Source organism: Helianthus annuus, chromosome 5, assembly GCF_002127325.2.
Source record: "Helianthus annuus cultivar XRQ/B chromosome 5, HanXRQr2.0-SUNRISE, whole genome shotgun sequence".
Taxonomy (NCBI): Eukaryota; Viridiplantae; Streptophyta; class Magnoliopsida; order Asterales; family Asteraceae; genus Helianthus; species Helianthus annuus.
Genome location: NC_035437.2, coordinates 58945460 through 59089638, shown reverse-complemented (window position 1 = coordinate 59089638; position 144179 = coordinate 58945460). Strand labels below are relative to the sequence as shown.

At 40.3% G+C, this 144179-nt stretch overlaps 1 protein-coding gene across 1 annotated transcript; it reads left to right on the top strand.

Moving 5' to 3' along the window:
* Positions 1 to 27893: 27893 nt before the first annotated feature.
* Positions 27894 to 141109, top strand: LOC118492108. The gene is made up of 6 exons (XM_035989898.1): positions 27894 to 28412; positions 125396 to 126706; positions 129617 to 129738; positions 130120 to 130399; positions 130448 to 130481; positions 140733 to 141109. Exons 1-6 carry the CDS (start codon positions 27894 to 27896, stop codon positions 141107 to 141109), a joined length of 2643 nt encoding a protein of 880 aa, XP_035845791.1.
* Positions 141110 to 144179: the final 3070 nt, after the last annotated feature.

Here is a 144179-nt window from a genome sequence, read left to right as displayed (position 1 = left end):
ACAACGGTATTGTAAGAATCAATTTTCTGTGTTACTGGGGTAAAATAATGGGCCGTGCCACATTTCTAGTGTCTGGGAACCTGATAACAGAAACTTTATCTCAACAGCATGGGGTCGTGCCTAGCTAGACACAGGGCCGTGCCGGTTAACTGATCAGCACTTTTTCTGTCTTTATTTGTAGAAATTACACCATTCTGTATAACTTGTAAAAGATACGACCTGGTGCATGACCCTCAACTTCGACAAAGACATAAAAGTGCCACTAGAAGAACCCAAGCACATTCTAAGAAAAAGACTCCAAGCTAAAAACCGACAAAAAGCCTCGACCCAAAACCTCACCATGGCGGATCAACGTACTCTCATGGATAATCTACGGATCAACGTACTCTCATGGATTATCTACGGCCTATGGTCGGTTGTCACACCCCCAAAATTCACCATGCGGAGTACTACCGCTTGGAGGCGTGACATGACCAGGATCGAGCCACCAATCATACTGAACTATGTATTTAAGTAATTAAAGCCAACCACAATACGATTGGTGACCGAAAGCTAGTTAACCAAGTTTTAATTTAAACAGCGGAAGCATAAATGTAAAGTCCAAAATATAAGTCCATAGTTTATAAGTTAAAGTTTCAAACGCAAGTTTAATAAGTTCATAAGGATTATATATTAAACACGGGACATAACCGTCCGTACACCACAACGACTCCTTCCTCGTGCAAGCTCCAAGCATTTAGCGACCTGTAAGGCATGTAACAACGAGTCAACAAAAAAGTTGAGTGAATTCACAGTTGGTTGTTTAGTTATAGCATTCGTTTCGTAAATCATTTGTTCGTTTTGAAAACCATGTATCGTATGAGTTTGCATCACGGTCTTTCTGACATGTTTGCGAAGATTAGTGGGGGTTTCCCATGTGTTACTAGACAACGCGTATCGACTGCTACGAAAATATAAGAGGTGCCCTAAGTCAATGTCTATCAGCATTGACCCTTTGCCCATAGTCCATTAGTACACGCCCGTCCGACTGGCGCTATTAACTAATGACCCGCTCGCCATAGGCCTCGGCGATTAAGTCGATAAATGAGGGACTTAAAGTGATAGAGTTGATGGTCTTATGATCGTGTACGTAGGTTTTACGTACGTGCCCTTCAATCCGAGGACAGTAAAAAGTAGTTTAATAGTAATGATGGTACAAGTAGTTAATCAATCCTATTCCCAAACTCCTGGGAATCCCATGCCTTAGCAAGAGTGTGAACTCACCTCGGTTTGCTCGGTTAGATTCTCAATATAGCTAACAGTCAAGGTCGGTCAATCACGTCCTAATATAATTTACCAGTTAGTCATTTAGTGGCTTTCAAATAGAACACAAAGTTCCTACACGTATCTATCACACAACATGCATCGTTTTAACGGTTTATGCCCCTCTAAGTTTCCCATCCATTCCCCACTCAAAATCAAACATACGATAATGCACATAACATATATACCATGTTAGATCATTCACGGATAGCATACTCGACATTTAGACACGCAAGTCACAACTTATATCAATTCAGCATTAATATTCAAAACCGGCTGTTTTCGGACGTTTTAATAAAATAGTTAAATTATTCCAAAAATTCCCAAATTTTTACAAGCTGTCTTAAACGTTCCATATTTCATTGTGTAAAAATATCGGGGTCCGGTTCACTACCAATATTTTATAAAAAATCATATTCCGGACTGAACTCAGATTTATGAATTTCTGACCACAGTTCACGGAACAATTTATTAAAAATTCATCGAGTGTCCGATTTACGAAATTTCAGTGGGGTAATTGCACATGCATCGGTTGTCATCTACTGTACAAATTTCATGGTCCGATTCATCACAAAACTCAGGTTATGACTGAAAGTACGACACCCATTTATTGCTGTCAAAATTCAGCTTAAGTTGCTGTTACAAATTAACACTTTAAAAATAGTAAACGAAGTCCAAAAATTACGATTCCGGTGCCATTAAACCGTATTTCATAATATCACATTTTAGACTCAAAATATCAGTTTTTCGTTGAGCTTATGACCTGTTTACAGCCAACTGAAGTTGGCTGTAAAACTTGGACAGATTCTGATTTTCAGTGTTTAACCTTCTAAATCGTGTTCGATCGATACCGTTAACAAGTTTAGTGATCACAACAACATCAAACATTAATATTAACCAGTAAATTATCAAGGAAATCAGCAATAATCATATCCACACCAGATCTACATGATTTACACACATAACTTTTCTTTATCCAACTTATTCATCTTTTGTCCAAGACTTTATGTTAGGTTCTTAAGTGTTAATGATTTTTATCCGATGAATCTCTTATTAACCACATTAGACAAGATCAAGAAGGTGATTAGAAGCACTTACAACTAGCACAAGGCTAGGGAAGATCAAAGGCGTAAAAGTGGTGGATTAAAGGAACGTAGTGAGGTCCTTGAGATTCCGAGTGCACCGAGCTTCCTTATGTGATCCCTTGCACCTTTGTATGTAAGAAAATGGCTTGTAGGAGGCTTGAAGGTGGTGGTATGGTGGAGGTTGTTGGCTGCCGAGAAGAAGAAGGAAGGGAGAGGAGGTTGTGTGTTGTTGATGTGAATGATAAAATGGATGGAGATCTAGTGGTTAAATAACCACTCTTCCAACATTTATAAATCTAATGGGTAATGTGTTTCATGGTCCACCAACAAGATCCAATATTATATTAGCACAAAATCAATTGTGTAAGGCCTTGGTGGCCGTGAGGTAGATGGGGGGGGGGTCATAGGCTCGGGTGCTAACTAGTTAGTTCCATCCTAGTTCAAATCCAAGTGTTTAGTTAGGATGTTTAGTTACTAGATATTTTTATGGTGTGTTATGATGTTCAGGAACCATAACTCGCTCAGAAAAATAAAAACAATGCTTCTAGCATTATTTTGGTGTTCCGGGTAAAGTCCGGTTGTTCGGTTCGGTGTTGTTTCGTTAAAGTGCTTAATTATTCCGTTTAGTGTCCTAAATATATATTTTTGAAACGTTTTTAATTTTTAACACTCAGGAAGGCGTACCAGACTATTTAGTAACTTTTCTATATACTATTAGTATGTTAACAAATACACGTAAGCGTAACACAGTAATCAGAGAGCAATTAAATGATTCAGCACAGTCATCAAGTACTTTAATTAACATTAATAGATTGTACGGTTACATGTAAATTTGAGGGTTGTCACATTCTCCCCCTGTTAAGAGAATTTCGTCCCGAAATTTAGCGCGTGGTTACTGAGGAAGCTAGTTAAGTTGCGTTGGTTTCCTGGTTTTCCTGGGGTGTCACATCATCCCCCCGTTGATTTTGAATTTCGTCCCGAAATTCTGCGGTAGCTTCAGCCTCGGTAGTGGTTGCATTTTTCTTAAACAGCTGGGGATACTTGAGTTTCATTTGGTCTTCTCGTTCCTAGGTATACTCTGGGCCACGACGGGGATTCCAACCAACTCGGACGAGAGGTATTCTGGTGTGTTTGAGAATCTTAACGTCTTGATCCGTAATTTCTACTGGTTCTTCAACGAATTGCAGCTTGTTGTCGATTGTGAGCTCTTTGAGAGGAACTATGAGGGCCTCATCTGACAGACACTTCTTCAGATTTGACACATGGAATACGTTGTGAACTCCACTGAGTTCTTTAGGTAGGTTCAGCCTGTAAGCGACTTTGCCAATTCTCTCAATGATCTCGAATGGTCCGACATAACGCGGGTTGAGCTTGCCCCGTTTGCCAAATCGGACTACACCTTTCCAAGGTGAGACTTTGAGCAGCACTCGATCCCTAACCTAGAACTCAAGTGGTTTTCTTCGCTTATCGGCATAGCTTTTCTGACGGTCACGAGCTGCCGCCATTCGCTGTCGTATCTGAGCAATCTTCTCGGTTGTATCTACTACAAGTTCTGGACCAGTGATCTGACTGTCACCAACTTCTTCCCAACAAAGAGGTGATCGACATATACGTCCGTACAATGCCTCAAACGAAGCGGTCTGGATGCTGGTGTGGTAGCTGTTGTTATACGAAAATTCCACTAACGGGAGATGCTTTTCCCAGCCGTTACCAAAATCGATTACACATGCCCTAAGCATGTCTTCAAGAGTTTGGATGGTGCGTTCTGATTGCCCATCCGTCTGTGGATGATAAGCGGTGCTCATATCTAATCGTGAGCCAAAAGACTTGTGCATAGCTTGCCACAGGTCAGAGGTGAAACGCGCGTCACGATCAGAAATGATGGAGGTTGGCACTCCGTGCCTTGATACCACTTCTTTTAGGTAGATGTCTGCTAGAGTAGAAAACTTATCCGTTTCTTTGATAGGCAGAAAATGTGCAGACTTGGTCAGTCGATCCACGATCACCCAAATGGTATCATTTCCGCGTTGAGATCTGGGTAGACCAGTAACGAAATCCATGGAAATTTGCTCCCATTTCCATTTAGGTATCTCTGGTTGTTGGAGTGGGCCTGATGGTTTCTGGTATTCGACCTTGACCCTGGCACAAGTCAAGCATTTACCGACGTAGGTTGCTATGCTGGCTTTCATACCAGGCCACCAGTATGTAGTCTTGAGATCATGGTACATCTTGTCCGAACCAGGATGTACTGAGTAACGAGACTTATGCGCTTCATCCATCACAAGCTCGCGTAGGTCTCCATACAGTGGAACCCATATGCGTCCGTCAACATAGTAGGCGCCGTTTTCTTTTTATTCTAGTCGTTGCCTCGATCCTCGTAAGGACTCAGCCCTGATGTTCTCTGCCTTCAATGCTTCAACTTGAGCATCACAAATCTGAGCGGGAAGGTTAGATTGGATGGTAAGTTGTAACGCACGTACACGCCTAGGTATAGTATCCTTTCGACTGAGGGCGTCGGCCACAACATTGGCTTTGCCCGGATGATACTTGATAGCGCATTCGTAATCATTCAAGAGCTCTACCCATCGGCGTTGTCGCATATTCAATTCCTTTTGCTTGAAGATATGCTCGAGACTCCTGTGATCGGTGTAAATGGTGCACTTGGTACCGTACAGGTAATGTCTCCATATCTTAAGCGCGAAAACAACTGCTCCCAATTCCAAGTCGTGCGTAGTGTAGTTCCTTTCGTGAACCTTAAGTTGGCGCGATGCGTAGGCAATGACCTTGTCACGTTGCATCAACACACAACCAAGTCCTTGGATGGAAGCGTCGCAATAAACCAAAAAATCATCTGTGCCTTTAGGCAATGAGAGGATAGGTGCGCTACAGAGTCTATCTTTCAAGTGCTGAAATGCGGACTCCTGTGCATCACCCCAACGATAGGTGACACCCTTCTGAGTTAGTGAAGTGAGAGGTTGCGCAATCTTGGAGAAATCTTTGATAAACCTTCTGTAATATCCTGCCAAACCTAAGAATTGGCGGATCTCTGTTGGTGTGCGGGGTGCAGGCCAATTCTTGATCGATTCAACCATAGATGGATCCACATGAATTCCATCCTTGTTTACCACATGGCCTAGAAAGTGGACTTCGCGAAGCCAGAAGTCACATTTCGAAAACTTGGCATACAACTACTCTTTTCGTAGAAGCTCCAGAATAAGCCTCAGGTGTTGCTCGTGTTCCTCCTGACTCTTAGAATAGATCAGGATGTCGTCAATGAAAACTATGACAAATTTATCCAGATAAGGTTTGCACACTCGGTTCATGAGGTCCACGAAAACCGCAGGTGCATTCGTCAACCCGAAAGGCATAACCAAAAACTCGTAATGGCCGTAACGAGTTCTGAATGCTGTTTTGGAGACGTCCTCCTCTCGGACTCTCAGCTGATGGTATCCCGATCTCAAATCAATCTTAGAGTAATAACTCGACCCTTGCAACTGGTCAAACAAATCATCAATGCGCGGAAGAGGATAACGATTCTTCACGGTCACCTTGTTGAGCTCGCGGTAGTCAATACACATCCTGAAGGTACCGCCTTTCTTCTTTACGAACAACACTGGAGCTCCCCATGGCGAAGAGCTAGGACGTATAAAACCCTTTTCCAGAAATTCTTGTAGTTGCGTAGACAGTTCTTCGAGTTCTGATGGAGCAAGTCGATAAGGCGCACGAGCTATTGGTGCTGCTCCAGGAGCTAGCTCGATTTGAAACTCGACTTGTCGATGAGGCGGAAGCCCAGGTAATTCCTCAGGAAATACCTCGGGAAAGTCGCGTACAATAGGAATGTCTTCTATCTTCCTTTCTTCCGTGGATGCCTCAGTAACGAGGGCTAGGATAGCGGTGTGGCCCTTCCGTAAACACTTCTGGGCTTTAAGGAAAGAGATGATGCCTACAACAGCACCACTCTTGTCGCCACGAATCACAAGGGGTTCTTTACCAGGGCGAGGGATGCGGACGATTTTCTCCTTGCAAATAATCTCCGCTTGGTGTTGAGATAACCAATCCATCCCAATGACAACGTCAAAACTACGCAGAACGATAGGAATGAGGTTGATAGAAAAGGTCTGATCGGCAAGGACAAGCTTGCAACCTTTAACTATATGTGTAGCCTCTAAACTTTTGCCATTTGCTATTTCTACCGTGTGCTTTGTGTTCAAAAGTGTTGGAGTGCGCTTAGGCATTTGGCTAACTTTTAAGGACACGTAGCTAGTATCGGCACCGAATCAAATAAAACAGTAACAAAGAAATCATCCAGAAGAAACTTACCCGTCACAACGTTGGGATCATTCCTTGCATCACCCTGACCAATCACGAAAGCACGACCTATTGCTCCATTACCATTGTTGTTACCCCCGTTGTTACCTCCATTGTTGTTCCCGTTTCCTTGGTTGTTGTTGTTGTTCTGATTTTGGTTAAGCTGGGGACAGTTCTTCTTAAAGTGGCCTTCAGCGCCACACTGAAAGCATCCCATGTTGCCCCGTTGCTGTTGTTGATTTTGCGGTGCTTGCTGTTGCTGCTGGCGATTCTGATTTGCAGGCCGTGAGCTCCTGCAATCCTTGGCTTCGTGACCCATCTTGAGACACCTCTGACAACGTCCTTTGTTGCATTGACCACTATGGTGTCTGTTACATTTGTTGCACTTCGGGTGGTTTCCTCGATACCCACCCTGTCCTTGATTACCGGAGGATTGCTGACCAGGACTCTGGTAGCCATCAGTCTTTCTCTACTGAGACTGAACTGAAGTAGAACCCTTACTAGAGTTTTTATCCCATTTTCGCTTGTTGTCGTTGGGAGCATTAGAAGTAGTGGCACTAATACGTTTGGGCAGTTTGTTCTGCTCAACTGCCTGATCAGTGAGACGGTGAGCCAACTTGACGATTTGCTGTATAGTGCCAAGGTTAGCTGAGGTTACGTGGCTTTGAATTTCTGGCACCAAGCCCTTAAGGTACAGCTCAATGCGTTTGTTAGGAGGGTCCACCATAGTAGGACACAGGATGGCCAGTTCGTTTGACCTCTTAGTATACGCCTCAATCTCAGACCCCGTCATCTTCAGGTTGAAAAATTCCACCTCTAGCTTGTGGATGTCGTTACGACTGCAATACTCTTCTCTAATCAGTTCTTTGAAGCCGTTCCATGGGGTGGCGTTAGCAACCGCCAACCCAAGCAATTGGACCTATGCTTTCCACCAGGTTAACGCAGCTCCTTCGAGTGTTCCAGTAGCATACTTCACCTTACGATCTTCCGGGAAGTCACACATCTCGAAAACAGACTCGAGCTTCTCGAACCAGTGAAGAAGGCCTACAGCACCTTCTGTGCCGCTGAAAGTGCTAGGTCGGCAATCCATGAAGGTTTTGAATGTGCAAACAGGAGGCTGAGCATGTTGACCTGTGGCGCGAGAATAAAAGACAAGGTTAAGCACGAGGGTTGATTTGCGAAGGTGGGATCTAAACGTTCTAAGATGGGTTGAAGTAGCAGGTTATACCTCCTGCGGGAACAGCTGCGAGTGCCTCAGCAACTCGTTCGTTGATCAAAGCCGTCAACTGGGCTTGGGTGAGGTTGATACGTCCTCCGCGTCCGCTCATGATCTTCATCACGAAGCAACGTAAGTGAGAAAAGTGTCGTGAAAGTGCGTAAGTGTGGGACGACAGTAGAGAGTAAGCACACAAGGTTCAAGTAGCAGTTATCCCGTTAACTAATGCACAGTGTGAGCTATCTAACCGACAATATAACATAAATCATACCACTTATGGTGTCGAGTCTTGCACGTGGAGCGAAGCGTCGTTGTGGATCGTTGAGCACTGTACAGGTTATAGTCTGGTTTTATCAAAAATCTTTTCCCTTTTTAAAACCAAGTTCACTATAACCAATGGCTCTGATACCAATCTGTCACACCCCCAAAATTCACCATGCGGAGTACTACCGCTTGGAGGCGTGACATGACCAGGATCGAGCCACCAATCATACTGAACTATGTATTTAAGTAATTAAAGCCAACCACAATACGATTGGTGACCGAAAGCTAGTTAACCAAGTTTTAATTTAAACAGCGGAAGCATAAACGTAAAGTCCAAAATATAAGTCCATAGTTTATAAGTCAAAGTTTCAAACGCAAGTTTAATAAGTTCATAAGGATTATATATTAAACACGGGACATAACCGTCCGTACACCACAACGACTCCTTCCTCGTGCAAGCTCCAAGCATTTAGCGACCTGTAAGGCATGTAACAACGAGTCAACAACAAAGTTGAGTGAATTCACAGTTGGTTGTTTAGTTATAGAATTCGTTTCGTAAATCATTTGTTCGTTTTGAAAACCATGTATCGTATGAGTTTGCATCGCGGTCTTTCTGACATGTTTGCGAAGATTAGTGGGGGTTTCCCATGTGTTACTAGACCACGCGTATCGACTGCTACGAAAATATAAGAGGTGCCCTAAGTCAATGTCTATCAGCATTGACCCTTTGCCCATAGTCCATTAGTACACGCCCGTCCGACTGGCACGGTTTGAGGTTTGTTAAACCTAATAGCGCTATTAACTAATGACCCGCTCGCCATAGGCCTCGGCGATTAAGTCGATAAATGAGGGACTTAAAGTGATAGAGTTGATGGTCTTATGATCGTGTACGTAGGTTTTACGTACGTGCCCTTCAATCCGAGGACAGTAAAAAGTAGTTTAGTAGTAATGATAGTACAAGTACTTAATCAATCCCATTCCCAAACTCCTGGGAATCCCATGCCTTAGCAAGAGTGTGAACTCACCTCAGTTTGCTCGGTTAGATTCTCAATATAGCTAACAGTCAAGGTCGGTCAATCACGTCCTAATATAATTTACCAGTTAGTCATTTAGTGGCTTTCAAATAGAACACAAAGTTCCTACACGTATCTATCACACAACATGCATCGTTTTAACGGTTTATGCCCCTCTAAGTTTCCCATCCATTCCCCACTCAAAATCAAACATACGATAATGCACTTAACATATATACCATGTTAGATCATTCACGGATAGCATACTCGACATTTAGACACGCAAGTCACAACTTATGTCAATTCAGCATTAATATTCAAAACCGGCTGTTTTCGGACGTTTTAATAAAATAGTTAAATTATTCCAAAAATTCCCAAATTTTTACAAGATGTCTTAAACGTTCCATATTTTATTGTATAAAAATATCGGGGTCCGGTTCACTACCAATATTTTATAAAAAATCATATTCCGGACTGAACTCAGATTTATGAATTTCTGACCACAGTCCACGGAACAATTTATTAAAAATTCATCGAGTGTCCGATTTACGAAATTCCAGTGGGGTAATTACACATGCATCGGTTGTCATCTACTGTACAAATTTCATGGTCCGATTAATCACAAAACTCAGGTTATGACTGAAAGTACGACACCCATTTATTGCTGTCAAAATTCAGCTTAAGTTGCTGTTACAAATTAACACTTTAAAAATAGTAAACGAAGTCCAAAAATTACGATTCCGGCGCCATTAGAACCATATTTCATAATATCACATTTTAGATTCAAAATATCAGTTTTTCGTTGAGTTTATGACCTGTTTACAGCCAACTGAAGTTGGCTGTAAAACTTGGACAGATTCTGATTTTCAGTGTTTAACCTTCTAAATCGTGTTCGATCGATACCGTTAACAAGTTTAGTGATCACAACAACATCAAACATTAATATTAACCAGTAAATTATCAAGGAAATCAGCAATAATCATATCCACACCAGATCTACATGATTTACACACATAACTTTTCTTTATCCAACTTATTCATCTTTTGTCCAAGACTTTATGTTAGGTTCTTAAGTGTTTATGATTTTTATCCGACGAATCTCTTATTAACCACATTAGACAAGATCAAGAAGGTGATTAGAAGCACTTACAACTAGCACAAGGCTAGGGAAGATCAAAGGCGTAAAAGTGGTGGATAAAAGGAACGTAGTGAGGTCCTTGAGATTCCGAGTGCACCGAGCTTCCTTATGTGATCCCTTGCACCTTTGTATGTAAGAAAATGACTTGTAGGAGGCTTGAAGGTGGTGGTATGGTGGAGGTTGTTGGCTGCCGAGATGAAGAAGGAAGGGAGAGGAGGTTGTGTGTTGTTGATGTGAATGATAAAATGGATGGAGATCTAGTGGTTAAATAACCACTCTTCCAACATTTATAAATCTAATGGGTAATGTGTTTCATGGTCCACCAACAAGATCCAATATTATATTAGCACAAAATCAATTGTGTAAGGCCTTGGTGGCCGTGAGGTAGATGGGGGGGGGGGGTTATAGGCTTGGGTGCTAACTAGTTAGTTCCATCCTAGTTCAAATCCAAGTGTTTAGTTAGGATGTTTAGTTACTGGATATTTTTATGGTGTGTTATGATGTTCAGGAACCATAACTCGCTCAGAAAAATAAAAACAATGCTTCTAGCATTATTTTGGTGTTCCGGGTAAAGTCCGGTTGTTCGGTTCGGTGTTGTTTCGTTAAGGTGCTTAATTATTCCGTTTAGTGTCCTACATATATATTTTTGAAACATTTTTAATTTTTAACACTCAGGAAGGCGTACCGGACTATTTAGTAACTTTTCTGTATACTATTAGTATGTTAACAAATACACGTAAGCGTAACACAGTAATCAGAGAGCAGTTAAATGATTCAGCACAGTCATCAAGTACTTTAATTAACATTAATAGATTGTACGGTTACATGTAAATTTGAGGGTTGTCACATCGGTAATCTAGGAGCCGCTAATAACCCTTCTAATGTGGATGCTAACAACTTTGAGCTTCGACCACACCTAATCCAAATGCTCCAAGATTCCCCCACCTTTCACGGCCTACCTAATGAAGATCCTCATTTACATATGTAACACCCATATTTCACATTCGAATATAAAAATAATAACATACGAATTTTAACAAAAATCAGGCATGACCTGTTCGTAACATAAGCGATTCCCTGCTTTAAAAAAATCACCATTCAAACCAAATTCTACATTTAGAACTAAATTCTACGACACGTTTCCAAAAGACATAAAAGTTGTAACCATTATATCATAATAAAAACATCCATTAACCAAAAGACACTACCACCCTATAAAGACTTGACGAGCGGAAGAAATTAAATGGCAAGATGTGTGTTCGTTCCTCCGGTTCAAGATTTTGCTCCAAAGGACTATTTACCTACAACATTCTTAACAAGTCAACTAAATATGCAAAACAATAATCTAACATATTCAATCTTTTATTTTAACAATTATCATTCTCTTGTTTTTAATCATACATACTTTTCCATCTAACGGATCTTTATGATCAAACCAAGTTCACAGACTAAGACTTGATCCAAGACCCGTCTAACTTTCTAACCATCTCCATTAATTCGACCCATTCACACGGTTTGACTACATGACTTTTCAACATACATTCCATTAGTACGACCCGTTCATAACAAGTCTTTACATAAACCATTATGACAACATACTTTCCAAACATTTTGACCAACTTGAAGCGGGTCATTACACATCCATTACTATTGCATTTCCTATTCATTTTCCAATATTCAACATATCAGAATTCTACCATGAACAATCATACAACGCTACACTAGGATTCATTTACCAAAACTAACATTCATAAATCTACATAAAGGGAGAATTAAGTTCATATGAACTTACCTTTGTTTTGCGTTGCTTGCGTACCGGTTTGACTTGCACCTTCTTCCTTCATGCCTACAATTTGACATTCAACTTTCTTTCAATCTCATGCTTTTATTTCATAGTAAGCTAACAACTTGTCAATCCGCCAATTCTAATCAATTACCATCATATGCTTATGAAATCATCTTCATCACATATAAACCAATGCACAAGCATTTCATCAAACACTTGGTGTGCATAACATTAATAAAGCATAAAGTACAAGTATCTTATGCATAACCTCCCTAGTTCATTTCAACATCATCAAAATCAATGGATTTTCATACAACATTCGTACATGGTAATTATTCATCTATAAAATGTTCATTATAAACTACTTTATACATAATCATTACTCTAATTGGTACATGATTCATCATTATACTTCACAATATCTTTACTACAAGTGGGTTTCTACTTTCAATCATCAATTCAGCCGAATTCAAGTATAATTCATGTTCTATGTGATGATTCTAACCCTTAATCACACTAATTTATGATAAATTCATGGATTACCCGAAACCCATTTCATACGTCATCATAAAAACACAAAATTTCACTTACCCTATACTTTAGTATGTTTGGATGAACAAGAATTCATGAACATGCAGGGATTTTAGTCAGATCTTCATTGTCAATAGGCTGCATTTTGGGATTATACATCCATGGAGGATTTTCTCCTTTCTTCTCCTCCAGGTCGACACCCACTTCCCCACACATATGCCTAATTGTTTTTGGTTATAAAATTTCAATCTCAAGTTACTCTTTCAACCCCTAATGTTTTTAAAACATGGCACTTTATTGCCCAACTATTCACTAGGTTACTTACTCTTATTTAACTTTCATATGGTAAAATTTGTATTTACCATTTTCTTTTACTAATGCATCAAAATTAAAATATTATGTTATGGCTTATAAAATTTTGGGGTGTTACTATATTTATCATTTATTTTTGTCAAAACATAGCGACTATAACATTATATTATGACATACGAAATTTGGGGTGTTACAAGTCTACCCCCCTTAAAGAAGGTTTCGTCCCCGAAACCTAAATACGTATCGAATAATGATGGGTAGTGTTCCAACATATCATCTCCCATTTCCCATGTGAGATCCGATTCTTTTCGATGTCGCCATTGGACCAAAACTTGTCTAATGGCTTTGTTGCTAAGTCGTTTCACTTTGTAATCTTTTATTATCACGTGCCTTTTATTATATTTCAATCTTTCATCCACTTCGATGTCATCCAAGGGCACATATGTCGTTTCATCCGTGAGGCATTTTCGTAATTGCGACACATGGAAGGTGTTGTGAATTCCACCTAGTGCTGATGGTAATTCTATCTAATATGCTACTGTTCCGACTCGAGCTAGTATACATTCAAACAAGTCTACTTGTTGTTGGTGCATATGTCTGTTGACTTTGTCTTGTATCGAGTGTTGTATTTAGAAATGATAGATCAGGGCACAATGTACGAGAAAATAGGTTTGTAGGCAAAACAGATCATTTCGCACGAAATGGATGAGGCCATTTCGTACGAAATGGACATTGTCCATTTCACACGAAGTGGACGTTCCCATTCCACACGAAATGGTGGGCCTATAAGTACCTGACTTGTCATTTCGTTTGTAGACGTTCTGATTCCGATAGTGAAGCTCTGCCGAAGTGTTTCTAGCCTGTAAAACGCTTTCAAATCAATAAATAAGACAGTTAATGTGTATATCAAGCTGATTCAAAGTCGACACGTTAGTTTTGTCACACCCCCAAATTCCACCTGTGGAGTACTACCGCTTGGAGGAGTGACTGACCAGGATCCAGCCACCAATCATATTGAACAAGCATATAAGTAGTTATAAAGTCTAACCAATACAATTGGTGTTCAAACAAAACATAGTTTAAGTTGCAAGCGGAAGCATAAGATTTAAAACCAAAACATATGTTCAATTGTTTCCAAGTTTAACATGGCACGCAGCTATCCATGTCCCACAACGACTCTCCTCCGTGCAAGCTCCAGCTAAGTACCTATGGTCCTGCAAAGCATATAGTAACGAGTCAACAACAAGTTGAGTGAGTTCACGGTTGGGTGTTTATTTTAGTTTGTTTCGAAAACAGTTTCCTTTATCTGGCATCCTGCCGTGGGGATTACCCCATAGTTGAAAACGTGATTTGTTTATTCCCGGTTACTCTGGCAATCCAGCCGTGGGGGCTACCCCGTGTTAGTTATCTGGCATTTCGGCCATGGGGGCTATCCCATGTATACACTAGACTCGTTACCATATCGACTGCTGACTGTAGTCATGTTTATGTGCCCTGAAACTGTCAATGTCTATCATCATTGACGTGCCCCAGATCCATTAGTTCACGCCCGTCCTCTGCGGCACGGTGTGAGGTTTGTCAGACCTAAATAGCGCTATCTAACTAATGACCCGCTCGCCATTGGCCCGGCGATTAAGTCGATATAAAAGGAGGGACTTCGTGATAGAGTTTTGGTCTAGTACGAGTTATCTGTCCGTGAGGACGAGGAATTACATTCCTGAACTATTGCTGTCCTACCCAAGGAGGACGAGGAATCTACGTTCCTTAACCCCATTCTCGACCCAGGGAATCCCATGCTTTGTAGAGGGTGTGAACTCACCTTGGTTTGCTCGGCAGATACACAGAAAAGTCAATCAAGTTGTAAGTGGTCAACTACGTCCTAACATAGATACCATTCAAGTCAGGTTCGTATCCAAGTAGTGCACGTATGTTCTACACGTATACTAGCAAGTAACAATCATGGCATACATATCTAGCATGGCAGTTCAACAACAGTTCGTAACAGGTTCCATAGTAACGTTCATGTAACAACCAAAGTCTAAGTGTGGCCCAAACAGTTGGACTCGTAATAGCACGCAAGCCCAAAACACGCATTCAATAGTAACACAAGAAGCCCATAAGTCCGGCCCAATTACCCAAGCCCGTAGCAGTGTGGAAGTCCAAATAGTGTGTACATGCATATGGTCTCGAGTCGAGACTGTGCGGTCTCTAGTCGAGACTGTGCGGTCTCGAGTGTAGCTTACAAGATCTCGAGTCGCAACCGAGGTGGTTTCGGGTCATGCATGTATTGGTCTCGAGTCGCAACCGGACTCGCAAGGATGGTCTCGGGTCATGATGTTTGTGTGATGATCATGTGTGGTCTCGAGTCGAGACTAGGGTTCTCGACTCGCAACCTGTGTCGCAAACTGCGGTCTCGAGTTGTCATGTTCCTGGTGTCGAGTCGAAATCAGGTGTCTCGACTCCCAGCACCTGCTGATTCTGCACAGTGTACTATCCAATAGAGTTTTGATTTCATGCAACAATTGTGTACTATCCACTAAACATGTTTTCTTGTCTAATTAGTAACCAAAATGGATCAAACAATCAGATTTCAAATATTCATAACACATTCATATCATACTCAACAAGTTCTTCATATATTCAAGTCATGTTCATGTTGATCATCAAAGTTGTTCATCATATTTTAGGGTTTTTAGCATTAATCATAGTCATAACATGAATAACCATCAAAACACTTGAATATACTCATCCAATGGTTTCAAATCATCACATAACACCTCAACTCGACTCTACACTAATCCGATTAACATGATACTATCTAATACACATATGCAAGCCGGTTTCATGAATATTAACAACTAATGGTTTAAATCTCATTTAAACACAAGATATCATTAACCCATCATGCAATATATCCGAAATCAAGACATGTTAACCGATTATCATCATCATACACATTAAGAACATTATCATGCTATTTCATCAAGGCAAGTAGCATCATTAGTCACATAAACACCTAGTGAGCATCTAGAAACACTAACCGATTGTGAAAGGCACCGAGATGGTAAAGAAGATGAATAAAATGGAGTGTCCGAGTGTTGGTGATGAGTTTGACCGAGTTCTTGTTGATTCCGATTTGATCCGAGAGGTAGTAGGGGAGGTGATGCTTGATTCTCTAGGGTTGAAGGTTTCTCTAGAGAGAGAGTGTGTAAGAGAAGGTGTGTGTGAGAGTGAGTGTGTTGTCCAAAGAAATGGCAAACATGGCTATCCACTAAGGTTATATATCCGTTCTAATTAGTGCACCCTAAAGGGCTTTCGGTTGGGTTAAATGAGGTCCGTGGCCCATCCGGCCCACTGTTACTGTTCACTCGAGACCGCATGGTCTCGAGTCGGGTTCTTGGTTCTCGGCTCACTTATACATATATACATAATATACATACAAGCACACACATAATCACATAAAAGGTTCACTTCTATCATTTACTAAATTGACAAGTTAACTAGTCACATAATGTTCATGCATGTTACATCGAGGTACAATGAAGGGTTCTAAATTTCGAGTTGTCACATCATCCCCAAGTTGAAAGAAATTTCATCCCGAAATTTGATAGGCACCCACTGAGGAAGCTAGTTAAGTTGTATGGTTTTCCCGGTTTTCCTGGGGTGTCACATCCACCCCCCGTTGATCTGGAATTTCGTCCCGAAATTCCGTAGCTTCAGCCTCAGTAGTGGTTGTACTGTTTGCGAACAGTTGGGGATACTTTTGTTTCATCCGATCTTCGCGCTCCCAGGTGAACTCTGGGCCGCGACGTGAGTTCCAACGAACTCGAACGAGAGGTATTCTAGTGCTCTTGAGGACCTTAACATCCTGGTCCGTGATTTCAACTGGTTCCTCGACGAATCGTAACTGCTCGTCGATAGTGAGTTCCTTCAGAGGAACTATGTGGGTCTCATCTGACAGACACTTCTTCAGATTTGACACGTGAAAAACGCTGTGAAATGCACCGAGTTCTGCTGGTAAGTTTAGTCTGTAGGACACCCTGCCTATCTTTTCGATGATTTAAAAAGGTCCAACGTATCGTGGGTTAAGTTTGCCTCGTTTACCAAAACGAACCACACCCTTCCAGGGTGAAACTTTGAGTAGTACCCGCTCCCCAACCTGGAGCTCAAGTGGTTTCCTGCCCTTATCGGCGTAGGCTTTCTGACGGTCTCGAGCTGCCGCCATGCGTTGTCGTATTTGAGCAATCCGTTCAGTAGTGTCCACCACATGTTCCGGACCAGTGATTTGACTATCCCCCACCTCTGCTCAACAAAGAGGTGACCGGCATTTACGCCCGTACAATGCCTCAAACAGAGCAGCTTTAATGCTGGTATGGTAGCTGTTATTGTACGAGAATTCCACAAGTGGCAGATGCTTTTCCCAGCTGTTTCCAAAGTCGATTACACATGCACGAAGCATGTCTTCTAAGGTCTGAATAGTACGCTCGGACAACCCGTCCGTCTGAGGGTGATACGCTGTGCTCATATCTAAACGTGAGCCAAAGGACTTGTGCATTGCTTGCCACAGCTCTGAAGTAAAACGTGCATCTTGATCGGAGATAATAGAGGTGGGCACCCCGTGCCTCGAGACAACTTCCTTGAGGTATATTTCCTCTAGAGTGGAGAATTTATCCGTTTCCTTAATCGCCAAGAAGTGTGCGGATTTTGTGAGTCGATCCACGATCACCCAAATAGTATCGTTTCCGCGCTGAGATCTAGGTAGGCCAGTAACGAAATCCATGGAAATTTGCTCCCATTTCCATTGTGGTATCTCTGGTTGTTGAAGTAGACCTGAGGGTTTCTGATATTCTGTCTTGACTCGCGCACAAGTCAAACACTTGCTGACGTAAGTTGCTATGTGGGCCTTCATGCTAGGCCACCAATACGTAGTTTTAATATCGTGGTACATCTTATCCGAACCAGGGTGTACCGAGTAGCGGGACTTGTGTGCCTCATCCATCACAAGCTCTCGTAGGTTGCCATAGAGTGGAACCCAAATGCGTCCTGTTACGTAGTAAGCACCGTCTTCCTTTTGTTCTAAATGTTGTCTTGACCCGCGTAGGGCTTCAGCCTTGACGTTTTCTGGTTTTAGTGCTTCCATCTGAGCAGCTCGTATTTGGGAAGGGAGACTAGAATGGATCGTGAGTTGTAAAGCTCTCACGCGCTTAGGTGCAGTGTCCTTTCGACTGAGGGCGTCAGCCACAACATTGGCCTTGCCCGGGTGATACCTGATGGAGCACTGGTAGTCATTCAGTAGCTCGACCCATCGTCGCTGTCGCATATTCAGTTCCTTCTGCTTGAAGATATGCTCGAGGCTCCTGTGGTCGGTGTAGATGGCGCACTTGGTACCGTACAGGTAATGCCGCCATAACTTAAGTGCAAAAACAACAGCTCCCAGCTCTAAGTCATGTGTAGTGTAGTTCTTCTCGTGAACTTTGAGTTGTCGTGAGGCGTAGGCTATGACTGTATCTCGTTGCATCAATACACAGCCAAGACCTTGAATTGATGCATCACAATAAACCACAAAATCGTCTGTGCCCTCTGGCAGTGAAAGGATAGGTGCACTACAAAGTCTATCCTTTAGGTGCTGAAAGGCTAACTCCTGTGTATTTCCCCAGCGATATACAACGCCTTTCTGCGTTAGCGAGGTGAGAGGCTGTGCGATCTTAGAAAAATCCTTAATGAACCTCCTGTAGTAACCTGCCAATCCCAAGAATTGGCGAATTTCCTTTGGTGTACGAGGTGCAGGCCAGTTCTTAATAGAGTCCACCTTGGATGGATCAACGTGAATCCTATCCTTGTTTACTACGTGGCCTAGGAAATGGACTTCTCGAAGCCAGAAGTCGCATTTCGAGAACTTTGGGTAAAGCTGTTCGGTTCGAAGGAGTTCCAGAATAAGTCGTAGATGCTGCTCGTGTTCCCTTGACTCTTAGAATAGATCAGGATGTCGTCGATGAAGACTATAACGAATTTGTCCAGGTATGGCTTGCACACTCGGTTCATCAAGTCCATGAAAACTGCAGGTGCGTTTGTCAGCCCAAAAGGCATGACCAAAAACTCATAGTGCCCATAACGAGTTCTAAAGGCTGTCTTAGAGACATCCTCTTCCCGAACTCTCAGCTGGTGATATCCCGATCTCAGATCGATCTTTGAATAGAATAGAAGCTCGACCCCTGCAACTGGTCGAACAAGTCGTCAATACGTGGTAGAGGATAACGATTCTTCACCGTCACCTTGTTGAGTTCACGATAGTCGATACACATTCTGAAGGTACCGTCCTTCTTCTTCACAAATAGTACTGGAGCTCCCCAGGGCGATGAGCTTGGACGAATAAAACCCTTATCCAAGAGTTCTTGGAGTTGTGTAGAGAGTTCTTCCAACTCTGATGGAGCTAAACGATAAGGTGCACGAGCTATAGGCGCAGCTCCAGGAGCTAGTTCAATCTGAAACTCGACTTGGCGATGGGGTGGAAGACCAGGTAATTCCTCAGGGAATACCTCAGGATAGTCACGTACAACTGGAAAATCTTCTAGCTTCTTCTCTTTTTCCGAGGTGTCCGTAACGAGAGCCAAAACGGCAGTGTGGCCCTTTCGTAAGCACTTCTGGGCCTTAAGGAGAGAGATGATGTTCTCAACAGCGCTCCTCTTGTCACCACGAATTAGGAGGGGTTCATTGCCTGAATCGGGAATACGGACAATCTTCTCATTGCAAAGGATCTCTGCTTGGTGTTGGGATAACCAATCCATCCCAATGACAACGTCGAAACTACCCAAGACGATAGGAATAAGGTCAATAGAGAAGGTCTGGTTAGCGAGAATAAGTTTGCAACCTTTGACTACGTGTGAGGCCTCCAAACTCTTACCATTAGCTAGCTCTACAGTGTGCTTGTTGCTCAAGGGTGTTGGAATACGCTTAAGCATTTGACTAACTTCTAGTGACACATAGCTAGTATCGGCACCCGAATCAAATAAAACCGTAACATAAAAGTCGTCGAGGAAGAACTTACCCGTCACCACGTTGGGGTCATTCCTTGCTTCACCTTGGCCAATCACGAACACCCGCCCCCTGGCACCATTGTTGTTGTTGTGGTTCCCATTGTTACCATTCCCCTGATTGTTGTTATTGTTGTTGTTGTTCTTGTTCTGGTTCAGTTGGGGACAATCTTTCTTGAAGTGGCCTTCAGCTCCACACTGAAAGCACCCTTTGTTGTTACCCTGTTGTTGCCGCTGATTCTGTTGAGCTTGCAGACGATTCTGATTGGCGGGGTATAAGCTCCTGCAATCCTTTGCAGCGTGACCAGGCTGGTTGCACCGATGACAGTTGCCCCTGGTGCATTGCCCACTGTGGTGTAGGTTGCAGCGATTGCATTTGGGGTGATTCCCTTTGTACCCACCATGACTTTGACCACCAGACGATTGCTGACTGGGGCTCTTGTAGTCATCAGTCTTTCTCTGCTGGGACTGAGATTGCACAGAAGTTGAACCCTTGCTTGAAGCTCCATCCCATTTTCATTTGTTGCCACTAGAGGTACCAGAAGTAGTTGCAGCACCGATGCGCTTTGGTAACTTGTTCTGCTCCACCGCCTGATCAGTAAGACGGTGAGCCAACTGAACAACCTGCTGGATAGTGGCCAGGTTTGCTGAAGTAACATGACTTTGGATTTCTGGCACCAAGCCCTTGAGATAGAGTTCAATTCGCTTAAATAGAGGGTCCACCATTGTAGGACACAATAGGGCAAGCTAATGCGATCTCTTAGTATACGCCTCAATTTCTGATCCCGTCATCTTGAGGTTGTAGAACTCGTCTTCCAGCTTATGAATGTCATCACGACTGCAGTATTCCTCCCTGATCATTTCCTTGAAAGTTTCCCATGGGGTGGCGTTGGCAGCAACCAACCCCAGCATTTGAACTTGAGCGTTCCACCACGTGAGGGCTAAACCCTCGAGAGTACCGGTAGCATACTTCACCCTGCGCGCCTCAGGGCATTCACACATTTCGAAGACAGATTCTAGTTTCTCAAACCAGTGGAGGAGACCTACGGCTCCTTCAGTGCCGCTGAAAGTAGTTGGTCGGCAGTCCATAAAGGTCTTAAAGGTGCACACCGGTGTCTGAGCATGCTGACCTATCGTGGGCGAAAGAAAAGACAGAGTTTAACACAAAGGTTGGTTCACGAGAGTAGGATCCTAAAGATCCTAGAATGAGTTCGGACTGCAGGATATACCTCCTGCGTATGCAGCTGCAAGTGCTGCGGCAACTCGTTCATTGATCAGAGCCGTCAACTGGGCTTGAGTCATGTTAACGCGTCCACTCATGATCTTCATACAAGAGGGAAACATGAGTGAGAGAGGTTCGCGAAAGTGCGATGGCAGAAGGGAGTAAGCGCACATGTGTCCAAGCAATAGTAGCTATACTAATCAAGCATACCATGGGCAATGTACTATGTAACTAACAAGCAGGCAATATACACAGATCATATCACCTAGAATGTCGAGCCTTGCATGTGGAGTGAAGCGTCGTTGTGGACCGTTGAGCACCGTACAGGTTATAGTCTGGTTTTAACAAAAACGTTTCTCCTTTATTAAAACCAAGTTCACTATAACCAATGGCTCTGATACCAATCTGTCACACCCCCAAAATCCACATGCGGAGTACTACCGCTTGGAGGAGTGACTGACCAGGATCCAGCCACCAATCATATTGAACAACCATATAAGTAGTTATAAAGTCTAACCAATACAATTGGTGTTCAAACAAAACATAGTTTAAGTTGCAAGCGGAAGCATAAGATTTAAAACCAAAACATAAGTTCAATTGTTTCCAAGTTTAACATGGCACGCAGCTATCCATGTCCCACAACGACTCTCCTCCGTGCAAGCTCCAGCTAAGTACCTATGGTCCTGCAAAGCATGTATTAACGAGTCAACAACAAGTTGAGTGAGTTCACGGTTGGGTGTTTATTTTAGTTTGTTTCGAAAACAGTTTCCTTTATCTGGCATCCTGCCATGGGGATTACCCCATAGTTGAAAACGTGATTTGTTTATTCCCGGTTACTCTGGCAATCCAGCCGTGGGGGCTACCCCGTGTTAGTTATCTGGCATTTCGGCCGTGGGGGCTACCCCATGTATACACTAGACTCGTTACCATATCGACTGCTGACAGTAGTCATGTTTATGTGCCCTGAAACTGTCAATGTCTATCATCATTGACGTGCCCTAGATCCATTAGTTCACGCCCGTCCTCTGCGGCACGGTGTGAGGTTTGTCAGACCTAAATAGCGCTATCTAACTAATGACCCGCTCGCCATTGGCCCGACGATTAAGTCGATATAAAAGGAGGGACTTCGTGATAGAGTTTTGGTCTAGTACGAGTTATCTGTCCGTGAGGACGAGGAATTACATTCCTGAACTATTGCTGTCCTACCCAAGGAGGACGAGGAATCTACGTTCCTTAACCCCATTCCCGACCCAGGGAATCCCATGCTTTGTAGAGGGTGTGAACTCACCTTGGTTTGCTCGGCAGATACACAGAAAAGTCAATCAAGTTGTAAGTGGTCAACTACGTCCTAACATAGATAATATTCAAGTCAGGTTCGTATCCAAGTAGTGCACGTATGTTCTACACGTATACTAGCAAGTAACAATCATGGCATACATATCTAGCATGGCAGTTCAACAACAGTTCGTAACAGGTTCCATAGTAACGTTCATGTAACAACCAAAGTCTAAGTGTGGCCCAAACAGTTGGACTCGTAATAGCACGCAAGCCCAAAACACACATTCAACAGTAACACAAAAAGCCCATAAGTCCGGCCCAATTACCCAAGCCCGTAGCAGTGTGGAAGTCCAAATAGTGTGTACATGCATATGATCTCGAGTCGAGACTGTGCGGTCTCGAGTGTAGCTTACAAGATCTCGAGTCGCAACCGAGGTGGTTTCGGGTCATTCATGTATCGGTCTCGAGTCGCAACCGGACTCGCAAGCATGGTCTCGGGTCATGATGTTTGTGTGATGATCATGTGTGGTCTCGAGTCGAGACTAGGGGTTCTCGACTCGCAACCTGTGTCGCAAACTGCGGTCTCGAGTTGTCATGTTCCTGGTCTCGAGTCGAAATCAGGTGTCTCGACTCCCAGCACCTGCTGATTCTGCACAGTGTACTATCCAATAGAGTTTTGATTTCATGCAACAATTGTGTACTATCCACTAAACATGTTTTCTTGTCTAATTAGTAACCAAAATGGATCAAACAATCAGATTTCAAATATTCATAACACATTCATATCATACTCAACAAGTTCTTCATATATTCAAGTCATGTTCATGTTGATCATCAAACTTGTTCATCATATTTTAGGGTTTTTAGCATTAATCATAGTCATAACATGAATAACCATCAAAACACTTAAACATACTCATCCAATGGTTTCAAATCATCACATAACACCTCAACTCGACTCTACACTAATCCGATTAACATGATACTATCTAATACACATATGCAAGCTGGTTTCATGAATATTAACAACTAATGGTTTAAATCTCATTTAAACACAAGATATCATTAACCCATCATGCAATATATCCGAAATCAAGACATGTTAACCGATTATCATCATCATACACATTAAGAACATCATCATGCTATTTCATCAAGGCAAGTAGCATCATTAGTCACATAAACACCTAGTGAGCATCTAGAAACACTAACCGATTGTGAAAGGCACCGAGATGGTAAAGAAGATGAATAAAATGGAGTGTCCGAGTGTTGGTGATGAGTTTGACCGAGTTCTTGTTGATTCCGATTTGATCCGAGAGGTAGGAGGGGAGGTGATGCTTGATTCTCTAGGGTTGAAGGTTTCTCTAGAGAGAGAGTGTGTAGGAGAAGGTGTGTGTGAGAGTGAGTGTGTTGTCCAAAGAAATGGCAAACATGGCTATCCACGAAGGTTATATATCCGTTCTAAGTAGTGCACCCTAAAGGGCTTTCGGTTGGGTTAAATGAGGTGCGTGGCCCATCCGGCCCACTGTTACTGTTCACTTGAGACCGCATGGTCTCGAGTCGGGTTCTTGGTTCTCAGCTCACTTATACATATATACATAATATACATACAAGCACACACATAATCACATAAAAGGTTCACTTCTATCATTTACTAAATTGACAAGTTAACTAGTCACATAATGTTCAAGCATGTTACATCGAGATACAATGAAGGGTTCTAAATTTCGAGTTGTCACAAGTTTCCGCCTCTCGTATTGATTAGAACTCTTCTGAACGACTCATTTTGGTCGTGCAATCCGAAGAAACAAATTCATTGCCAGAAGATGGCTCTTTTCTTTTCGCAGAAACTAAATCATCGCCATCCTTTATTGGAACCCAATCCTTACAAGATTTAGGTTTTCCAAATTTATCAACCTGTGACATGAATGATCTTTCACGATTTCTTTTATACTCAAAAACTTTGATAAAGATTTTATTCGAAAAATTAACTTTCTTTGATTTTTTATCAGTTTGATTGTTCAATTTTTCTTTCTTTATCCTCTCTTTTGTCCTCAGATTTGTATCTGATGAATTTGTTTTACTTTTTGTTGAGTAAATCGATTCATCAGAACTTTTATCTGAATCAACATTTGTGCCCAAGGACAAAATCTTTTCAAGATACTCCCTTGGTTTTTTTCTTTTCTTTCTCAGTCTATCTTTCTGCCCTTGTGATAGTTTCACTTTCTGTTCTTTCTCTTTCTGTTCTTTGGGCTTTTCTTCATTTCGTTTGAAAGTGTCAGTTTTCAAAACTTAAAATTTTTTCGAAAAATTTTTCGATGTATAAAATGGATAACCTAGAATTTTATAACATGTTTTCTGGAGGGGGAATGACAGCAGTTCAAACACCAGCGAGTATTATCAGAATGTAAACATGGAAAACGAGCTTGGTACAATGCAAAAGCCACCAAAATTAATGAACATGGACGAATATTCAGGACAGTTAGAGAGGTTTAAAACCTGGGTACAGGCAAATCATTTTGAGTGTTGGATGAAAATTGAGTCAAGGTATGTACCTCCGACGAATGGAGCGAGTATTGAGAAAGCACTTCATCAGTTAACTCCAATTGAACCGGATAGTTTTAAATCCGAAAAGAAAATGATGAGTATCTTGCAACAAGCAATCAAAGAAGATATTTTGGTTTTGCTACAAAATCAAAGTGATTCGCAGTCTATCTGGAATTCACTAAAAGTCAAGTTTCTTGGAAGTGTTTCGATGATAAAGAGCAAGAAGGCATTGTTGAAAAAGGAGTTTGATATTTTTACTGCTATCAAGGGTGAGTCAACAAAAGAGTTGATCGAGAGATATTGTCATTTGGTTGTAGAAATGAAGCATTTGAGCATTTTGAAAACAGATGAAGAATGGGTTGACAAGCTGGCAGATGCTTTACCGTATGATGAATGGGGCACATATTTGTTGGTTTTGAAAAACAACTTGGAGTATGTTGGTTTCAATCATAGCACGTTTATCGAGAAAATTGAATTGCATGAGCTTGAACTTAAAAAGATCAAAAAAATGAAATCAGCTAATGTACAATAAGATGTTCAGTTGTATTACAAAGGAAGCTTATCGGCAACATCTACTCAAAGTCCAAAAATCTAAACAGCATTTAGTGCTGATTCTACATCAGGTTGTTCTCAAAGCACACCAAGCAACAGTCATTCACCGTTTACAAGCTTCGAACCAAATCCTAAGGCTCAAAGTCCACAAGAACAAGCTTATACTCAAAATTCTTCAAGGTTAAACAATCAAAGTCACGGTCAAGGGATTCTGTGTAATATAGCTGTGAACATCAGGAATGGTCAAGATTTTATAGAATCAGCAGCAAAACAGCATATATCACTACTTGCTTCAGTACTGGAGTCATATGAAAGTCTTTTCGCCGGAAGAATTGGTAATCCTGACATGACGAAAGAAGACTACGTTTAGATAGATCCAGAAGAGCTAGAACTCATAGATATCAAATGGGGTATGGCAAGTCTTGTGAGGAGGGCACAAAGATTTATGGAAATAACCAGACGAAACAGTCTCGCAGGACCTGATAGTAAGCTTGGATTTGACAAAGCAAAGGTTACTTGCTTCATATGCAAAGAAAAAGGGCATTTCAAACGTGAGTGTCCAAACAGGGAAGTAAACAATCATCAGAATCTATTCATGAATGACTACTACTAACAAGCAATCTATCACAAAACTAGTCAACAACCTCTCAACCCAAGACCTCAAATTGAAAACAAACCAGAAAAGCTCTTTTGGTCAATCAGGATGACGAGAAGATGCCGGAAGGGTTTAGTTGGGATAAATATGTTCCTGGTGAGGGTCTTGCTATGATGGTGGAGATTATTAAAGAGCCAGAATGTGTTGTTGAAACTGAGGAAGTCGGTGAAGCAATGTGTGAAGAGAGTCTGGCAGAGCTTGAAGAGGCAGCAGTAGAAGTTTATTATTATCAATCAGAACAGGAGATTATTTCTAATTCTTTTAAATCCATAATGCCTTCTAACATGTTTGATTCTTTTGCAGGATTCTTCAGCAAACTAACAACAGGTTTTTGTTCACAATATGATGTCGAAAAAGATCCGGTTGAAGAAATCATAGATGTCTCTAAAGAGATGAATGAAGAAACTCTGAAGGAGATAGCTGACAAGGCGCTGATGGTCAAGCTGAAAGAGGTAGAAAAAACTCAAGAGTCAGAGTTTGTCAAAACAGAGTCTGTCAAAGCAGAGTCAATCGAAAAGGAGTCAGTCGAAAAGGAGTCCGAGTTCAAATAAGAAAATCTGGATATCAAATCAGGAGAAAAATCAGAGTCTGAGTCTGACGGGTTTGGTAAACAAGAAATTAAAACTGATAAAGAAGAAAAGGATTCTGAAAAAATTGATCCAATTTCTGAAACACCATGCGAAAACTGTTTAAAACCCTGCATGGATTGTCTTGAAAGAGACAAACAGTTTCAAGAATTGAAAAAATATATCAACGAAGTAAAATTTGATCTTAATGATGTGAAAGAAGCTTATGACACTTTATCACGTTCAATCAAAATGATTCAAAAGGAAAGTATAGAAAATGATAAAGCTACTAAGTTGTTCAAAGAAACTGTCATGGAAAAACAGATGGAGATTAACATTCATCTGGACACAATCGCATCTTTGAAAAAGGAACTTGAATTGATGCGTATTGAAAAAAAAGAGTTGATAAAAAATTGATCAGTTATATTGCTTCATCTTATGTGATTGATTAAATTGTTCCTCAACTACCTGATGCTAAACATGCTTTCAACAATGTTCCACCCCCAATATGGAATCATTATACACAGAAATATCCAGATGGGGTGGAAGCAGCTTTGAATCTCAAGTTGAGAACTATGGAGAATGAGTTACCTGAAAGCATTGATGTTACATTTTCTCCATCTGACACTGACAACGAGTCACAAGTGATTAAGACTGTTGTTGACCAAGTGTTGGATGAAGAAAGTGATAACTCTGATTTCGGAACAGTTAAAACTCACTTGGAAAATCCAAATTCTAATTCTGAAGATGATGGAAATTTTCTGGACAAATTCATCCCAAAATCAGATAAAGTTGTGAATGATGATTCGATCATTGTGGTTTACACAATGACCGGAACTGACAAACTCTATACTGATTTTGAGTATCCAATTCAGAATGCAAATTTGGAAAATGTTGAAAAAGTGTTCAAACTTGTGGAGATTATATTTCAGAGGTCAATAACAATGTGTTTCCTTCAAAACCGAGAAAATCTTTTGTGAAACAACAACCACACAACCCGGGAAAGAAAGAATGGGTGGGTAAAGATGGTAACAACAAAAGACATGGTAACGATTTCAAAAAGAAAGGTGTCGGTTTTGAAAAGAAAATGGGTAAGCAAGAGTTTAAGCCAAAAGAAAAGTTAAGTGAAGTGTTTGTGGCGGGTAAGAATACTGTGGCTGAAAAAGATTATATCTTTAGTCAGAAAGCAGTTGATGATTTCAATGCAGCCAAAAAGTTGAAAGAAGAAAACAACAGATCTACTTTTGTTGAATATGACAAAAGAGTCTGTTACCGCTGCAATGAGATTGGTCACATGGCCAAACAGTGTGTTAAAAGGATTGAAAAACCAGTTTTCCCAAAACCCAAACCTAAAACTTCAAATGTTGTGAAGGGAAAAACACTGATGGTTTCCCCCATGCGTATTTTGAAGCGCGGTGAATCTTTGAAGTCCGAGGACAAGCCAAAATCAACCTTTGAGATTGGTGAATCTTCAAAATCTCTAAAGACTTCAAAGATTTATCCCAAAACGAAGATTTTTCAAAATCAATCATGGGTGGAAAAACCTAAACAATCGTTTGAAGAAAAGAAAATGGAAAAGGATTTAAAATCTGAGCCAACACTTATTGTAACTAAAAATGAAAATCTTGAGTTTGCATTTATTGGTGCATACATCTGTCGACTTCGTCTTGTATCGAGTCTTAGATTACATTGTATAGGTCAGCGCACATTGTACGAGAAATTAGCATGTTTAGGGTGCTTAAGAGGTTGATTTCGCTCCAAACATCACATATAGGTGATTTCGCCCGAAATCATGTGACAACTCGAATTTCCAAGATTTCTATTTTGCATTTATTGCACGTTCATGTATTGTTTAGCTGTTTATTTGCACAATTGATTGCTATGGAATTATATACGTTTTGATGCAATGAATCGTATTGTGTGATTGTGCATGGTTGTTTGTTAATTGTGAAAGACTTGGTAAATATATGAACTTGGTGGTGAAACTATGAAATTGTTATGAGATGGTGTGCATGTGTAAAATATGATACATAGGGAGGTAGAGGGTAATTAGTGAAATCTTAGAGATACTTAACCCTAATCCCTTTTTCACTAATCATTCTCACAAAAATCCAAAGCACGTAGTTCACATTCTATTCTCTGGCAATCATCACCAAATCATTGGCACAAGACATTCATCACTTTTGATTCATTTCTCTAGAATCATTCAAGGTAATTGTTTATTGATTATGTGTTCATGAAAACCCTAATTGATTGCTTGATTATTATCAATTCTTGATTCTTGATTATGTGTTCATGAAAACCCTAGCTTTCATATGATACTTCTGTGGTTTTGTTGAGTTCTGATGATTTAGAAATGATGTTGATTAGTGTATGATCAATTGTCTGATGTTAAGACACAAGACATGCTAGGATGATGGAATTGATAATTGAATTGTTGTTTGACAGAATGCAAGTATGTAATTAGGGTTGCACGATCATAGAGAACTGAAACGTAACTGATTTGATTCTTTTGATTTTGTATTGGAATTCACGTATTGTTACGGTCAGAGTTTCGTAACCCTAATGCTAGTTGTCTGAGTTTTGTGCATGATTGATTGTCTGAGTTTGTGAATGATAAAAGTCTGAGTTTTTATAACATTATGCTGGATCCGAGTTTTGATATTGTACATCATGGCCGAGTTTCTTTTGTAACAATAGATCTTGTCTGAGTTTTGCATAACCATCAAAGGTCCGAGTTTCCTAACCTATAAGCTTGTCCGAAGATTTAAGAGGGGTAAAGGGTGTCCGAGTTTTGCTAATGGGGAAGGGAGTCCGAGCTTCTTGTTCATGTGTGTGTGTCCGAGTTTGGCAATAGAACAATGGTGGTCCGACTTTTAAGTGGGAAGCCCCCCCCCCCTTTTTTTTTACTTGTTTGTCCGAGTTTGGGCTTTAAAACCTTGGTCCGACTTTGTGAAAGTTAAAAGCATGAGTCCGAGTTTTCTTATGGCATGTCCGAAGTTTTGTAATTGGATAGTGAAGTCCGACATTTTGTACATGCTTTACTCTTGTCCGAATTTTTATAAACACAAGCTACTAGTCCGAGTTTTAACCCCCAACACCAAGTCCGACCTTTGTGACCCCCCCCCCCCCCCTATTTGTTAGTCCGAGTTTGTGAAGGGGGAGCCCTTCCTCTTGTCCGACATTGTAAAGGATGCTTTGTCCGAGTATGTTGACTTGTTATCAGAACCAAGTTGTTATTGAATGTTGTATGATTGTCCATCACCACTGTATGCATGATATGGAATGCTACTTTTTGTATGATGTCTGTACATTACTACATGTTACTGTGATGGCTGCATATAACTGTATGACTCCTTATGTGATTGTATAATATGAAGGCAACTGCATGATCCTGCATGCGTGAACATCCTATGTGATAATTGCATGTACACAATAATCACACGAAACACAGTCGCATGAATATCAAGGATTTGTAAACCCTAAGTTGATGCAAACACTTACATCGTATCATGTACAACATATCCTAGGTCTTGTGTAACGGACTTAGACAATTGTTAAACCCTAGAGCATAGCATACCGAGCAAACCAAGGTGAGTTCACACTCTTACTAAGACATGGGATTCTCAAGGGCTTGGGAATGGGATTGAAGGAATGAGATTGACTAGATTCGTACATACACTGTTACTAGACTACCATACCAGCGTCCTCGGTTGTGCAGGACACATACGTAAACCTACGTATGCTTATACTACATACTGTCCTCGGTTGTGCAGGACACATGCGTAAAGCCCACATATGCATATGCTTCTTACTGTCCTCGGTTGTGCAGGACCCCTTACGTAAAATCTACGTATACTTATACTTACTACTATCCTCGGTTGTGAAGGATACTCACGTAAAACCTACGTGTATTTATACTTACTACTATCCTCGGTTGTGAAGGATACTTACGTAAACTTACGTAAAGCTTGTACGTACTACTGTTCTCGGTTGTGAAGAACACTTATGGTTACGAATAGTCTAGTGGTTATACAACATGGGAAGCCCCCACCAATAGAACGTACTATCGGCCCAGTAGAGCCACATGTTACAAACGGACTTACTATTACGCATTTACTTTCTGTGAACTCGCTCAACTAGTTGTTGATCCTCTGTTACATGCCTTGCAGGTCGTTAGATACATGGAGCTTGCACAGGGAGGAGCTGGTCGTTGTGGGCTTGGATCGTGATTGTCTTGTTAAACACTTACGAAATTTGATACTTTATTGTGATGGGTTTTAATTATACGCTTCCGCTAAACAACGATAACTTACTTATGTTTTGGAACGACTTTCATATGGATTTGGTTTGGTTTTATGGCAATTACTTTTACGATATATATTGTTCTATATGATTGGTGGCTTGATCCTGGTCAGTCACGCTCCCAAGCGGTGATACTCCGCAGGTGGATTTTGGGGGTGTGACAGATTGGCATCAGAGCCATTGGTTATAGAGAACTTGGTTTTAATATGGGAAAAACGTTTTTATTAAAACCAGACTATAACCAGAACAGTGCTCTCAACGATCCACAACGACGCTTCGCTCCACGTGCAAGACTCGACATCCTAGGTAATAAGGTTTATGTTTATTGCCTACATGCTAGAATTGCATAGAACTTTGCTCGTAGTATGCTTACATTACTTTGCTCACTACTTGTTATTGCTTGAGAACATCTATGTGCTTACACTCTTCTGTCATCGCACTATTCGCGAACTTTCCTCACTTATGTTGCCTTTGATGTGAAGATCAATGGTCGGACGAATTAACATGACACAAGCCCAGTTGACGGCTTTCGTTAATGAACAAGTTGTTGCGGCACTTGCAGCTGCAAACGCAGGAGGTATACCCTGCAGTCGTAACTTATCCTAGGATTTTTAGATCCTACGTTCCTAACCAACTCTTATGTTTAACCCCATCCTGTTCTTACACATTAGGTCAACACGTTCAGCAACCTGTGTGTACTTTCAAGAATTTCATGGACTGTCGTCCAAGTACCTTCAGCGGCACGGAGGGAGCGGTTGGACTCCTCCATTGGTTCGAGAGGCTCGAAACTGACTTCGAGGTGCATGATTGCCCTGAGTCACGTAGAGTAAAGTTTGCTACTGGAACACTCGAAGGTGCTGCATTAACTTGGTGGGAAGCACAGGTTCAAATGTTAGGACTGGCGGCTGCTAATGCCACTCCCTGGAACGAGTTCAAGGACCTAATTAAAGAAGAGTTTTGCAGTCGAGAAGACATCCACAAACTAGAGGTAGAGTTCCTCAACCTACAGATGGTGGGGTCTGAAATTGAAGCTTATACGAAGAGATCGAATGAATTAGCCACATTTTGTCCTACTATGGTAGACCCTCCCACCAAACGCATCGAACTGTATCTCAAGGGTCTGATGCCCGAAATTCAGAGTCATTTGACCATAGTTAACCTTGGTACTATCCAACAAGTCACTCGTCTTGCTCATCGTCTCACTGATCAGGCAGTGGATCAGAACAAGCTGCCAAAACGCATCAGTGCTACCACTACTGCTGTCACTACTTCTGCTACCCCTAGTGACAACAAAAGAAAATGGGATGGGGATTCCAGCAAGGGATCAGCTTCAGTTCAGTCACAGGTTCAGCAGCGAAAGACTGACAGTTATCAGAGTCCCAGTCAGCACTCTTCAGGCAACCAGGGGCAGGGTGGATATCGGGGAATTCACCCACTATGTAACAGGTGCAACAGACACCACAGTGGACGGTGTCGCAAGGAACGATGTCAGAGATGTCTCAAGATTGGTCATGAAGCTAAGGATTGTCGAAACTCACGTCCTGTAACTCAAGAACAACAACGACCGCCTCAACCTTCACAGAACCAGCAACTGCAACTACCAGCTCCACAGAACACACAGCAGCAGCCACAACGTGGGAACGGGGGATGTTTCCAGTGTGGGGCTGGAGGTCATTTTAAACGCGATTGCCCTCAACTAAACCAGGACCAGACTCAGAACCACGACCATGGAAACAGGGACGACAACGGGGATAGCGTTGGGGGAAGCAATGGAAACCATGACGTCGGGGCAGCGTGTACATGATTGGTCAGGGTGACGCAAGGAACGATCACATCGTAATAATGGGTAAGTTTCTTCTCGACGACTTTTATGTTACTGTCTTGTTTGATTCGGGTGTGGATACCAATTATATGTCCTTGAAAGTTAGTCAGATGTTAAAATGTGCACCAACTACCTTGAACACCAAACCTGTCGTAGTATTAGCTAATGGTAAAAGTCTAGAGGCCACACATAGTTCAGGGTTGTAATCTTATCCTCGCTGGTCAGACGCTTCCTATCGACCTCATTCCTATAGTTCTGGACAGCACCTATAGCTCGCGCACCGTATCGTTTCACTCCAACTGAACTGGAAGAACTCTCAAAGCAGCTACAAGAGGTCTTGGATAAGGGCTTTATTCGTCCAAGCTCTTCGCCTTGGGGAGCTCCAGTATTATTCGTGAAAAAGGAAGGATGGCACTTTCAGGATGTGCATAGACTACTGCGAACTGAACAAGGTCACAATGAAGAACCGTTATCCTCTTCCACGCATTGGCGACTTATTCGACCAGTTGCAAGGGTCGAGTTACTACTCCAAGATTGATCTAAGGTCAGGGTATCATCAACTGAGAGTCCGGGATGAGGACGTCTCCAAAACAGCATTCAGAACTCGCTACGGTCACTACGAGTTCCTAGTCATGTCATTTAGACTTACGAACGCGCCTGCAGTTTCATGGATCTTATGAACAGGGTGTGCAAACCCTATCTTGACAAGTTCATCATTGTTTTCATTGATGACATTCTGATCTACTCCAAGAGTCAGGAGGAACACAAGCAGCATTTACGTCTTATCTTGGAACTTCTTCGAAAGGAACAATTGTACGCCAAGTTTTCAAAATGCGACTTCTGGCTTCGTGAAGTCCACTTCTTATGCCATGTGGTAAACAGGGATGGGATTCATGTCGATCCATCCAAGGTAGATTCTGTCACACCCCCAAAATCCCACCTGCGGAGTACTACCGCTTGGAGGCGTGACTGACCAGGATCCAGCCACCAATCATACTGAACAAGCATATAAATAGTTGTAAAAGTCTAACCAATACGATTGGTGTTCAAACAAAACGAAGTCTAAATTGTAAGCGGAAGCATAAGTCTTAAAGTTAAAACATAAGTTCAAATGTTTTCAAATTTAACATGGCACGCAGCAATCCATGTCCCACAACGACTCTCCTCCATGCAAGCTCCAACTGAGTACCTATGGTCCTGCAAAGCATGTAGTAACGAGTCAACAACTAGTTGAGTGAGTTCACGGTTGGGTGTTCGTTTTAAGTTGTTTCAAAAACATTTTTCCTTTATCTGGCGTCCTGCCGTGGGGGTTACCCCATAGTTAAAAACGTGACTTGTTTTATTCCCGGTTACTCCGGCATTCCAGCCGTGGGGGCTACCCCATGTTAGTTATCAGGCATTTCGGCCGTGGGGGGCTACCCCATGCGTACACTAGACTCGTTACCATATCGACTGCTGACTGTAGTCATGTTTATGTGCCCTGAAACTGTCAATGTCTATCATCATTGACGTGCCCCAGATCCATTAGTTCACGCCCGTCCTCTGCGGCACGGTGTGAGGTTTGTCAGACCTAAATAGCGCTATCTAACTAATGACCCGCTCGCCATTGGCCCGGCGATTAAGTCGATACAAAAGGAGGGACTTCGTGATAGAGTTTTGGTCTAGTACGAGTTGTCCGTCCATCCGGACGAGGAATCACATTCCTGAACCATAGTTGTCCTACCCAAGGAGGACGAGGAATCCACGTTCCTTAACCCCATTCCCAACCCAGGGAATCCCATGCTTTGTAGAGGGTGTGAACTCACTTTGGTTTGCTCGGCAGTAACACAGAATGTCAATCAAGTTGCAAGTAGTCAACTATGTCCTAACATAGATACCATTCAAGTGAGATTGTATCCAAGTAGTGCACGTACAAGTAACAGTCATGGCATACAAGTTCTTAGCATGGCAGTTCATCAATAGTGCACAACAAGTTTCACAGTAACATTCACATAATAGTCTAAGGATGACCCAAACGGTTGGTCTCGTAATGGCATGTAGGCCCAAAACCCGCATTTAACAACAGCACAAGAAGTCCATATGTCCGGCCCATTAACTTAGGCCCGTAATTAAGCAAGCCCAATAAGCGTGGTCTCGAGTCGAGACTGTGCGGTCTCTACTCGAGACTGTGCGGTCTCGAGTGTAGCTGACAGGGTCTCGAGTCGCAACTGGTGAGGTCTCGGGTTATGCATGTGTTGGTCTCGAGTCGCAACCGGACTCGCATGCATGGTCTCGAGTCATGCTGTTTGTGTTGATCATATGTGGTCTCGAGTCGAGACTAGGGGTTCTCGACTCGCAACCTGTGTCGCAAACAATGGTCTCGGCTTGTCATGCTATGGTCTCGAGTCGAAACCAGGGGTCTCGACTCCCCAGCACCTACTGATCCTTCGTAGTTTGTACTATCCAATGAAATTCATGCAGAAATATGTACCATCCACTAAACATGTTTTGTTGTCTAATATTTACCCAAAATGGATCAAACAAATCAGATTTCAAATATTCAAAGCACCTTCAAAGCACATTCAAGTTGTTCTTCATATATTCAAAACACATTCATCAAGTTCTTCACATATTCATAACACAAACAACCCTTATTCAACCAAAATTATGAACCACAACTCACTAGCATGCATCCTATTATGACAAGCATTTGGTTTCCATTCATCAATCAATCCAACTTGTATGAACACCCAAACCCTTCGGATCCAAACCCAAGTAAAACCGATAACACCATTCATATTCAAGCATATTACACATTTTTAACATGACAATGCATTAACTTATTATCATCATCAACCGATTATAACACATAACGAGAAACACCTATGAACCGATTGCTTTGAACATCAAATCATCATGCATAACTCAACAAACAACATATTGTCAAATAGCTTTATCATACATCATCAACCCAAGCACAAAACACAACATGAATCACTAATATTAACAATAAATATCACGAAACACTAACCGGTTGATGGGTTTCAAAGGTGTGTATGAATCTCCTAACCGAGTGTGTGTGTGAGCCGATCCAAGAGTCCAAATCCGAGAATGAGGGAGTGTGTTTGTGAGAGAAAGTAGGAGAGTGTGTGTAGAGGAGTATGTTGTCCAAAGAATGGTAAATGTGGCCATGAGTGTGGTATATATACTAGTTCCACATGGTTCACCCTAATGGGTTTACAAATCGGCTGAGGGGTTTACGGCCCAAATGGCCCAACCGGTTACTGTTCACTCGAGACCACATGGTCTCGAGTCGGGTCCTTGTTGTCTCGGTTCATATACATACACGCATACACATAAAGATAACATGTAGTTCACATAAGATGTTCACATATATCATTACACCAATCATGTCAACTAATCACATAACGTTACACGAAAGGTTCTAAATTTCGAGTTGTCACATCATCCCCAAGTTGAAAGAAATTTCGTCCCAAAATTTGATGGCACTCACTGAGGAAGCTAGTTAAGTTGTATAGTTTTCCCGGTTTTCCTGGGGTGTCACATCCTCCCCCCGTTGATCTGGAATTTCGTCCCGAAATTCCGTAGCTTCAGTCTCAGTAGTGGTCGTACCGTTTGCAAACAGTTGGGGATACTTTTGTTTCATCTGATCTTCGCGCTCCCAGGTGAACTCTTGGCCGCGACGTGAGTTCCAACGAACTCGAACGAGAGGTATTCTAGTGCTCTTGAGGACCTTAACATCCTGGTCCGTGATTTCAACTGGTTCCTCGACGAATCGTAACTGCTCGTCGACAGTGAGTTCCTTCAGAGGAACTGCGTGGGTCTCATCTGACAGACACTTCTTCAGATTCGACACGTGAAAAACGTTGTGAACTGCACCGAGTTCTGCTGGCAGGTTTAGTCTGTAGGCCACCTTGCCTATCTTCTCAATGATTTCGAAAGGTCCAACGTATCATGGGTTAAGTTTGCCTCGTTTACCAAAACGAACCACACCCTTCCAGGGTGAAACTTTGAGTAATACCCGCTCCCCAGCCTGGAGCTCAAGTGGTTTCCTGCTCTTATCGGCGTAGGCTTTCTGACGGTCACGGGCGGCCGCCATGCGTTGTCGTATTTGAGCAATCCGCTCAGTAGTGTCTACCACATGTTCTGGACCAGTGATTTGACTATCCCCCACCTCTGCCCAACAAAGAGGTGACCGGCATTTACGTCCGTACAATGCCTCAAACGGAGCAGCTTTAATGCTGGTGTGGTAGCTGTTATTCTACGAGAATTCCACAAGTGGCAGATGCTTTTCCCAGCTGTTGCCAAAGTCGATTACACATGCACGAAGCATGTCTTCTAAGGTCTGGATAGTGCGCTCAGATTGCCCGTCCGTCTGTGGGTGATATGCTGTGCTCATATCCAAACGTGAGCCAAAGGACTTGTGCATTGCTTGCCACAGCTCTGAAGTAAAACGTGCATCTCGATCAGAGATGATAGAGGTGGGCACCCCGTGCCTCGAAACAACTTCCTTGAGATATATCTCCGCTAGAGTGGAGAATTTATCCGTTTCCTTAATCGCCAAAAAGTGTGCGGATTTTGTGAGCCGATCCACGATCACCCAAATAGTATCATTTCCGCGCTGAGATCTAGGTAAACCAGTAACGAAATCCATAGAAATTTGCTCCCATTTCCATTGTGGTATCTCTGGTTGTTGCAGTAAACCTGAGGGTTTCTGATATTCTGTCTTGACTCGCGCACAAGTCAAACACTTGCTGACGTAGGTTGCTATGTGGGCCTTCATGCTAGGCCACCAATACGTAGTTTTAATATCATGGTACATCTTGTCCGAACCAGGGTGTACCGAGAAGCGAGATTTGTGTGTGACAACCCTCACCAAACCAGGTATCCGTACGACTTAATTAACTATTAATTGTTGCCTAATTACTGTGCTTAACTGAGATTTCTGATAAACTGCTACTTGACTGTTGATACTTGTACATATCTGCATCATACTTTGATTTTTCCGTCACTACATTATTTATTTACTAAACATTAGTGACAAACATGATGCACAAAAGCACAGTAGCATTTGAACGGATAACCTATTTGACATGCTGATATAGCCAGCATCAGGCAGACACTGCCTCTAAAGGCCTGTATGAGCCAGAAATATTTTACTACACCCATAGTGTGTGTAGAGATACAAGGGTTGTATAATTGCGTCTCTAGGAATAAGATATAGAGATTGGATGTGCCTAAAACGTATTCTAAGCACAAAACACAGCACTTTTATCTACATACTAGCTTCTAGCTAATTAATAAAGTGCCAAAACATGAGGAAATATTCCTGACACATTGCAGAATAAATTGTGTCGCTAAAAATATTATTTACGACGCTTAAAGGATTATTTAAGCACTTTAACGGATTACTATCCAACCGAACAACCGGACTATACCCGGAACATAAAAATATTGCCAGAAATATTATTAGCCTTTTTCTGAGCCAGTTAGGGTCCCTGATTACCCTAACACCCGCTTTATAACGCGTTAAATAACTAACGGGGTTAATCCCTAAAGTTAACCGACTTAACCAAACTGAACACTAACTGTACGATCAAGATCCAACCGGGTGACCCCACCCCCCTTAGGGCCGGTTTGGTCCCTTTGTAACTAAGGAGTACAACTTTTTATTATTTTATTGGAGTTCGTGGATATCTAGAGCTTGAAACCGTTGGACGATGATCTCACTTTTCTCTATAAATACACACACCCACACATAGAGATCACATCCACCCAACTTCACTCTCTCTCTTGCTCCCTCTCCCCCTCTCGGCCGTGAACCACCACACCCAACCATCCATCTTTCGGTTCTCGTCTTGACATTCCAAGTGCACACAAGTGTCGGGGATCACGTACGAGGAAGCTAGAAGCAAACGGAAGTTGGAGGACCACGTGCATTTGCTTTTATCCACGCCATTTCCGACTAGATTCTTCCCTAGCCCCGAGCTAGAGGTATAACATTTAAAACTTGTTCTTGAACATATCTAAAGTGGTTAAAAGGATTTTTAACGGTTAATAGTCGGTAACCCACCTTTTGAATCTAAAAAGTCTACTAAAACATGAAAATCGTTGGATAAAAGGTCACGTCTTGTGTAAATGTCGTAGTATTTGAATATGTTGATTGTAGAGACCCGATCTACGATGTGGTGGCTCTTATCATCGTTTAACCCGACTTTGTTAAGATCCCGAATCTTGACATACACTTGTTTCTTTTGTACAAGGGTTAAAAGGTGAAACTCCACCACACGGGAAACATGAACTTGTGTAAAAGTGTTTTGACATGAAAAATAGTATTTAAAACGAGCCGATCTACGTATGTACAAGTGGTACATTCGTAGAACCAAGTGTCGAGAAAATCATGTTTTTGTATAAGTTGGATAACATGTTTACAAAGGTGATTTTTATAAACTACAAGTGTATGAACACTTGTGAAACGAAAGATCCGACAAAATAACAATTTTTATAAAAATTGTCGGGAAGTTGTAAAGAGTGATTTGTTCCAAAAACGGGGTTTTTACAAGACTAAACTATTATATATATAGATCCACTAAATATAACGAGATCTACACAATAGTTTTAGAAAAACTACAAGTTCATGTAATATTGTGATTTTACATACTAGTCTACGAGTTTAATGTGTTGAAACTAGTTTGAAGTATCGGAAATTGATTTGGTTGATTTGAAGAATTGTTGAAATGATTTTGTAAAAGAAAATGATACGCTTGAAAGCGTGGCCACCTCCAGTTACAGGGGAAACTCTGGCGAAATTTTCTAAAAATATAACACTTAGAATTATTTACAAGTGTTAAACTATTTTGAGATGTTTTCAAACTATATTTCGCCATGACTTTATTTATTAAATAATCGGAGGTGGGATTTTCACAAAAATAAACGTAATGAATATTTATTCGATAAATATATTTTTCACAACACTGTTTATGATTATTTTGTGAAAATGTATAAATATTATATTTAGAGTAAAAATAATATTTACTAACTTTGTCGAACCCCAAAATAATACCAACGCCTTCACGACAAACATATAAGTTACAACGGTAATTACTATTACCACTTAATCGCCAAAACGTAACTTACGCTTTATACGGAAATATTCATGAATGCGGATATTGTCAACGTATTATTTTGGAAAGTATTATGTAAAGAGAAAATATATTATTTTTGAGAAAAATAATTATATTTTGGAATGAGAAATAAAATATATTAAGTGAGACTTAATATTATAAACACGCATGTATTAATTCCCCCATCCTTGGGAAGGAGATTTACTACCAAGTATATACACGGAACAGTTGTCTAACCGTTTCCTGAAAAATGTAAACTATAAAGCTAAGGCACGGCCATCCGTCTAATAGAATTAGCACATGTAGGTCGTTGTGCAGCAGTTGGATATTTGGATTACTTGATATTGTGACGCACTCACTGTGAGTTCATGTCCCCCTTTTCTCTTAACTGTTTTCAGTTTTATAAACTGCGGGGGTGAAATACATGTTACTATGATTATGAATATGTTTATACATGGTATGGTTAGCGTAAGGAGGTTTGTTACTCAGATCATGTGAGTGGGTAGGCACAACTTGAGGCCATTAATCCTCGTAGTAGGACCGAGGGACAGGAGCGGTAGATCTATCTGGGTGTAGCGAGCCCAGCCCCAGGTCCAGCATAACGGACCTCGGGGTGACTTAGTGCCCGACGCATAAATCCGCTAGGTTTGAGTCATCCCTACTTGCACTTCACACATATCAATGGCCTTGCAAACCATTGGTGATCTCTTTTGTTTCCTTATTTGCTACATACCAGGTTTTTGATAAAGATAAAGGTTTATTTACTCACTATTCGCATGAACTCGCTCAACATTATTGTTGATTTTTCAACTTACATGTATTTCAGAAAATTAACGATCTGGCGCGGTATGGCTTGTTTTCCGCTGCATTAGGCCCGAGGTCATCCAGGGTTCGAGGCTTGTGACTCTTTCCTGGACAAGTCACAGTCCTTGAATCATGTTTACGTTAAGTTTGCATTTGTAATGTTTAGACAAGTTATGGTTGTTGGGTGTTAACCCGTTAAGACAATGTTTTACTATTTTACTTTTAATGGATGATCTTGCATAATTTTAATTCATATAGCTTTCTTATGATTAAGCTATGGTATTAAGAAGTCACACCAAAATTAACCACGCTTCCGCAAAGCCAGGGTGTGACAGCTTGGTATCAGAGCTCTGATCATAGCGAACTAGGATTCTTTCTCGAGTCTAGACTATGATCACTAGGGCTCTCACGAAAACATTTTTCTGCATACCACTTAAGTCCAGATCCAAAAGGTTTTTATAAACAAATGTTGAGCATATTTTATTTATTATTTTTAGGCTCAGTCTGGGAGGCTGAGGCTCAGTCTGGGAGACTGAGGCTCGGTCTGGGAGGCCGAGGCTCGATCTAATGGATCGAGGTAGTTGTCTAGTGGGACTAGGGAGTCAGTCTGGGAGGCTGGGAGAATTTGCTAGTGGGACTAGGGAGTCAGTCTGGGAGGCTGGGAGAATTTGCTAGTGGGACTAGCGAGTCAGTCTGGGAGGCTGGGAAAGTTGGCTAGTGGGACTAGGAAGGACAGTCTGGGAGGCTGGGAGGCTAGTGGGACTAGGTGGATTATGTGATTATTACTTGGTAACTTATGTGATTACTTGATTTACTGATTATTTGTGCATACTTGTGATTGTGTTACAGACACATGGATACATCAGGCACCGGAGACTCAGATACTACTGGACCTTTACCCATAGTGTCGGATGACATTGTGTCATCGGAGCATGAGGTGCATACCTCAGACTACACGAGCACGGATGATGATGACTTCCAGCCGTTCGCTCGACCCGACGGCATTGACGATCATACTGATGACTCCTTGCCCTTCGCTTTACCCGAGGGTGCCTATGAGCCTATTGATGGCGATCCTGCTGAGTATCTTCCCCTTGTTGTGATTCCAGCTCCGATTCCTCTTGCTTCTTACCCAGCACACGAGCTATTACCAGACGCCGAGGCTGACGGCGACATTGATCTCTACGAGGACGAGCCTTTTGAGGACGAGGATCCTGATGCAGCCCCTTTACCCGCTGGCGGTCTCTTGATGATTGCTGATGCCCCAGCTGGAGACTCGCCCGTCCACTCACCAGTCCCAGACTCCTTTGAGTCTGTGGCTTCTGCTCCGTCTCACGAGGTGAGCACTCAGCATTTTGTTCATGACTCGGACCCTGATCAGGCATCTTCTGCCGCCCCCATTCCGAGCCTTGTATTTGAGCACGACGATATTGAGGACTCCGATCCTGTTTTTCCTCCAGGATTTGATCCTGACCGCGACATTGAGTATATTCCTATTGACCATCATATGGAGGACCCTGTTGATCCCGTCGATCCTATCGATCCCTTTGATCCAGAGTTTGATTTTGACATGGCTTTTGACGACCCGGAGCCTACCGTAGCCCCAGAGCAGGCAGCTGCTTTCGATCCTGTACATGAGCATGACTTGGTACATGCTGACGTTCCTATTGAGCCCGTTTTAGCTGACCCGCCAGTTGGCGATCATCCTGTTGATGATGTCCCTTTGTTAGTTGCTGATCATGCTGTTGATCCTTTTGTTGACCCACCTTTGATTGCTGACGTCCCTGTTGACCATCATATTGATCATGTTGATCCTGTCATTGCTCCTTTTGATCCTGTACCCATTGAGCCCGAGCACGCTCTATTTGCAGAGCATATGGATCCACCTGATGAGGAGGCTCAGCACGGTTGGATACCGGCTGACGAGGATGTTCCACCGCTTCCACCACACCACACTGAGGCACATCATACTGATTTTTCGTTTCAGATCCCATCGTTTGTACCTCCAGCAGGGCCTGGAGAGGGCTCTTCAGCCCACCCCTTTGGGCACATCCCGATGCCTATGCCCTTCATGCCTCAGATGACACTAGTTCCATCTTCTGTTCATGTAGCACCATTCGATCCCACCAGCACGCCACTGCTTTGGTCATCTTCCTCACCGATGCCACCTACTGATCCATATCATCCATTCCATATGGGACATACCATAGAGGACGTCTTGATGTCCTTTGTCCATCAGCATGATTCCCATACACAGCGACTCCAGGAGCTCGAGAGAGCTCAGCTATCTTTTGGTCCATATCTTGGTCAGACATCCTCATCTTTTCAGCCTTTTCGATCATTACCTCCTGACTTTGCTGCCCGACTTTCGACTATGGAGCAGCAGATTGCATCTGTTATTCGCACTCAGCAGGCGATGGAGGAGGATTGGCTTCATTTACGCCGCTTACTTTACGCTCACTTTCCCCCTCCTCCACCCCCATCCGCATAGGGCTCATTGGTGCCATAGTGGTAGGCGATGGTGAGACGACCGCGATTGTGACTGCACAGCCTTTTGGAGACCATCTGACGATACTGATTTTTGTTGATATTGTTGATGTACTGGATGTATGTGACACTGATGTGATATTGTTTTTGACAGGGGTGATGTAGCCCCTATTTGATTTGTGATTGTATGATACAGTGACGTACTGATACCCTTACCACATTATGGTCTCGATATATATAACAATCGCCGTATTCTCACCATATCTGATTCACTTGATTGCTTATTTATGTTTTGGGACATGGGATGTTGTATGTATGATATTTGCAACATGGGATGTTGGGACATGGGATGTTGTGTGTGATGTATTGATAACATGAGATGTTATATATTATTATTACTACATACGTATGTTTATTATGGCCAAATCGACGTACGCATCTTTAGAAGATGGCACCAAGACGACAACCTCAGCCGATGCCCACTACTCCTGAAGAACTACAGCAAGTTATTGCTGCCACCATTGCTCAATATGCTGCCTCGCAAGGAGGACCAAGCGGAAGTAGCTCGAACATCAACGGCAACCAAAATCCTCCTCATGGTAACCCTAAGTCATTAAGACATACCATGGCCTAAACGGATTCCTTTAGCAGATGCTAATGCCGTTCCTATGATGTAATGTATGTGCAGGGTGCACCTACAAACAATTTTTGGACTGTAAGCCCATAAACTTCGACGACACAGGTGGTGCTGTTGCTTTCGTCCGCTGGGCAGAGAAGACCGAGTCCGTACTTCGCATGAGCAAGTGCGCTGTGGATCAGCAAGTCACTTACATCTCAGGGCTATTTGTGGATAGAGCCCTATCCTGGTGGAATCTACAGGTCCAGACCCTTGGCGAAGCCGCAGCTTACGCACTGACCTGGACAGAGTTGAAAGAGCTCATGCGCAAGAAGTACTGCTCTCGTGCTGAAATTCAGAGGTTAGAGACCGAATTCTGGCACCTAAAGATGGAAGGTTCCAAGATAGCTGAGTATGTCCAGAGGTTCCACGATTTGTCGCACGTGGTACCCTACATGGTTACACCGGAGTTCAAGAGGATTGAACGCTTCATCTGGGGATTGGCTCCTCAGATAATCAGCATGGTGACTTCCTCCAAACCTGCAACCATCACAGAAGCCATTGATCTGAGTGTGGCTCTCACCGAAGAGGCGATTCGGTTGAACAAGTTTGATGGGGTTGAGCCCAAGAAGAAAGAGACTCATGTGGAGTCATCTGGTGGTAATAAGCGAAAGTTTTCAAGTTTCAAGCAGAGCACCGGGATGGTGGTTAAAAAGGGAGAATCGAATGCGCCAGCTCAAGATTCAGCTGGTGGTAGAAAGAAAGGGAAGGGATACATGGGTGCACACCCCAAGTGCAACTCATGCCAAAAACATCACTCTGGTCGTTGCAGCCTGAGAGTTTGTGAATCATGTGGGAAGACTGGTCATACGAAGGATTTCTGTTGGGCTAATGTTGGCGGGGAGGCCAAGGAGGAAATGGGAATAGGAACAACCGTGGTGGTACTGGGAATCGCCCACAAGGAAACCTGGGAGGTGATGGAAACCGTGCCAATAATGCTAACCAAGCGGGCGCCATGAATCGAAACCAGGGAAACCATCAAGCTGGAAACAATGGTGGAAACGGGCAGAGGCCCGGATGTTTTAATTGTGGAGATCAAGGGCATTTCAAGAGGAATTGCCCAGAATTAAACCAGGCACGCGGTAGAGTTTTTAACATGGAGGCCAGGGAAGCGCGCCAGGATCCCAATGTTGTCATTGGTACGTTCCCTGTAAACCAACGCTATGCATCCGTTTTGTTTGATACTGGTGCCGATTATAGCTTCGTATCGCTAGAATTTAGAAACATGCTTGGTTTAGCCGCTAGTAAGTTAGATATTCCATACTCGATCGAATTAGCGAATGGGAAGTTAGTAGAAGCTAACGAGGTGATTCGAGGTTGCGTAATCGAGCTGGGAGAGCGCGAGTTTGCTCTCGATCTACTACCAGTCCAGTTGGGAAGCTTCGACGTGGTAGTAGGGATGGATTGGTTATCGAGTAATGAAGCGGAGATAGTCTGTCACGAGAAGATTATTCGTATCCCGACCGATGATGGTGAGACCATTGTTGTTCATGGGGAGAAGCGTGAGACGCCGTTAAGGATGATTAGCTGCCTGAAAGCAAGGAAGTGTTTGAGGAAAGGATGTGTTGCTTTTCTAGCACACATTGTAGATAAAAAGGCTGCTGAGCCGAAGATCAAAGACATCCCTGTCGTGAGGGATTACCCAGAAGTCTTTCCAGAAGACTTGCCTGGCTTGCCACCTCAAAGGCAAGTGGAGTTTCGCATCGACTTAGTTCCAGGCGCTGCACCTGTGGCTAAGGCACCCTACAGACTTGCTCCGTCTGAGATGCAAGAACTGTCGACACAACTTCAAGAGTTGTTAGACAAGGGTTTTATCCGACCAAGCTTCTCGCCTTGGGAGCTCCAGTTTTGTTTGTAAAGAAGAAGGACGGTAGTTTTCGGATGTGTATTGACTACAGAGAGTTGAACAAGCTGACAATCAAGAATAGGTATCCCCTGCCAAGAATCGATGATCTGTTCGACCAGCTTCAAGGTTCAAGCTTCTATTCAAAGATCGATCTTCGATCCGGATACCATCAGCTACGGATACAGGAGGAGAGTATCCCGAAGACAGCTTTCAGAACTCGATATGGACACTACGAGTTTCTTGTTATGCCGTTTGGTTTGACAAACGCACCTGCAGTGTTCATGGATTTGATGAACCGAGTTTGTAAGCCATACTTGGATAAGTTCGTGATTGTATTCATCGATGACATCCTGATTTATTCGAAGACGAAGGCTGAGCACGAGCAGCATCTTAGAGCCATTCTGGAGCTACTAAAGAAGGAACAGTTGTACGCCAAGTTCTCTAAGTGTGAGTTTTAGCTAAGAGAAGTGCAATTCCTTGGACACGTGGTGAATGGAGATGGAATCCACGTGGATCCAACCAAGATCGAGGCGATCAAAGACTGGGAAACGCCAAAGACGCCAACCGAGATTCGGCAATTCTTGGGTTTGGCTGGCTATTATCGAAGGTTCATCGAGAACTTTTCAAAGATCGCTCAACCGTTAACACTCCTCACGCAGAAAGATAAGAAGTTTGATTGGGGAATCAAACAGGATGAGGCGTTTCAGATATTGAAGGATAAGCTTTGTAACGCGCCAATCTTAGCTCTACCAGAAGGTACTGATGATTTCGTGGTATACTGTGACGCATCGCGTCAAGGATTGGGTTGTGTGTTGATGCAACGTCAAAAGGTTATCGCCTACGCATCACGCCAACTGAAAGTGCACGAAAAGAACTATACCACTCATGATTTGGAGCTAGGCGCAGTGGTTTTTGCTGTAAAGATCTGGAGACACTACCTTTACGGTACGAAGTGTACAATTTTCACAGATCACAAGAGCCTCCAGCATATATTCAACCAGAAGGAGTTGAACATGAGGCAAAGACGATGGGTCAAGTTGTTGAACGATTACGACTGCGAGATCAAGTATCATCCAGGGTAGGCGAATGTGGTCGCTGATGCCCTAAGTCGTAAAGAGAGAATCAAGCCCATAAGGGTTAGGGCTATGGAAATGATAATTCAGACCGACCTTTCCTCGCGCGTTCGTGCAGCACAGAAGGAAGCTCTCAGGGAGGGAAACCTTGAGGAAGAATATCTCCGTGGGATGGAGAAGATTTTGGTGCCAAACAGGGAAGGAACGTTATGTTCCGAGAAAAGGATTTGGGTTCCTCTGTTTGGTGGTTTAAGAGAGGTTATCTTTGAAGAAGCTCACAAGTCACGGTACTCTATCCACCCTGGAGCGGATAAGATGTACCAGGATCTTAAAGATTATTATTGGTGGCCTAGGATGAAAGGCGATGTTGCTGTTTACGTGAGCAAATGTTTAACTTGCGCCAAAGTTAAGGCGGAATACCAGAAGCCTTCGGGACTTCTGCAGCAACCAAAAATTCCCCAGTGGAAGTGGGAAGAAATCTCCATGGATTTTGTTACGAAGTTGCCAAGAACGCCAAAAGGCCATGACACTATCTGGGTGATAGTGGATCGCTTAACAAAGTCAGCACACTTCTTGCCTATCCGCGAGAAGGGTAATACAAGCAAATTGGCTGAAATCTACATGAGAGAGATTGTTACACGCCATGGAGTACCTCTCTCGATTATTTCTGATAGAGATGGGAGGTTCGTATCGAGGATATGGCAATCCTTCCAGGAAGCTTTCGGCTCAAAGCTGAATATGAGCACAGCTTTTCACCCGCAGACCGACGGCCAAAGTGAGCGGACGATTCAGACGTTGGAGGACATGCTGAGAGCATGTGTGATGGATTTAGGCGGTAGCTGGGATAAGCATTTACCCCTGGTTGAATTTTCATACAACAACAGCTACCACACCAGTATTGGTGCCGCGCCATTCGAAGCGTTATATGGGCGCAAGTGCAGGTCGCCGCTCTGTTGGTCAGACGCAGGTGATAGACAATTGGTAGGTCCCGATGTAATTCAGGAAACTACAGATAAGATTGCGCAAATCCGAGATCGCATTAGTGCGGCTCGTGACCGTCAGAAGACCTACGCAGATCTGAAAAGGAAACCTCAAGAGTTTGAGGTTGGGGATTTGGTTTTGTTGAAGGTATCACCCTGGAAGGGTGTGGCACGCTTTGGGAAGCGTGGGAAGTTGAATCCGCGCTACATTGGTCCTTTCAAGGTTTTGGAAGGAATTGGGACCGTAGCATACAAGTTGGATCTACCTGCCGAACTGAATAATGTTCACGATACATTTCACGTATCCAATCTGAAGAGAAGTCCAACTCAAGTTAACGTTGCCATTCCTACCGACGAAATCCATGTTGATGACACGCTCCACTTCGTTGAAGAACCTGTTGAGGTCACGGATTGGAAGGTAAACAAGACCCGCCGGAGCAGTGTCAAGCTCGTCAAAGTTCGCTGGAATGCTAGACATGGTCCTGAGTTCACCTGGGAGCGTGAAGACCGAATTAAAGAGAAATACCCCCACTTATTTCCTAAGAACACTGCTTCTACAAGCAGAATTTAAAATTTCGTGACGAAATTTATTTAACGGGGGAGAATGTGACAACCCTCACCAAACCAGGTATCCGTACGACTTAATTAACTATTAATTGTTGCCTAATTACTGTGCTTAACTGAGATTTCTGATAAACTGCTACTTGACTGTTGATACTTGTACATATCTGCATCATACTTTGATTTTTCCGTCACTACATTATTTATTTACTGAACATTAGTGACAAACATGATGCACAAAAGCACAGTAGCATTTGAACGGATAACCTATTTGACATGCTGATATAGCCAGCATCAGGCAGACACTGCCTCTAAAGGCCTGTATGAGCCAGAAATATTTTACTACACCCATAGTGTGTGTAGAGATACAAGGGTTGTATAATTGCGTCTCTAGGAATAAGATATAGAGATTGGATGTGCCTAAAACGTATTCTAAGCACAAAACACAGCACTTTTATCTACATACTAGCTTCTAGCTAATTAATAAAGTGCCAAAACATGAGGAAATATTCCTGACACATTGCAGAATAAATTGTGTCGCTAAAAATATTATTTACGACGCTTAAAGGATTATTTAAGCACTTTAACGGATTACTATCCAACCGAACAACCGGACTATACCCGGAACATAAAAATATTGCCAGAAATATTATTAGCCTTTTTCTGAGCCAGTTAGGGTCCCTGATTACCCTAACACCCGCTTTATAACGCGTTAAATAACTAACGGGGTTAATCCCTAAAGTTAACCGACTTAACCAAACTGAACACTAACTGTACGATCAAGATCCAACCGGGTGACCCCACCCCCCTTAGGGCCGGTTTGGTCCCTTTGTAACTAAGGAGTACAACTTTTTATTATTTTATTGGAGTTCGTGGATATCTAGAGCTTGAAACCGTTGGACGATGATCTCACTTTTCTCTATAAATACACACACCCACACATAGAGATCACATCCACCCAACTTCACTCTCTCTCTTGCTCCCTCTCCCCCTCTCGGCCGTGAACCACCACACCCAACCATCCATCTTTCGGTTCTCGTCTTGACATTCCAAGTGCACACAAGTGTCGGGGATCACGTACGAGGAAGCTAGAAGCAAACGGAAGTTGGAGGACCACGTGCATTTGCTTTTATCCACGCCATTTCCGACTAGATTCTTCCCTAGCCCCGAGCTAGAGGTATAACATTTAAAACTTGTTCTTGAACATATCTAAAGTGGTTAAAAGGATTTTTAACGGTTAAAAGTCGGTAACCCACCTTTTGAATCTAAAAAGTCTACTAAAACATGAAAATCGTTGGATAAAAGGTCACGTCTTGTGTAAATGTCGTAGTATTTGAATATGTTGATTGTAGAGACCCGATCTACGATGTGGTGGCTCTTATCATCGTTTAACCTGACTTTGTTAAGATCCCGAATCTTGACATACACTTGTTTCTTTTGTACAAGGGTTAAAAGGTGAAACTCCACCACACGGGAAACATGAACTTGTGTAAAAGTGTTTTGACATGAAAAATAGTATTTAAAACGAGCCGATCTACGTATGTACAAGTGGTACATTCGTAGAACCAAGTGTCGAGAAAATCATATTTTTGTATAAGTTGGATAACATGTTTACAAAGGTGATTTTTATAAACTACAAGTGTATGAACACTTGTGAAACGAAAGATCCGACAAAATAACAATTTTTATAAAAATTGTCGGGAAGTTGTAAAGAGTGATTTGTTCCAAAAACGGGGTTTTTACAAGACTAAACTATTATATATATAGATCCACTAAATATAACGAGATCTACACAATAGTTTTAGAAAAACTACAAGTTCATGTAATATTGTGATTTTACATACTAGTCTACGAGTTTAATGTGTTGAAACTAGTTTGAAGTATCGGAAATTGATTTGGTTCATTTGAAGAATTGTTGAAATGATTTTGTAAAAGAAAATGATACGCTTGAAAGCGTGGCCACCTCCAGTTACAGGGGAAACTCTGGCGAAATTTTCTAAAAATATAACACTTAGAATTATTTACAAGTGTTAAACTATTTTGAGATGTTTTCAAACTATATTTCACCATGACTTTATTTATTAAATAATCGGAGGTGGGATTTTCACAAAAATAAACGTAATGAATATTTATTCGATAAATATATTTTTCACAACACTGTTTATGATTATTTTGTGAAAATGTATAAATATTATTTTTAGAGTAAAAATAATATTTACTAACTTTGTCGAACCCCAAAATAATACCAACGCCTTCACGACAAACATATAAGTTACAACGGTAATTACTATTACCACTTAATCGCCAAAACGTAACTTACGCTTTATACGGAAATATTCATGAATGCGGATATTGTCAACGTATTATTTTGGAAAGTATTATGTAAAGAGAAAATATATTATTTTTGAGAAAAATAATTATATTTTGGAATGAGAAATAAAATATATTAAGTGAGACTTAATATTATAAACACGCATGTATTAATTCCCCCATCCTTGGGAAGGAGATTTACTACCAAGTATATACACGGAACGGTTGTCTAACCGTTTCCCGAAAAATGTAAACTATAAAGCTAAGGCACGGCCATCCGTCTAATAGAATTAGCACATGTAGGTCGTTGCGCAGCAGTTGGATATTTGGATTACTTGATATTGTGACGCACTCACTGTGAGTTCATGTCCCCCTTTTCTCTTAACTGTTTTCAGTTTTATAAACTGCGGGGGTGAAATACATGTTACTATGATTATGAATATGTTTATACATGGTATGGTTAGCGTAAGGAGGTTTGTTACTCAGATCATGTGAGTGGGTAGGCACAACTTGAGGCCATTAATCCTCGTAGTAGGACCGAGGGACAGGAGCGGTAGATCTATCTGGGTGTAGCGAGCCCAGCCCCAGGTCCAGCATAACGGACCTCGGGGTGACTTAGTGCCCGACGCATAAATCCGCTAGGTTTGAGTCATCCCTACTTGCACTTCACACATATCAATGGCCTTGCAAACCATTGGTGATCTCTTTTGTTTCCTTATTTGCTACATACCAGGTTTTTGATAAAGATAAAGGTTTATTTACTCACTATTCGCATGAACTCGCTCAACATTATTGTTGATTTTTCAACTTACATGTATTTCAGGAAATTAACGATCTGGCGCGGTATGGCTTGTTTTCCGCTGCATTAGGCCCGAGGTCATCCAGGGTTCGAGGCTTGTGACTCTTTCCTGGACAAGTCACAGTCCTTGAATCATGTTTACGTTAAGTTTGCATTTGTAATGTTTAGACAAGTTATGGTTGTTGGGTGTTAACCCGTTAAGACAATGTTTTACTATTTTACTTTTAATGGATGATCTTGCATAATTTTAATTCATATAGCTTTGTTATGATTAAGCTATGGTATTAAGAAGTCACACCAAAATTAACCACGCTTCCGCAAAGCCAGGGTGTGACATTGTGTGCTTCATCCATCACAAGCTCTCGTAGGTTGCCATAGAGGGGGACCCAAATGCGTCCTGTTACGTAGTAAGCACCGTCTTCCTTCTGTTCTAACTGTTGTCTTGACCCGCGTAGGGCTTCAGCCCTGACGTTTTCTGGTTTCAGTGCTTCTATCTGAGCAGCTCGTATTTGAGAAGGGAGACTAGAATGTATAGTGAGTTGTAAAGCTCTCACGCGCTTAGGCGCAGTGTCCTTTCGACTGAGGGCGTCAGCCACAACATTGGCCTTGCCCGGGTGATACCTGATGGAGCACTCGTAGTCATTCAGTAATTCGACCCATCGTCGTTGCCGCATATTCAGTTCCTTCTGCTTGAATATGTGCTCTAGGCTCCTGTGGTCGGTGTAGATGGCGCACTTGGTTCCGTACAGGTAATGTCGCCATAACTTAAGTGCGAAAACAACAGCTCCCAGCTCCAAATCGTGTGTAGTGTAGTTCTTCTCATGAACTTTGAGTTGTCGTGAGGCGTAGGCTATGACTTTATCTCGTTGCATCAACACACAACCAAGACCTTGAATTGATGCATCACAGTAAACCACAAAATCGTCTGTGCCCTCTGGCAGTGAAAGGATAGGTGCACTACAAAGTCTATCCTTCAGATGCTGAAAAGCTAACTCTTGTGCATTTCCCCAATGATAAACAACGCCTTTCTGCGTTAGCGAGGTGAGAGGCTGTGCGATCTTAGAGAAATCCTTAATGAATCTCCTGTAGTAACCTGCCAATCCCAAGAATTGGCGGATTTCCTTTGGTGTGCGAGGTGCAGGCCAGTTCTTAATAGAGTCTACCTTGGATGGATCAACGTGAATCCCATCCTTGTTTACCACGTGGCCTAGGAAATGGACTTCTCAAAGCCAGAAGTCGCATTTCGAGAACTTTGCGTAAAGCTGTTCTGTTCGAAGGAGTTCCAAAATAAGTCGTAGATGCTGCTCGTGCTCCTCCTGACTCTTAGAATAGATCAGGATGTCGTCGATGAAGACTATAACGAACTTGTCCAGATAAGGCTTGCACACTCGGTTCATCAAGTCCATGAAAACTGCGGGTGCGTTTGTCAGCCCGAACGGCATGACCAAAAACTCATAGTGCCCATAACGAGTTCTAAAGGCTGTCTTAGAGACATCCTCTTCTCGAACTCTCAGCTGGTGATATCCCGATCTCAGATCGATCTTTGAATAATAGCTCGATCCCTGCAACTGGTCGAACAGGTCGTCAATACGTGGTAGAGGATAACGGTTCTTCCCAGTCACCTTGTTGAGTTCACGGTAGTCGATACACATTCTGAAGGTACCGTCCTTATTCTTCACAAATAGTACCGGAGCTCCCCAGGGCGATGAACTAGGACGAATAAAACCCTTATCCAAGAGTTCTTGTAGTTGCGTAGAGAGTTCTTCCAACTCTGATGGAGCTAAACGATAAGGTGCACGGGCTATAGGCGCAGCTCCAGGAGCTAGTTCAATCTGAAACTCGACTTGGCGATGGGGTGGAAGACCAGGTAATTCCTCAGGGAATACCTCAGGATAGTCACGTACAACTGGAAAATCTTCTAGCTTCTTCTCTTTCTCCGTGGTGTCAGTAACTAGAGCCAAAACGGCAGTGTGTGTTGGACTCTGTATGCCCAAGACACATATTAAATTGATGTGGCTATTACGTTATGATCCAAGTCGGGTCATACCCAATAACAAGCTAGACAAACACCTACAATATTTATTTATGATATGATCAAACAAATAAATATTAACACTTACAATATTTAGAAATCGGTTTTCTAAATAATTACACTTGACAAACTAATAAATTATATGGATAATTTATTTTGAGAGAATATTTATTTTGTTATTTAATGGGTTAAATAACATTATAAAAGCTATAATTTGTTGCATAAAATCTTATAAAGATGTCATGTAATGTTTTATAAAAGTTATAAAACTAAACAAGAGACATAAAAATAAATAAGAAAAATTTTGATTGGGTGAGTTGGGAGGTGGCTTGGGCCGCCCACTTTGGGTCTTCCCAAGGTGATCTTCCACCAATAAAATTGCATGCAATCTTTTCAAAGAACAAGGCACTTGATTTTCCTTTTAAATGTTTGCAACATCTTCTCTCATGGTTACTACTAATTTTCAAGTTGTAAGAACTCTTAAAACCTCCTCAAAAATTTCGGCCAAGGTGGGTTGATCAAGAGGGTGTTTCATTTGAGTTTTAAGTGTAGAAATCCTAGCAACATAAGGTGTTCGTTGGAAGCTTGGGGTATGCAAGCTTGAGGTCTTCTCCTTTGAAGATTTCCATTCAAGAATATCATCTTCTTCATATCACCTTGCTCTTGAAAGGTAGTATTCTAAAACACCCTATGGTTGTATTTTGATAGCATGCATTTCATATATGGATCCGATTTTGGGTTTTTGCATTTAAAATGGTTTTAAATCTTGCAAAGTAACATGTTTTAAATCCTTATTCCGCTGCGTTTTAATTTTATTTGGATAAAATTACTTTGATAAACATGTGAAAAACCCAACAATGGTATCAGAGCCGCTTATATGAGTGCTTGCTTCATCGGATTTAAAGATTTTTGGGTTTTCGGGTTTGGAGAAACCCAATAGCCGAAATTTTATCCATGGTTTTCCTTTTGTTTTTCCAAGATTTATTTCCTACATGCATAAAGGAATCTTGAAAAAATTATGTCATATGGATGATTTGTTTTGTTTGGACAAAACCCACATTTTTCGGTTTTTCATTCTTGGCCGAAAAATATAGGTTGTAAAAGGAAACCATTTTGCTCTTGAAATTTATATATATTCGGATATATATTTTGGTGTTCATAACCTAGCCATGACCTTGTGTGAATATATTTGTGTTTGTGATTTTATTATTCAATGGGTTGTAATAATTATTATTTTGTCTTCCATTTGTAAAAAAAATATGTAATTTATTTATTTTCATTTGGCATGTAAGTAAATAGATTAGATGCATTTTATTTTACTAGAAAAATGTATTAGGATACTTTTATGTAAAAGAAGATGCACACAAAAATGCGGTTTTGGGTTTTGCCATTTTCGGGCATAAAGGACTTCATAGTTCTTAATGGGATTTTAGCCCGATAACCAAAACACATTTTTTGAAGTCCAAAGGAGTTTGGAGCTGAATATTAAAGACATTTGGAAGCTCAAAGAATGTGAAGAAATCACAACACAAGATGAAGACTTGAAGCATTTGGATGCGGGATCAAGTGGGAGTTCAACGACACATTTTTGTGTCAATATTCACCCTTTAGGAAGGACCTTTTGGCACACTTGTTTCGGCTAACAAGTGTGGTCAAAATAGTTGGCTATGGTTATGCACCTTTTGATATGTGTGTTGTGCTTGTGTGGTTGTTTATTTATGTTGTTTGGATGATATTTGGATATGCATGCTTAACAAACTAAAAATCAACAACAAGCTTAAAATTGGTTCTTACAAAATCATTAAAACGATTAATAAAAGTTTTATTCAAAATTAATGATTTTATAATAAAATGGGTTTTATTAAAAGAACCTTGAAAATTGGTTTTCACTAAAGTACCATTGATTTGAATGCATGCGAATATATGGTACATAAAATTTTTTTTCTAAACTAGAATTTTGAAAAATAAAAATCCCTTTTATAAAACAAGTCAAACACCATCCTTTTATACAACACTCGAATTACTTGGGAACTCTTTGTGGGATAAAGGTCACCTAACCACATTTGAGGAAACTTGTATATTTGAGGTGGGTTCACCATGTTTGTGGGATAAAGGTCACCTAACCACTTATGTGTGTAAACTCACACGTGTGTATAAGTTGGACGACTTGATTTGGAAACCATGAACTTAGGGTCACCGAAGCATGGGGAACAAAGGTGTTGATGGGATTAAACATGCCAACTAAACATAAAGATGTTTAACCGATCCCATATAGCTAGAAGTTGCAAAGGGTTGCAATCGTCAAACGTTGACTACCTTGTTAATTTAAATAATGGGATAAAGGTCACCTAACCAATATTTAAATGTAACGTTGGATTCTTGATTTTAATTATTAATTGTCTATGAGACATTAAAAGGGTATTAATGATTAAAATTTTAAATATCGAAAATACTAAAATTGAACTTTGTTAAATTTTGTAGATGGCCGCTAACAATGTAAACCCGATTACCCAAACCGTCCGTAACCTATCACTAAGAACCATCCTTGAAAAGGATCGTCTCAACCATAACAACTTCATGGATTGGTTTCGAAACTTGAGAATTGTTCTCAAGCAAGAGAAAATATCCTATGTGTTGGACAATCCTATTCCTGATCAACCTGACGAGGAAGATGTAGAAGCCTACAATGATTGGGTTAAGTATACCGAACACTCCATGCAAGCCTCTTGCCTCATGTTGGGAACTATGATTCCCGAGATTCAAAAGGACTTTGAACATCATGGAGCATACGACATGATTACCCAATTGAAGGAAATGTTCCTACAACAAGCAAGGGTAGAACGCTTCGAAACGGTTCGAGCGCTTCATGCATGTCGGATGGAGGAAACCCAGTCGGTCTCATCTTACGTCCTTAAGATGAAAAGCCACATTGATCGCCTCGAGAGGCTCAATTGTCCCGTCTCTAAAGAGTTGGCTACGGATTTGATCCTCAACTCTTTAACAAAGAAATTTGAAAGCTTTGTTATGAACTATAACATGAATGGATGGGACAAGAGCATTGGTGAGCTTCATGCAATGCTCAAAACGGCCGAAGCGGGAATGGGTAAAAAGGCTTTACCCGTTCTAACGATCAATGAGGGAGGCAAGAAAGGGCATCACCCCGACACCAAAGCAAATGTTGCCAAGGGAAAGGGACACGTCAAAGGGAAGGGAAAAAGAAAGGCAAAAGCAGAACCACCAAAACCAAAAGAGAAGAAGGCAAAAGTTGCCACAAGCGATCCATGCTTTGAGTGTGGAGAGATAGGACATTGGAAAAGGAATTGTCCAACCTATCTCAAAGAGTTGAAAAACAAGAGGGATGCGGGGCAAACCTCAGGTACAATCTTTACGATACATATTGATCTAAATGTTATTTCTTCTAACACATGGGTATTAGATACCGGATGTGGAACTCATATTTGCAATTCGTTGCAGGGGTTCAAAAGAAATAAGCATTACAAGAAGGGAGACACTAGTCTCTTCATGGGCAATGGAGCGAAGGTTCAAGTTGAAGCCCAAGGAGACTATGTTTTAAAACTTCCAAGTGGTTTGGAAATATGTTTAAAAAATGTTTTGTATGCTCCTAGTTTGACTAGGAACATTATTTCTGTTTCCCTTTTAAGACAATATGGATTTGATTTTAAATTTGTGAACAATGAAATTTATGCTTTGATGAATGACATGTTCTACTTTAAAGCTACGCCTTCAAATGGTATTTATGAATTGGTTCATGATAATACATCATTTGATAATTCGATGTACCAAGCAAACACCAAGAAACTCAAAATGGATTTGAGTGAGACCTATCTTTGGCATTGTCGTCTTGGTCATATAAACAGAAATCGCATGCAAACACTTCAAAAGAATGGTCTTTTGGAAACAAATGAAATTGGTTCATTTGATACATGCGAATCTTGTTTACAAGGAAAAATGACCAAGAAACCCTTTAGTGGCACAAACCAAAGGGCAAAAGATTTATTAGGCATTATACATTCAGATGTATGTGGTCCTTTTAAGCCAATGACTAGGAATGGTGAAAGATACTTCGTAACTTTTACCGACGACTTCAGTCGTTATGGTTATGTGTACTTGCTAACACACAAAGATGAAGTTTTTGAAACGTTCAAAGTCTTCCAAAACGAAGTAGAGAATCAACTCACCAAGACAATCAAAGTTCTTCGTTCCGATAGAGGAGGTGAATACCTTAGTGATGCTTTTCAAGATCATCTTAGGAGTTGTGGGATCATCTCACAACTTACTCCACCTGGAACACCACAGCATAATGGTGTGTCTGAGAGGAGGAATCGAACTTTATTGGATATGGTTCGATCTATGATGGCTAGAAGCACATTGCCTCTATCATTTTGGGGTTACGCTTTGCTCTCCGCGGCTCGTATATTAAATATGGCCCCAACCAAGAAAGTGGATAAGACACCTTTTGAAATATGGCATGGAACAGTTCCATCTTTATCATATTTAAAAGTGTGGGGTTGTGATGCTTATGTGAAGCAATACACCCCAAACAAGTTAGAAGTACGATCCATTAAGTGTATCTTCGTAGGATATCCTAAAGATGATATAGGATATTATTTCTACGATCCAACAGAGCAAAAGGTATTTGTTGCTCGGAAGGGTAAGTTCTTGGAGGATAAGTTCCTTATGGAAGGAACTAATAGAACAGTGGAACTTGATGAGGATCAAGAACCACAACCCGATACACGCTTGGTTGACACTAGCACTCAACAAGAGGTTGTTGAAAAAGATCAAATGGTTGATCAACATACACAAAACGTTCGCAGATCTGGTAGAATTAGTAATCCACCTGAAAGATATGGATTTTTCATGGATGGATGCTATGTGGTAGATTCAGATGAACCAACCACATACCATGATGCAATGTCAAAATCTGATTGCGACAAATGGCTTGAAGCCATGAACGTAGAGATGCAATCCATGTATGACAACCAAGTTTGGGAATTGGTTGTGCCACCTCTTAACTCCAAAGTAGTTGGAAGTAAGTGGGTTTTCAAGAAGAAAACTGATATGCATGGTAACTTGGATACTTATAAAGCGAGACTTGTAGCAAAAGGTTTCACTCAAACTCAAGGGGTTGATTATGATGAGACCTTCTCGCCAGTGGCGATGCTAAAGTCGATTAGGATATTATTTGCCATAGCTGCATATTATGACTATGAGATTTGGCAAATGGATGTCAAAACGGCTTTCCTCAATGGATATCTGGATGAAGATGTCTATATGGTTCAGCCTGAAGGTTTTGTCGATCCAAAACATCCTAACAAAGTGTGCAAGTTAAAGAAATCAATCTATGGATTGAAACAAGCATCGAGAAGTTGGAATCACCGTTTTGATGAAGAGATTAGGAATTTTGGGTTCATCAAGAACGGCGATGAAGCTTGTGTGTATAAGAAAGCTAGTGGGAGCACCGTCACTTTCTTAGTATTGTATGTCGATGACATTCTACTATTTGGAAATGACATTCCAACCATGGAAGGTGTAAAAACCTGGCTTGGAAGATGTTTTTCCATTAAAGATCTTGGAGAAGCTGCCTATATTTTGGGAATAAAGATCTATAGGGATAGATCAAGGCGCTTGATAGGTTTAAACCAAAGTGCATACATTGACAAGGTCTTGAAAAGGTTCAAGATGGAGAACTCTAAGAAAGGTTTGGTACCTATTCAAAAAGGGACAATATTGAATGTAACTCAATGTCCAAGCTCAAAGGATGAGCAAGAAAGAATGAAAGGAATCCCATATGCGTCTGCTATAGGATCCATAATGTATGCAATGATATGTACTAGACCGGACGTGTCATGCGCTTTAAGCATGACAAAGCAGATACCAACAAAATCCAGGTAACAGTCATTGGATGGCTGTTAAGAGCATATTGTAATACCTTAGAAGGACTAAGGATATGTTTCTAATATATGGATCTGGTGAAGAGGAACTCGTTGTAAAAGGTTACACAGATGCGAGTTTCCAAACTGATCGAGATGGTTCTCAATCACAATCTGGGTATGTCTTCATTTTGAATGGAGCTGCAGTCTCTTGGAAGAGCTCGAAGCAGGATGTTGTAGCATTGTCCACTACAGAATCAGAATACATCGCCGCCTCATTGGCAGCACAAGAAGCTGCGTGGTTAAAGAAGTTCATTGCCGACCTAGGGGTAGTCCCTACCATTCAAGACCCCCTAGAGATCTTTTGTGATAACGAGGGTGCGATTGCTCAAATCAAGGAACCTCGTGCACACCAAAAGACTAGGCACATTGAGCGGAGATTCAACTACATAAGGGATGAAGTTGAAAAAGGAAAGATATGTATTCGCAAAGTTCACACCGATCAAAACATTGCGGATCCACTCACGAAGCTCCTTGAACGGCCAAAACATGAGGGTCATACTTGTGCCTTAGGACTTCGATATTCTAGTGAATGGATTTGATCTATTTTGTATTTGGATATTGGAACAATTGTTATTTTAACTCTTTTATGGTATTTTGAGTTATGTTCCATTTTAGCATGTTTAAATCCGTGAATAAATTAATTATTCTAAATGTCCGTAGTCGATCATACTTGTGGGAACAAATATGAATGTAAGACTATTATGAACTTGGATTGGTGGATATTCATTAGGTATGAATATAGAGCAAAGTGTTGCTGCCAAAGTTCATAGATATTTGTGGGATACAAATATTGGACTGACCCGCTCTCAAATGTTACTGCATGGAATCATTTGTGATTGATCATAAGTAAATTTGAGCAAAGGCGAATATCATAGTATCCTCTGACCTGAGATACATATTGGGTCTTGATATTCACTAAATATTGTACCTTGACTTAGTTCTTCGCTGTCTGTAATAAGACAGTACATAAGGCTAAGCTCAGGTGTGGTACGAGGTGATTGTGAGAGACGTATGTAGTCAAGAAGGGATTTGTTCCTCTTATTCGTTGAGAGTAAGATGTCTTAGGCCTGCTAAAAGTTAAATCAACAGAGAATGATCACACTGTGTCTCTGGATTTGACATGACATCTGTAACGAAAGGATAAATGATAGATTCACCTAAATCATTTTCAAGTAAGGGACTTGAAGAGGATGATGTTATTGAATGGCACTTCGTCATACGTATTAGGGGTAGTGAACCGTTGTTAGGCGTTATTTACTACTTGCATCAATCTTCTACGTATCTTGTGCAAGTGGGAGATTGTTGGACTCTGTATGCCCAAGACACATATTAAATTGATGTGGCTAGTACGTTATGATCCAAGTCGGGTCATACCCAATAACAAGCTAGACAAACACCTACAATATTTATTTATGATATGATCAAACAAATAAATATTAACACTTACAATATTTAGAAATCGGTTTTCTAAATAATTACACTTGACAAACTAATAAATTATATGGATAATTTATTTTGAGAGAATATTTATTTTGTTATTTAATGGGTTAAATAACATTATAAAAGCTATAATTTGTTGCATAAAATCTTATAAAGATGTCATGTAATGTTTTATAAAAGTTATAAAACTAAACAAGAGACATAAAAATAAATAAGAAAAATTTTGATTGGGTGAGTTGGGAGGTGGCTTGGGCCGCCCACTTTGGGTCTTCCCAAGGTGATCTTCCACCAATAAAATTGCATGCAATCTTTTCAAAGAACAAGGCACTTGATTTTCCTTTTAAATGTTTGCAACATCTTCTCTCATGGTTACTACTAATTTTCAAGTTGTAAGAACTCTTAAAACCTCCTCAAAAATTTCGGCCAAGGTGGGTTGATCAAGAGGGTGTTTCATTTGAGTTTCAAGTGTAGAAATCCTAGCAACATAAGGTGTTCGTTGGAAGCTTGGGGTATGCAAGCTTGAGGTCTTCTCCTTTGAAGATTTCCATTCAAGAATATCATCTTCTTCATATCACCTTGCTCTTGAAAGGTAGTATTCTAAAACACCCTATGGTTGTATTTTGATAGCATGCATTTCATATATGGATCCGATTTTGGGTTTTTGCATTTAAAATGGTTTTAAATCTTGCAAAGTAACATGTTTTAAATCCTTATTCCGCTGCGTTTTAATTTTATTTGGATAAAATTACTTTGATAAACATGTGAAAAACCCAACAGTGTGACCCTTTCGTAGGCACTTCTGGGCCTTAAGGAGAGAGATGATGTTCTCAACAGCACTTCTCTTGTCGCCACGAATCATAAGTGGTTCACTACCGGAACCAGGAATACGAACGATCTTCTCGTTGCAAAGAATCTCTGCTCGGTGTTGGGATAACCAATCCATCCCAATGACAACGTCGAAACTACCCAAGACGATAGGAATAAGGTCAATAGAGAAGGTCTGGTTAGCGAGGACAAGTTTGCAACCTTTGACTACGTGCGAGGCCTCCAAACTCTTACCATTAGCTAGCTCTACAGTGTGCTTGTTGCTCAGGGGTGTTGGAATACGCTTAAGCATTTTACTAACTTCTAGTGACACATAGCTAGTATCGGCACCCGAATCAAATAAGACTGTAACATAAAAGTCGTCGAGAAGGAACTTACCCGTCACCACGTTGGGGTCATTCCTTGCTTCACCTTGACCAATCACGAACACTCGCCCCCTGGCACCATTGTTGTTGTTGTGGTTCCCATTGTTGTCATTCCCCTGATTGTTGTTGTTGTTGTTGTTGTTCTGGTTCAGTTGGGGACAATCTTTCTTGAAGTGGCCTTCAGCTCCACACTGAAAGCACCCTTTGTTGTTACCCTGTTGCTGCCGCTGGTTCTGTTGAGGTTGCTGACGATTCTGATTGGCGGGGTATGCGCTCCTGCAATCCTTTGCAACATGACCAGGCTTGTTGCACCGATGACAGTTGCCCCTGGTGCATGGCCCACTGTGGTGCAGGTTGCAGCGATTGCATTTGGGGTGATTCCCCTTGTACCCACCATGACTTTGTCCACCAGACGATTGCTGACCGGGGCTCTTGTGGTCGTCAGTCTTTCTCTGCTGAGACTGAGATTGCACAGAAGTTGAGCCCTTGCTTGAAGTTCCATCCCATTTCCGTTTGCTGTCACTAGAGGTACCCGAAGTAGTTGCAGCACCTATGCGCTTTGGTAACTTGTTCTGCTCCACCGCCTGATCAGTAAGACGGTGAGCCAACTGGACAACCTGCTAGATAGTGGCCAAGTTTGCTGAAGTCACATGACTTTGGATCTCTAGCACCAAGCCCTTGAGATAGAGTTCAATTCGCTTATAGGGAGGGTCCACCATAGTAGGACACAACAAGGCAAGCTCATGCGGTCTCTTAGTATACGCCTCAATCTCTGACCCCGTCATCTTGAGGTTGTAGAACTCGTCTTCCAACTTATGAATGTCATCGCGACTGCAGTATTCCTCCCTGATCATTTCCTTAAAAGTTTCCCATGGGGTGGCGTTGGCAGCAACCAACCCTAGCATTTGAACTTGAGCGTTCCACCACGTGAGGGCTAAACCCTCGAGGGTACCAGTTGCATACTTCACCCTGCGCGCTTCAGGGCATTCACACATTTCGAACACAGATTCTAGTTTCTCAAACCAGTGGAGGAGACCTACTGCTCCTTCAGTTCCGCTAAAAGTAGTGGGTCGACAGTCCATAAAGGTCTTAAAAGTGCACACCGGTGCCTGAGCATGTTGACCTAAGGTAGGTGAAATAAAGACAGAGTTTAACACAAAGGTTGGTTCACGAGAGTAGGATCCTAAAGATCCTAGAATAAGTTCGGACTGTAGGATATACCTCCTGCGTATGCAGCTGCAAGTGATGCGGCAACTCGTTCGTTGATCAGTGCTGTCAACTGGGCTTGTGTCATGTTAACGCGTCCAGACATGATTCTTTATATCAAGAGTAACACGAGTGAGAGAGGTTCGCGAAAGTACGATGGTAGGATAGAGTAAGCACGCACACGTTCAAGCAACAGTAATTATACTAATCAAGCATACCATGGGCAATGTACTATGTAACTAACAAGTAGGCAATATACACATATCATATCACCTAGAATGTCGAGCCTTGCATGTGGAGTGGAGTGTCGTTGTGGACCGTTGAGCACTATACCGGTTATAGTCTGGTTTTAACAAAAACGTTTCTCCCTTATTAAAACCTAGTTCACTATAACCAATGGCTCTGATACCAATCTGTCACACCCCCAAAATCCCACCTGCGGAGTACTACCGCTTGGAGGCGTGACTGACCAGGATCCAACCACCAATCATACTGAACAAGCATATAAATAGTTGTAAAAGTCTAACCAATACGATTGGTGTTCAAACAAAACGAAGTCTAAATTGTAAGCGGAAGCATAAGTCTTAAAGTTAAAACATAAGTTCAAATGTTTTCAAATTTAACATGGCACGCAGCAATCCATGTCCCACAACGACTCTCCTCCATGCAAGCTCCAACTGAGTACCTATGGTCCTGCAAAGCATGTAGTAACGAGTCAACAACTAGTTGAGTGAGTTCACGGTTGGGTGTTCGTTTTAAGTTGTTTCAAAAACAGTTTTCCTTTATCTGGCGTCCTGCCATGGGGGTTACCCCATAGTTAAAAACGTGACTTGTTTTATTCCCGGTTACTCCGGCATTCCAGCCGTGGGGGCTACCCCATGTTAGTTATCAGGCATTTCGGCCGTGGGGGGCTACTCCATGCGTACACTAGACTCGTTACCATATCGACTGCTGACTGTAGTCATGTTTATGTGCCCTGAAACTGTCAATGTCTATCATCATTGACGTGCCCCAGATCCATTAGTTCACGCCCGTCCTCTGCGGCACGGTGTGAGGTTTGTCAGACCTAAATAGCGCCTATCTAACTAATGACCCGCTCGCCATTGGCCCGGCGATTAAGTCGATACAAAAGGAGGGACTTCGTGATAGAGTTTTGGTCTAGTACGAGTTGTCCGTCCATCCGGACGAGGAATCACATTCCTGAACCATAGCTGGCCTACCCAAGGAGGACGAGGAATCCACGTTCCTTAACCCCAATCCCAACCCAGGGAATCCCATGCTTTGTAGAGGGTGTGAACTCACCTTGGTTTGCTCGGCAGTAACACAGAATGTCAATCAAGTTGCAAGTAGTCAACTATGTCCTAACATAGATACCATTCAAGTGAGATTGTATCCAAGTAGTGCACGTACAAGTAACAGTCATGGCATACAAGTTCTTAGCATGGCAGTTCATCAATAGTGCACAACAAGTTTCACAGTAACATTCACATAATAGTCTAAGGATGACCCAAACGGTTGGTCTCGTAATGGCATGCAGGCCCAAAACCCGCATTTAACAACAGCACAAGAAGTCCATATGTCCGGCCCATTAACTTAGGCCCGTAATTAAGCAAGCCCAATAAGCGTGGTCTCGAGTCGAGACTGTGCGGTCTCTACTCGAGACTGTGCGGTCTCGAGTGTAGCTGACAGGGTCTCGAGTCGCAACTGGTGAGGTCTCGGGTTATGCATGTGTTGGTCTCGAGTCGCAACCGGACTCGCAGGCATGGTCTCGAGTCATGCTGTTTGTGTTGATCATATGTGGTCTCGAGTCGAGACTAGGGGTTCTCGACTCGCAACCTGTGTCGCAAACAATGGTCTCGGCTTGTCATGCTATGGTCTCGAGTCGAAACCAGGGGTCTCGACTCCCCAGCACCTGCTGATCCTTCGCAGTTTGTACTATCCAATGAAATTCATGCAGAAATATGTACCATCCACTAAACATGTTTTGTTGTCTAATATTTACCCAAAATGGATCAAACAAATCAGATTTCAAATATTCAAAGCACCTTCAAAGCACATTCAAGTTGTTCTTCATATATTCAAAACATATTCATCAAGTTCTTCACATATTCATAACACAAACAACCCTTATTCAACCAAAATTATGAACCACAACTCACTAGCATGCATCTTATTATGACAAGCATTTGGTTTCCATTCATCAATCAATCCAACTTGTATGAACACCCAAACCCTTCGGATCCAAACCCAAGTAAAACCGATAACACCATTCATATTCAAGCATATTACACATTTTTAACATGACAATGCATTAACTTATTATCATCATCAACCGATTATAACACATAATGAGAAACACCTATGAACCGATTGCTTTGAACATCAAATCATCATGCATAACTCAACAAACAACATATTGTCAAATAGCTTTATCATACATCATCAACCCAAGCACAAAACACAACATGAATCACTAATATTAACAATAAATATCAAGAAACACTAACCGGTTGATGGGTTTCAAAGGTGTGTATGAATCTCCTAACCGAGTGTGTGTGTGAGCCGATCCAAGAGTCCAAATCCGAGAATGAGGGAGTGTGTTTGTGAGAGAAAGTAGGAGAGTGTGTGTAGAGGAGTATGTTGTCCAAAGAATGGTAAATGTGGCCATGAGTGTGGTATATATACTAGTTCCACATGGTTCACCCTAATGGGTTTACAAATCGGCTGAGGGGTTTACGGCCCAAATGGCCCAACCGGTTACTGTTCACTCGAGACCACATGGTCTCGAGTCGGGTCCTTGTTGTCTCGGTTCATATACATACACGCATACACATAAACATAACATGTAGTTCACATAAGATGTTCACATATATCATTACACCAATCATGTCAACTAATCACATAACGTTACACGAAAGGTTCTAAATTTCAAGTTGTCACAGATTCGATCAGGAACCGGCCTGCACCGCGTACACCAACGGAAATACGCCAATTCTTGGGTTTGGCGGGGTATTACAGACGATTCATTAAAGACTTTTTGAAGATCGCACAGTCGCTTACGCTACTGACACAGAAAGGTGTCACCTACCGTTGGGGAGATTCCCAGGAAACCGCTTTCCAGTACCTAAAGGATAGGCTTTGCAGCGCACCTATTCTCTCATTGCCAGAGGGCACAGATGATTTTGTGGTCTATTGTGACACGTCGATACAGGGAGTTGCTTGTGTATTGATGCAGCGGGATAAGGTTATTGCTTACGCTTCTCGTCAACTCAAGGTTCACGAACGAAACTACACGACGCACGATTTAGAGCTGGGAGCTGTTGTTTTCGCGCTCAAGATATGGCGACACTACCTGTACGGTACCAAGTGCACAATTTACACCGATCACAGGAGTCTCGAGCATATCTTCAAGCAGAAGGATTTGAACATGCGTCAACGACGATGGGTCGAGTTACTCAACGATTACGAATGCGCCATCAAGTACCATCCAGGCAAGGCCAATGTTGTGGCTGACGCTCTCAGTCGGAAAGACACTATACCTGGACGCGTACGAGCCTTGCAGCTCACTATTCAGTCCAGTCTTCCTGCACAGATACGAACTGCTCAGATGGAAGCATTAAAGCCCGAAAACGTCAAAGCTGAAGCCTTACGCGGCTCAAGGCAACGAATGGAACAAAAGGAAGATGGCGCCTACTATGTAACGGGGCGTATTTGGGTCCCACTTTTTGGCGGTTTACGCGAACTTGTGATGGATGAAGCTCATAAGTCTCGCTACTCGGTACATCCAGGTTCGGATAAAATGTACCACGACATCAGAACAACATATTGGTGGCCTAGCATGAAAGCCCACATCGCTACTTACGTCGGCAAGTGTTTGACTTGTGCAAAAGTCAAAGTGGAGTATCAGAAACCAGCGGGCCTACTTCAGCAACCCAAGATACCGCAATGGAAATGGGAAGAAATTTCCATGGATTTTGTTACAGGCCTACCCAGATCCCAGCGTGGGAATGATACCATATGGGTGATCGTGGATCGACCCACCATGTCTGCACACTTCCTGGCTATAAAGGAAACGGATAAGTTCTCCACTCTCGCAGACGTTTATCTTAAAGAAGTTGTTTCGAGGCACGGGGTGCCCACCTCCATCATTTCGGATCGGGATGCGCGATTCACCTCAGAACTTTGGCAAGCGATGCACAAAGCGTTTGGCTCTCGTTTGGACATGAGTACAGCTTATCACCCTCAGACGGATGGGCAGTCTGAGCGCACGATTCAAACTCTAGAAGACATGCTTCGGGCGTGTGTTATCGATTTCGGAAACATCTGGGAAAAGCACCTCCCTTTAGTGGAGTTTTCGTACAATAACAGTTACCACACCAGCATACAAGCCGCTCCATTCGAGGCATTGTATGGACGTAAATGCCGGTCACCTCTCTGTTGGGCAGAGGAGGGGGATAGTCAGATTACAGGTCCAGAAATGGTAGTTGACGCTACTGAACGAATAGCACAAATACGGCAACGCATGGCGGCAGCACGCGACCGTCAGAAAGCCTACGCGGACAAGCGTAGGAAGCCTTTGGAATTTCAGGTCGGGGACCGGGTTTTACTTAAAGTCTCACCCTGGAAGGGTGTGGTTCGTTTTGGCAAGCGGGGCAAACAAAATCCGCGATATGTCGGACCGTTCGAGATCATCGAGAAAATAGGCAAAGTAGCCTACAAGCTAAACCTTCCAGCTGAACTCGGTGCAGTTCACAATGTATTTCACGTGTCGAATCTGAAGAAGTGCCTGTCAGATGAGACCCTCATAGTTCCTTCTAAGGAACTCACTATCGACGAGCGGTTGCAGTTCGTCGAGGAGAGAGTTGAAATCACGGACCGGGATGTTAAGGTCCTCAAAAACAAGAGAATCCCTCTTGTTCGAGTTCGTTGGAACTCCAAAAGTGGCCCAGAGTACACCTGGGAACGCGAAGACCAGATGAAAGAAAAGTACCCCCAGTTGTTCGAAACCAATGCAACCACTACTGAGACTGAAGCTACTACTGCGGAATTTCGGGACGAAATTCCAAATCAACGGGGGGATGATGTGACACCCCAGGAAAACCAGTGAACAATACAGCTTACCTAGCTTCCTCAGTGAGTGCGTACCAAATTTCGGGACGAAATTTCTTTTAAGTTGGGGATAATGTGACAACTCGAATTTCCAAGATTTCTATTTCGCATTTATTGCACGTTCCTGTATTGTTTAGCTGTTTATTTGCACAATTGATTGCTATGGAATTATATACGTTTTGATGCAATGAATCGTATTGTGTGATTGTGCATGGTTGTTTGTTAATTGTGAAAGACTTGGTAAATATATGAACTTGGTGGTGAAACTATGAAATTGTTATGAGATGGTGTGAATGTGTAAAATATGATACTTAGGGAGGTAGAGGGTAATTAGTGAAATCTTAGAGATACTTAACCCTAATCCCTTTTTCACCAATCATTCTCACAAAAATCCAAAGCACGTAGTTCACATTCTATTCTCTGGCAATCATCACCAAATCATTGGCACAAGACATTCATCACTTTTGATTCATTTCTCTAGAATCATTCAAGGTAATTGTTTATTGATTATGTGTTCATGAAAACCCTAATTGATTGCTTGATTATTATAAATTCTTGATTCTTGATTATGTGTTCATGAAAACCCTAGCTTTCATATGATACTTCTGTGGTTTTGTTGAGTTCTGATGATTTAGAAATGATGTTGATTAGTGTATGATCAATTGTCTGATGTTAAGACACAAGACATGCTAGGATGATGGAATTGATAATTGAATTGTTGTTTGACAGAATGCAAGTATGTAATTATGGTTGCACGATCATAGAGAACTGAAACGTAACTGATTTGATTCTTTTGATTCTGTATTGGAATTCACGTATTGTTACTGTCAGAGTTTCGTAACCCTAATGCTAGTTGTCTGAGTTTTGTGCATGATTGATTGTCTGAGTTTGTGAATGATAAAAGTCTGAGTTTTTATAACATTATGCTGGATCCAAGTTTTGATATTATACATCATGGTCGAGTTTCTTTTGTAACAATAGATCTTGTCTGAGTTTTGCATAACCATCAAAGGTCCGAGTTTCCTAACCTATAAGCTTGTCCGAAGATTTAAGAGGGGTAAAGGGTGTCCGAGTTTTGCTAATGGGGAAGGGAGTCCGAGCTTCTTGTTCATGTGTGTGTGTCCGAGTTTGGCAATAGAACAAGGGTGGTCCGACTTTTAAGTGGGAAGCCCCCCCTTTTTTTTACTTGTTTGTCCGAGTTTGGGCTTTAAAGCCTTGGTCCGACTTTGTGAAAGTTAAAAGCATGAGTCCGAGTTTTCTTATGGCATGTCCGAAGTTTTGTAATTGGATAGTGAAGTCCGACTTTTTGTACATGCTTTACTCTTGTCCGAATTTTTATAAACACAAGCTACTAGTCCGACTTTTAACCCCCAACACCAAATCCGACCTTTGTAACCCCCCCCCCCTTTTGTTAGTCCGAGTTTGTGAAGGGGGAGCCCTTCCTCTTGTCCGACCTTGTAAAGGATGCTTTGTCCGAGTATGTTGACTTGTTATCAGAACCAAGTTGTTATTGAATGTTGTATGATTGTCCATCACCACTGTATGCATGATACGGAATGCTACTTTTTGTATGATGTCTGTACATTACTACATGTTACTGTGATGGCTGCATATAACTGTATGACTCCTTATGTGATTGTATAATATGAAGGCAACTGCATGATCCTGCATGCGTGAACATCCTATGTGATAATTGCATGTACACAATAATCACACGAAACACAGTTGCATGAATATCAAGGATTTGTAAACCCTAAGTTGATGCAAACACTTACATCGTATCATGTACCACATATCCTAGGTCTTGTGTAATGGACTTAGACAATTGTTAAACCCTAGAGCATAGCATACCGAGCAAACCAAGGTGAGTTCACACTCTTACTAAGGCATGGGATTCTCAAGGGCTTGGGAATGGGATTGAAGGAATGAGATTGACTAGATTCGTACATACACTGTTACTAGACTACCATACCAGCGTCCTCGGTTGTGCAGGACACATACGTAAACCTACGTATGCTTATACTACTTACTGTCCTCGGTTGTGCAGGACACATGCGTAAAGCCCACATATGCATATGCTTCTTACTGTCCTCGGTTGTGCAGGACCCCTTACGTAAAATCTACGTATACTTATACTTACTACTATCCTCGGTTGTGAAGGATACTCACGTAAAACCTACGTGTATTTATACTTACTACTATCCTCGGTTGTGAAGGATACTTACGTAAACCTACGTAAAGCTTGTACGTACTACTGTTCTCGGTTGTGAAGAACACTTATGGTTACGAATAGTCTAGTGGTTATACAACATGGGAAGCCCCCACCAATAGAACGTACTATCGGCCCAGTAGAGCCACATGTTACAAACGAACTTACTATTACGCATTTACTTTCTGTGAACTCGCTCAACTAGTTGTTGATCCTCTGTTACATGCCTTGCAGGTCGTTAGATACATGGAGCTTGCACAGGGAGGAGCTGGTCGTTGTGGGCTTGGATCGTGATTGTCTTGTTAAACACTTACGACATTTGATACTTTATTGTGATGGGTTTTAATTATACGCTTCCGCTAAACAACGATAACTTACTTATGTTTTGGAACACCTTTCATATGGAGTTGGTTTGGTTTTATGGCAATTACTTTTACGATATATATTGTTCTATATGATTGGTGGCTTGATCCTGGTCAGTCACGCTCCCAAGCGGTGATATTCCGCAGGTGGATTTTGGGGGTGTGACATCACATATATGTGATTTCGCCCGAAATTACATGTTCTAATTCCGCTCCAAATGGTGTGATGTCGTTACGAGCGGAATCAGACACCTATAAATAGGTCCTCGGGAGCGAAATCAGGTAACAGAGCCTTGTATTCCATGCCGAAGTGCTGCCAGTGTGAGGTTTGAATGTAATCGCAGTCAGATTAATCAAATCAGTGATTTAAGTGAATTGCAAGCTGTTTCTACCTTTGTTTCTTGTTTTCCGCACCTGAAACAGAGTAAAACTCCTCTGTACGACTCATTTGGGTCAGTCGCACGATCCTACAATTGGTATCAGAGGCAGTTGGGGGAGTTCTGCAGTTTACAGCCGAATTTCATTGAAATTTCTAGCTTCTACACCTTCTTTCATCATTTCAGGAAGTTTTATCGGACAAAACCGGATCAAATGTCTGTTTAAAATTGGACATAGACAAACCCTTGAAAGTTTCACACCTAAATTCGGACTAAAATTGGACCAAAATGGACTCCGAGCTGATTCCGGTCGAACGGACAACTTTTGATTTCGCTCGAACTAGTGTGATTCCGCTCCAAAGGGTCAGTCTGATTTCGCTCCAGGGATACAAAGTTTTTGATTCCGCTCCAAACTCTTCGTTGATTTCGCTCCTGCGTAACTAATAAGAGGTTTCGCTCCAAAATTTGTGGGTGATTTCGCTCAAGAATACAATTTGGTGATTCCGCTCCAAACCTTTGTGCTGATTTCGCTCCAAGCTGCAAGTTCAGATTTCGCTCCAAACTGATTGTTGTGATTTCGCCCCTAACTGCAATTTGGGATTTCGCTCGAAGCTGTTATTTGCTAATTTCGCTCGAAAGTTGCTGTTTTGAAAAACGTGATACGTAATCATGAGTGAAGAGTTCTACATTGCGTTTGCAACTCTGTCTACTCCGGCTATCATTGCTCAAGGCATGAATTTGGAAAATGAGACAGGAACTACACAAAACCCCCGAAACTGATGGGTATCGAAGAGTACTACGGGTGGAAAGACAGATTCGAAAACTGGGTTCAGGCAAACCATCTTAGGTCTTGGGAATGTATTCTGAAGAAGTATGTGTTACCACGCACAGATTTGCAGGTTATCAAAGAACTATCAGAGTTTACTGATCAAGAACGGAATATGTACAAAGCCGAGAAGATGATGATCAGTCTGCTTCAACAAGCCACTAAAGAAGACATTTTTACATTGCTTCAGCACGACAAAACTTCAAAATCGATTTGGGATGCACTTAAAGTCTAGTTTGAGGGTAGTGAGAACATGATTAAGAGCAAGAAGGCGTTGCTCAAGAAAGAGTTCGATCTGTTTAGCAGTTTACCGGGAGAAGATACGAAGAAGCTGATTGAGCGATACTGCCACTTAGTGCGATCCATGTCAATGCTGAGTATTACAAAAGATCGTGAAGAGTGGGTAGACAAGTTAGCTGATGCGTTACCGCAGAAAGAGTGGGGAACCTACTTGATGATTCTGAAAAATACCGGGGTTTATGATGGGTTAACGATTTCACAGTTCATCGAGAAGATTGAAAGTCAGGATTTGGAACAGCAAAAGATTGCAAGGATGAACAGTCCAAGTGGTCAACAGGATGTAAAAATGCATCACAAAGGTAGTGTTCCGGTTCTAGAAGCTGAGAGAAGTCCGAGAATCCAAACTGCATTTAGTGCTGGGGAGTCAACGGAAAAGGTTGATCAGAGTTCAAACAAAAGCAGTGGATTTTCTTCATATCCGAGTGTTAATCCCAAGAGTTCATCAGAAAGTTTTCAGAGTCAAAGCTCAAAAACAGGAAATGGTTGTGTGATCGAATGCAACATCGCTTTAAATCTTCCTGATGGTCAAAGTTTTTCGGAAGAAGTCGCGAAAGATCACATGGCATTACTTGGTTCTGTGCTTCTCTCGTATGAAGGTCTAGTTGCAGGACGGATCGGGAATCCTATGCTCATAAAGGAGGATTACGATCAGATAGACGCCGAAGAGATGGAACTAATGGATATCAAATGGTGTCTTGCTAGTGTTCTTAGACGAGCTGAAAAGTTCAAAATGATTACTGGGAGAAATGACTTTCTTGATGCACATGTTTCTACTTTAGGTTTTGATAACTCTAAAGCTACTTGTTTTCGTTGCAGGGAGAAAGGTCATTTCAAGCGAGAATGCAAGAACAGGGAAGCTAGTGGAGCTCAGAATCCATTCGGAAAAGACGATTATTGCCGGAAAGCCATTTATCAGCAAGTGGGTCAGCAACACCTACAAGAACCACAGGTGGCTCATGGTAGAAAGATTGAGGATTCAAAGAGAACGTTTTTGGTGGATTTTAACTGGAACAATTACATATCACCCGAAAACAAAGTATGTTTAGTCAATCAGGATGATGAAAAATTACCTGAAGGTTTTAGCTGGGATATATTTGTAGACGAAAAGGGAGAATTCAAAGCGTTCATTACTAAGATTGTTAAAGAACCAGATATGTTTGCCACATGGATGAAGTCTATTGGTGAGACTGTGAAGAATGTGGAGAAAGAGTCTGTTGCATCTGATGAAAGCTCAGAAAGTGCTAATGAAAGCTCACAGAGTTCAGATGAGAGTGTACAAAGTGATGTTAGTTCAGAAAAAGAAGTTGTCTTCGATCAAACACCATCTGATTCTGGATCATCGGATGATAATTCTGAAAAATCAATTGAATTTGATCAATCACCAACTGATGATAGTAGTGACGATGAAGAAAAGAAACACATTAACATTGCAAAATCTAATCTGTCTCCTGAAAGTTTTCATTTCTATTTTGCAGATCGCTTGGAGAAACTGAAGGAGAAACGAGCTGCAAAAGAACAACAAGAAATGAAGACTGAAAGTGTTGTTCAAACTGAAGAGATTAATGTTGCTGCTGAGGAGGTTGCTGAATCAGAAAAGGAAACTGAAACAGAGAAAGTGGTTGAAGTGGAGAAAATCATTGAAGTTGAAAAGATTGTTGAAGTCATCAAACCTTGCACAAAATGTTTAGAATCATGCAAGGAATGTGCAGTAAAAGATGAGATGATAGCTGAGTATGAAAAGAAGAAGGAGCAGTTGTTGTTCAATCTCAATTACGTGAAGGAATCATATGACGTTTTGAACCGAATAGTAACTGGTCTTCAAAAGACAAACTCAGAAAGAGAGGATGCTTTGACAATGATGAATGTTGTTATGATGTCGAAGCAGAAAGCTATCAACTTCTACATCGAAGAAAGTGCAAAGTGGAAGCAAGAGTTGGAAACAGAAAAGATTGAGAATGAGAGAATCAGACGTTTATTGCAGAGTTACTCTAGTTCTGATTATCTTATTGATCGAATTTATCCGACTGTTGCAGGTATGGAAGCTTTCCAAGATGAGAAGCCAAAGAGAAAGGATACTGGTAAGAAACCGACTGTTAGCTATAACAAGTGTCCGCCTCCGATCTGGGAAGGGTATTCTCCTAGAAAACCAAACGAGGAGCAACTTGAAAAAGCAGTCAATATAAAGCTAAAAACCGATACAACTGACGAATTACCGGAAAACATTGATGTCACTTTCACATCGTCTGACACTGATCATGAGTCTGAGTTGATCAAAAAGGTGGTCGATCAGGTGTTAGATACTGATGAGGAGTCTGAGTCAAAGTCTGAATCTGGAGGGTCAAGTTCGTCAGTCAATGGTCCAAAGTCGTCGGTCAAAAAGGCTTATAGTAAAGAGTTTTTGCTATCCAAATCGAATTTGAATGATGAAACATTCGAAGTAGTTTATACTTTGAATGATTCTGACAAATTATATTATAACAAAGAGTTTCCTATAATAAGTGTTAAACCGGAATTGATTAACAAGACTTTCAAACTAATAGAAATTAATATTCCAGAATTGAAAGTTTTGAAAAATCTTGACAAACCTAAAAAATACACTTCAAGAGTTCAACAACGCTTAAACAAGAAAAAGGGTTACAATTCTGGTTCTGGTTTTCAAAAGAAACCAAACCATAATGGTAGCTACAAAAAGAAAGGTTTAGGTTTTATTCCACCAGAAAACTATAAAAATGAGAAAAACTCTAAAACAAAAACAGAATTTGTTTCAGGTGGAAGTGCTGAGGATGAACAGAAGAAACCGTTCTGGAAACAATCAAACCAGGAGTTTCTTGCTGAGAAGAAGAGAAACGGAACTGGAGTTTTTCATCCAAGAGAGACTCGCACCTGTTTCAAATGCAATGAAGTTGGTCATATTGCATGGAATTGCCAGAAAAATGCCAAACCAAAACAGGGAGTTTCTGAAAAAGCTAAAAGAAAAAGTTGTTGAAAAATATGAAAAACCAACTGAACAGGTCAAAATTTTTGAAAATTCCATTCATGAAGTTGGTGAATGTTCTAAGAAAAATCTTTACAAAAAGAAAGGAAAAGGCAACCAAGTGTGGGTTGTGAAGAAGGATTGTGAGAAAGTTGGTGATGATTTTGGTTCCACAAAGCCAGAGGAGCCACAAGGTGAGGTAAAAGATTCAGTAAGTGATGATGAATTTCCGTCACTAAAGTTTGAAGATATTAAGCAGAAAGTTGGTAAGGTTGAGATCTCGGATCAGTTTTACTCCGAGAAGAATGAATTTGATGTCGAGAAAGTTTTTAATGGAAACGTTAAGAAAATTTTTGGGAAAATGCTTAATGGGAAAGCTAAAGGGGTTAGAGATTTTTATGCAACTAAAAAGGTAACATATAACCCTACTGAGCAAGAATTGAAAACCCTGAAAAGACTTGGGTGGAAATTCTTTTCCCTTAAAGTATTAGGACTATGCCGGAGATCCCAAGTTTGTAATCGTGGATCAGGAATCGGCATCATTCTTGTAAAATTGTTTGTATAAAAATTTTTTTTGAAAATTGTTGAAATTTTTATAGGTTAAAGGACTACGCCGGAGCTTCCAGGTTGGTAAGTGTGAAGCAGGAATCGGCATTTTGTACTTACAATTGGTAAATGATCTAGTGTAGATGTTCTATTCCTACACTGGTCAATGGTGATTGTGTTTTTACGATTGGTACAGAGGGTGTATACTTGCATATGGTAAATCAGGGACATTAATTTGTACTTGATCTACTACAAGTGTTTGATGAACAATATGATGAACCATACCCCTAACTTACAAGTGAACCTATAAGTAGTTATAACAAACTTATTTTCCGGAAAAATCATTTTGATTAAAACAAACTTAAGTGTTTTGAAATCTAAATGAGAAAATAGTTTGTTGAAAGGGGGAGTTCTGATTGTTTATGCCTAAGTGGATGGCGATTTGATGCGATTCGATATCGGTTGTCATTTTATTTGTACAGTTTGTTTTGAGTTTGCTGTAATTGGGTCAAGAGCTTAGATAGTTTTCAAATTTCCTTTTAAATGTGTTTGCATTTTAGGGGGAGTAGAAAATCTTTAGAGAAAATCCAAAAACATTAAGAAATTTTGAAAAAGTACAAAACACATTTTTGATTTGAAAAATGTTGATAAAACAACAAAAACATGATAAAATGTAAAAAGAGTTTTGTTGTGAAAAAGAGGAAATGATAGTACATCAGTGGACTGTCACAACATGCTAAAGATATGGAAAGCTAAAATGTGATAAACAATCTCACTGAGGATATGTCAGTAGGTTTTTGCACATTTAGTTGACTGTGACGAGATATAAACCTAAAAATTCAAACTTGCTTATTCTGTGGGTAACAACTTCTTGGATATATATGTAACCCCTGAAATCTTGTTTGAAAGGTCCCTTATTCTGAGATACTAGGTCTTTATGCTCAGTGATATCTGGGGTATTATCCCAGGACTTCTGTTGTATGGAAATACTGACCTAGTCCCCGTATAATACTTTCTGCAAATGCTTTGAAATATAAGCTCGCCCTCAGCAAGTTGATGAAACAATAAAATTGATAGTCACTGCTGTTGTAACAAAAGATCCTCTAAAGGGGACACACCAAAAGACGAAGTCGTCATCTCTTTGCGTATACGGATGTATCGACCTGAGCTCTCACGGCCCTCACAATTAACCCCTAACATATATCATCAGTGGTATACTCACCTGTAAGACTGAATATTGGGATCTGGATACGGGAGTATATTCAAGTGGTGGGACACACGAATAAGTTTAAGTCATTAAGACATTAATATCGTATCTCGAAGCAATTGAACTTTGTGTGAAAATTTAACTGGAGAAAATATACTGACAATCTAGGTGAATTGTTTAGAGCTTAAAATGTAATCAAGCTTAACGGTGTTAGTGACTCGTCACATATACTGATATGATCCTCTTACACAAACTCACAAAAATATTGTTTGTAAATATTTCATTTCTGCATTTCTTTATTTTTACAATTAGTGTTTTTAATTTCTTTTCATTTCAAAATCCAAAAAGATTTTTGGTGTGTTTTAGCATAAACTTTTGAAAAAATTAAAAAGATTTTCGACAACTGATGTTGGAAAGCTGATGTTCAAAGTCTCAAGTGCTAAACATGATGACCATGTGGTGAAGGGGGAGTCTTAAATCAAAATGTTTTCAAAATATAATATTACAATTGGTTCATCAAAATTCTTTGTTTGGTCTGAGGGAGAGTAAGTGTTGGTGCATACCTCTATACTTGAAATGTTTAGATATGCAAATTTACTGTGAGGTAGAGTTTATGCAGGTTAAGTATGAGTTGGGTTATCAATCCTGAGCAGAACTAGAGCCAAGTTTCGATCTTGAAACAATCTTCTGAAGTGCCAGGTTATTCGATTCTGAGAAGCTTATGAGAGCCAGATTCAGACTCCTGAGAACTCTGTAGATAGAGCTTGAGCCAGGTTTCGATTCTGTGGACAAAGCTTGAGCCAGGATAACAATCGTGTACCTGTGAAAGCCGGACAACGATCCTGAAGCAGATGATGCTGAAGAACTAAAGGAATGCCAGCACATTGTTAAGGGGAGTCTGTTGATGCTGTTAGTGAAAGAGTGAAGACCAGAGACTAATCAAGACTGAAGTTTGAGAAGACTCGACACGTAAGACTAGTCAACATCTGAGGGGTAGTATGTTGGTGCATACATCTGTCGACTTCGTATTGTATCGAGTCTTAGATTACATTGTATAGGTCAGGGTACATTGTACGAGAAATTAGCATGTTTAGGGTGCTTAAGAGGTTGATTTCGCTCCAAACATCACATATAGGTGATTCCGCCCGAAATCACATATATGTGATTTCGCCCGAAATTACATGTTCTAATTCCGCTCCAAATGGTCTGATGTCGTTACGAGCGGAATCAGACACCTATAAATAGGTCCTCAGGAGCGAAATCAGGTAACAGAGCCTTGTATTACATGCCGAAGTGCTGTCGGTGTGAGGTTTGAATGTAATCGCTGTCAGATTAATCAAATCAGTGATTTAAGTGAATTGCAAGCTGTTTCTACCTTTGTTTCTTGTTTTCCGCACCTGAAACAGAGTAAAACTCCTCTGTACGACTCATTTGGGTCAGTCGCACGATCCTACAGCATTGGACAAATTGATTAAAGAATTCCCACCAATTAAGGAGGGAGATCTTAAATCAAAGTCAAAACCTGTTGTTCCAAATTTTGTGCTTCATATTCCAAAAGTTCACAATCATGATATTATGTTTGGTAGTGTATCAAATGTCGAGAAAACTTGGGCATCGTTGTTTAAGTGAATATCTTTGATGTGTGCAGTGTGACACCCGGGTCACTGCGACCATCAAACAAATACCAAACCAATGAAATATTGTATTTCATACTTGGGATTTTTACAAATATGTATATCATTTGCACATATCAATGCTTGTTCGATTTTAAACTCTACAACGCTTTCCGGAGAATTACACGCAAACTGGTGCGTAAACGTACTCAGTTTAATGCGACAAATACTCCGGAACATCAACACATACTTAACATACCTTAAATAACCTTTACATAACTTAGAAGTAAGTTTTGAAGGCTTTGGTATGACAAAAACTGTCACACCCCGACCACGTAGAACATACAAAACGTGGCGGAAGTGTCGGGGAGTGTTGTAACAGAATCAATTGTTTCAAATCCATGGCAAATGAAGTTTCGTCTTATTAATCAAATATGAAAGTATACATTGTTTAAACAAGAACCAAAGTGTCTCGTTTTAAGTCACTAAGGCACAGGTCCGCCTAAGTATATCTTGATAAATCCTATGCATCATCTCCTGAAAACACATGTGAAAATAGGTACGTCAGCATAAAAATGCCTGTGAGATACATTGGTTTTGCGAAAACGGAATTCATGACTTATGTTTGAGAAAATGTTTAGTCATGAACCTTGTAATTTGCTTTGTCTTGTAAATCATTTGAAAAACGATAAGATCAGATGATATGTATAAATAAGAGAACACTGTATGGTTAAATGGATAACCATGTAAAACGAGTTTGTATAAGATAAGTCGTTTGTAAATCAATGTCTCGTGAAAAGTGTGTTATTTGTATAAAATGTCATATGTGTCTAAACTGAAATGACTTGGATAACGCTACGATATGTAATACTATACAAACATTTATATATAGGAAGTACCAGTGGCGTATCCACCATGTTTGTATCATATTACATACGCCACGTTACACCAACCATTTACCCAAACCATCCACCGTGTAAGATTGTTCTTGTATAACTCAATTGTCAAGTGTTATTGTGTAAATCATGTCAAATGTCTATGTTCAATGTAAACCACCAAATGTGTATGTCAATGTCAACGTGTTTATGTTCAATGTAAATCATGTAATGTGTATCCCAAAATGTATCATGTACGGTAAGCGAAATGTATCAACTTAAACCATATGTAAAATGCACAAAACAAGTCATTGAAGTAAAACGTGGTTTAAATCAACGTTATGTTCTGTGGAAAAATGCATGCTCTATTGATATTAACATTTATGCGGTATTGTGAAATATGCATACATCCAAGCCTTGAGACTGTGGCGATAAACCCTTAAACAAATTAAAGGTTTATCTAAGTTATGCCTATCGAATTCGGTCATTCCTTACAATCCTATCAAACCCAGGATTTCAGGAACGGGAGTTGTCAATTCCTATGGTACCACTACCTACGAACGAACGGCGTAGCTAATGTTAATGAATGTATTGTTCCATGTTAAACAAACCAAATGTGATACCAAAATGAAGGCATGTGATGTAAACAATTGTACTAAGTATGTTAAGTAAACATACGAAGCACAAATGTTCATGTAAATCAATGTGCCCATATGCTGAGTAAATATATGCAACAGAAATGTTCACGTAAATCAATGTGTCCATATGCTGAGTAAACATATGCAACAGAAATGTAATGGAAATCAATGTACTAAGTACGCACACAATGGGCATACAAAGCATGAAATGTAATGAAATCGTGTACTATAATGTACTAACAACATAGCAGGCATATGATGTGAAAACATGGAAAGCATGAATGTAACAGATAGGCACATGTGTTTCACCCCAAAACAGTTTAGAAAACAGTAAAAGAGGGGTTCAATGTACTCACCTGAGATTGCTTTGAGTTCTTGTATAATAACCAAACAATGCTAGATCACGGAATATCAAACGGCACCTAATAGGTAGCTATATTAATATACCGGACCAAAATCGGAAGGATCGGATAGTATGCGGGTTCGTAAACCAAACGAGTATGGAGACTCGTGTAATATGGTTTAACAAAGCCTACATACTAAAATGAAACCTATCCTAAGTGCTTACGATCCATTACGACCCGTTTAGGTAGCTTATGCTACCTTAACGCGTCGTTCGCGTAGAACGCGTTTGGAACGCCTAACATCGTGATCACAAGGCATAACCTCGGAAGGTTATAGCTATGGTCACCTAATGTGTTTGGTCGGATCCTAATGATCGACCAAATGGGTCGGGTTCGAAAGTATAAGCGATGGTTTAGATCGCTTACCTTACTACCCTATATAAGCACTATACTAAAAGTGACGAGCTAAGCACGTTAGAACATGCTTAACTAAGTTTAGAAAACAGGTTTGGCATCAAACCAAACGGCCTTGATGCTCACGGGTAGTTTGGTTACAAAATACGCAAGAATGCGCATTTTGTCCGAAACTCGACTCGTCACTGAGCCTAGATAACGTGGTAATCAGTAGGTATAGTCACTGCGGACTATAACCATCGTGATCACGCTCACGTTATGAAGTTCTAATGAACTTCGGGTTGACCATAGGCTGGTCACACAGAAAGTCAAACAAAACTTTGATTTTCGGACTCGAAAAGCGGATAAAAGAACGAAAGAATACTTACGGAGGGTCCCCGAATGCTAATCTAGATCAAAGAGCTCAGGTATGAAGCAATGGCATCAACTTAGAGCATTTTGATCAGATTGTGTGGGTTTTGCATCAAAGGGGGGGTATTTATAGGAAAAGTAGAGCCTTTAGGATCGTTTCTTGATTTTCGTGCCACGATCCTAAGCGTACACTTGTCAAATTGTTATGGTGACTCAAAATGGCCCTTAGCTGCTGGAATGGTGAAAGGGCATTGCCCTTTGGTGGGTTTGAAAGGCCAAGTTGCAAGAAAAAACAAAAATTTGGTTACTGGAAGTGCCATGCGGCCCGCATCAGGATATGCAGAAACTCAGGCGGGCCGCCTGGGCCTGTCTGATCTGCATATACTTTCAAAAATGGCAGTTTTGGTCCCTGTCGCGTATTTAAGCCATTTCCGACACTTCTAAGGTCCGTAAAGCCAACTTTAAGGCCCTAAAATGATGCCTAAACATTGTGGACATGAAACATGCTCAAAAATATGTCGGATGTTGGTTCGTTTGGCCGTACGATCGCGATGTTCGGTTAATTACGACGGAATGCGCATGAGCGCGAAAAATGATCCAAATGACGCGACGAATGGATTTTTCTCATGCCAAACACTAAGGCATAATATTAGGATGCTTACACAAATTTTTGGATGTCCGGATGTATTCAGAACGTAAGTTATGCGCGAAAGTGCAAACTTGTGCAGTTTTTGACACTTTTAGTCCCTGAATGATCCAAAAGTTTGTTTTAGCATACCAAACCCCTCAAAGCCTATTTCTAAGCTATGTAAAGGATATTTATGGTATGTTTAACTTATGGACATGTTCCGGAATGTTTGTTACAGTTCAAATTGGCATACTTTCGCAGTTTGTCAAGTTTAGTCCCTGTAAGCGAATTAACTTGCTTTTGCCATACCAAAGCCTTAAAAACTTATTTCTAAGTTATGTAAAGGTTATTTAAGGTATGTTGAGTATATGTTGCTGTTCCGGAGTATTTGTCGCATTAAACTGAGTACGTTTACGCACCAGTTTGCGTATAATTCCCCAGAAAGCGATGTAGAGCTTGAAATCGAACAAAAGTTGATATGTGCAAACGATACACATATTTATACAAGTCCAAAGTATGAAATACAATATTTCATTGGTTTGGCGTTTGTTTGATGGTTGAAGTGACACAGGTGTCACAGTCTCCCCTACTTTAGGAAATTTGGTCCCGAAATTTAGTTTTTAGAGGAAACTTGTGAAGACAGCTGTGACGGTTTCGCTTTCAGACAAATCCATTGAACCCTTTGGTAAAACTCTGGGCCATGTTAGGATCCATAGCGAAAATTTCAACCCACAAAGTGAAGTCCTTGTAGTAACAAAACATGGAGTTTCAAACTACGGGCAGGAGAACGTTTCCCGTGAAGAGTTATCATAGGAAACTTGTGTGTGCTTGAAATCAGAATTGGGGAGTGTAAGGATAAATGACATTGGTCAAAATCCAAGACTTCTCCCGTATCATTACTCTTATCACTGTAGGTATTAACACATGACAAAACTTCATGTGGTTTCTGTGCACTGAATTCCATAATTATGTAGGCCTCCAAAATTACGTACTTCCTTGCACAGTCCGCACAGTTCATTTCATAATGCGTATGGGAAAAAAAATCAAACGAATAATCTCTTCAGCTAAACTACCCAAGAGAAATATTTAACTACATCAACGTAGGATGTCTTTAACTAGATTGTCGAACCAATCTATTTAACTTAGATCGACGTAGGATCTCTTTAACTAGACCACCCGAGGGCCTTTTTAACTATATCAACCCATGACATATTCAACCAGATTGTCGAACCAATCACTTTAACTTAGATCAACCAATGATCTATTTAACTAAACTACCCACGGGGAATATTTAACTACATCGATGTAGGATGTCTTTAACTAGATTGTCAAACCAATCTCTTCAACTAAATCAACACATATTGTCCTTGAACTTTGGAATAGTACTTTATAATCCAAGGGACTTAACTACAACGTAGAAGTCCATTAAGGATTTAAGATAGTACCTTTTTGAATATCCTACTACGAATCCCTCATATGAAGATATGAAAGATTCCACGAGGATTTGGATAACGAATATCCAGAGTATACAAAAACACAAAATGCATAATAGAAAACACAAGATGCATAAACACATAGTCATATAACCACAAAGATTGTTTAACTTGATTTGTTATCATTCTGTTAATTTGTTCTACTAACTGTGCACATGTATTCAAAGCACACCAGGTATCCAATCAGTGGATTTTGATTGGTGCTTTAAATATTTCTAAGAATCTAACTATAAAGATAGAAAGATCTTAAAGAGAAAAATCGATTTCCATTCTAAGGAACCGAAAAGATCGAATTTTGGTACATGAGGAATCCAATTAAGGACTCTGATTTGTATGATAATCATCCACAAGGGTCTAATTATGGGGATAAAAGATCCCATATGGATTTTTTTTTGAAGTTGAAGATGTTTCGAAACCTTGCACTGGACGTTGCTCTATATGCCATGGCAATATATGGAGCGGTGCTTGAAAGTTAAATCTATGTATGAGGATAAATATTTTTGAAACTATGTATGTTTGAAGAAATCAGAACGTAATGGGTATGAAGATATCCTTGGTTATCTAAACAAGGATTCAAAGGTATAGCAGCACGATTACTCATAACGTCACTTTATTTCCTGTACTTCGTTTCTAAGAATAAAACGAGTACTTAGAAATTACCAAGAAAGTCATGAGTAAACGCAAAAATGGGAAGAATTTTCACGAAAGTAGTTTGCAAGGATCATAGTTCCTTAACGTAGGCATTATAGGGGAATGCCATTCATACTTGTAACCATACTTGTATATGAGAATTGCGAACAACAACTTTTATTTATGAACGGGACTGATTGTTTTACATAACAAGTAAAATATAAGAAACAAAAGCATAAGACAACAGCATCTTCTAAACAGTCAATTGTTCATCCGTGGGTTAGATTTGCCTTAGCAAACTTTGGGCAATTTCTTTGGAAATGACCCATCTCGCCACAGTTGAAACAAGAACCTGGTAGGAAACGACCTTGAGCGGGATTGTTGCCAGCTTGGTTTGGTGCAGCTGCGGGTGTGCAAACTCTTGCTGTATGGCCTATAAGTCCACAAGTTTGGCATTTGCGGCACTTTACATTGACATGATAATGGAGGCTACATTGGTTGCACAAGGGTGCAGTTCCGTTGTATGGCTTCCTAGCAGGGGGTCGAGCTGGTTGGTTGGGGATGTCTTGACCATTGCGAGTGACCACAGCGAAGTTCTGAGAAGCCTTTCGCTTCCTTGACCTCTTAGGGGATCCAGTCTGTTCATCCATGGTCTTTGATTCCTTGATTGGTTTCTTGGCTGGTGGTGCAGGCTTGACTTCCGCTTCCTTTGGTGGCCCTTGAGTGGCTTCATTGTTGAGACGAGACATGGCAAAGCCTAATTCAATAGTCTTCAGAATTACTTCGCCTATCCGCTGGGCAAATTTGGCAGTCTACTCGGATATCTGCGCATCGTTGCGATGAAGAGACATTCTGAAGGAAATGAAGGATATAGGAGGAAATAAATGAAATGTTATCGGTAAATAAAACAAGATGACAACGCATAGAAATTGCGATCATTTGTTTGTTACCTAAGGCAAACAAATGAGACGGTGTCTAATCAAAGTAAGCAGGTCATATTAATGTATCGCGAAGACATGCTTTAGCCTATAAGTGGACACTCACCCCAAGAGTTCCCAGGTAAGAGTGACTGGTCCGATTATGTGGATTTGTATGAACACTCTAGCCTTAGACAGAAAACTCAGAGTACAGGCATCCACTCTTCCAGATTGCACGTGTTCACACAATAAGACCCAAATTTTGACGAGGTTTTGAAAGCTCAAAGGGGTTCAAAACCATATAGCAGAGGGTTCAAAACCATATAGCAGAGGGTTCAAAACCTAGTAATCAATCATCCTAGAATAGATGATTAGTTTTCAAAGCGGTTTTGAAATTTATGTTCTTGTTGTGGTCGTCGCCTAAGGATAGATGACGGTATTGTTTTATGACTAAACGCAAGTAGACTCGCGGTAGGATCCTAGGAAGGTTATAGACTAGGTCAAAGCATTACTAATAACCTAATTCCCTATAACCATTTGCTCTGATACCAACTTTTCTGTCACACCCCGACCACGTAGAACATACAAAACATGGCGGAAATGTCGAGGAGTGTTGTAACAGAATCAATTGTTTCAAATCCATGGCAAATGAAGTTTCGTCTTATTAATCAAATATGAAAGTATACATTGTTTGAACAAGAACCAAAGTGTACACAACATAAATTAACTAGCTCTTGTCTCGTTTTAAGTCACTAAGGCACAGGTCCGCCTAAGTATATCTTGATAAATCCTATGCATCATCTCCTGAAAACACATGTGAAAATAGGTACGTCAGCATAAAAATGCCTGTGAGATACATTGGTTTTGCGTAAACGAAATTCATGACTTATGTTTGAGAAAATGTTTAGTCATGAACCTTGTAATTTTCTTTATCTTGTAAATCATTTGAAAAACGATAAGATCAGATGATATGTATAAATAAGAGAACACTCTATGGTTAAATGGATAACCATGTAAAACGAGTTTGTATAAGATAAGTCGTTTGTAAATCAATGTCTCGTGAAAAGTGTGTTATTTGTATAAAATGTCATATGTGTCTAAACTGAAATGACTTGGATAACGCTACGATATGTAATACTATACAAACATTTATATATAGGAAGTACCAGCGGCGTATCCACCATGATTGTATCATATTACATACACCACGTTACACCAACCATTTACCCAAACCATCCACCGTGTAAGATTGTTCTTGTATAACTCAATTGTCAAGTGTTATTGTGTAAATCATGTCAAATGTCTATGATCAATGTAAACCACCAAATGTGTATGTCAATGTCAACGTGTTTATGTTCAATGTAAATCATGTAATGTGTATCCCAAAATGTATCATGTACGGTAAGCGAAATGTATCAATTTAAACCATATGTAAAATGCACAAAACAAGTCGTTGAAGTAAAACGTGGTTTAAATCAACGTTATGTTCTGTGGAAAAATGCATGCTCTGTTGATATTAACATTTATGCGGTATTGTGAAATATGCATACATCCAGCCTTGAGACTGTGGCGATAAACCCTTAAACAAATTAAAGGCTTATCTAAGTTAGGTATATCGAATTCGGTCATTCCTTACAATCCTATCAAACCCAGGATTTCAGGAACGGGAGTTGTCAATTCCTATGGTACCACTACCTACTAACGAACGGCGTAGCTAATGTTAATGAATGTATTGTTCCATGTTAAACAAACCAAATGTGATACCAAAATGAAGGCATGTGATGTAAACAATTGTACTAAGTATGTTAAGTAAACATACGAAGCAGAAATGTTCATGTAAATCAATGTGCCCATATGCTGAGTAAACATATGCAACAGAAATGTTCATGTAAATCAATGTGTCCATATGCTGAGTAAACATATGCAACAGAAATGTAATGTAAATCAATGTACTAAGTACGCACACAATGAGCATACAAAGCATGAAATGTAATGAAATCGTGTACTATAATGTACTAACAACATAGCAGGCATATGATGTGAAAACATGGAAAGCATGAATGTAACAGATAGGCACATGTGTTTCACCCCAAAACAGTTTAGAAAACAGTGAAAGAGGGGTTCAATGTACTCACCTGAGATTGCTTTGAGTTCTTGTATAATAACCAAACAATGCTAGATCACGGAATATCAAACGGCACCTAATAGGTAGCTATATTAATATACCGGACCAAAATCGGAAGGATCGGTTAGTATGCGGGTTCGTAAACCAAACGAGTATGGAGACTCGTGTAATATGGTTTAACAAAGCCTACATACTAAAATGAAACCTATCCTAAGTGCTTACGATCCATTACGACCCGTTTAGGTAGCTTATGCTACCTTAACGCGTCGTTCGCGTAGAACGCGTTTGGAACGCCTAACATCGTGATCACAAGGCATAACCTCGGAAGGTTATAGCTATGGTCACCTAATGTGTTTGGTCGGATCCTAATGATCGACCAAATGGGTCGGGTTCGAAAGTATAAGCGATGGTTTAGATCACTTACCTTACGACCCTATATAAGCACTATACTAAAAGTGACGAGCTAAGCACGTTAGAACATGCTTAACTAAGTTTAGAAAATAGGTTTGGCATCAAAACAAACGGCCTTGATGCTCACGAGTAGTTTGGTTACAAAATACGCAAGAATGCGCATTTTGGCCGAAACTACGACTCGTCACTGAGCCTAGATAACATGGTAATCAGTAGGTATAGTCACTACGTACTATAACCATCGTGATCACGCTCACGTTATGAAGTTCTAATGAACTTCGGGTTGACCATAGGCTGGTCACACAGAAAGTCAAACAAAACTTTGACTTTCGGACTCAAAAAGCGGATAAAAGAACGAAAGAATACTTACGGAGGGTCCCCGAATGCTAATCTAGATCAAAGAGCTCAGGTATGAAGCAATGGCATCAACTTAGAGCATTTTGATCAGATTGTGTGGGTTTAACATCAAAGGGGGGGGGCTATTTATAGGAAAAGTAGAGCCATTAGGATCGTTTCTTGATTTTCATGCCACGATCCTAAGCGTACACTTGTCAAATTGTTATGGTGACTCAAAATGGCCCTTAGCTGCTGGAATGGTGAAAGGGCATTGCCCTTTGGTGGGTTTGAAAGGCCAAGTTGCAAGAAAAAACAAAAATTTGGTTACTGGAAGTGCCATGCGGCCCGCATCAAGATATGCAGAAACTCAGGCGGGCCGCCTGGGCCTGTCTGATCTGCATATACTTTCAAAAATGGCAGTTTTGGTCCCTGTCGCGTATTTAAGCCATTTCCGACACTTCTAAGGCCCGTAAAGCCAACTTTAAGGCCCTAAAATGATGCCTAAACATTGTGGACATGAAACATGCTCAAAAATATGTCGGATGTTGGTTCGTTTGGCCGTACGATCGCGATGTTCGGTTAATTACGACGGAATGCGCATGAGCGCGAAAAATGATCCAAATGACGCGACGAATGGATTTTTCTCATGCCAAACACCAAGGCATAATATTAGGATGCTTACATAAATTTTTGGATGTCCGGATGTATTCAGAACGTATGTTATGCGCGAAAGTGCAAACTTGTGCACTTTTTGACACTTTTAGTCCCTGAATGATCCAAAAGTTTGTTTTAGCATACCAAACCCCTCAAACGATACACATATTTATACAAGTCCAAAGTATGGAATACAATATTTCATTGGTTTGGCGTTTGTTTGATGGTTGAAGTGACACAGGTGTCACAAAAACAAGTTAATTCGCCTACAGGGACTAAATTTGACAAACTACGAAAGTATGCCAATTTTAACTGTAACAGACATTCCGGAGCATGACCATAAGTTAAACATACCATAAATATCCTTTACATAGCTTAGAAATAGGCTTTGAGGGGTTCGGTGTGCTAAAATAAACTTTTGGATCATTCAGGGACTAAAAGTGTCAAAAAGTGCATAAGTTTGCACTTTCACGCATAACTTACGTTCTGAATACTTCCGGACATCCAAAAATTTATGTAAGCACTAAAATATTTTATTTTAGTGTTTGGCATGAGAAAAATCCATTCATCGCGTTATTTGGATCGTTTTTCGCACTTATGCGCATTCCGTCGTAATTAAGCGAACATCGCGATCGTACGACCAAACGAACCAACATCCGGCATATTTTTGAGCATGTTTCATGTCCACAATATTTAAGCATCATTTTAGGGCCTTAAAGATGGCTTAACGGGCCTTAAACATGTCGGAAATGGCCTTAAACCACAACAGGGACCTAAACTGTCATTTTTGAAAGTTGTCTTCTAATCAGGACACCCAGGTGGCCCGCGTAAGCCCAGGGTGATCCTTTACGCGGCCCGCGACAGCCCTTCAGATCAGCAAAGGTCGTTTTAACTGTTGTAAACAGCCTTTCAACCCTCCAAAGGGCAATGCCTCTTGCAAATCTCTGGGGTTGGGGTCATATTATGATACCACAACAGTTTGACACTTGTACGGATGAGATTCGAGCACGTAAATCGATAAACGATCCTAACGGTCTTGCATATCCTATAAATAACCCCCCCCCCATTCTTGCAAAAACCCACAAATCTGATCTAAAAGCTCTAAGTTGAAGCCATTGCTTCATACCTGAGCTCCTGGATCAAGATTAGCTTTCGGGGACCCTTCTTAAGTGTTCTTTCGTTCTTTTCATTCGTTTTAGCGTTAAAGTCGAACTTTGTTTGACTTTCTGCATTGACCAATTTATGGTCAATGCGAAGTTCGTTTGAACTTCATAACGTGAGCGAGATCACGATGGTTATAGTCCATAGTGACTATACCTACTGATTACCACGTTATCTTGGCTCAGTGACGAGTCGTAGTTTCGGCCAAAATGCGCATTCTTGCGTATTTTGTAACCAAACTACTCTTAGGTATCAAATCCGTTTGTTTTGATACCAAACCTGTTTTCTAAACTTAGTAAGCATGTTTTAACATGCTTAGCTCATCACTTTTAGTTTAGTGCTTATATATAGGGTCGTAAGGTAAGCGATCTAAACAATCGCTTATACTTTCGAACCCGACTCATTTGGTCGATCATTAGGATCCGACCAAACGCATTAGGTGACCATAGTATATAGGGAATAACCTTCCGAGGTTATACCTTATGGGCACGGCGTTTAGTTAGTTGTATGATAGGTAGTTTATATGCCTTAGGTAAATTACCAAAATGCCCTTTTTACGCCAAAATTCATATTAAGCATATGTAACATAACTTTTGATATCTAAACCGATTTGGCAACAATATTAGATATATTAAGGCATATTTTACTTATCATATGGCTAGTTAGGCGTTCCGAACGCGTTTTACGCGAACGACATGTTAAAGTAGCATAAGCTACCTAAACGGGTCGAAATGGGTCGTAAGCACTTAGGTTAGGTTTCATTTTAGTATGTGGGCTTTGTTAAACCATATTACATGAGTTCCCATACTCGTTTGGTTTACGAACCCTCATTCTATCCAATCCTTTGATTTAGGTCCGGTATATTAACATACTTACCTATATTAGGTGTCGTTTGATATCCGTGATCTCTAGCACTGTTTGGTTGTTACTCAAGGACTACTAAGCAATCTCAAGTGAGTACATAGACCCCTCTTTTACTGTTTTCCAAACTGTTTTGGGGTGAAACACATGTGCCTACTTGCTACTTTCATGCTTTTCATGCTTTCATATCATATGCTTGGTATGTTCATTAGTACATTATAGTACATGATTTCATTACGTTTTATGCTATATATGCCCATTGTGTACATACTTAGTGCAACATTTTACATTACATTTTATGCTATATATGCCTATTGTGTGCATATTTAGTGCATCATTTTACATTACATTTTATGCTATGTATGCCCATTGTGTGCATATTTAGTACATCATTTTACATTACATTTTATGCTATGTACGCCCATTGTGTGCATATTTAGTACATCAATTACATTACATTTTATGCTATGTATTGCCCACTGTGTGCATACTAAGTACATTTATTCATCACATGCTTACATTTTGGTATGACATTTGGTTTGTATAAATAAGACAATGTACATTCATTAACACCGATCATGCCGCTCGTTAGTAGGTAATGGTACCATAGGACTTGACAACTCCCATTCCTGAAATCTCGGGTTTGTTTGGATTGGAAGGAATGACCGAATTCGATAAACATAACAACAAGATAGACCTTTAAATTCGTTTAGGGGTTTATCGCCACAGTCACAAGGCTTGGATGTATGCATTTTCACAATACCACATAGATTTTGTATCAGTATAGCATGCATTTCTTCCACAAAACATAACTTTGACTTAAACCATGTTTTACTTCAATACCTTGTTTTTGTGCATTTCACATATGGTTTAGTTGATATATTTCACTTACCATACATGATATTTTGGATACACATTACATGATTTACATTAGACATAAACATTTTGACATTCATATACACAACTCATGATTTACATTAGACATAGACATTAGACATGGTTTTCACGCAAACATTTTGACATTTGATTATACATAAACATTTTACAATGGTGGTTTGGTTTGAGTAAGTGATTTAAGTAACGAGATGTGTGTAATATGATACAAGCATGGTGGATACGCCGCTGGTACTTCCTATATATAAGTGCTTGTATGGTATTACATATCGTAGCGTTATTTGAATCATTTCAATTTAGACATATAACATTTTTTTTTACAAATAACATACTTTTGACAATACATTGTTTTACAAACAACTTATCTTATACAAACTCATTTTACTTGGTTATTCATTTAACCTTACATTTATTTATACATATCATTTGATCTTATCGTTTTTCAAATGATTCACAAGACAAGACAAAGCAAATTACAAGGTTCATGACTAAACATTTTCTCAAACATAAGTCATGAATTCTATTTTCACAAAACCAATGTATCTCACAGGCATTTTTATGCTGACGTACCTATTTTCACATGCGTTTCAGGTTATGTTGCATAGGATTTATCAAGATACACTTAGGCGGACTTGGGCCTTAGTGACAATAAAAAATGCAAGACTAGTTATTTATGTTATATTTCTTTGATTGTCAAGACATTGTAACTCTTTTATTCAATAAAACAATATTTCAATTTCCATGTGTTATGAAACAATGATTCTGTTACAACACTCCCCGACGTTTTCGCCACGTTTTGTTGTTCCATGTGGGACAGAAAAGTTGGTATTAGAGCTCATGGTTGTAGAGAATTAGGTTATTAATAATGCTTTGACCTAGTCAATAACCTTCCTAGGACCCTAACGCGAGTTTACTTGCGTTTAGATATAAAACAACACCGTCACCTATCCTTAAGTGACAACCGCAACAAGAACATAAATTTCAAAACCGCTTTGAAAACGAATCATCTGTTCTAGGATGATTGATTACTAGGTTTTGAACCCTCTGTTATAAGGTTTTGAACCCTCTGTTATAAGGTTTTGAACCCCTTTGAAATTTCAAAAAAAAAAAACCTCGTCAAAGTTTGGGTCTTATAGTGTGAACACGTGCAATCTGGAAGAGTGGATGCCTGTACTCTGAGTTTTCTGTCTAAGGCTAGAGTGTTCGTACAAATCCACATAATCGGACCAGTCACTCTTACCTGGGAACTCTTTGGGGTGAGTGTCCACTTATAGGCTAAAGCATGTCTTTGCGATACATTAATATGACCCGCTTACTTTGATTAGTCACCGTCTCATTTATTTGCCTCAAGTAACAAACAAATGATCGCAATTTCTATGCGTTGTCATTTTGTTTTATTTATCGGTAACACTTCATTTGTTTCCACCTATATCCTTCATTTCCTCTAGAATGTCTCTTCATCGCAACGATGCGCAGATATCCGAGCAGACTGCAAAATTTGCCCAGCGGATAGGCAAAGTAATTCTGAAGACTATTGAATTAGGCATTGCCATGTCTCGTCTCAACAATGAAGCCACTCAATGGCCACCAAAGGAAGCAGAAGTCAGGCCTGCACCACCAGCCAAGAAACCAATCAAGGAATCAAAGACCATGGATGAACAAACTGGATCCCCTAAGAGGTCAAAGAAGCGAAAGGCTTCTCAGAACTTCGCCGTGGTCGCTCACAATGGTCAAGCCATCCCCAACCAACCAGCTCAACCCCCTGCTAGGAAGCCATACAACGGAACAGCACCCTTGTGCAACCAATGTAGCCTTCATCATCCCGCTAGTGTGAAGGGCCGCAAATGCCAAATTTGTGGACTTAAAGGTCATACAGCAAGGGTTTGCTCAACTGCAGCTGTACCAAATCAATCTGGACCCATCCGGGTGGCAACACCACCTGTTAAGAAGCAATACAAGGGAACAGCACCAATATGCGACAAATGTAATGGGCATCACCAAGCTCACTTAAAATGTCGTCGGTGTGTATCATGTGGGCGAGGTGGTCACCTGGCAAGTGCTTGTCGATGTAACCCAAACCGAGGCGGTCTAAATCAACCACAAGTTAATCCTGCTCAAGCTCGCTTCCCGCCTGGATCAGGCTACAACTGTGGCAAGATGGGCTATTTCGTGAATAAATGCCCGAAGTTTGCTAAGGCAAATCTAACCCGCGGATGGGCAGTTGGCTGTTTAGAAGATGTTGTTTTCTTATGCTTTTGTTTCTTCTATTTACTTGTAATATGAAACAATCTGTCCCGTTCATAAATAAAAGTTGTTGTTTGCAATTCTGATATACAAGTATAGTTACATGTATGTATGGCATTCCCCTATGATGCCTACATTAAGGAACTATGTTCCTTGCAAACTACTTTTGTGAAAAAATTTTTCCCATTTTTGTGTTTACTCATTGATTTCCTTGGTAAATTCTAAGTACTCGTTTTATTCTAAGAAACGAAGTACAGGAAATAAACTGACATTATGAGTAATCGTGCTTCTATGCCTTTGAATCCTTGGTTAGATAACCAAGGATATTTTCAAATCTCATACCCATTACGTTCTGATTTCTTCAACATGCATAACATAAGTTTTCAAAATAACCTATATGATTTCAAAACATTCTATATATAGTTCGAAAACGTTTTTAATATAGTGTATTTACTTAACATGACAAATGCATAAAGCTTTGTCTATGTTTTCAAAAACAACCCTCATGATTTCAAAATATTTCATATAGTTTGAAAACAATTTTAAGTAATATATCAAGGGCACGATTTCAAAAGCATCATTCATGTTTTCAAAAACCTTATACATAATTTCAAAATTCATCTCGCATGATTTTAAAACATTTTTATAAATATACTTACCCAGTACACCTACTTTATGATTTCAAAAGTATTATACATAAGGTTTCAAAAACATTGAACACATTTTTTTAAGAACCCCATGCATAGTTTTCAAAAATATTTATCCTCATACATTGACTTAACTTTCAAATTCCGCTTCATATGTTGCGTTGGTATATTGAGCATCTGAACCTCATAAGCATTTTACTTCACGTTTTAACTTAAACACGTCCAGTGCAAGGTTTCGAAACATCTTCAACTTCTAAAATCCATATAGGATCTTTTTATCTCCACAATTAGACCCTTGTGGATGACTATCATACAAATCAGAGTCCTTAATTGGATTCCTTATGTACCAAAATTCGATCATTTCGGTTCCTTAGAATCGAAATCGAATTTTCTCTTTAAGATCTTTCTATCTTTATGGTTAGATTCTTAGAAATATTTAAAGCACCAATCAAAATCCACTGATTGGATACCTGGTGTGCTTTGAATACATGTGCACAGTTAGCAAAACAAATTAACAAAATGATAACAAATCAAGTTAAACAATTTTGTGGTTATGTGACTATGTGTTTATGCATTTTGTGTTTTCTTTTATACATTTTTTGTGTTTTTGTATACTCTGGATATTCATTATCCAAATCCTCGTAGTACCTTTCGTATCTTCATATGAGGGATTCGTAGAAGGATATTCAAAAAGGTACTACCTTAAATCCTTATTGGGCTTCTACATGATAGTTAAGACCCTTGGATTGTATAGTACCACTCCACGATTCATAAGAGACCCTTTTAGTGGTCTAGTCAAAAAGCTTGATTCAAAAATTTGGTTAAGAATGACATATGATGGTATAAGCTGAAAAGACTCCTTGGTTGTCTATTAAAATCATTTATTGATTTAATAAAAAGGGACCCTATGGTGGTCTAGTCACAGTCATCATAGGCTCGTTCATTGTTTTCTTCCCATACACATTTTAAGATGCACTACGTGACCATGCAAGGAATTACGTAATTATGGATGCATACATAATTATGAAGTTCAGTGCACGGAAACCACAGTAAGACTTATGATGTGTAAGAACCGATAGTGACAACCATAACGAAATGTGAACAATGTAATAGAGGTACGGTGGACGCACCAATGACGCTTTATATACTTGTATATAAGTGTCCCTCTCACATTACAAGCATGATGTTATCGTAAAGTTGCTAGAAGTTCAGGACGCTAACCAGTGTTGCTTGATCTTTTCAACTTCATGTTTCAAGCTCTCACAAGTTTCCTCTGAATAAAATTTCGGGACGAAATTTCCTAAAGTAGGGGAGACTGTGACACCTGGGTCACTGCGACCATCAAACAAATACCAAACCAATGAAATATTGTATTTCATACTTGGGATTTGTACAAATATGTATATCATTTGCACATATCAATTCTTGTTCGATTTTAAACTTTACATCGCTTTCTGGAGAATTACACGCAAACTGGTGCGTAAATGTACTCAAAATGCGACAAATACTCCGGAACATCAACACATACTTAACATACCTGAAATAACCTTTACATAACTTAGAAATAAGTTTTGAAGGCTTTGGTATGACAAAAACAAGTTAATTCGCCTACAGGGACTAAATTTGACAAACTGCGAAAGTATGCCAATTTTAACTGTAACAGACATTCCGGAGCATGACCATAAGTTAAACATACCATAAATATCCTTTACACAGCTTAGAAATAGGCTTTGAGGGGTTTGGTGTGCTAAAATAAACTTTTGGATCATTCAGGGACTAAAAGTGTCAAAAAGTGCATAAGTTTGCACTTTCGCGCATAACTTACGTTCTGAATACTTCCGGACATCCAAAAATTTATATAAGCACTAAAATATTTTATTTTAGTATTTGGCATGAGAAAAATCCATTCGTCGCGTAATTTGGATCGTTTTTCGCACTTATGTGCATTCCGTCGTAATTAAGCGAACATCGCGATCGTACGACCAAACGAACCAACATCCGGCATATTTTTGAGCATGTTTCATGTCCACAATGTTTAAGCATCATTTTAGGGCCTTAAAGATGGCTTAACGGGCCTTAAACATGTCGGAAATGGCCTTAAACCACAACAGGTCCCTAAACTGTCATTTTTGAAAGTTGTCTTCTGATCAGGACACCCAGGCGGCCCGCGTAACCCCAGGGTGATCCTTTACGCCACCGCGACAGCCCTTCAGATCAGCAAAGGTCATTTTAACTGCTGTAAACAGCCTTTCAACCCTCCAAAGGGCAATGCCTCTTGCAAATCTCTAGGGTTGGGGTCATATTATGATACCACAACAGTTTGACACTTGTACGGATGAGATTCGAGCACGTAAATCGATAAACGATCCTAACGGTCTTGCATATCCTATAAATACCCCCCCCCCATTCTTGCAAAAACCCACAGTTTGACACTTGTACGGATGCTTCATACCTGAGCTCCTGGATCAAGATTAGCTTTCGGGGACCCTTCTTAAGTGTTCTTTCGTTCTTTTCATTCGTTTTAGCGTTAAAGTCGAACTTTGTTTGACTTTCTTCATTGACCAGTTTATGGTCAATGCGAAGTTCGTTTGAACTTCATAACGTGAGCGAGATCACGATGGTTATAGTACATAGTGACTATACCTACTGATTACCACGTTATCTTGGCTCAGTGACGAGTCGTAGTTTCGGCCAAAATGCGCATTCTTGCGTATTTTGTAACCAAACTACTCTTAGGTATCAAAACCGTTTGTTTTGATACCAAACCTGTTTTCTAAACTTAGAAAGCATGTTTTAACATGCTTAGCTCGTCACTTTTAGTTTAATGCTTATATATAGGGTCGTAAGGTAAGCGATCTAAACAATCGCTTATACTTTCGAACCCGACCCATTTGGTCGATCATTAGGATCCGACCAAACGCATTAGGTGACCATAGTATATAGGGAATAACCTTCCGAGGTTATACCTTATGGTCACGGCGTTTAGTTTGTTGTTTGATAGGTAGTTTATATGCCTTAGATAAATTACCAAAATGCCCTTTTTACGCCAAAATTCATATTAAGCATATGTAACACAACTTTTTATATCTAAACCGATTTGGCAACAATATTAGATATATTAAGGCATATTTTACTTATCATAGGGCTAGTTAGGCGTTCCGAACGCGTTTTACGCGAACGACACGTTAAAGTAGCATAAGCTACCTAAACGGGTCGAAATGGGCCGTAAGCACTTAGGTTAGGTTTCATTTTAGTATGTGGGCTTTGTTAAACCATATTACATGAGTTCCCATACTCGTTTGGTTTACGAACCCTCATTCTATCCAATCCTCCGATTTAGGTCCGGTATATTAACATAGTTACCTATATTAGGTGCCGTTTGATATCCGTGATCTCTAGCACTGTTTGGTTGTTACTCAAGGACTACTAAGCAATCTCAAGTGAGTACATAGACCCCTCTTTTACTGTTTTCCAAACTGTTTTGGGGTGTGTCACACCCTGACCACGTAGAACATTCAAAACGTGGCGGAAACGTCGGGGAGTGTTGTAACAGAATCAATTGTTTCAAATCCATGGCAAATGAAGTTTCGTTTTATAAATCAAACATGAAAGTTTACATTGTCTAAACAAGAATCAAAGTGTACATAACATAAATTAACTAGTTCTTGTCTCGTTTTAAGTCACTAAGGCACAGGTCCGCCTAAGTATGTCTTGATAAGTCCTATGCATCATCTCCTGAAAACACATGTGAAAATAGGTACGTCAGCATAAAAATGCCTGTGAGATACATTGGTTTTGTGAAAACGGAATTCATGACTTGAGTTTGAGAAAATGTTTAGTCATGAACCTCGTATTTTGCTTTGTCTTGTAAATCATTTGAAAAACGGTAAGATCAAATGATATGTATAAATAAGAGAACAATGCATGGTTAACTGAATAACCATGTAAAAAAAAAGAGTTTGTATAAGATTTGTTGTTTGTAAACCAATGTCTTGTGAAAAGCGTGTTATTTGTATAAAATGTTCTATGTTTCAAACTGAAATGATTCAAATAACGCTACGATATGTAATACCATACAAACACTTATATATAGGAAGTACCAGCGGCGTATCCACCATGCTTGTATCATATTACACATGCCTCGTTACTTAAATCACTTACTCAAACCAAACCATCAAGATGAAATGTTTAACAACGGTAGAAATGTTCATGTATAGTCAAATGTCTATTGTCAAATGTAATCCATGTCAACGGATACAACTGGTTTACACGGTTCAATGGTTACAGACGGTTCATGAAATCAAAGGGGTAAGACGGTTCACATAGTCAAATGGTTACAACGGTTCAAAATGTAGTGTAATGTGTTCATATGCTGGATGAGCATATGCAACAGAAATGCAATGTGAAACAATGTACTACGTATGCACATAATGGGCGTACGTAGCATGAAATGTATTGTAGAGTACAACGGTTCAAAATGTAGAATAATGTGTTCATATGCTGGATGAGCATATGCAACAGATATGCAATGTGAAACAATGTACTACGTATGCACACAATGGGCGTACGTAGCATGAAATGTGATGTAAAGCAATGTACTAAGTACGCACACAATGGGCATACATAGCATAAACACAATGAAATCATGCACTATATATGTACTATCGAACATAGTAGTATATGATGTGAAAACCGGAAAGCATGAAAGTAGCAAGTAGGCACATGTGTTTCACCCCCAAAACAGTTTGGAAAACAGTAAAAGAGGGGTTCAATGTACTCACCTGAGATTGCTTTGGAGTTCTTGTATAATAACCAAATAATGCTAAAGATCACGGGATATCAAACGGCACCTAATAGGTAGCTATGTTAATATACCGGACCAAATCGGAAGGATCGGATAGTACGCGGGTTCGTAAACCAAACGAGTATGGAGACTCGTGTAATATGGTTTAACAATGCCTACATACTAAAATGAACCTAACCTAAGTGCTTGCGACCCATTACGACCCGTTTAGGTAGCTTATGCTACCCTAACGCGTCGTTCGCGTAGAACGCGTTCGGAACGCCTAACATCGTGACCACAAGGTATAACCTCGGAAGGTTATAGCTATGGTCACCTAATGTGTTTGGTCGGATCCTAAAGATCGACTAAATGGGTCGGGTTCGAAAGTATAAGCGATGGTTTAGATCGCTTACCTTACGACCCTATATAAGCACTAAACTAAAAGTGACGAGCTAAGCATGTTAGAACATGCTTAACTAAGTTTAGAAAACAGGTTTGACATCAAAACAAACGGCTTTGATGCTCACGAGTAGTTTGGTTACAAAATATGCAAGAATGCACATTTTGGCCGAAACTACGACCCGTCACTGAGCCTAGTTAACGTGGTGATCAGTAGGTATAGTCACTACGGACTATAACCATCGTGATCACGCTCACGTTATGAAGTTCCATGAACTTCGCATCGACCATAAGCTGGTCAATGCAGAAAGTCAACAAAACGTTGACTTTCGGACTCGAAAAGCGATAAAAGAGCGAAAGAAGACTTACGGAAGGTCCCCCAGTGCTAATCTAGATCAAATAGCTCAGGTATGGAACAATGGTTCCAACTTAGAGCCTTAAGATCAGATTTTGTGGGTTTTTGGAACAAAGGGGGGGGTATTAATAGGAAAAGTGGAACCGTTAGGATCGTTTATCGAATATCGTGCCGCGATCTCGAGCGTACACTTGTCAAATTCTTGTGGTAAGTCAGAAATTGCCCCTTGGCTCTTGATTGGGTGAAAGGGCATTGCCTCTTGATCGAACGAAAGGCCAACTGCATTAAATAGATACATTGAATCTGTCTGACAGTCTCACGCGCCCCGTGTAAGGATTTGGTAAATCCTTACGCGCCCCGCCTAAGGTTCCCAGATCAGAATTTACAATTTTGGTCCCTGCACTTCAGAAACACGTATTTTGGCCCATTTTTGGCACGTTTAAGCCCCGTTAACCTCATTTCAAGGCTCTAAGATGAAGTTAAAGTGTAGGGGACATGAAATATGCTCAAAAATATTCCGGATGTCGGTTCGTTTGGCCGTACGATTGCGATGTTCGCTTAATTACGACGGAATGCGCATAAGCACGAAAGACGATCCAAATGACGCGACGAATGGATTTTTCTCATGCCCAACACTAAGGCATAATATAAGGATGCTTACATAAATTTTTGGATGTCCAGATGTATTCAGAACGTAAGTTATGCGCGAAAGTGCAAACTTGTGCACTTTTTGACACTTTTAGTCCCTGAATGATCCAAAAGTTTGTTTTAGCATACCAAACACCTCAAAGCCTATTTCTAAGCTATGTAGAGGATATTTAGGGTATGTTTAACTTATGAACATGTTCCGGAATGTTCGTTACAGTTCAAATTGGCATACTTTCGCAGTTTGTCAAGTTTAGTCCCTGTAAGCGAATTAACTTGTTTTTGCTATACCCAAGCCTTCAAAACTTATTTCTAAGTTATGTAAAGGTTATTTAAGGTATGTTGAGTATATGTTGATGTTCCGGAATATTTGTCGCATTAAATTGAGTACGTTTACGCACCAGTTTGCGTATAATGCTCTAGAAAGCAATGTAGAGTTTGAAATTGAACAATAATTGATATGTGCAAAACATACACATATTTATACAAGATCCCAAGTATGAAATACAATATTTCATCGGCTTGGTATTTGTTTGGTGGTCGCGGTGACACAGGTGTCACAGTCTCCCCTACTTTAGGAAATTTCGTCCCGAAATTTATTCGTAGGAGTCTATTTGTGACTTTGCCAAATAACCACCAGCGATATGTAAGGCAATATCCTGTCATTTCCTTAACGGTCATTCCTCAGAAACGAATATGAACAGACGGAGTCATTTTCCTCAACGAGTATTCTTCAGAAATGGAAATGACGGAATAAGCAAACGGATGTTCATTTCCTCAATGGACAAATCGTCAGAAACGAAAATGAACTAACGGAGTCATCTTCAACGGTTGCTTCCTCAGAGTTGGAAATGAAGGATTTCACAACGGATATTCATTTCCTCAACGGATAAATCTTCAGAAATGAAAAATGAACAGACGGAGTCATTTTCAACGGTTGCTTCATCGGAGTTGGAAATGAAGTATTACACAACGGATACTCATCTCCTCAACGGATAAATCTTCAGAAACGAAAATGAACTAAACGGAATCATTTTCAACGGTTGCTTCATCAGAGTTGGAAATGAAGGATTTCATAACGGATATTCATTTCCCCAACGGATAAATCGTCAGAAACGAAAATGAACTAACGGAGTCATTTTCAACGGTTGCTTCATCAGAGTTGGAAATGAAGGATTTCATAACGGATATTCATTTCCCCAACGGATAAATCGTCAGAAACGAAAATGAACTAACGGAGTCATTTTCAACGGTTGCTTCACCAGAGTTGGAAATGAAGGATCACACAACGGATATTCATTTCCCCAACGGATAAATCGTCAGAAACGAAAATGAACTAACGGAGTCATTTTCAACGGTTGCTTCATCAGAGTTGGAAATGAAGGATCACACAACGGATATTCATTTCCCCAACGGATAAATCGTCAGAAACGAAAATGAACTAACGGAGTCATTTTCAAGGGTTGCTTCATCAGAGTTGGAAATGAATAGGGTTCACTCTAGACACATGACAGAACTTGCTGTGATTTCTGTGCACTAGATTCCATAATTATGTATGCATCCATAATTACGTAATCCCTTGCACGGTCTGCACAGTTTGTTTTGTAATGTTTTGGGGAAGGATATCAAACTTGTGATGAGGGTGACTAGACTTCCATCGGGTCCTTTTTATTAGATCGACAGGGGATCTTCTTAGTTAGGCCACCAAGGAGTCCTTTCAGCTATATCATCACATGATATCCCTAGCCAGATTTTTGGATAAATCTGTTTAACTAGACCACTCAAGGGTCAAATTATGAAGTAGTACGTTATAATCCGAGGGACTTAACTATAACATAGAAGTCCATTGAGGATTTTAAGTAATACCTTTGGGTATCCTACTATGAATCTCTTGTACAAGGATATGTAAGATCCTACGAGGATTTGGATAACATAACAACACATAAGGGAACACATAAGCACAAAGTCACATAATTGTTTAACTTGATTATAATTTGTTATTAACTTGTTATTGATTGAATACGGATATGGAAACCAATCGACGGGTCTCAATGTTCACTGGAATCTATCTGAGAAGATAGAAAGATCTCCCAAAATTCGATTTTTTTTTATTACAAGGAATCACCACATTCGAATGAGGGTATACAACAATTAAAGACTTACGGGAAATCCTTAGGCACCCTATTAAGGATTTATAGTGGTACTTTGGGTATTCGTCTTGTGTTGTAACCTGCGCCTTGTACTTTGTTTCCTTAGAATAAACGGGTACTTAGGAATTTTGTGGAAGACGCAAGTGATTATAGAATGGGAGAATTTTGGGGGTAGTTTGTTCTTCAAGGAATACGGTTTCTCGATTGTCGGTATTGTAAGGGATATGTCGTTTATGCATGCAACCACAGCAATACATTGTAATGTAAATAAAAGATTTATTTATAAACAACGATAACAACTGTTTCTTGGACTTTGGCAACAAAAGAAAATAATACATAAGACGTGATTATTTCCAAACGATGTTGTCTTCTAGTCAGTCGGATGCTCATCCCTGTGCTGGATTTGCATTAGCAAGCTTCGGGCAATTTCTTCGGAAATGACCCATCTCGCCACAGTTGAAACAAGAGCCTGGTAGAAAACGACCTTGAGCAGGATTGTTGCCAGCTTGGTTTGGCGCAGCTGCAGCTGGGCAGACTCTTGCTGTGTGGCCTATAAGTCCACAAGTTTGGCATTTGCGGCACTGTACATTGGCGTGATGATGGAGGCTACATTGGTTGCACAAGGGTGCAGTTCCATTGTATGGTTTTCTAGCAGGGGGTTGAGCTGGTTGGTTGGGTACGGCTTGACCATTGTGAGCGACCACGACGAAGTTCTGAGAAGCCTTTCGCTTCTTTGACTTCTTAGAGGATTCAGTCTGTTCATCCATGGTCTTTGATTCCTCGATTGGCTTCTTGTCACCCTTTCGAAAAAGTTTATGCTTTCTGATCTGCGATTCAGTCAAGGTTGCAGATAGCTCAATGGCCTGACGGAGTGTGGTAGGGTTGCTACCAGTGACAATGTCTTGTACCGAGTCAGGCAGGCCGTCGATGTACCTTTCGATAGCCTTGTCGAGTGGGGCGACCATAGTCGGGCAAAGTAGACTCAACTCCTCAAACCTATCAGTATATGCCCTGTGTTCGCCACTATCTTGTTTCAAATCATCAAACTCCTTCTCCAACGCTCGTTGTTCATGACGAGGACAAAACTCTCTCATCATAAGAGCTCTCAGTTCAGCCCATGTTTGTGCTAGAGCAACATCTGCACCACGGTCTCTCATTACCCCGTTCCACCATGTAAGAGCCCTCTTCTGAAACACACTCGAAGAAAACTCGACCTTGCGATTTTTCGGACACTGCACGTGGCGAAAAGTATTCTCGATGCTCTCAAACCATTGGAGAAGCCCAGTTGCTCCCTCAGAACCACTAAACTTGAGTGGTTTAGCCGAGTTAAAGTTCTTGAAATTGCATGTACCATTTTTGTCGTTGTTGGCTTGGTTCCATTGAGCAAAGAGATTTGGGAATTGAGCAGCCATCTGCTGCGCAATAATTCCTGCCAGCTCGGCAGTTGCTATCTGGTGTTCGCGTCGAGGAGGCATTCTAAAAGAGGAAAACATGAAAGGAAACAAATAAAATGGTATTGGGTAAGAATAGGATGTTACAATCACTGACCATAATCACGGTTGATGGTCATTTGTTTGAATCATGAAGCAAACAAACAACACCAAGGCTGAATCAAAGCAAATAGATCCTCATAGTGTATCGCGAAGACATGCTCGCCTATAAGTGGACACTCACCCCAAGAGTTCCCAGGTAAGAGTGACTGGTCCGATTATGTGGATTTGTACGAACACTCTAACCTTAGACAGAAAACCCAGGGTACAGGCATTCACTCTTCCAGTTTGCACGTGTTCACACTATTTAGGACCCAAAACTTTGACGGGAGTTTTGAAAATTCAAAGGGGTTCAAAACCTTATAACATAGGGTTCAAAACCTAGTAATCAATCATCCTAGAACAGATGATTGGTTTTCAGAGCGGTTTTGAAATTTATGTTCTTGTTGTGGTCATCGCCTAAGGATAGGTGACGGTATTGTTTTATGACTAAACGCAAGTGAACTCGCGTTAGGGTCCTAGGAAGGTTATAGACTAGGTCAAAGCATTACTAATAACCTAATTCCCTATAACCATTGGCTCTGATACCATCTTTTCTGTCACACCCTGACCACGTAGAACATTCAAAACGTGGCGGAAACGTCGGGGAGTGTTGTAACAGAATCAATTGTTTCAAATCCATGGCAAATGAAGTTTCGTTTTATAAATCAAACATGAAAGTTTACATTGTCTAAACAAGAATCAAAGTGTACATAACATAAATTAACTAGTTCTTGTCTCGTTTTAAGTCACTAAGGCACAGGTCCGCCTAAGTATGTCTTGATAAGTCCTATGCATCATCTCCTGAAAACACATGTGAAAATAGGTACGTCAGCATAAAAATGCCTGTGAGATACATTGGTTTTGTGAAAACGGAATTCATGACTTGAGTTTGAGAAAATGTTTAGTCATGAACCTCGTATTTTGCTTTGTCTTGTAAATCATTTGAAAAACGGTAAGATCAAATGATATGTATAAATAAGAGAACAATGCATGGTTAACTGAATAACCATGTAAAAAAAAGAGTTTGTATAAGATTTGTTGTTTGTAAACCAATGTCTTGTGAAAAGCGTGTTATTTGTATAAAATGTTCTATGTTTCAAACTGAAATGATTCAAATAACGCTACGATATGTAATACCATACAAACACTTATATATAGGAAGTACCAGCGGCGTATCCACCATGCTTGTATCATATTACACATGCCTCGTTACTTAAATCACTTACTCAAACCAAACCATCAAGATGAAATGTTTAACAACGGTAGAAATGTTCATGTATAGTCAAATGTCTATTGTCAAATGTAATCCATGTCAACGGATACAACTGGTTTACACGGTTCAATGGTTACAGACGGTTCATGAAATCAAAGGGGTAAGACGGTTCACATAGTCAAATGGTTACAACGGTTCAAAATGTAGTGTAATGTGTTCATATGCTGGATGAGCATATGCAACAGAAATGCAATGTGAAACAATGTACTACGTATGCACACAATGGGCGTACGTAGCATGAAATGTATTGTAGAGTACAACGGTTCAAAATGTAGAATAATGTGTTCATATGCTGGATGAGCATATGCAACAGATATGCAATGTGAAACAATGTACTACGTATGCACACAATGGGCGTACGTAGCATGAAATGTGATGTAAAGCAATGTACTAAGTACGCACACAATGGGCATACATAGCATAAACACAATGAAATCATGTACTATATATGTACTATCGAACATAGTAGTATATGATGTGAAAACCGGAAAGCATGAAAGTAGCAAGTAGGCACATGTGTTTCACCCCAAAACAGTTTGGAAAACAGTAAAAGAGGGGTTCAATGTACTCACCTGAGATTGCTTTGGAGTTCTTGTATAATAACCAGATAATGCTAAAGATCACGGGATATCAAACGGCACCTAATAGGTAGCTATGTTAATATACCGGACCAAATCGGAAGGATCGGATAGTACGCGGGTTCGTAAACCAAACGAGTATGGAGACTCGTGTAATATGGTTTAACAATGCCTACATACTAAAATGAACCTAACCTAAGTGCTTGCGACCCATTACGACCCGTTTAGGTAGCTTATGCTACCCTAACGCGTCGTTCGCGTAGAACGCGTTCGGAACGCCTAACATCGTGACCACAAGGTATAACCTCGGAAGGTTATAGCTATGGTCACCTAATGTGTTTGGTCGGATCCTAAAGATCGACTAAATGGGTCGGGTTCGAAAGTATAAGCGATGGTTTAGATCGCTTACCTTACGACCCTATATAAGCACTAAACTAAAAGTGACGAGCTAAGCATGTTAGAACATGCTTAGCTAAGTTTAGAAAACAGGTTTGACATCAAAACAAACGGCTTTGATGCTCACGAGTAGTTTGGTTACAAAATATGCAAGAATGCACATTTTGGCCGAAACTACGACCCGTCACTGAGCCTAGTTAACGTGGTGATCAGTAGGTATAGTCACTACGGACTATAACCATCGTGATCACGCTCACGTTATGAAGTTCCATGAACTTCGCATCGACCATAAGCTGGTCAATGCAGAAAGTCAACAAAACGTTGACTTTCGGACTCGAAAAGCGATAAAAGAGCGAAAGAAGACTTACGGAAGGTCCCCCAGTGCTAATCTAGATCAAATAGCTCAGGTATGGAACAATGGTTCCAACTTAGAGCCTTAAGATCAGATTTTGTGGGTTTTTGGAACAAAGGGGGGGGGGGTATTAATAGGAAAAGTGGAACCGTTAGGATCGTTTATCGAATATCGTGCCGCGATCTCGAGCGTACACTTGTCAAATTCTTGTGGTAAGTCAGAAATTGCCCCTTGGCTCTTGATTGGGTGAAAGGGCATTGCCTCTTGATCGAACGAAAGGCCAACTGCATTAAATAGATACATTGAATCTGTCTGACAGTCTCACGCGCCCCGCGTAAGGATTTGGTAAATCCTTACGCGCCCCGCCTAAGGTTCCCAGATCAGAATTTACAATTTTGGTCCCTACACTTCAGAAACACGTATTTTGGCCCATTTTTGGCACGTTTAAGCCCCGTTAACCTCATTTCAAGGCTCTAAGATGAAGTTAAAGTGTAGGGGACATGAAATATGCTCAAAAATATTCCGGATGTCGGTTCGTTTGGCCGTACGATTGCGATGTTCGCTTAATTACGACGGAATGCGCATAAGCGCGAAAGACGATCCAAATGACGCGACGAATGGATTTTTCTCACGCCCAACACTAAGGCATAATATAAGGATGCTTACATAAATTTTTGGATGTCCAGATGTATTCAGAACGTAAGTTATGCGCGAAAGTGCAAACTTGTGCACTTTTTGACACTTTTAGTCCCTGAATGATCCAAAAGTTTGTTTTAGCATACCAAACACCTCAAAGCCTATTTCTAAGCTATGTAGAGGATATTTAGGGTATGTTTAACTTATGAACATGTTCCGGAATGTTCGTTACAGTTCAAATTGGCATACTTTCGCAGTTTGTCAAGTTTAGTCCCTGTAAGCGAATTAACTTGTTTTTGCTATACCCAAGCCTTCAAAACTTATTTCTAAGTTATGTAAAGGTTATTTAAGGTATGTTGAGTATATGTTGATGTTCCGGAGTATTTGTCGCATTAAATTGAGTACGTTTACGCACCAGTTTGCGTATAATGCTCTAGAAAGCAATGTAGAGTTTGAAATTGAACAATAATTGATATGTGCAAAACATACACATATTTATACAAGATCCCAAGTATGAAATACAATATTTCATCGGCTTGGTATTTGTTTGGTGGTCGCGGTGACACAGGTGTCACAGGGTGAAACACATGTGCCTACTTGCTACTTTCATGCTTTTCATGCTTTCATATCATATGCTTGGTATGTTCATTAGTACATTATAGTACATGATTTCATTACGTTTTATGCTATGTATGCCCATTGTGTGCATACTTAGTGCATCATTTTACATTACATTTTATGCTATGTATGCCCATTGTGTGCATATTTAGTACATCATTTTACATTACACTTTATGCTATGTATGCCCATTGTGTGCATATTTAGTACATCAATTACATTACATTTTATGCTATGTATTGCCCATTGTGTGCATACTTAGTACATTTATTCATCACATGCTTACATTTTGGTATGGCATTTGGTTTGTTTAAATAAGACAATGTACATTCATTAACACCGATTATGCCGCTCGTTAGTAGGTAATGGTACCATAGGACTTGACAACTCCCATTCCTGAAATCTCGGGTTTGTTTGGATTGGAAGGAATGACCGAATTCGATAAACATAACAACAAGATAGACCTTTAAATTCGTTTAGGGGTTTATCGCCACAGTCACAAGGCTTGGATGTATGCATTTTCACAATACCACATAGATGTTTGTATCAGTATACCATGCATTTGTTCCACAAAACATAACTTTGACTTAAACCATGTTTTACTTCAATACCTTGTTTTTGTGCATTTCACATATGGTTTAGTTGATATATTTCACTTACAATACATGATATTTTGGATACACATTACATGATTTACATTAGACATAAACATTTTGACATTCATATACACAACTCATGATTTACATTAGACATAGACATTAGACATGGTTTTCACGCAAACATTTTGACATTTGATTATATATAAACATTTTACAATGGTGGTTTGGTTTGAGTATGTGATTTAAGTAACGAGACGTTTGTAATATGATACAAGCATAGTGGATACGCCACTGGTACTTCCTATATATAAGGGCTTGTATGGTATTACATATCATAGCGTTATTTGAATCATTTCAATTTAGACATATAATATTTTTTTTTTACAAATAACATACTTTTCACAATACATTGTTTTACAAACAACTTATTTTATACAAACTCATTTTACTTGGTTATTCATTTAACCTTACATTTATTTATACATATCATCTGATCTTATCGTTTTTCAAATGATTCACAAGACAAAGCAAATTACAAGGTTCATGACTAAACATTTTCTAAAACATAAGTCATCAATTCTATTTTCACAAAACCTATGTATCTCACAGGCATTTTTATGCTGACGTGCCTATTTTCACATGCGTTTCAGGTTATGTTGCATAGGATTTATCAAGATACACTTAGGCGGACTTGGGCCTTAGTGACAATAAAAGATGCAAGACTAGTTATTTATGTTATATTTCTTTGATTGTCAAGACATTGTAACTCTTATATTCAATAAAACAATATTTCAATTTCCATGTGTTATGAAACAATGATTCTGTCACAACACTCCCCGACGTTTCCGCCACGTTTTGTTGTTCCATGTGGTCGGGGTGTGACATGCAGGGGCTTCCAAGGTCAATCATCTCCAAGTGGATCATGGATAGCGGCGCCTCGAGGCATATGACGGGAATGTTAGCACTACTCTATGATGTCAAATCAATTAATGGAGGATATGCTGGCTTTGCGGGAACTCAGGGAGGAAGAATCGTTGGTGAAGGAACTCGTACTAGTGGAGTCATATCGTTTGATAAAGTAAACTACATCGTTGAACTTGAAAACAATCTATTGAGCATATCACAGATTTGTGAAAAGTCGTTCACAGTTCATTTTACAAAAAATGAGCGTTTGATCATTAAACCAGGTTTTAAAATTCCAGAAGATTTGGTGTTTATACGCGCTCCACGTGAAAACGATTTATATGTCCTAGACATGAGCGTCGCAACAACATCAGATAAAAAGAAACAATGTTTTGTAACTAAAACAAAAGCAACTTAAAAAGAGTCAAGAATGTGGCATCGTAAGATGGGTCACATTCATGTGTGAAAAATGAATTTCTTAGTTCACAATGATCTTGTTGAGGGTGTTAATTTGAAGAATTTCCATTTGAATGATGATTATGTAGAATGCAAAAAGGGTAAGCAAACGAAGAAGTCACACCCAAAGAAGCTCTTGAATTCCATTAGACTACCGCTCGAATGACTCCTTATGGATCTGTTCGGACTGGTAAATGTGAAGAGTGTAAGTGGAGATCTGTATTGTCTTGTGGTGACTGATGATTTTTCAAGATTCTCCTGGGTGATGTGTATCAAAAGAAAAGATCAAACGTTTGATTCGTTGATGATTTTATTCAAAAAGATGGAGACGCTGTACAAACTGCCGATCAGAAGAATTCGAAGCGACAATGGAACAGAGTTAAAAAACAACCGTATGCCAGAATTCTGCGATGATAGAGGCATTCTTCATGAATTTAGCGCACCATACACTCCACAACAAAATGGTGTAGCAGAATGAAAGAATCGCACACTGATCGAAACAGCACGAACTATGCTAGCCGATTCCAAATTGCCGATATTCTTTTGGAGTGAAGCAGTTGCTGCAGTGTGTTATTGTGACACCTGTGTCACTCCAACCATCAAACAAATGCCAAACCAAGGAAATATTGTATTTCATACTTGGGATTTGTATAAATATGTGTATGCTTTGCACATATCAATTCTTGTTCAATTTCATACTCTACAACGCTTTCTGGAGAATTATACGCAAACTGGTGCATAAACGTACTCAGTTTAATGCGACAAATACTCCGGGAGACCATCATACACTTAACATACCTTAAATAACCTTTACATAACTTAGAAATAAGTCTTGAAGGCTTTGGTATGGCAAAAACAAGTTAATTCGCTTACAGGGACTAAACTTGACAAACTGCGAAAGTATGCCAATTTGAACTGTAACGAACATTCCGGAACATGTCCATAAGTTAAACATACCATATATATCCTTTACATAGCTTAGAAATAGGCTTTGAGGGGTTTGGTATGCTAAAACAAACTTTTGGATCATTCAGGGACTAAAAGTGTCAAAAAGTGCATAAGTTTGCACTTTCGCGCATAACTCACGTTCTGAATACATCCGGACATCCAAAAATTTATGTAAGCATCCTAATATTATGCCTTAGTGTTTGGCATGAGAAAAATCCATTCGTCGCGTCATTTGGATCATCTTTCACGCTTATGCGCATTCCGTCGTAATTAAGCGAACATCGCGATCGTACGGCCAAACGAACCGACATCCGGAATATTTTTGAGCATATTTCAAGTCCCCTACACTTTAACTTCATCTTAGAGCCTTGAAATGAGGTTAACGGGGCTTAAACGTGCCAAAAATGGGCCAAAATACGTGTTTCTGAAGTGCAGGGACCAAAATTGAAAATTCTGGTCTGGGAACCTTAGGCGGGGCGCGTAAGGATTTGCCAAATCCTTAGGCGGGCCGCGTGAACATGTCTGACAGAAAGATTTTGCATTTAATGCAGAATCTGGCCTTTCGTTCAATCAAGGGGCGATGCCTTTTCACCCAATGAAGAGCCAAGGGTCAAGTTCACTGAACTTATCCACTGGACACATGTACGCACGAGATCAAGGCACGATATTCGATAAAACGATCCTAACGGTTCCACTTTTCCTATAAATACCCCCCCCCCTTTAGTGTAAAAATCACAAAATCAGATCTTAAAGCTCTAAGTTGAAACCATTGTTTCATACCTGAGCTATTTGGTCTTGATTAGCACTCGGGGACCCTCCGTAAGTCTTCTTTCGCTCTTTTATTCGCTTTTCGAGTCCGAAAGTCAACGTTTTATTGACTTTCTGCATTGACCAGCTTATGGTCGATGCGAAGTTCATGGAACTTCATAACGTGAGCGTGATCACGATGGTTATAGTCCGTAGTGACTATACCTACTGATCACCACGTTAACTAGGCTCAGTGACGAGTCGTAGTTTTGGCCAAAATGTGCATTCTTGCATATTTTGTAACCAAACTACTCGTGGGCATCAAAGCCGTTTGTTTTGATGTCAAACCTGTTTTCAAACTTAGTTAAGCATGTTCTAACATGCTTAGCTCGTCACTTTTAGTTTAGTGCTTATATAGGGTCGTAAGGTAAGCGATCTAAACCATCGCTTATACTTTCGAACCCGACCCATTTGGTCGGTCATTAGGACCCGACCAAACACATTAGGTGACCATAGCTATAACCTTCCGAGGTTATACCGTGTGGCCGCAATGTTAGGCGTTCCGAACGCGTTCTACGCGAACGACGCGTTAGGGTAGCATAAGCTACCTAAACGGGTCGTGATGGACCGTAAGCACTTAGATTAGGTTTCATTTTAGTATGTAGGCTTTGCTAAGCCATATTACACGAGTCTCCATACTCGTTTGGTTTACGAACCCGCGTACTGTCCGATCCTTCCGATTTGGTCCGGTATATTAACATAAGCTACCTATTAGGTGCCGTTGATATTCCGTGATCTTTAGCATTATCCGGTTATTATACAAGGAATCCAAAGCAATCTCAGGTGAGTACATAGTTCCCCTCTTTTACTGTTTTCCGAACTGTTTTGGGGTGAAGCATGTGTACCTATCTGTTATTTTCATGATTTCAAAGTATAATTGATTATACATGTTAATACTTATCTTTTGACAAACTAAATGACTATCTATGGTTTAAACACTGATTTCTCAAAAATTACAAAAGTGATTGTTGGAAAAGTACTTATTTTGTTCACCAGACCGATTGGTAGTATGATATAGCGCTATAGGACTAGACACCCCATTCCTGTTGTCATGGAATGTCTGAAACCAATTCGTTTCTCCATCCAATTAGGGATTTCCTTTGTGGTATCCCTATAGTCTCAAAGGTGTAGTTTGATGCACCAGGTCTGAATGAATTCTTAAATCGCACCTTTAAAGTATATTTTGATATACTCCCAAAAAGTATAGTTTGATATACTCTCATGTGTGGTATTGTACAGAACCAACATATATTTTGTAATCATCCAAAGCATATTTTGATATGTTATTTACAAACCAAGACATAGTTTAATATGTTATTTATCACATCCAAAGCATATTCTGATATGTTACTTACAAAACTAAAGCATAGTTTAATGAGTTACTTATAAATCCAAGGTATACCTGTAATATACTACTGAAAACTATTATTTTGAACAACTAAAGTATATTTAATATACTATCTATCAAACGATTTGGTTTTGGTTAGTGGTTAGATAACAGAACGAGTGTAATGTGATGAAAACATGGTAGATACGCCGCTGGTACTTCTTATATATAAGTGTTTTCATTGCATTACATACCGTGGCGTTATTTAGTACACTTGGGTTAACAATATTGGAACTGAAATATATTTTAATATATTACTTATTCAACTTTCTTAAAACCAAGGTATATTTTATATATACCATAAACGTTTTATTAAAACATTGTTTTTCAAACAACTTAACTTATACAAACTCATTTTACATGGTTATTCAGTTAACCATACATTATTCTCTTATTTATACATATCATCTGATCCTATCGTTTTTCAAATGATTTACAAGACAAAGCAAAATACGAGGTTCATGACTAAACATTTTCTCAAACTCAAGTCATGAATTTCGTTTTCACAAAACCAATGTATCTCACAGGCATTTTTATGCTGACGTACCTATTTTTACACATGTTTCAGGTGCTGTCTTGAGATGATTGTTGATGCATGCTACACTTAGGACGGACTCGTGCCTTAGCAACTTTAAAACTTGGAAGATCATAGTTGTACTTATGTGATTGTAATAGAACAACGAGTTCATTTAATCAATAAAACAATATTTAAATTTCCATGTGTTATGAAACAATGATTCTGTCCCAACACTCCCCGACGTTTCCGCCACGTTTTGTATGTTCTACGTGGTCGGGGTGTGACAGAAAAGTTGGTATCAGAGCTCATGGTTATAGGGAATTAGGTTATTAGTAATGCTTTGACCTAGTCTATAACCTTCCTAGGACCCTAACGCGAGTTTACTTGCGTTTAGTCATAAAACAACACCGTCACCTATCCTTAGGCGACGACCGCAACAAGAACATAAATTTCAAAACCGCTTTGAAAACTAATCATCCGTTCTAGGATGATTGATTACTAGGTTTGAACCCTCTGTTATAAGGTTTTGAACCCCTTTGAATTTTCAAAACTCTCGTCAAAGTTGGTCTAAATGTTGTGAACACATGCAAACTGGAAGGGTGGGTGCCTGTACCCTGAGTTTTCTGTCTAAGGCTAGAGTGTTCGTACAAATCCACATAATCGGACCAGTCACTCTTACCTGGGAACTCTTGGGGTGAGTGTCCACTTATAGGCGAGCATGTCTTCGCGATACATTATTTTTGACCTATTTGCTTTGATTAATCACCAGGTCGTTTGTTGCTTTGTAGTAACAGACAGACGGCCACTATCCTTGCTTTCATCAGATTTGTTTCATCTCATTCTTTTCGTCTAATTCCCTCACTCGTTTCCTCTCATGTTTCCTCTTTTAGAATGCCTCCTCGACGCGACAATCAGATGGCGAATGCCGAACTGGCGGAAATCATCGCGCAACAAATGGCTGCTGCCTTCCCAATTCTTTATGCTCAAATAACTCAAGCCATCAACAACAACAATGCTCCATGCAATTTCAAGATTTTTAACTCAGCTAAACCGCTCAAGTTCAATGGTTCTGAGGGAGCAACTGGTCTTCTTCAATGGTTCGAGAGCATTGAGAATACTTTCCGTCACGTTCAGTGTCCTGAAAATCGCAAGGTCGAGTTTTCTTCGAGTGTGTTTCAGAAGAGGGCTCTTACATGGTGGAACGGGGTTATGAGAGACCGCGGTGCAGAGGTTGCATTAGCACAGACTTGGGCCGAGCTTAGGGCTCTTATGATGAAGGAATTCTGTCCTCGTCATGAGCTTAGGGCTCTAGAAAGGGAATTTGATGATTTAAAGCAAGACAGTGGGGAACATCGAGCCTATACTGATCGCTATGAGGAATTGAGCTTGTTATGCCCTACTATGGTTACGCCTCTGGATAAGGCGATTGAGAAATACATTGATGGGCTTCCTGACGTAGTTCAGGACATCGTTACTGGCAGCAACCCTACTACTGTCAGACAAGCCATTGAATTGGCTGCCACTCTGACTGAATCCCAAATCAGGAAGCGCAAGCTGTTTCGGAAGGGCGACTTAAGACCATCTGACAAGACTGCTCATGTGGAACCAAAGGAAGAAAGTGCTGAGGTGTCCAAGAAGAAAAAGCGCAAAGCCTCTCAAAGCTACGCTGTAACTGCTCAAGACAAACAAGTTGCACCAAACCAGCCAACACAACCTCGTAAAAGACAAAACTATGTTGGTACAGCACCGTCGTGCAACAAATGCAACCGTCATCATCTAGAGCAAGAGCAGTGTCACAAATGTACCCACTGTGGGCGGTTGGGACATTTGATCAATGTTTGTCGTTATGCAAATCAAGCTGCTGCAAACCCTGCTGCTGTTCAAGCACGGTTCCCTCCAGGGTCATGTTATAACTGTGGTGACCTTACCCACTACAGGAACAATTGCCCAAGGCTTGTTAACATACCTCCAGCGCATGGACGAGTGTTCAACATCAATGAGGCAAACATGAATAATGATGCAGCAGTGAACAATTAGTGTTTTGTATTACCTTAGTTGCTATCTTTTGGCACTTCAAGACAATTCCGTTGTTACATAAATAAAGATTTGTTGTTTTTATTTCTGCAAAATTTATGCGTTTGTGTGAAGGCTTGATGCAACTTTATGATGTCAACCCAAAGACAAACTACTCGTATGGTTCTGTCATATTATGATCACTTGTGACCTCCCCAAGAACCTTAAACTCTCGTTTCTTTTAAGAAACAAAGTCAAACACTTATTGAGAATCCCTCTATCTTTATATATAGATCCTCATAAATCGTTAAAGTGCCAAATGAAATCCATAGGTTGGATTCCTAGTGTGCCTTAATATCCATACCTAAGGATAACAAAATAAAGAATCAAGTTAACTAAATTTGTGCTTATGTATTTTCTTACATGTTTTGTGGTTGTATGTGATCCATCCAAATCCTCATAGAATCTTTCATATCTTCATACGAGAGATTCATAATGGGATATCCAAAGATACTATCTTAAACCCTTAATGGATTTCAACAGTGTAGTTAAGTCCCTCGGGTTATAAAGTATTATTCTATAATTGGACCTCTTGAAAGGTCTGCTTAAACAGATTGATTTTGAAAATCTGATTAGAAATATCATGTGATGATATAAAAATGATCCCTTAAGCGGTCTATTTAAAGAGATCGTACGACGGTCTAGTTAAGAAGATCATGTGTTGATCTAGTTAAAAAGATCGTTCGTTGATCGAATTAAAAGGATCCTTTGGTGGTCTAGTCAAATCGCTTCATATTTATTCAAGTAATTTTTCCTACGGATTATGAAATGGACTGTGCGGACTGTGCAAGGAATTACGTAATTATGGAGGCCTACATAATTATGGAATTCAGTGCACAGGAACCACAGGAAGTTTCATCATGTGTTAAGACCTAGTGACAAGAATAATGATACGGGAGAAGTCTCGGACCTCGACCAATGTCATTTATTCTCACACTCCCCCAATTCTGATCTCAATCACACACCAAGTTTTCCTATGATAAGCCTTCATAAGAAACGTTCGTCAATCAGTAGTTCAAAATTTCATGTTTTACTATTTCAAGGAATTCACTCTGAGGGTTAACAAATTCGCTAAGAATCCTAACATGGCCCAGGGTTTTACCTAAGGGTTCAATGGATCTATTATAAGGCGAAACCTTCACAGCTGTCCTCACGAGTTTCCTCTAGAATTAAATTTCGGGACGAAATTTCCTAAAGTGGGGGAGACTGTGACACCTGTGTCACTCCAACCATCAAACAAATGCCAAACCAAGGAAATATTGTATTTCATACTTGGGATTTGTATAAATATGTGTATGCTTTGCACATATCAATTCTTGTTCAATTTCATACTCTACAACGCTTTCTGGAGAATTATACGCAAACTGGTGCATAAACGTACTCAGTTTAATGCGACAAATACTCCGGGAGACCATCATACACTTAACATACCTTAAATAACCTTTACATAACTTAGAAATAAGTCTTGAAGGCTTTGGTATGGCAAAAACAAGTTAATTCGCTTACAGGGACTAAACTTGACAAACTGCGAAAGTATGCCAATTTGAACTGTAACGAACATTCCGGAACATGTCCATAAGTTAAACATACCATATATATCCTTTACATAGCTTAGAAATAGGCTTTGAGGGGTTTGGTATGCTAAAACAAACTTTTGGATCATTCAGGGACTAAAAGTGTCAAAAAGTGCATAAGTTTGCACTTTCGCGCATAACTCACGTTCTGAATACATCCGGACATCCAAAAATTTATGTAAGCATCCTAATATTATGCCTTAGTGTTTGGCATGAGAAAAATCCATTCGTCGCGTCATTTGGATCATCTTTCACGCTTATGCGCATTCCGTCGTAATTAAGCGAACATCGCGATCGTACGGCCAAACGAACCGACATCCGGAATATTTTTGAGCATATTTCAAGTCCCCTACACTTTAACTTCATCTTAGAGCCTTGAAATGAGGTTAACGGGGCTTAAACGTGCCAAAAATGGGCCAAAATACGTGTTTCTGAAGTGCAGGGACCAAAATTGAAAATTCTGGTCTGGGAACCTTAGGCGGGGCGCGTAAGGATTTGCCAAATCCTTAGGCGGGCCGCGTGAACATGTCTGACAGAAAGATTTTGCATTTAATGCAGAATCTGGCCTTTCGTTCAATCAAGGGGCGATGCCTTTTCACCCAATGAAGAGCCAAGGGTCAAGTTCACTGAACTTATCCACTGGACACATGTACGCACGAGATCAAGGCACGATATTCGATAAAACGATCCTAACGGTTCCACTTTTCCTATAAATACCCCCCCCTTTAGTGTAAAAATCACAAAATCAGATCTTAAAGCTCTAAGTTGAAACCATTGTTTCATACCTGAGCTATTTGGTCTTGATTAGCACTCGGGGACCCTCCGTAAGTCTTCTTTCGCTCTTTTATTCGCTTTTCGAGTCCGAAAGTCAACGTTTTATTGACTTTCTGCATTGACCAGCTTATGGTCGATGCGAAGTTCATGGAACTTCATAACGTGAGCGTGATCACGATGGTTATAGTCCGTAGTGACTATACCTACTGATCACCACGTTAACTAGGCTCAGTGACGAGTCGTAGTTTTGGCCAAAATGTGCATTCTTGCATATTTTGTAACCAAACTACTCGTGGGCATCAAAGCCGTTTGTTTTGATGTCAAACCTGTTTTCAAACTTAGTTAAGCATGTTCTAACATGCTTAGCTCGTCACTTTTAGTTTAGTGCTTATATAGGGTCGTAAGGTAAGCGATCTAAACCATCGCTTATACTTTCGAACCCGACCCATTTGGTCGGTCATTAGGACCCGACCAAACACATTAGGTGACCATAGCTATAACCTTCCGAGGTTATACCGTGTGGCCGCAATGTTAGGCGTTCCGAACGCGTTCTACGCGAACGACGCGTTAGGGTAGCATAAGCTACCTAAACGGGTCGTGATGGACCGTAAGCACTTAGATTAGGTTTCATTTTAGTATGTAGGCTTTGCTAAGCCATATTACACGAGTCTCCATACTCGTTTGGTTTACGAACCCGCGTACTGTCCGATCCTTCCGATTTGGTCCGGTATATTAACATAAGCTACCTATTAGGTGCCGTTGATATTCCGTGATCTTTAGCATTATCCGGTTATTATACAAGGAATCCAAAGCAATCTCAGGTGAGTACATAGTTCCCCTCTTTTACTGTTTTCCGAACTGTTTTGGGGTGAAGCATGTGTACCTATCTGTTATTTTCATGATTTCAAAGTATAATTGATTATACATGTTAATACTTATCTTTTGACAAACTAAATGACTATCTATGGTTTAAACACTGATTTCTCAAAAATTACAAAAGTGATTGTTGGAAAAGTACTTATTTTGTTCACCAGACCGATTGGTAGTATGATATAGCGCTATAGGACTAGACACCCCATTCCTGTTGTCATGGAATGTCTGAAACCAATTCGTTTCTCCATCCAATTAGGGATTTCCTTTGTGGTATCCCTATAGTCTCAAAGGTGTAGTTTGATGCACCAGGTCTGAATGAATTCTTAAATCGCACCTTTAAAGTATATTTTGATATACTCCCAAAAAGTATAGTTTGATATACTCTCATGTGTGGTATTGTACAGAACCAACATATATTTTGTAATCATCCAAAGCATATTTTGATATGTTATTTACAAACCAAGACATAGTTTAATATGTTATTTATCACATCCAAAGCATATTCTGATATGTTACTTACAAAACTAAAGCATAGTTTAATGAGTTACTTATAAATCCAAGGTATACCTGTAATATACTACTGAAAACTATTATTTTGAACAACTAAAGTATATTTAATATACTATCTATCAAACGATTTGGTTTTGGTTAGTGGTTAGATAACAGAACGAGTGTAATGTGATGAAAACATGGTAGATACGCCGCTGGTACTTCTTATATATAAGTGTTTTCATTGCATTACATACCGTGGCGTTATTTAGTACACTTGGGTTAACAATATTGGAACTGAAATATATTTTAATATATTACTTATTCAACTTTCTTAAAACCAAGGTATATTTTATATATACCATAAACGTTTTATTAAAACATTGTTTTTCAAACAACTTAACTTATACAAACTCATTTTACATGGTTATTCAGTTAACCATACATTATTCTCTTATTTATACATATCATCTGATCCTATCGTTTTTCAAATGATTTACAAGACAAAGCAAAATACGAGGTTCATGACTAAACATTTTCTCAAACTCAAGTCATGAATTTCGTTTTCACAAAACCAATGTATCTCACAGGCATTTTTATGCTGACGTACCTATTTTTACACATGTTTCAGGTGCTGTCTTGAGATGATTGTTGATGCATGCTACACTTAGGACGGACTCGTGCCTTAGCAACTTTAAAACTTGGAAGATCATAGTTGTACTTATGTGATTGTAATAGAACAACGAGTTCATTTAATCAATAAAACAATATTTAAATTTCCATGTGTTATGAAACAATGATTCTGTCCCAACACTCCCCGACGTTTCCGCCACGTTTTGTATGTTCTACGTGGTCGGGGTGTGACAGTTATACGCTAAATCGTGTCCTTACAGTAAAGAAGTACAAGAAAACCTGCTTCGAATTACTTCATCACTATAAACCAAATCTGAAATTCTTAGAACCTTTTAGATCACCATGTACATTTATTGATCCAGATGGTAAATTTGGTGCAAAAGTTAAAGAAGGTTTTTTTGTAGGTTATGCAAGTCCACTGAAGAGAGTGTTTGTTCCATGCTTAGGGAAGATTATACAAGTTCAGCATGTCGACTGTCAAAGGTTTTCTGCTCTGGAACAACTTCCCGGAAACAGATTGTTATTCGATTATGATAAACTCTGGGAGTCTTTCCAGTTGCCAACTGAACCAAGTGAGGAGGAACTAGCATTACTATACCAACATCAGCAATCTATGTCACAAGAACAAGTGCCAAGACCGTTGGTAGTTTCTCAGCCACCTTGGGTACAAATGATCACGAGGCCGGTCCAAGTGGAACGACACACGAACCCCCAGAAGAACCAACTCCAATATTTGACCAGTCTGATGACTCAGAATCGAAACCCGATCCGGTTTTTAACGAGGAACCAAATATTGCAACTTCAGAAGCTGTAGATCACACGGGTGATCAGGATATCACAAACTTGCAATCGGAAGTGAGCGTGCCAGACACAGTCATCCCGAGAACTTTGTCTTATCATCCTTCAGAACAAATCATTGGTGATCTTCAAAGTTGAGTGAAAACACGCGATCAAATCAACAAAGGGCTTACATGTTTTTATTCATCTGTTCCTTTACAAGTAGACTTCTCATTGAAATGTTTTATCTCGCAGGTAGAGCCGAGAACATACAAAGAAGCATTGACTGAGGAAAGCTGGGTAAATGCGATGCAGGAGGAGCTACTATAATTTGAGAAACTTGGAGTGTGGAGGTTGGTTGATCTTCCTGAGGATCAGAAGCTGATCAAGACCAAGTGGGTCTTCAAGTGTAAACGAGATGATAGAGGGGTGATCGTGAGAAATAAAGCACGTTTGGTAGTCCAAGGTTTCAGTCAGCAAGAAGGCACCGACTTTACTGAATTATATGCGCCTGTTGCTCGACTCGAGGCAATTAGAATCTTCCTGGCATTTGCGTCTTGGAAAGGATTCAAGGTCTACCAATTAGATGTTAAATCTGCATTCCTTTACGGAAAAATCAAAGAACAAGTGTACGTCGGACAACCGCCGGGTTTCACCGATCCTGTGCACAAAAACAAAGTCTATCTATTCGACAAAGCGCTTTACGGATTACACCAGGCCCCGAGAGCCTGGTACGAGACGCTTTCCCAACATCTGCTAGACAACATGTTCATCAGAGGGACTGTCGATAGCACTTTGTTTACAAAAGAGGTTGCAGGGCATCTACTCATCGTGCAGATATACGTGGATGACATAATCTTCGGATCGACGAATGACTATTTGTGCAAAGAGTTCGAGAAGGTTATGATGAAAAAGTTTGAAATGAGTTCGATGGGGGAGATGAAGTTCTTCCTAGGGCTTCAAGTTGAGCAAATGCCCGAAGGAATCTTCATACACCAGACAAAATACGTGAATGATGTGCTTGACAAGTTCAATATGTCTGAATCATCTCAAATCTCAACCCCCCTAGCTCAAAATCATGGGATATGTCCGGACGAAAGCGGTGAAAAAGTGGATGAGACGCACTATATATCGATCATTGGTTCATTAATGTATCTGACAGCGTCAAGACCGGACATCATGTATCCAACTTGCCTCTGCGCCCGATATCAGTCTAGCCTGAGACAGTCACACTTGACGATTGTGAAGAGAATTTTACGGAATCTTAAAGGCTGCCCAAGCACCGGCTTGTGGTATCCTAAATCTGGTGACTTTTCTCTTACTGGTTTTGCTGATTCTGACTTCGGGAGCTGTAAGCTTAATGCAAAGTCCACAACTGCTGGCTGACAGTTCTTCAAAACTCGACTTGTTACTTGGCAGTGCAAGAAACAAACCACAGTCGCTCTCTCAACCTGTGAGGCTGAATACGTTTCGGCTTCCAGCTGTTGCTCTCAGATCCTCTGGATCCAGCAGCAGATGAGGGACTATGGTTTGCAGTTCTTGGACATGCCAATCTTTATGGACAATGAGGCAGCAATAAATATAACTAAAAATCCGGTTCATCTCTCTAAAACGAAACATATTGAAATTCGACATCATTTCATCTGTGATTGCTACGAGAAGAAATTGATTCGAATTGACCATATACACACCGATGATCAGAGAGCTGATTTTTACAAAAAACCTTTTGATAAAAAGAGATTTAACTATCTTTTGAAATTAAACGGGTTGAAAATTTTGTTTTCTGGGAGGGTTGTTGAGTGTAAAGCCGAGGAGGACGGCGATCAGAAGTGATCTACGTCTTGTTGTCAAGTTTTTGTACAGTTTATTTTCTGCTTTAGATAAAACCAAAAACACAAAAAAATGTTTTTGTTTTTTGGGGGAGAAAGTTTTCAGAAAATACAAAAACATGATAAAATTTCAAAATCCAAAATCATTGAAAAAGTCAAAAAATGAGTTTAGTTGTGTAATAGTGGAAATGATAGTACATCACCTAGACAGTTGTAGTATGCTAAAGAAATGTATAGTTTAAAAGTGTTAAGCAGTCTCGTTGATGATATGCCGATAGTTTTTTACACATTTAGTAAATTTGTTTGGGATATAAACATAAAATCACAACTTGCTTATTACGTGGGGAACATCTCTCGGATATATAGGTAACCCCTGAAATCCTATTTGAAAGACTCTATTTTTGACATACTAGGTCTTTGTACATGAAGATATCTGGGGTATTATACCAGGACTTCTGATTTTGCGGAAGCAATAGCCTAGTCCTCGTATAATACTCTACACTGCTTTATTCATAAAGCCTCCCCTCAGCATAAAAAATGATGAAACATTGAAAAATGCTAATCATGTGTTGTTGAAAAGAAGATCCCCAAAGGGGACCCACCTAAAGTCGAGCCATCATCTCTCTGATTGAACGGAAGTTCTAGCCTCAGCTCTCATGGCCTCGCACTCACCCATTACAGATATCATTAGTGTGCACTCACCTGTAAGACTGAATATAGTGGTCTGGATACGGGAGTATATTCTGAGGTGGTACGCGCGTATAAGTTAAGCCTTTAAAACACTAATTCGTATCCTAAACAGATTGAAGTTTGTGTGAAAATTTAAATTGGATCAGTATATCGGCAATCACTGTGAATTGTTTAATGCTTAGTATGAAATCATAGCTTAACGGTACGTGTAGCTTGTCAGCAGCTGATATGATCCCCTAAACACAAACTCACAAAAAGATGTTTGTATATATGTTTATTCAGTTCCATGCTTTCTTAAACCCAAAAAGATTTGATTTTTCGTCTTATTTTCGACAACAGATGTTGGGGATCTAATGATCAAAGTCTAACAAATGCTATACAAAGTTGGATCATGAGGGTTGGTTAAGAAAGTTTGTGAAAAAGAGTTGGTAATTGTTCAAAACGTTTAAAAGTTCATTAATTTGAACTTAAATTTGTTTCAAAAAGTCAGCAAGTTCATAAATTGGTCAGCCAAGGTCATTAACTTGGACTTGGCAGGCTAAACAGTTGACCAGGGTCATTAACTTGGACTTGGTTAACTGTGTGTGTGGTAAAAAGTTGAAAATAATCAAAAAGATAAAAATTTGAAAAATTTTGAAAAATTGAAATTTCATATGAAATGACCATTTCGCACGAAATGGCCATATCGTTTCAAATACTCATTTCGCATGAAAATGTAACATTGCCACAATGTCCATTTCGTACGAAATGGACATGTCTATATATAGGGTCCCATATCTCTTGAAACCGTCATTATCTCCATTTCACACCAAATGCACCACACTCAAACGAATTCAGGCGACTCACCGATTTCTTGTAATTCAAGCCGAAATCTTGTTAAATCATTGATCAGATTCTGTTTATAAGTTGGTTTGATCAACTTATAACATGGGAAAGGTGAGGATTGAGTTTGATTTAAACCAGATCTGTCGAATTTGTTTGAACTCCGGTGAACATGGTCTTTAAACTTAGATTTAGGGTGGTTAATGGTCCAAGTTGAATGAAAACCACATCAATATGATCGAAATGTGTTGTAGATCAGTTCTTGGGTTTCAATTTGAACTAGATATCTTGATTTCATATGAACTCGGTAGAACTGGATGTTTGGACTTAGATTCAGGGTTTGTTTATAGTCTAAATTGAATGAAAAACATATCCATGTACTCGGAATCTATTAAAGAACAAATCTTGGGTTTCAATTTCATCATCAAAACAAGTTTTAAACATTTGCAAATCACTGTTCATGAACCAGATTTCAAACGAAATGACTAGTCATTTCGTATGAAATGGCATATTGATTAATGTTACCATTTCGCAAGAAATGGCCATTCCGCTTGAAAACATCATTTCGCTTGAAATAGCCATTTCGTTTGAAGTGCCAAACCGTTTGAAACTAGCCATTTCGTGTGGAAGTCAAACCGTTTGAAAACTGGCCATTCCGTTTGAAATCCATTTCGCTTGATACACCATCTTGTTTGAAACTGATCATGTAGCTTGAAATCCATTTCGTGTGAATGATGTTTTGTGTTGAAAATTGTTCAAAGTGTTTAACTTGTATTTGTGTTTATGTTTTAGGCATCGATTGTTGAGTTTGATCCTTCACGTAACACTTGTTGTGTTTATGATGAAAAGCTTCCAAAGATGGCCATATTCAAGGAAATTCTGGAATTTATGAAGCGTTTACCTATCTAGAAGGCTTTGACAAGTAAACATAATGTTTTCAAGTCTCATATTGAACGTTTCTAGAAGAATGCTAAGTATGATGCAGAAAGTAAAGTGATAACTTCAATTGTTAGCTTAAATGGTGAAGATAAAGAGATCGTCATCACAAAACAACTTGTTCGTGAAGTATTAGATTTTCCGGATGATGAAGATTCACCAACGAAGTTTCCAGAGAGAATGGTTAAGGGATGTATGTTGAGGATGGGATATAATGGTCCGCTGAACAGTGCAAATTATTCAAAAGCATGTTTCTCAAAGCCTTACAAATTTTTCATTCATTCAGTGATTCACGCTCTCAGTCATAGAAAAGGGGGACATGATGCGCTGAGAGATTACCAGATGAATATGGTGACTGCTTTAGTATTGAACAAAAAGTACAATTTTTCGAAAATCATTTTCCATTACATGAAAGAAAACATTACATCAGGCAGTAAAACCTGGATTTATCCAAGATTTGTGCAAATGATGTTGGATCATGCTTATCCGGATCTAGTGAAAGATGAAGATAATGATTTATTGGCGTTGTATCACATGGATAATGATACGTTGATCATATTGTCCAGGTATCACAAAAATCATCCAGAACCAAAAATAAAGGCAGAATTCTTCGGATTCATCAAAAGTGCAAATTACGAAGATCCAGATCCAGTTGATCATCTGAAATGGAGAAATGATGAAGAAATGAAAGAAAAGAGTGCAACAGATGAATTAGCAAAGTTAGCTGAATTCAAAAACACACGAAATGAGTGGTTCACGAAAGAAGAAAATGAAAAAAAGAAAAGAGGAGGTAAGAGAACTCCGAAAGTACAAGCTGAAAAAGGTTCATCCTCACAACCGAAAAAGAAATGTCAAAAGAAAACTGTTGAAACAATGCTGGTCGATGAACCAGAGGTAGATAAACCAGAAGCGGATGCTGAAAGAAATCAAGACCCAGTATCTCCTGGAATGGAACAGTTGTTGAAAAATATTGATTATGGTTTGGAAACTGGAGAGACAGCTGGTGAGGAAGGTGACAATGAAGAAAAGAGCTCATCTGATTCAGAGGTTGATGAAACTGAATGTTGGAAAAAGGTAATTTCTGAAAAAGAAAAACAGAAGAAAAGAAAGAGGAGTGGAGATGACGATGATGATTTGTATATTCTATCTCAAGAACATGTTCAGAGTGTTCAAACACCACCTTCTGAAGGAAGGAAGAAATGTAGCTCAAGGAAACGTGTTGTATATCCTGCGGCCAGAAAGTTGAAAATCAAGTTTAAATCAAAGCCTGTATCAGAACCGCAACAACCACTATCAGAAGCACAAGCTGAACCACATCAATCACCACTACAACAACCAGTACCTGATCCCATTCCATGTGACAACCCTCACCAAATCAGGTATCCGTACGAACAAATTACTATTTAATTACTGCTTAATTACTGTGCTTGCTTACAATTGTGGATAAACTGCTACTTGAATACTGATACATACACATACTTGCATCATACTTTATTAACTATCACTCTATTATTTACATACAGAACTTTAGTGACAAACTTGATGCACAAAAGCACAGTAGCACAATGAACGGATAACCCAGTAAACGTGCTGACATAGCCAGCACCAGGCAGACACTGCCCCTAAGGCCTGTATGAGCCAGGAATAGTTTACTACACTAGTAGGAAGTGTAGGGAGGTGAGGATTGTAGAACTGCGTCACTAGGTGATAGTTATAGTGACCGGATGTGCCTAAAACATGTTTTAAACACAAAATTCTGCACTTTAACCCAAAATTCAGCATTTAAGCTTACTAGTAAAGTGCAAAAACATGGGAAAATAATACTAGACACTTTCCAAAGTGTCGGGAATTCTTTGTGTCACTAAAAATAATAATAAAGACACCTTAAAGCTTTATTAAGCACTTTAACGGATCAGTATCTAACCGAACAACCGGACTTTACCCGGAACATAAAAATATTGTCAATGGCATTATTTTTCTTTTTCTTAGCCAGTTAGGGTCCCCGAATACCCTAACACCAGTTATAACTTACAACACACAATATACACTAATTAACCTCCTAACTTAACATAACTAGACTTTAATTATCTAGTTGAAATTGAACCAAACCCCCCCCCCTTGTAACCGATCGGTCACCACAAGGGTGACACACCTTGTCCTTGATTAATTATTTTAATCACTTTGTTAAATATCTAGGCTACATATTGTTGGTGCATGTTTTGTGACAACAGCTTAGATTTGGTCTTTGGATATCTTGTAATTAGTAAAACGATAAACGGTTAGCAGGTTTAGCTTTGTAATAGTTTGTTATAGTGAAGTAAGAGTGATTGGGCCAAACCAAACCCACATATGGGGAAGGGTTTGCGAAATGGGCCTTGCCCAAGACCTAGCCCAAATGCAAAGCCTTGTCCTATATAAACAAAGCTTAGCATTAGGGTTTAGGTTAATCAATCTAATCACCTTAATCACTTGGAGAGGATTCGTGAAAGAGAACGGCTTGGACGAATTAGGATCTTGATTGATTGTAATCGTTACGAAGATAATCAATAAAGATCGGGTTTAAAGTGATTCGTGTTCTACTCGTTTTCTGTGAAATCTAATCTAGGGGATTCCGCACTCTAGGTTGGATCGACGATTCTGTTACGATCCACACGTGTTAGGGGACTTACAATTGGTATCAGAGCATTCGGCTCTTGATTGGCTTGGTTCAGAATCGTTTTTGCAGAAAAATCGGCGTTTTTGGAGTTTTCAGAAGCTGTGTTTGTGTTCTACTGCAGATTTCGGATAGGATTTAAGCATTTCGGATCATTACTGATCAAAATACTTGAATTCCGGACCATTACTGATAGAAATCCTGCATTTCTGATCAATTTCGGACCAGATTTCTTCCATTTCAGACAGAAAACAAGCAATTACGGACCATTACGGATCTTCTGATTGCATTTCGGATTGAACTGTTCCATTTCGGATTAATTAGTTGAATTTTGGACCAGTTAGGCTTGATTTCGGACCATTTCTACTTGATTTCGGACCAGAAGGTGTTTGATTTCGGACCAGAGAGTATCATTACGGATCAGAATAGTGCATTACGGACTTGAAGGTGGTCATTTCGGATCAATACTGACCATTACGGATAAGCATACGTATTTCGAACCATTTCGAACCATTTCTGATCATTTCGAACTGGGTGGAATTTTTGTTGGCTTGCGTCAGAAAAATTTCACTGTTTCGCGTTTAGAAAACTATCCGTAACTCATTTGGACAAACCGTTTGCATCGTTGGAATCCTTGGATTTTTAGGACAAAAAAAAAACTCTGGAAAATCCGGAAAAAGGTCTTCGACATTATATATCATTGGAATCATATTCTCGAGACGAGTCTAACGGTATAATTTGGTAAAAACAGATTTCGGACACAATTTGTACGGTTTTACCAGTCTGCTTACGTTAAAATGTCGAACATGACTAAATTGAACGAACTCTTAAGGATGGAACATGAGGTTGGCACTACGAACAAACCACCAAAGATGATGAAGGTGGAAAACTACTTAACTTGGAAGGATAGGTTTCAATCCTTCATTGAATATCAGGACACTCGCATGTGGATCTGTATTGTTGACGGGTACACAAACCCTACACATGATTTTGAAGGCAGACCTCGTGTGACAGCTTATGTGAACATGCAGGAGAATGATAAAAAGATGTATGAGGCTGAAAAGAGAGCCTTGGCTACTATCAAGATGTCTTTACCTGATAGCATCAAACATACCTTTAAGAAGTACACTATTTCAAAGGAAATGTGGGATGCTCTAGAGAAGAGATATGAAGGAAATCCTGATGTCAAAAAGAACAAAGTTGATCTTCTGAAGAAGAAGTTTGCTGTGTTTAAGCACATGAAGAATGAGTCACTTGAGGACATCATTATTCGATACTACCATCTGATGTCAAAGCTGGATAATTATGATATAGACTGCTATTCTGACATAGAGAAAAATGACAAGCTGCTAGATGCCCTGCCTGCTAAATGGGATATTTACACTCTCATGATAAAGGGAGAAGCTGACTATGAAACAAAGGAGTTGGAAGAAGTTGTTGGAAAGCTAAGAGCTTATGAGCTCAGCATGAAGAAGAAGGACACTGGATATGATCAGGTTCAAGATCCAGGGATCTACAATGGGCTTACATCTTCTTCATCTCATGATGCGTCCAGCGACTCTGCCACTGCTTTTCTTTCATGTGATAATGAGCAGGTTACAGTTAATGATGATGGTGATGTGTGTTTTGTAGCTGCTGCAGGAGGATCAACAGGAGTCAAGAGAACATCAACCTCAAAGCAAACAAGCAGTGCAAAGTCAATGGCGATGAGTGTAAAGTCTGCTGAAGAACATCTCGCACTACTTGCTTCGTTTGTTGCCTCGTATGAGAACTACATTCAGGGGAAGATATCTGATCCTGCTACGTTAGATGAAGATTATGATCAGATTGACCCTGATGACTTAGAAGAAATGGATTTGCAATGGCAGATGGCCATGATTTCGAGACGTGTGAAAAGGTTCATGAACAGAACTGGAAGGAAGTTTGTGGGGAAGAATGTTGGTTTTGACATGGCCAAAGTCAGGTGCTTTAACTGTCAGAGTTATGGTCACTTCGCAAGGGAATGTCAGAAACAAAAGCATGAGACTTCGAACCAGAGTTCAAACAATAGAAATTCATCAAACAACTCTAACTCAAGGGCGTTGATCTCTACTGCAAGAGAGGGTTCGTATGACTGGAGCATTCACTTGGAAAAAGATGAGAATGTTACACAAGCATTTATGGCAGAGATCGTGCCAGTTGAAGAAGCTGAAACTGAAGCAGATGTTGAGAAAGAAAGTGATGCTGAGGTAAAGAAGGTTGATCAGACAACTGAAGCTGAAGAGGAAAAGCCAGAGTCTGAGCATGACATGGAAGCTGATGAGAAAGATGAAATTATCAAAAGGATGGGAGCTCAACTTGCTGCTCTCATGGCTAACTTAGACAAAGCGACAGGAGAGGTAAGTAACTCTGCTACTTCTATTTGTTTAAAGTGTCGTGAACTACAGGGTGAAGTTGACAAATTGTCAACTCAAAACAAAAGTCTTGTGAGCGAAATGTCAAACGTAAAAGAATCAAATTTCTTTGCTAAAAGAAATGAGTCATCATATTTGAAAAAGATAAAAGGCTATGAAGCTGAAATTGAAGCTTTAACCTGCAAATTGAATGAAAAACTTCAAGTCATTGACTTAGCTCATGACATGATGGCTGAGAAAACAAAAGAGATTTCTGATAAAAACAAAGAGTTGTCAGATGCACAACTTAAAATTGTTGAACTTGAAAAGAAGTTAGGTCAATTCAGAGATTCTACCTTTGTTATGAAACATATGATGGGTGGGTTAAAGAAAAGTAATGACAAGACAAGTGTGGGATTCCAGGGCTTTAATGAAGTCCCACCTCCTCTTGGTCATGACTATTCTTTCTTACCTGATGAAGATGAGTTCACAGACTTTTTGTCAACATCACCAAGTAGTTTCACTTCCAGTCAAGGTGATGTGTTTGTGGATAATGATGCTAAGAAGGAAAATAACAGCAAACCTGTTTTGAAAAAGAAAAATACACCTTCTAAAAACAATAATCAAACTTTTGTTAAAAAGGTTAATTTTGTTCAAGGAAGTGATATGAAAACCGAAACAGCTGTTATCGAAAAAGAATCAAATGTAGAGTTTGCTAAAAACAAAAACAAAGAAAAAGCTGAAATTAAGCAAACTGATCAAAATCCTTCTAAAGCATCATCATCTGAACCAGAATCTAGTTCAAAGGCTTCAGGTGAGAAGTCTTCGAAAAGGAGATCGTGCTTCAAATGTCACACAAAGGGACATGTAGCCAGCTGCTGTCCAAATAAAAAGGTTGAAACACAAGTTAGTGAGAATCAAAGAGGGAAGTCACCAGAAAAGAACAGTGATAAAAAGGAAAGAGAGTCTAACTCTCCAAAGAAATCTGCTCCAAAGCAACAACAGGGTGTTGCTAGTGGTGTAGATAAGGCTGAAAAAGGAACTCCTCAAGTTCCTCGTTTTCAAAGAAATCAACCAAGATTTCAGCCTGAATCTACATCAGGCAGATATGAGAGACCTAGAAGCAGTTCACCAAGAATGAACAACCAAAATTCAAATAATTTCAGAAGTCAAGGTCAATATCAAAATCGATACCAACATAATGGTGGTCGAACTTTTTATAACAATGGCTTTAGAAATTACAACAATCAAACTTCTTGGAATCAAAACTCAAGATTTCAAAGGTCACATAGTCCAAACACATATAGGAACCCACAGGACCAGAGACCTTATGGAAATCAAACCCCATTTCCATCAACAGGTCCAAGATCCAAGACTCCAGTTAGGAGTGATGGACATTGGATGGATGTTCCTGTAGTTGATGAATCTGGACGACCCAAGACCATCAAGGCTTGGGTCCCCCACTCTAACTAATCTTTTGGTTGGTGTGTGCAGGAGCTGCTAAGGAGGATTATCAACTTATGGTATGTTGATAGTGGCTGCTCCAGGCACATGACGGGGGATGCGAGGCTGTTTTCTGAATTTGAAGAATATGATGGTGGACATGTTAATTTTGCTGGTGCTAAAGGTGGTAGGATTACTGGAAGAGGAAAAGTGACGAATGGGAAGATCACATTGGACAAAGTGAACTATGTTGAGCAGCTGAAACACAATCTGATGAGCGTGTCACAAGTCTGCGACAAGGGTCACTCGGTCCACTTTACAAATACTGAGGCATTGGTGTTGAAACCGGGTTTGGTTATTCCGGACGATTGGATAGTGATGCGTGCACCAAGGAAGAATGATACTTATGTCATGGACATGGGTGCCAAAGATCCAACTGCTGCGGTGGCGTGTTTACTGTCAAAAGCATCTGAAGCTGAATCTATGTTGTGGCACAGACGCATGGCTCATATTCACTACCGCAAAATGAATTACATTATTAAAAATGAGCTAGTGAAAGGAGTTCCATCGCTGAGGTTTCAAGTGGAAGATAAATGTCTTCCATGTCAAAAGGGAAAACAACACAAGAAACCTCATAAGTCTAAAACAGTAAATTCCATTAATGCCCCTTATGAATTACTTCACATGGATTTATTCGGTCCAGTGAACGTAAGGAGCATAGGTGGAAAGTACTACTGTCTTGTTGTCACTGATGATTACTCACGTTATTCATGGGTTTTCTTTTTAGGTACTAAAGATGAGACGGCAGAGATGCTGATTGATCTTTTTACAAAATTGGAAAACGTCCATGATGCAAGGATCAAGAGGATAAGGAGTGATAATGGCACGGAGTTCAAGAATCGTATTCTGGATCTCTACTGTCTTCGAAAGGGAATAGAACATCAATACTCTGCTCCTTACACTCCTCAACAAAATAGAGTCGCTGAGAGGAAAAACAGGACGTTGATTGAAGCCGCTAGGACGATGCTTTCAGATTCAAAGCTACCAGTTCTTTTCTGGGGAGAAGCTGTGAATACAGCTTGCTACGTCCTAAACAAAGTTTTAACCGTTAAACGTTTTAACAAAACTTGTCATGAGTTGATGTTTAACGAAAAACCCAACTTAACAGGCTTTGAACCATTTGGATTACCCTGCACCATTGTGCGAAACAAAGATAAACAAAAATTCAGTGAGGTGGCAGACGAAGGCTACTTTCTAGGCTACGTGCCTGGCACACCGAATAAAAGGGTTTTTAATCTAAAAACTGGTAAAATTGAGGTTGTTTTTAATGTGGAAATTACTTCCTACAAGCCTCAACAATCAACGAGTGGTCCTGCTATATTATATGATTATGAAAGTGTTTTTAAATCATTTAATATTCCTGAGGTTTCTGATGCAGATGATTCTCAGCTGATTCAAACAGTGATTGGTGAAAACGATGAAGGCGAGTTCATGCCTAGATCGAATGTTGATATGTCAGATGCTCCGGAAACTTCCCATGGTGCTGCTGATCCAGATTCAAGTGATAGTGAACCTGAACCAAATCAGGGGGAGGATTTCATTAATCCATTTGCAAATCAGAATGTTTAGGGGGAGGTTGGATCAAACCTGGGTGACAATCTGGAAGTCGATGTTGTTGCTACTACACGAGCAAATAGAGATCATCCAGTTGACATGATTCTTGGAGATCCTACTGCAGGTGTTCAGACAAGAAGAAGCATTGCAGCGAATTCTGGGTTATTTGTTTCGATTGAGAAGACTGGGATAGTGAATGAATGCTTGTATAGTTGCTTTATTTCCCAAGAGGAGCCGAAGAACATTCATATGGCTCTTAAAGACAATTCATGGGTTGAAGCTATGCAAGAGGAATTGGCCCAGTTTGCGAAGTTAAAGGTTTGGGAGTTAGTGGACCTTCCTAAAGGTGAAAGAGAGATTGGCACTAAATGGGTATTTAGGTGCAAGAAATATGAAAGAGGTATTGTCACGCGCAACAAGGCTCGGTTAGTTGTTAAAGGGTTCAATCAGCAAGAAGGGATTGATTACAATGAAGTGTTTGCACTAGTGGCAAGGTTGGAGGCAATTCGTTTGTTTCTGGCTTTCGCTTCATTCAAGGGCTTCAAAGTTTACCAACTTGACGTGAAGAGTGCATTTCTTTACAGAAAAGTCCAAGAACTGGTGTATGTCTCACAACCAGAAGGGTTCGTTGATCCAGACTATCCAGATCGAGTGTACAAAATAAGGCTTTGTATGGTTTACATCAAGCTCCCAGGGCATGGTACGAGACACTGTCTACACATCTGCTCAAGAATGGTTTTGAAAAAGGTCAGATTGACAGTACACTGTTCATTAAGCGAAAGAAGGAAGATTTTCTGCTGGTACAGGTATACGTAGATGACATCATCTTTGGGTCATCTGATGAGAACATGTGTAAGGAATTTGAACAGGTGATGAAGAGCAAGTTTGAAATGAGCGCTATGGGTGAGCTGTCATACTTTCTGGGATTACAAGTTGAACAGAAGGAGGATGGGATGTTTATTCATCAAACGAAGTATGTGTATGACATTTTGGATCGGTTCAAAATGAATGATTGCACTAGTTGCAACACACCCATTTGTGAAAACCCCAATCTCGGCCCAGATCATGAAAGCACTGAAGATGTTGATCCTACTCATTACAGGGCGATGATTGGTTCTCTAATGTACTTGACTGCTTCAAGACCTGACATCATGTTTGCCGTATGCTTGTGTGCGAGATATCAGGCGAATCCGAAAGAGTCACATATGAAAGCAGTGAAGCGTATTCTTCGTTACTTGAAGGGGAAACCTAAACTCGGGTTGTAGTATCCAACTGATAGTGATCTGAGGTTCGTTGCTTACACTGATTCAGACTTTGGAGGATGCAAATCAAACAGAATGTCTACAATAGGTGGTTGTCAGTTCTTAAGAGGCAGGATCGTGTCTTGGCAATGCAAGAAGCAATCCTGTGTGTCTACCTATACGTGTGAAGCTGAATATATTGCTGCGGGTAGCTGTTGCTCTCAGGTTCTCTGGATTCAACAGCAGATGCGCGATTACGGTTTGGATTTCACTCGTACTCCTATTATGATAGATAATAATGCCACTATATCAATCACAAACAATCCCGTAAAGCACAGTAGAACTAAACATATTGACATACGTCATCACTTTATACGGGATTGTGCTGAAAAACGACTAATTGAATTACATCGAGTCGACACAGAAGATAACCTTGCTGATCTTTACACAAAAGCTTTTGATCTAGCTCGCTTTGAACACTTAGTCGAACTCAACGGGATGAGGAATCCTGAATAACCGGTTTTTCATAAGAATTTTGTAAATAGTTTACTGCTTTCTCAAAAATCAAAAATACAAAAACATTGAAAAATCAAAAACATAAAAAACAAAATAGAAAATCAAAAATGAGTTATCACTGTGTGAAAAAGAAGAAATGATAGTACATCAGCAAGTTAGACTGTCACACTGAAATTGAACCAAAATTGCTTAAGTGTGATAGCAGCTTCATCATATGATGTACCAGTAGGCAAAAGCATGAAATAATGAACTTACCAAAGTGATATTAACCTAAAAGCACTGAGTATGAGTGGGGAACACATCAGTGGTGTATGGTTTAATGACCTTAATTCTTGCGTTGATAGATTGCCAAAATCTGAAGTTTTGGGTCTTTATTCTGTTATTTCATCTGGGATATCTTGGATGTCTGTCTGTTCAGAACTAAAATTGTACATGACCCCAGGAAAGAAAGTCACTTGGAATTAGCTCATTTCTATTTGAATGTCTGTATGTTTTCCCGATACACACAATTTTGATCTGATTCTGAAATCTTCTCTGAAAAAGGTCGTGTACCTCCTCTGCTGCATCCAGATATATGCTGACCTGGAGGTGCTAGGCAACGACAGCTTCTGCTGCATCCAGATACATGCTGACCTAGCTGTACGTTGTCGCACTATAGATCTAATACACCCGAAAGAGGCCCTCAAGTGCCCAAAAGAAACCCAAGAAACCTATATCAAACTGAGAAAATCTCATTTGATCTGTATATTATACAATCTCTACTAAAGATCTATTTTGTTCTCTTCTCAACCTATTCCCAGTTAAGATTTCAGAAATCTGGATTGGACTTGTGAAATATGTGGTAGGGAAGATACTTGCATGATAGAGTGTGTTGTTTATATTTCCAGGATTTGATTTGTATTTATTTGGGTGTTCATAGTTAAGCAATTAAAACATGATAAAACAGTTTAAATGCAGACCTAGACACAGTAAGGATATCTTAAAGGATGAATTCAGTATACTCACCTACTACGATGAATCTATGTGCATACCTTGATTGTGGGGGTATATCCTGAAGTGGGACACGCTCGTATTTCAGAAAATAAAATTACCTTAACGTATCATATGGTAATGGTACTTGAAATGTTCATGCATTTTGTTTAAGAGGACAAACATACTGGTAATCGTCTTGAACTGTTTTTCACGAGAAATTAAATAAAGAATTATCTAATAGTGTGAAACAATTTGACTTTGCTGATATGATCTTCTTACCGGTGATTCTCACAAAAATAGAGTGTTTATTGCTTTTGTATTTACTTGCTTTCAGAAAATATAAAAATCCAAAAATAGTGTCTTTTTCTATTTAAAATTCTTAATGTTCGGAAAACTGTTATTCTTGGAAGAATTGTTACTGATAGGGGGAGACGGTGTTAGTAAGTGAGTTCAAAATTTTCAAATCAAGCAGGTTATGATGTGTTTTGTTTGAAATTTGTGTGTGTTGGTGCTGAATGGAAAATGCTTAATCTGTAACACAGTTTAACAAATCTCTTGAATAATTATAATCTGTTTAACTTATGTTAAAAAATTCTTATGGTTTCTCGAGATGTTTGTTTTATAGTATAAAGATTGAAGCTGTGTGTTGCTGAAGAATTGTTGTGAAGATGAGAGTTTGCTTGGATGCATGGTAGGACCTCCTTTCTACATTGCAGACAAAGTTGAAGAGTTGAAGATTGCTATTCAAATGCTGAACAGGAGTTTACTCAAGCGCTTAGGTTTTGAAGATTTGGTGATTGGATGCATCAGCTTAGGGGGAGTCTGTTACTGACAGAAGCTGTTAAAGCTGAAGCTATCCAAAGACCAAAAGACTGTGAGATTCTGAAGACTGAAGTTACCTTTGCGAGCTATTGTCAAGGGGGAGTTTGTTGGTGCATGTTTTGTGACAACAACTTAGATTTGGTCTTTGGATATCTTGTAATTAGTAAAACGATAAACGGTTAGCGGGTTTAGCTTTGTAATAGTTTGTTATAGTGAAGTAAGAGTGATTGGGCCAAACCAAACCCACATATGGGGAAGGGTTTGCGAAATGGGCCTTGCCCAAGACCTAGCCCAAATGCAAAGCCTTGTCCTATATAAACAAAGCTTAGCATTAGGGTTTAGGTTAATCAATCTAATCACCTTAATCACTTGGAGAGGATTCGTGAAAGAGAACGGCTTGGACGAATTAGGATCTTGATTGATTGTAATCGTTACGAAGATAATCAATAAAGATCGGGTTTAAAGTGATTCGTGTTCTACTCGTTTTCTGTGAAATCTAATCTAGGGGATTCTGCACTCTAGGTTGGATCGACGATTCTGTTACGATCCACACGTGTTAAGGGACTTACACATATTACATGGTGGACAAATGGGCATGAATGGATTATAAATAGACATCATGGGTAACCACATAACCTTCACAACACATCACAAAAATTTCACAACTTTCCTCTCCTTCTCTTGCATTCGGCCGAAGACATAAGCACCACCACCACCACTTTTTGATTTCGATCTTGCAATTCCAAGCACATACAAAGGTGAAGGATCACGCACAAGGAAGCCCGGTGCTTACGGATTGCCAAGGACATCACCACACCGCTATTAACCACCCATTTTTCGTCTAGTTTCTTCCCTAGCCTTGAGCTAGTAGTAAGTGATTCTAAACACCTTCTTAAGCTTGTCTAAAGTGGTTAATAAGAAATTTATCGGATAAAAATCATGAACACCAAAGATCAAAGTTTAAAGTCTTGAAAGTGTGATGAACATGTTGGTTACAGAATGAATATTAGTGTAAAACTCTTGGATCTAGTTTTGATATGATTATTTTATGTTGTTTAATGCTAGTAGTAGTTCGGATCATCATCTAACCCGGCTAGGTCATGTTCATAGAACATGAACTAGTGTATGTTAAAGTATGAAAAGGACTAGATGATGAACACTACTACATATGAACATGAACTTGTGTAAAAGTGATTTTTTTCTTATAAAATGAAGTTCTAAACTAGTAGATCTAAAGATCTACAAGTGGTATTTTCGAAGAACCAAGTGTAAAATGAAATCATGTTTAGAAGCCGGATCTTTTTTAAAACAAAGGTGTTTTTGTGAACAAACAAGTGTGTAGACACTTGTGTAACAAAAGGTTTTAACAAAGAATTATTTTTATAATTTTTGACGAAGAAGTTGTAAACTTCCACTTTCTTTAAAAAAATAAGATTTTTAAGAAACCAACTTTATTTATAAAGATAGAAAGATCTACTACAAATATTGGAAGGTTACTACACACTTTTACATAACCCACAAGTTCATGTGTTTGCGATTTACGTATATTTTTGAACTAGTTTGATGTTGAAATATTGTTTGTTGATGTTGGGAACATTGTTGATTGAATTTATGAAAGAAAATGATACGCTTGAAAGCGTGGCCACCTCCAGTAACAGAGGAAACTCTGGCGAAATTTTTACAGAAATATAAACACCTGGAAAATATTTTTACAACAAGTATTATGAACATATTTTTAACTTGTTTTCCAAATAAAATTTCGCCATGATTTTTATTACAAGACTTCTAAGTGTCGGAGGTGGGATTTTCACAAATAAAACTTGCTAAAATATATATTTAGAATATATATTTTTCATAATAGCACTTGTGTGAAATTTTATGATTATTTTGTGAACTATACAAATATTATTTTTAGAGTAAAAATAATATAACTCGTATACACGGGAAAGTAACGACTCCAAAATAATACGAACGCCTTCATAATATTCAAGTCACACCGGTATTATTATTATTATTACCACCCGAACCTTAACTGTAACTTACGTAATTTCAGAAAATACTCTTAGACGCGTATTTTGACAAAAGTATTATTTTGGGCAAATTATATGGAATAAAATATAATATTTTTGAGAAAAATATTTATATTTTAGAGATAGAGTGAAAATATATTTTTAAGTGTGACTTAATAATATATTTTTGGAATTACAAGAAAACACATGTATTGAAACCCCCATCCTTGGGAAGGAATTTAACTTACTATATAATTACGAAGTGTAAACACGAAATAGTTGTCTAACTATTTCCCAAAAACTTAAACCTTAAGCTAAGGCATGGCCGTCCGTCTAGTAGAAGTTAGTACATGTAGGTCGTCGCACAGCAGGTTGACTGGGAGATACTTTTTAGAGACGCACTTCGGTGAGTTCATGTCCCCCTTTTCTCTTAACTGTTTTCAGTTTTCTAAACTGCGGGGGTGAAATACATGTTACTATGATTATGAGTACTTTTACACATGGTATGATTAGCGTAAGGAGGGTTACTACTTAGATCATGTGAGTGGGTAGGCGGGAACTGAAGGCCATTAGTCCTCATTGTAGGACCGAGGGACAGTAGCGGTAGATCTATCTGGGTGTAGCGAGCCCAGCCCCAGGCCCATCAGAACAGACCTCGGGGTGACTTTGTACCCGACGCAAAAATCTGCTAGGTTTGAGTCTTCCTACTGCACATCACACATATCAATGGCCTTACAAACCATTGGTGATCTCTTTATTTCCTTATTTGCTACATACCAGGATTTTTATACTTACAAAGGTTTTACATACTCACTACACATGAACTCGCTCAACAATGTTTGTTGATTTTTCCAACTTACATGTATTTCAAGGAACTAAGGATCTGGCACGGTATGCTACGTTTCCAACTGCGTTAGAGTATGGGATCATCCTCGTTTAGGGATTGCGACTTTTACTTGGACGAGTCGCAAGTCTTAAACGGTGTTTAATTTATGTTGTGGTTGTGTCTTAAGAACAATGTTTTTATTTCGTAGTGCTGTAAACTTGATGCACGTGTCAGTGTATGAATCAATGTTGTGGTATTTTGTTTTTAAGACTTTAATCAATGGATGATCTGCATGGTTTTAAATTCATATAGCTTGTTGTGATTAAGCTATGGTATTAAGAAGTCACACCAAATTAACCCACGCTTCCGCAAAGCCAGGGTGTGACAGCTTGGTATCAGAGCTCTGATCATAGCAAACTAGGATTCCTTCTCGAGTCTAGACTATGATCACTAAGGCTCTCACGAAAGCATTTTTACATTGCATACCACTTAAGTCCAGATCCAGGTCACAAAACGTTATTACTAACAAAAAGTTGAGCACATTTTATTTGTTAGTTATGGCTCAGTCTAGGAGGCTGAGGCTCGGTCTGGGAGGCTGAGGCTCGGTCTGGGAGGCTGAGGAAGTTGTCTAGTGGGACTAGGGAGTCAGTCTGGGAGGCTGGGAGAGTTGTCTAGTGGGACTATAGAGTCAGTCTGGGAGGCTGGGAGAATTGTCTAGTGGGACTAGGGAGTCAGTCTGGGAGGCTGGGAGAGTTGACTAGTGGGACTAGGGAGTCAGTCTGGGAGGCTGGGAGGCTAGTGGGACTAGGAGAACTATTTTATTGCTTAATTGGTGACTAATGTGTTTATATTACTATATGATTGATTATGTGTGCATATGTGTGTTTTTATTACAGACGACATGCCTTCATCCGGCACCGGAGAGTCGGACACCACAGACCCTATGCCCATAGTGTCGGACGATAGAGTGTCATCAGAGCACGAGGTGCAAACTTCAGACACCACCAGGACGGATGATGATGATTTTCAGCCATTCGCGCTGCCCGATGTTGTTGCTGAGCTCGCTGATGGCCCTATTGCCGGGGATTTGCCGCTCGTGGTGATCCCTGCCCCTGTACCCCTTGCCGCGTACCCTGTTCTTGATATGCTCCTTGACGTAGTCGCTGACGACGACATCGACTTGTTTGACGAGGATCCACTAGAGGATGATTTTGAGGGCGAGGCCCACATAGCTGCTGGCGATCTCTTACTTCTCGCGGATGCTCCTGCTTAGGAGTCACCTGTTCATTCACCCGTCCCAGACTCCTTTGAGTATGTGGCATCTGCACCATCGCACGCACGGGGAGTGTAGCACTTTTCGCATGATTCAGACCCTGATAGAGCGTCATCCACTGCACCTGCCCCTACCCCGAGTTTTGCGATCGATCATGACATTGATGATGATTTATACCCCGTCTTTCCACCTGGTTTTGATGCAGACCAGGAGATTGAGTTTATTCACCTAGATCAGCCCATAGAGGACCCTGTTGACCCTATGTTTGCTGATCCCGCTGATTTCGAGATGGAGTTTGACGATCCGGAGCCTACTATGGCCCCCGAGCCAGTAGTTGCTCCAGACCCCGCATTCGAGCATGACCCTATTCATGCTGGTGTACCCACTGTTGATCTTTTGATTGCTGATATACCCGTCGATGATCATCCTATTGTTGCTCCACTGTTGGAGGATGATCATGCTGTTGATGCACATGTTGATGCTCCTCATGTTGCTGATATTCCTGCTGATCCTGTTATTGCCCCTTTTCCTGACCCAGTGCCTGTAGAGCCTGATCATGCACTTTTTGCGACCCATGTTGACCTTCGATATGCACACACCCGAAATGGGTGGATAGACGATGATGATGACTACCCGCCTTTTGTGGTACCTGTTACACCTGCTTCAGTTCCTATTGATGCACCCTTGTTTCCTGCACACGCCACTGATGCGCATCGCGCAGACCTGCCTATCACATTTACCCAGGACATACCTCCACCACGTCCTGGGGAGGGCTCATCCCGTCAGCCTTTTGGCCATGCACCTTTCATGCCTGGAGTAGATCAGCTTGCACCTCCGATTTCTCATCCTACTTTGGTTCCCCCTGTTGCACCATTTGCTGTACCATCCTTTGCTCCATCTAGTGAGCCTTTTCTCTGGACTTCACCACCCATCATGCCACCATCTGATCCTTATCATCCTTGTCACATGGGTTTTTCTGTAGAGGATATTCACAGGTCGTTCATGATCCAGCAGGAGGCACTGACTCGTCGCGTGCAGGATCTTGAGAGAGCTCAGCGACCACCATGTCAGTGCCAGGGCCAGACTCACCCTGCGATATCACACCCTCCTCGTCCGTTATCTCCCGATTCTGCTGCTCGTTTTTGGACTCAGGAGCAGCAGATAGCGTATCTGTTGCATTCTCATCAAGCCATGGAGGAGGATTGGCTTCACATGCGACGTTTGCTCTTTTCTCATTTTCCCCCTCCTCCACCGCCATCAGCTTAGGGCCATTTTGTACGACACGTGTAGACTTTTGTTGAGAAGACGGCGATTGCACAGGTTGCACAGCTTTTGGGAGACTGCATATTGATCCTGACTTTTGGTTGTTATGTATATTGGATATTGTTGACACTTATTTGATATTTTGGACTGGGGTGATGTAGCCCTTAGTCATTGATGTTGTATGATACAGTATGTACTTGTAAACTTTACATTGTGGTCTCGATTATGGCAATGCAATCGCAGTATTCTCATCATATGTGATGTTTGATTGATTATTTATGTTCTACAACATGAGATGTTATGTGTTCGGTTTATTTATAACATGGGATGGGATGTTATGTGTTGATATTATTGTTATATACATATGATTCTTTATTTACTATGGCCTGAATTACGTGAACCCATCTTTTAGAAGATGCCACCGAGACGTCAAGCACGCATGCCTACCAACGAGGCAGAACTTCAGCAGGTCATCGCTGCCGCCATTGCGCAGTACGCAGCCTCACAAGGAGGAACTAGCGGGAGTAATTCAAACAACAATGGCAACAACAATACGCCTTATGGTAAAACTAAGTCATTAAGGCATACCATGATACAATGGGATATTTCTAGCAAGTTTGCTAATGCCATTCATATATTGTAACGTATGTGCAGGGTGCACCTACAAGCAGTTCCTAGACTGCAAACATGTAAACTTTGACGGCACCGGAGGTGCTGTTGCTTTTGTTCGATGGGCCGACAAGACAGAATCAGTGCTCTGCATGAGCAAGTGCGCTCCAAACCAACAAGTTACTTACATTTCTGGGCTATTCTTGGACAGAGCCCTGTCCTGGTGGAACTTACAAGTACAGACCCTTGGTGAAGCCGCTGCATACGCAATGACATGGATTGAGCTGAAAGAGCTCATGCGAAGAATGTATTGCTCTCACGCTGAAATTCAAAGGTTGGAAACTGAGTTTTAGCATCTGAAAATGGAAGGACCGAAAATTGCGGAATATGTTCAAAGGTTTCACGACATGTCTCATGTGGTACCTTATATGGTTACACCAGAATTCAAGCGAATCGAGCGCTTCATTTGGGGTTTAGCTCCTCAAATCATAAGTATGGTGACCTCTTCCAAGCCGGCAACAATCACTGAGGCAATCGATCTGAGTGTGGCTCTTACTGAGGAGGCTATCCGCCTAAACAAGTTTTCTGATGTTGAGCAAAAGAAGAAAAAGACTCACGTAGAGTCATCCGGGGGTAACAAAAGGAAATTCTCGAATTTCAAACAAGGCACGAGCAGCGATGGTAGGAAAGGAGAACCAAGCGCACCAGTCCAAGCTACAACTGGTACTGGAAAGAAAGGAAAGGGATATGTGGGTACGCATCCCAAGTGTAACACCTGCCAGCGTCACCATTCTGGCCGGTGTGGGACAAAAGTATGTGAAGCATGTGGAAAGGTCGGTCACTCGAAGGATACTTGCTGGGCCACTGTTGGCCGGGGAGGCCAAGGAGGTTTTGGAAACAGAAACAATAACCGGGGTGGAAATGGAAATCATGCACAAGGAAATAACGGAGGGAATGGAAATCGAGGCAACAACGCGAATCAAGCTGGTGCTGTGAATCATAATCAGAACAACAATCAAACTGCGAATGGAGGTGGAAACGGGCAAAGACCGGGTTGCTTTAACTGTGGTGACATTGGGCACTATAAGAGAAACTGCCCAGAAATGAACCAAGCACGGGGAAGGGTTTTCAATATCGAAGCGAGGGAAGCGCGCCAGGATCCCAATGTTGTCACTGGTACGTTCCCTGTAAACCAACG

What these genes read in the sequence shown, in the direction of transcription:
- LOC118492108 (XM_035989898.1), top strand. Translation starts at nt 27,894, where the DNA reads ATGGGTAAGCAAGAGTTTAAGCCAAAAGAAAAGTTAAGTGAAGTGTTT. An exon ending in AATCTGAGCCAACACTTATT is followed by an intron (nt 28,413 to 125,395) that starts GTAACTAAAAAT and finishes GAACGTTTCTAG; the next exon opens with AAGAATGCTAAGTATGATGC. An exon ending in TCAATGGCGATGAGTGTAAA is followed by an intron (nt 129,739 to 130,119) that starts GTCTGCTGAAGA and finishes CTCTACTGCAAG; the next exon opens with AGAGGGTTCGTATGACTGGA.